The sequence below is a fragment of the Lutjanus erythropterus genome, chromosome 21 (assembly GCF_056507025.1).
Source record: "Lutjanus erythropterus isolate fLutEry1 chromosome 21, fLutEry1.hap2, whole genome shotgun sequence".
NCBI lineage: Eukaryota > Metazoa > Chordata > Actinopteri > Lutjaniformes > Lutjanidae > Lutjanus > Lutjanus erythropterus.
The window spans coordinates 2,465,172-2,609,350 of NC_139337.1; the positions used below are offsets into that span (position 1 = coordinate 2,465,172).

Below are 144,179 nucleotides of genomic sequence, written 5' to 3' on the forward strand. Positions count from 1 at the left end.
CACCATTATTTGTTTGGGATTCAGTCTGTTTCTGGCTCAAACTTCTACACTGAGTTCACTACTCTGCTGAATGCGGAAATAGGAAATTGCAGTTTTACCATATCAGCTTTGTGAGGAGATGATATGTCAAAGTTGTGATTTCAACCTTACTATCAGTGTGACTTTCAGACAGGTAATCTAAAGCTCACACACACCTTTCCTCTCTCAGCAAAACCACAAATATTTGAATTTCATGCCCACAGTTTTTGGAAAACTTTTAAAACCTGCATTCAGTTGAAAAAAAGGAGCTGAAAATAGAGTATGAACAGTGAGATAGCTCGAAACAAACCCAGAACTTAGTTGACACAAACTCCACAGAAGTCTGATGACGGTTGTGGAAATGGGTTGAGTACAAATGTTTCATTGAACTGCTCTCTGCTGTTGTGGGGAGCAACTGTTCTGCACCTGAAAACTGATAAGCATAAACCCTCAGTGTGTGTGTGTGTGTGTGTGTGTGTGTGTGAGACACAACTCCTGCAGAGCGATTTGTTTCAACAGCTTTTAAAAGACATGCAAGACTTTTCGGTCGGGTCCTGGAGCGATAATCATTAGTGTGCTCAAAAACATTTTTGTTTCAATCGATGTGCTGTCATAGACGAGAAATAATGACCAGCAAAGTGTTGAACATAACTGCTGCACTCAGGATTAGCCCTGCCAACCAGCGGCACTCTGTGAGACACTTCGACACTGGGGAAGACAAAATATGCTTGTTGTGGATAAACAGCCTGCAAAAAGCTGATATGTGTGAGTCACTTCGACCTGGGAGAGACACTCTCATCATTTCTGCTTCCTTTTATAGTCAAAAAACAAAAGCTCAAACAATTTAGTGTTAGATCTGTCTTTATTATTATGTCAACATCTCACAAATCAATTTTATTCAGATTTTTTTTTTATACATTCAATAAAGATAAAAGCAAAAAAGAGAGAAAAAAGCTGATATCAGTATAAAAAGAAGACTTAAGAATCCTGTTACAAAGACATGGCAGATACTGTAGCTCGTCTTCATCAGACATGTAAACATGAAATCTCTATCGGCATAAAAAACAAACATTCTTGAAAGAATTTCATAAAGCATTTAAAGCTTCTCTGCTCAAAGTTTAACGGTTCTGTACGTTATTGATACCATTCTGGTTTCTGATCTGACATGTTAGTCTGACAGGAAAACTCTGTAACTATTTTGTGATTAAATGTTATACTTTAACGTTTTGGTGTGTACTCTGTCATAAATCTTCAGTAAATTAATGAGAAAATTACTTTATGGACACAAGACCTGAACTTGCTTTCAGTCACAGGCAGCCATAATAATTGAAAATTTGATCATTTACTTGTGAGGATTAGACTACACAAGATTTTAGTCTTCAAGTCTTAAAGCTGCACAGCATTCCTGTCCAGAAAAAAAGTTAACAGACAAAAAATCTTAAAGGGACAGTTCACTCCTGAATTAAAAATACAGATTTTGCCCCTGGCCTGCAGTGTTGTTTATCCATTTAGACTTTTTTGATGTGAGTTGCAGAGTTCTTGAGATATCAGCTGTTACTCAAGATAATCCACACACTGTGCTGTGGCAGTTTCATGTAAGAACTACTTTTTTTCAGGAGTTGAAGGAACTACTTTCTTCCTAGAAGAAAAGAAAGTAGTTCTCTCCAGAAAAAAAAGTTAAAGATCTTTCTTCCTAGAAGAAAAGAAAGTAGTTCTGGTAGATTCTGAAGTAGTTCTGGTATATTCAGCTGTAGAAAGAAAATAATTCCTCCATCTTATCTTGAGTAACCAGGTCATGATTTTTGAAAAGAGACACTGGTTTTGAATTTTTCAAATGTATTTTCTGGTGCTTTGAGCAACACAAGCCCAGTGCTGTTTAGTCCCATTATATTGGAGAGAAGACAGACATCTCTATGAGCAATATCTTGAAAACGTTGCAACCTATCTAGATGGATAAGTAGTGCTACAGGCCAGGGGAAAAATATGTGTTTTTGATTTTGTGGTGAACTGTCCCTTTAACTCCAACCTCAATTACCCCTGTTCCACCACCATGGAACTGGTTCCATTCTGGTTTGTGCACCTAATTTTGAAGCATTTGGAGCATTTTGATATAAATTTACTTTGGAACCCAAAAAGTGGTTTTCCTGGCTGGAACTAAAGAATATCAGGTTGTCCTTTCCCTGAGGGACGAATGGAAGTGGGTGTGTCCTAATCTCTCAGGTCATTGTGTGTTATGCAACTTTCTCAGTTGATGATGCAACCGTGATTACAATGTATCTGCTAAAAACTGGTGTAAACAGGCTGGTTCACTAGATAGCACCAAAGATCTTTGAGAATCTTCATGGAACTGGTTCAAGAACCAGAGCTAATTTGTTGGAAAAGGGGTAAATATGTAAGTGGACCTTGAGTGAAGACTGTTTGCCATCTTTCAAACTCAATCTGGGAACATAACTGAGTTCTTTAAAAGTAGTTTGGTTAAGATTTTGGGGTAAAACCGGAGCTGAAGCGCTGTAATGTGATTAAGGCTTGTAAGGTTATGATGAGTCACATGGTTCCATGACACTGGTATTACTGATGCATCATTAGGTTTGGTTTATGTGAGGTGATGGGCGAGAACTTATGATGATGCCACACCTTAGTGTTCAGCATCCTTCCAAGCAGACATCCCCTGAAGCTGAACACAGTAGTGTCACTATGTCGTCTACACAGAGACCAGTTAGTGTGTCTATGAAAAATAAAGCAGCACACAACAGCAGAGAGGAGTCAGAAGAGTCTTTGTAACTTTTGGCAATGCACAGTGGTGTGTAAACACTCAATGTGGATATTTGGATCACAGTGTTGGTTTTAGTGATGATCAATCATCACTGGAATGGTGAGACTGGGATTAACTTTGGCCAGACAGGAAGAAAAAGAGACAGAGAGACAGACAGAGTCTACTTGTTTCGTACATGATGCACGCTTGCATAAGTGGACATTGGTTCAAAGTCTGTACTTCGGATGTGTTGGACAGACAGAAGGTGTGCTTTATGTTGTTTGGAAAGAGAAGGCGAGGTCCACATTTTAAGAGGCGTCTTCTCCAACTGTCTGCTCACTGGGCTCTTCTCTTTGAGACAGGAGGAAGGACTCCCACACAGCCAGGCACTGAAAGAGAACACACCATTGTCATCAACTTTAAAGTTTAAGTCCTTGATATACCTTAGATAAAGTTTGTTGTCTGAAAACCACTTCCTAATGACAGTGAGAAATCCTGACAACACACCAACTACATAGTGTCTGGCCAGGACTTTTGCCCTAAAGATCTTCTGACAACATGCTGTACAACCAGATAGGTCTGGATATTATCACACACACTTCAAATTATTTGTTGATTCTGTTTAAACTGTGCCACGAATTAAAATATGTTGTTTGTCACTTTAAAAAATCATTTTCCAAGTCAAGCAAGACTCAGTTTGTGGTAGGTTTGTGGTAGTTCAGTTTAGTCTTATGTGAAACTGCTCAGTGAACTACATCTCTTGCCTTGCACAAAGTATGTCATCAACATTGCTGCCTCTCATTAACTAGCTTTAGTGGCTAACGTTTGTTTTGGAGGGAGAAAGTCATGAAGTCACTTCTTGTGCTACTTTCGGGTTTGTAGTCTTTCTAATTACGTATCTTCGCAGTCTGATGCTTCAGCAGACAGGAAAAAATACCTTTTAAATCGACAAACATCATATGTGTGATTTGTAGCAAAATTAAAATGGGATCAAAAAACCACATAGACTACAGTTCATTTTTTTCCCCGAGGTTTGGTACAATGGCGGTGGGACTTCGGGTGTCTATTTCTCTAAACCAGTAATTGTCCTGGGTAGTGCTGTACCCAGGATGCAGCGACAGTGCCCTTGTTTTAGTGCCAGGGCCGAGCCCAGCCCAGGCTGCAGCTCAGAGAAGGTAGTTGTTACCACAGGCTTCTGAAAACGCAGACAGCAGATGCCACCTGAATCAAGCGTCCAATGACAGACTTATACCCACAGTGTACATGTGGTGAGTCAGACTACAACCTATTTGGTTTGAAGCCATCTGAGACCTTTACACTCATCAAGGAGAAAAAGCCTTTGAAACCCAAGCAGCACCCATATCAGCTGAGAACAGTAACACTGTCTTAAAGGGTAACTTTGGTATTTTATTTTTGGTATTCAGCCAGGGGCCTCATTACACAAAAATGTCCTAACAGCTTGTCCTATCTTAAGCAAAGTTTTCCGAGACGGGAAAAATCCTGTCTTCATATTACAGAAGGAATTCCGAAACTCATGACTGTGTCCTGTGCAATCTCAGACCGCACATCTTAACCTTTTACATCCTATGGACCCTACAGCTGATGTCATCAAAAAGCTGCGCGCACATTTCAGCAACAGAAGTATCGGTCTCAGAATCAATATTCCACTCCCTTTTCTCGCTGCCCTCAACGGAGGCTTTTCTCTGGGGTAAAGTGTGACAAAGAGCTGGTAGGGCCGACTGACTGAGTCGCTCTTTTCCACATATATATTCAGCAATTTCTCTCTTCTAAGTTGCCAAAAACATGACCTTCAGCCACACTGAGCTGTGTGGGGCATTTCTCTTTTATTTTGAAAGCCCAGCATTATCTGTTGAAGGATCGCTTGTTGTCAGACTCTGAATGTTGGGAAGCAAACAGAGAGAAATGTTGTGGATCATATTTGACCTGCAGCTATGTTCTCTTCTTTCAGGCAGATTGTGATTCATTCCGTCATGACTTTTTACAGCAGTTTTAGTGCTACTTGTTTTGTCTGGTGTTTTTAGAAACATGCTGAATCAAACTTGGTCTAAAAAGCAACAAATGCCACATATTTGGTATCAAATTGCAGAGGAAACTGTGCTAAGTTTTTGAGATAGAGCTGCCTAGAGGGTTAACTGGAGCTGTAAACTTGATTCTTCAATCAGTACTCGTCCTCATGCCTGTATGTGTGTTTAAAATTTACACAAGACTGTCCCCATGACAACAGCTGTCTCATGTCTCACGTCATTTGTCACCGACTTGGACAAGAAAAGACGGGCGTTCAATTTTAGCTTTGATGAGTCAGAGGAATTAATTAATTAAGGAGAGGAAACACCACATTTTTGGAAAGTTTCCTGGCCAGTTATCAACCCATAATAAGGATTTTATCAGATGGAGAGTCTATCAAATCTAAAAATAATCATCTTAGCAGTCAATAATACGTGGTCCAGGAAATTCAAAGCACTGTCATGTGGTGTGAGGAGCCTTTTAATCAGAATATTTTGTGTTCATGTTGTCCCCCATCTTTACTGTCATTTCCATACAGATCTATCAACAGCGATGCTACTATTTCTGTTATTTTGAATTCTGGACAGGTCGCATGCCATCTTCACTTCAGATATTCTTCAGTTAGGACACTTCTGTAATGGCTCAGTTCAAAAGATAAAATAGGATACTTTTCTAGTTTTCTGTAATACAAAAATTGCAAATGTCATTCTAAACTGAGATAAGATAGGATTTAAGACTTAGGAAGTTTCTGTAATGAGGCTCCTGGACCCTATTTTCCCATGATTCAGTGTCTAAGAGACTAATGGGGACAAAAACTTTTGAAATTGGTCCAGTATTGAGTGAGTTTGCTGCAGTCCGTCAGCAACAAACAGGGCTGCAATGTAATCTCTGGGGGCAATTTCATCCTTTAAAGTGCTTGTTTTGCCACTGAGAGTCTCAGATTGTTATTCTAAGTGTCTGACAGCATTATGGAAAGCACCCCTACAGAGAAGGACCTTTTTGTTAAAGATTAAGACCCTCCGAGTGAGTAAATTGTGTGTGGATTGACGTCAGACAGACCAGTGATTAGTAGAGACCAGGTGGTGAAGTGGTGCTGGTCCGTGCAGTGTTGGTTATCTGTCCACAATGATGTTACCTGACAAGAACAGACAGACAGAGCTACCCACTCTTCCCCACCGCTACCTCCTGACAGCGTGAGCAATGAAAAACCTCACTGTTCTTCCTGACCACACATCTCTGATCAGCCACAAAAACAGGAACACCCTCCACTTCTGCTGGAAGGATTAGTTCTGAGGAAACAGGCTCAAATATCTCACCAAGAGGTGAGTTATAACTCAGCGCAAAATAGAGAAAGACACAGTGTTCTTAGAACAATGACTTCTACGAATCTCAACCTATTCAGAGACTGAACTCCAGTTTTTTTTATTTCAAAAGAGCTGCACGTATACAGCGCTGTGGATAATGATGGGTTTGAACTAGCGTTGCAGCAGCGAGCGTGATCTTCACTGCTGGAGACAGAACACGAGTAAGAGCAAAGCAGAGCACTCTGACTGCAGAACACACACAACTACTTCTGTATCTATGAAAGAACTAACTAAAAATATTTACTCAATGGCTCGACATGAAGTGTATGGGAATAAGAGCCTGAAAATAGTGCCCCATTTTCTATGTATTCAATCAATTTTGAATAGAGAATAAAGTATGACACCAAGAATAGAAATCAAATCCACTGGTGAGATTATAGGTCTTCCATCCTGACCAACACTGGACTTTGGTGTCCAAAGAAAGACCATAAAAACAGCTGTAGGCTTGTAGATTGTCTGTGCAAGCAGCCTATTACGACCAGTATTCACATTTATTGCTAGGTGGTGACCTCTAGTGGGTGTAACAAATATAAGGGGGCATGATAACAAGTGAGCAAGTCTGTATAGGGAAAAGGATGGGATGGAAAACACCTGAGACTGGACTTTGTATCCCCTGCGAAATCAAGTTGAAGTTATTTGAAGGGATTGTTCACCCAAAAGTGAAAATTCAGTCATGATCTACTCAACCTTGTGCTGATTGAAGGTCGGGTTCATTTTGTTAGTCCACAAAACACTGCTGGAGTTTCACAGAAAAACAACGCAGCAGAATCTCCCAAACAATGGAAGTAAATGGTGACCAATTTTCAAACACACCGGTTTGCACACCGTCACACCACACACACCCAGTTCAGACAGTGTGTATATGAACATGGCTCCAAGCTAAAGATCTACAGTGAAGATTCAGGCTAAAAACATGGTGGAAATAACATTATTTAGTCATCTTGGCATGTTGGGACTTTAGGAGAAGGATGAATTTTATGTTTTTATTCTGTTATTATTATTTTTTTTTTATGTTTGAAAACTGGTCACCATTCACTTCCTGTTTGGGAGATTCTACAACAATGTTTTCCTGTGAAACTCCAGCATTGTTTTGTGAACTACAAAACTAAACCTGACCTTCAATTAAAATGAGGGTGAGTAGATAATGATTGAATTTTAATTTTTGGGTGAACTATCCCTGTGTTGCTGGGAAGTAGCAGGGTCCTGTTTCAAGGCTAACCTGGTATTAAATTACCGTATTAAAAACATAAAACCATATTAGAAGCATTTTCCAATGCTCGTATCAGTATTGGAACAACCCTAATAATTTTACCCCAAAACATGATATTTTCCCCAAACATAATAAAACTGACGGTTTAACAACGTTAAGCATGTGTTTAACATTGCAAGTTCTGTAATGGACTTTGAAGTTTTTGTAAAGTAAGAATAAATGTGTGTTCTGAGTTTATCACACCACAACCACCCAGCAAAATTACAATGATTACAAAAATAGCTAAGTATATAAAATTCAGCCTCAAAATCCTGCAAAAATGAGTGTACGACCTGAAAACCCCCTGAAACATGGACACTCCATCTAGCAGCTTTATTGGACATGTCCAGACATGTTTGAGCCACCAGAGCCAGAGGACGGTGACAGGATGGTATTTTTTTTTCTTCTGTGTCGTGTTGTTGGAACTGAAGTGAGCTGAAGTGAACTGCTGGACTGATTTGGACTGAGAGTCACTGAAAGTACATTTGTTGGGAAAGGTGAAGTCATTGGTGAGTTGGTTCATGGGGCTTATATAGTGTTATAGGAACCATGGCTCCAGCACGTCACTGAGCCATGTTTCAGGTCAACCCCAAAAACTCCTTAACACAGAAATTGTGAACAACAGTTCAACAGTCTGAATCAATTCAGTGCTACACAGCTACTCAGTCTTTCCACTTCTAACAAGTATAACGTGTTTAGAAGAAAAAACTTTTCTTTTGCAAAGATTTTATGTCAAGGGCTGCCGCTGGTACTGAAAATACATTTACAAGAAAATATTAATTAATATTTTATAATAATAATAATGCTGGGAATAACTCATTGGCACTCAGCCAATTCTGAGGTTGAGGCATGAAGACGAGTGATGAAGATACTTTTATTATGTGTTAAAATTAGTGACAGGCATCATGGTTACTATTTACATCATTATAATTGTCTTTACACCTGTTCCACTTTTAGCATCGTGCTTCTCGTCAGCACTTGCAGATAAAAAAAACAGTGTTATGTCAAAGATTTCCAAAATGTCTATCCCAGCACTTCTCTCTCCTTTCTCCTCTGATCCGTCTCTCTCTAACTGCCTTGCCATCTCATCAGTGAAGGCACATTATTGCACCGACAGAGGTACTGAGAGAGTCCCATTGTGGATGTGCGTCTGTGTGTGTGTGTGTGTGTGTGTGTGTGTGTGTGTGTGTGTGTGTGTGTATGTGTGTGTGTTGCAGATGAGTTGACAAAGCGAATCACACTTTTATGGCATAAAAGCAGTTATCTAGATAGCAGGAGAGGCAGGAAGCCATGCAACCAGAAAGTGAAAATGACAAGCACACACCAACAGGCACAGACACACTCAAAAGCCAATCTGTGAACTTGGGTTCCACTCTGTCAGCACACATCAATAAAGCGCACTCACTTTTTCCAAGGTAATAGCAGTTTGTTTAGAGGCGGCAATAAGTCAGAGCCTCGGCCTGTCAACTCTCCTTTTAACAGCCAATTTCTCTCAATAGCACCTACAGCACCTCGGTGGCACCGTGGCAGAGCAGGTGGAGTTTCTGTCACAGAAATGATTTTAGGAGGCAGAAATGTCATTGGTCAAGTTAAAGCACAATGGGAGGAGCCAAGAAGTCCAGTGAAGATGAGAGAAGTTGAGACAGAAGGACCAAGAAAAAATAGAAAAACTTCACATTGACTTCTTCATTGAAAATCTAAGGCTCTCTGATGATTCCTCTCAATTTCTCTGCTTATATTCCTCTTATATGTCTGCTTCCAATAATGTCTGCTGACATGATAGCTCCTCCAAATGTCCCTACTTTTCTCTTTTAATCTGTCACTCTTTTCAGCTTTGTTGCTAAAACCTGCATCACTTGTAACAGAAATACACTTGTAGGCAGGGAAGTAACGATACCAAAAGCTCATAGTATGATAATACCATAATAATTATGATAATTATGATATTTATCACAATATTTAAAAACAAATAAGAGTTACAACTTGAAAAAATGGTCCTTACTAAGTAATAAATCTCTTGTGTACAGGTGTTTTTGTCTGTATAATATTGACATTAACTAATTAACTGTCGTTAAGAATCTAACCAATTGAAAATTTATTAATCGATAGTTGGTAGGGGCAGTAATTGCGCCTCATTTGACATTAGTGGCAGAGCCATTTGTTGAATAGTTCAACGTAAAATGACAAAACAAAACAAAAATGACATAAAAATGACAAAAACATGTTTTTTCTCTTAATTATTAATAAGTTATTGATTGATTAGTTGTGAGCTTTTTCAACTATTGGTTAAGGAAAATGCCCGAAATACACAACCCTACTTTTAACTTAAAATGCCTCTGTTTTATCTTCTTTTCATAATTTACATGTAGGTTTTGGAAAATGCAGATGTAGAGTTTGGATTGAAGAGCAGCAGATCAGCTGGAAGCACCGCCGTGGGTGACCACCCCAGGAGGAGAGGAGGTAAGCGGATAAGAGCCATGCTACAGCTGGGACTTAAGAACGCTCCTGGATCATGTCCAGCCAGGACAAATAATGGGAAACCAGGGACTGTTGTGATCACACACAGAGGCAGATCACACTCCCAGCGGGTGCAACACACAAGACTAAGGTAGGATTTTATATCAATGATGCTTCATGTAGACATCCACATGTCACACAAAGTCATTGAGTTGTCTGGATACCCCCGATCTTATTCCCCTCCAGCCAATCATTTGAAGTCGTTGGTGATGCTGCAGATGATCCCTCACCAGGTTCCTGCCCACTAACACTGACAACCCCCCCCAGAAATCCAGGGGGAATATTTGATGCAAACCATCTCTTCTGATGATCAAGTCAAAATTGCTGCTCAGTCATCTATCCATTTATTCGTTTATCCATCTATCTGTCCTCAGCTCCATTATGGCAATGCACGTGACTTGGGCTCCCTCCACCATCTCCAGTCAGTACAAAATGCTGCTGCTCCACTCATTACCAAGACAAAGAGACAAGTTCACATCACCACTGTGCTCGCCTCCCAAAACTGGTTCCCTGTTGAGTGAACATGAACCGCTGCTGACACCACAGACACACAGTAGTTTTATTTATTCTACTTTCTGAGTTTCTGGATTATCATCATTATCAATTGCCAGGGGCACTGATGCTGCTGGTGCTGCTGTCAGAGGGTAAACAGTGGTTGGTGAATGTTTTACAACAACAAAAATGGATCAATGGATAGAGGATATCTAATTTAAGATCTTTTTATAGACTATTCCGTGTCCATAGTGCATAGTAGGAAAATGCAGTTTTCCTCATATAATTTAAAACCTGGGGTACTGGAGCTGACATAAAGAAGGCTACAGAGGTGGGCTGGAAGTTTGCACATATCGCTTTATAAATGAAAATATACCAGTGCTGTTGTCTGCGAATGGTCAATGATGTCCAACCCACCAAATCACAAAGAACGCAGTGGTGACTGAGAGATTTTGCATTTGTAATAAAACATAAAGATGCATGGTTCACTGAATCATAGCTACGTAAAAAAGCCAGGGCTACATGCATTTACAGTGTCACACAGATAGAGATATAGCTTCTACAATTTTTTTCTTAGAAGTTAAAGTATAATAAGATGTATTTCTAAAATAAAAGCCAAAAAGCCAGTCTTCAGTGAAAGCTTTTCATCTATGCATATTCCAAAGTACTTGTATGAGGGGACCCTCTGAATGGCTTTACCATCACATGTGAAAATGCTAAAACCATCAGGCACCATCTGAGCATTTAAAACTGATTTTACACTCAGAAGAGTAGTTTGTAATGAGTGAAATACAGTCTTTGTCAGAGATGTAACAACAATCCATATCATCTGTACGTTCAACAGACACTGCTGAAAAATCTTGGTTTTAAAAAGATTCTTTTTACAGACTGATTAGCACCAGCATTGCTGTGGTCGACCTCTTACTGTCTTCACAATACAACACATTTACTGTAAAACAATTGTGTTAAAATGATCATTAGCTTACCACAGTAAACGAGCCAAGCAGATAAGAAAGCAATCTTGCTCCTGCTGTGACGGTAATACAAGGTAGAGTAATACTTTGCTACACCTGGCTGAATATAGCAGAAGCAATTTCACAAATTAACGACTACAAATCTGATGGCATTTGATGAAATAATATGATCCAACTACTAACCCGGATGTGTGATTCATGTTACAAAGATCTAAATGTGATTTCCCCCCTCTTTCAGAAATAGTTGCTGTGAAGGTTAAAGTCTAAACTTAAAGCCACTGCTGTTGCACATCAATGCTCTTCAGTGTATTACATGCAAGAATATCAGAGGAAATTATAATTTTTACATTGTTATTCTCATTTTTATTGAAAAACACATTAAAACGATTATGGGCTGCTAATTTTTTCAGGCATCAAATATTTTATTGAAAATGGTATTTTGATGCACATTTTCACCACAAATACTGCAGTTTGAAAATTACCAGTAGGTATATTGCAGCTTCTACTGGACCAATTTGGTTTCCTACAGACACTTAAAGGGATAGTTCACCCAAAAATGAAAATTCTAGTCATTATCTACTCACCCTCAAGCCAACTGAAGGTTGGGTTCAGTTTTTTAGTCCACAAAACACTGCTGGAGTTTCACAGGAAAACAGTGTTGTAGAATCTCCCAAACAATGGTGAATGGTGACCAGTTTTCAGACATAAAAAACAACGGAAAAAAACAAAAAACAAAAAAACAATTGTGATGATGTGCAAACAACATGTTGGGACTTTAGGAGACTTGGATTACACCAGACAAGCAGTATGGAGGCATTTTATGTTTTTTTGTTGTTCTTTTTTTCAGTTTGAAAACTGGTCACCATTCACTTCCATTGTTTGGGAGATTCTGCAGCTCTGTTTTCCTGTGACGCTCCAGCAGTGTTTTGTGGACTAACAAAATAAACCCTTCAGCTGTTATGAAGGTTGAGTAGATAATGACTGAATTTTCATTTTTGGGTGAACTATTCCTTTAAAAAACACAACAACAAACTGCCACATGCCAGACCGTGGGCTGACCTGTCGTTTTTTCATTCGCATTTGTTTTGTCTCTGTTTTTATTTGTCTCACATGTCACTCATTTCTCACATGTTGACGGGGCATACGAAACACCTGTGACTGGCTGTTGGCGTGTCACTTCAGCACCTAGGGATATGATAGGCTGTTTGTAAGCAGGTGAGGGTGCACACCTGGGGCTTGTCTGTTAAATGATTGGCTGTTCATGTATCACTTGTAGCTTGCTGCATTATCAAGGACAATGACAGACTGTCTATGAGCGAGTCGTGTTTGTGCTTTCACAGCAGTTTGCATTCAATGCATTTAAATGAAACTATCAAACATTTTATCACACTACTTTCTTATTTCTATCAATGACATGTTTGTTGCTACGGTTTTATCGGCCAGGCCTAAATTGTTCAGCTCTATATCTGACCCAGAGCATGAAGCTGATACCTGTTGCACCAGTTTGGTTTGCTACAAACACTTAACTATAGGCATCATAAACAGTAACAAAAAGGTCTTCTTCAGAAAATGAAAAAAGTGACAAGTTTAATGGCTGTTCGGATCTTAAATTCACCACAGTCTGTCTCAGCCTGCTTGGAATATAAAGGGAGGAGGCTCAACACAACAGACTGTGATCTGAAGTGACTGCTGACCTTTTAGACAATCTGTTCGTTTTATTCAAATTATCTCACAAGTATTTTTTTTGTCACCAGCTGAGCTTTAGCTCCTTAGAGACATTACATCCAAGCATTTTAGTTTGACGCTCAGACTCAACATGACCCCCCGAGATACAGAGTCATCAACTGCACTGCAGTCTACATAATGGCCTGACATCAACACCACACACTCACAGCTTTAGTTTTCAGTACTCTCATGAATTTGGAGATGAGATTTTATTTTAACACTGCAGTTAATGTTTGAACTTTACAAAGAAATGTGATCAGAGTTCATACCAAATGTTGCCTCTGCAGCAGAACTTTAAAAGCACTGGTGCCTCTGGCTCCAAAGGCTGATATAACACCAAGAGTGTTTCGAACAAAGCAGATTCAGATGTTCCAGCGGAGCACTAAATCTGTCCAAGGAGCCTGGATTTAACAGGCTGTCGACTCAGCACAGCCTTGTTTAAAGAAGACTTCAGACAAAGCCAAGAAACAAGGAAATTGTAGCACATTAATCTGAGAACAACAGAAAGTACTGGAAAAAAAGGAGATTGATTCATTTCCAGTTTGCACACAGAGAAGAGAAGAATTCATGGTTCAAGCTTGTGACCAGCTGGATTCTGGTTTATTTCACTGTCCTTAAAGAGCACTTGAAAGAAATCCAGACATTCTCCACATAATCATCCTGTGTCCCTGCAGTCAGTTTTCTATCACTCATGTCAAAAATAACCAAGCAAGCAAGGAGTATCTTTTCTTTTCATCTTTTATCAAAATCATTCAATTTTCTGTAAAATATTTAGGTATTTTTGATGACTCATTCTGAACTTGGGGGCATATTCATGTATTAATTCAACCAAATGTGATCTGGGACGACCGGCTCCCGTCAAATCAAACCATGCTTGGATAACCTGGCAAGAAACATGAGCCATCAGACAGGTTTGTTGCCTCTTTTGACCCGCTTTACACAGTAAAAGCCACACTTTGAGATCTCAGCACTGGAGCTGTAGCCATCAGGAAAAAAAGAATATGTTGGAAATAAATCAGTTTTCCATAAACACAGTTTTCCTCCAGAGGATAATTCTGGTGATAATAATGTTCTCACCAAACTAACTGCTGAGTTCTTGGAGCAGCATTATTTTTTAGATTAGATTAGACAGCTTTATTAATCCCCAGTGGGGAAACTCATTTACCACCAAATCAACTCACAAACAAGATTCAAGATGGTTTCACTGTCACTATTGTTGCAACAAGGTTAAGGTAACCAGTACTACCCATTCACTGCACAGGAGAATGGGACTGGATGGAACAGTGTTGGGATAAAAAATAAGGCCTTGAAACATGTTGCCATCACTAGAAAGATGATCAGGAGAGCATCACGATTAGATCAGTTGTAGACCCAAACTTATTTTGAAGACAAAACAGAGGCTAAGGCCACAATTATTACCCCACCTGTCCATTATAGTTGTCCATCGCAGTTAACCCAGCTGTTGAGGGTTGAGGGTGACCTCAAATTAACATGGTTTAGGTAATCTGGAGTTCTGGCTGTGAACTCGCCTGTCGGCACCAGAAATACCAGTCATTTAAAATATTTATCAATATTTCATTCATGCATGATGCCAGTTATCTGTTGCCTCTAAGATTTTATGCAGCCGCACGCCACTAGTCAGGTCTGTGGCACTGTCAGATGGCAGCTCCTCTCACCCAGTGTGTATGCCCCGATTGCCCTGGCAACCCCGGATGTTTACATCAGCAAAGTCGGACAGATGAATGTAGACTGTGACAGAATAAGCTGATATATATTCACTCGACTGGAGAAACATGTGACCACATTAAGCACAGACACAAACATAAACCTGCAAGCGGAGCTGCTGCTGCTGTTAGCACTGCTAACGTTAGCCACACTGTGTGTCAGGTTGGCAGCTAACGTTAACTCTGTGTTCTTTACCTGCAGACACTGTGACCCTCTTTGGTCTGAAAAGGTGAAGCGTTTATTGAGTTGTCATGTTTTGTACATTAATGTGTAAGGCTTGTATTGCACAGTGCAAAGTAGCGGCATTTCAGCTGCATTTAAAGTACGATTTGGCGATTGTAGACTGTGATTAACGTCTTCAAATGGCTCTTAATACACACAGTATTTTTTCTGACAGTGTTTAGCATTATATATTAATAAATTATGCTAAATTTTAACTGCTTTCTGAGTGTTTTCTTAGTGTTAGACTAGTTGACTAGTCTAAATTAAATTTTGCGTTTAATCAACAGGGAAATTAGACACCATGAACATCCCTAGTGCACACGCTCTCGTAAGCACGCCTGTGGTGTTGGTGTGCAGCAGTGAAATGGGTCCCTGCTGAAACACTTTCCCGCCGCACACGTTCCGGGCATTGTTTGGGCTATTCACTGGTATGCCGGTATATGAAAAAATAATATCATAATGAAAATAAAGACCGGTTTTCGGTATGAACCGGTATACTGCACAGGCCTAGTTACAAGTAAGTCATGTAACATACTTATTTTCATCCATATATGATAATTTCCTAAACCTAACCAAGTAGTTTGGGGCCAAACCTTAACACAGCTGTGGCCATTTCACAACATGTGTGTAAGGCAGGGTTATTCAATTAAAATTCAAAGAGGTCCAGTTAGAGAAAATTTCCTAAAGAAAAGGTCCGGAACATCATAATGTCTAACTTTCTCAAGTGGGCCGAACCAGTAAAATTTAAGTATAATCTATCGATTATTCTGCTGATTAATCGAGTAATCAGATAAGAAATATTGCATGTTCTGCATTTTTTTCTATTACATTACTTTTGCTTTATTTAAGAACAATGGTAATATAACAAAAGAAAAGATTAAACAGGTCTATTAAATGAACAACTATAAATTGCTAAAGTAAAAATACTCAGCAAAGTAACTTTACTTTTAATGTAGATTTACTTTTACTATTTTCACTTTACTTTTTACTTTTCTTTTCAAGTACAAAGGTAAAAGTAAAGGTAGTAATGTCTGCAGAAACCACAAACAGAAGAGTGAACTAACTCTTTTAACTGAAACAGTCACCAGAATATTTTGTTAACATGTTAAAATCACAACATTTTTCTTCTGGAGCAGGACAGACGCTACCAGACCCCCAGAGGACAGGGGACAGAGGACAGAGGACAGGGGACTGGTTTACCAACATGCCACCTTTTTCTCCTCTTAAGTGTTTGCACGTCTGTATTTAGTATAAAAAAAATAACAATAAGAATACCATTAAAGTACAACAACAGCAATAAAAATGTTGATTTTTCAAAAAAGGAAACAATAACATACACAATTTTTAAATTGTAATTAAGTAAATACACTAATACCACGATGTAAAAATACCTAAATAAAGAATGTGAGTATTTTTCCATCACAGCAGGTCAGTGATCAGCGTTTGAGTGACTCTCTGTGGATCAGTGAATAGTGTTAAAACATCGGCACCACGACATGATTTTCTATTTTTGGAGCTGCGCACCTGCTGTGAGAAGGTCTGAAAGTTTCTCACAGAGAAACACAGACTCTCCTGTTTTACATATAGACAATTGTTTAATTTATAAGAGCATCTGGTTGGTGTCGATGTCATTAACCATCACGTTAGTTTCTGTTGTAATAAACTCCGTCATTAACAACAGTCTCCTCCACACGCAGCTTCTCTGCAGTTGGTCTGTGTGTTTCCTGATCAGATAAACCAGCGCCGGAAAGACGAGAAAAGTTGCGCCAGTTAAAATAGAAGCGTCCCGTCAAAATTTAAAATCTATTAATAATTTATTGGTTATAGGTCCGGGTCCGTATAGGACGGCGTGTGGGTCCGGACTCGGACCGCGGTCCGCCATTTGGGGACCCCTGGTGTAAGGCATACTTGCCAACCCTCACGATTTTCCCACAAGATTCCCATTTTTCATTGCTGTCTACCCGTTTTCTCCAGGGTAGGGTTGAGCGATACGTTAAAATTTTCCAACCAACCATCGGCAACTGGTGATATCTTCTCTGAGTCTACAAGATACAAGTTAAGAGTGTGACTCTGCAGGCTGTTTCCTGTCAATCCTCACCCAGCTCAGAACACTGATGGTCTGGTTGAGTGGGTGTGTACTGTGCCTCTGGATGAGAGCATGTTGCGGAGCAGTGGCTGTCACTCTGCAGATCATTACATTAGCAAAATAAAATGGCAAATATCAACCCCAAAAGACAAGAGACGATGGATTCAGCTCATCACCAAAAGGTGATATATTCATCCAATCACCCAACCCTACTCCCAGGGAAAGGTAGCTGTTTTGTATTTCTCCTGATTTATGACATATTCTCACACAGTTTTTTCTTATGAATAGTTTTAAGAGAAACAGCGACACAATAATTATACCTTCAGAAAAACATTTGTTTAATATTCATTTTCTGTGTTTGACAGTGGACTACTAGGTAAAGATAAATGCTGCAGTCCCATTTTGTCTTTTTACGTCCTCTGCAGACATTTGTTCAAAAAAAGAAAAAAAATGTATGTTATTTATTAAGTGTGGGGAGGACCTGCAGACCCCTTGTTTTGGTCTCAAAATCCTCCCTACTTTGGCAAATAATGTTTAAGGTCTTACGTAACGTATTTAAGTGTGGTATGCCTGCCACTGCCAATACTCTCCAAGATTCATATATGTTGTTTTGGAACTCAAATTTATTCTGTTGTATAGCTGCTGTATTATTGTCATAGTAAGCGACCCTGTATTACAAAACTTCATAAAAGACTGGTAGAGACAATAAATATAATCTTCACACTTTCAACTGAGCAGATACGCTTTGGTTTAAATGAACACGTACATGTACTGTGTAACACACAGGAATAGACACATCAACACAGAATACATGCGCCCGTTAATTAAATACACCAAGAAACACACACGCACGCAGACAGACCCAGGGCTAAAGCTCTAATTACAGGGTTCATTAGGAAAGCAGAGGCCTGATCAGCCGACAGCTATCCTCCAGGCTCCACTGGTGCTGAACAGGTAAACACACACAATCAGGACAAACACACACAGATGGCAGGAGGACACACTGCAAGCTGTCTTACACACACACACACACACACACACACACACACACACACACACACACACACACACACACACACACACACACACACACACACACAATAGTGAAGCAGAGTTCAAGGATAGATGTGGTGTCTCTTGTGTAAAAATTAGGGGTGTACCGGATTGTTGTTGCTGTGTGGATCAACCCTCACAGTTTGGTGCAGATGTGAACAACAGACCACATGTAACTATCATAGTGTTAAATGCAAAGATGAGACAGATGCATGCTGCGTTTTACTCTGAAGCCCTCCAGAGTCTTAAAAAAAAGGACAAGAATCTTATTTTTACAGTTTTTTTTTTAATTTTTACTTCTATCAAGGGAAATTGTGACTTTGGGCATTTTCCACTGGTGTTACTGGGAAACTGGGCATGCTTGTCGACATGGAAACAGATCGTAAGGTTGTGATGTTTATTGTAGCTTCAGCAATATCTGCTGTCTTAACTTCTATACACAGCTCTGCTCAGCTCACCGGAGCAGCTCTGTGCTTTCACCTGTCTATGACACAGGCTTTAGTGTTGATTGGCTATTATCCCTGACATCTAACCAATCAAATAGTGTTGTGAGTGAGACTACAGCCTGTAGTATGATTATACTACACAGTGTATAATACACTACAATACAATATAGTGTTATAGTGTATTATTATCATTATTTAATTTAATTTATGGTGGTAACTACAGAAAAATAAAGAAATAATAGTTAGTTGCAGCCCTGCTTCCAATCACATCTAAAATCACCATGTTTCTACCTGTTTTGTACAACCCTGCTGGAAGGCCTTTTCTGGTCGCTTCCCACTGCCTCCCTGATGTCTCTCCAACAGCTCTGTCTCTGTGCATCTTCAGTGTCTTGATGCAATGAGTCGTACAAACAGGGAAATGCAGCGCGCTCAGACAGTCTCTCCTCCAAAGGCATTTATGATGCTCCATGAATACTGAACCATGTCCCATGAATACTTGGGGAGATCATTTTAAACTCATGTGCAAAGTGGACATGATTGTCACATTGTAGTTTGGAAAGTTGCCATGTAGCCCCCATTGTACTACCTGGGGGTGTCTGGAGGTCAACCTTCTGAAAAGGACTTTGTTTGAAGCGAACTGAAACCTTTTTTAAATAAAAAGGTTCCCTGTGGAGATTTTGACAATTACTGGTGTTACCCAATGTTCTTCCTATCTCGCTGTAATGTGAGATTCTATTCCACATGTTAACACTGGTGTTACAGCAGAAAGGCAGCAATACATGAGGTGAGGCAGTGAAGAGGAAGACTCAAAGTGAACATACAGGTGGTGCATTCACATGCCATAAAATAAGGTAAGATAACAGTCGGCTTTCTTTAGTGAGCTCATTTACTACAGGTAGGGTAGTAAAAAGCCCTGGGCTTCCAGGGCAGAGTGCTAATATTTCATGTATAAGGGAAACTGTGTATCTTATTTTATTTTTTGCAAGTACACATGACTGCTGTCAGGGAAAGTAACAGCCGAGTAAGTGGGTGGCAGCACAGATCATTACAGAGTGATGTGTCCTCATATTTAAAATGATTCAATTCAAAGGGATGTTTGAATGTAATGAATTGCAGGATGCACATATAAACTGAAGTAGAAATCTGTAATAAATTTACTGTTATAAATCATAAAATGACCACAATGTGTCATCAGAGATCAAGGAAAAAGAAACGTTGAAAGTTGAAATACTCACTTCACTTGACATGAACACTAAAAACAGTGTCTCCCTTTGAAATTGCCATTCCTTACTGGAATAACTGTTTTGTGTGTTTGTTTCACAACAATCAGACTCAAATTAATGCTGAATTTTAGCAAAATGAGTGTGTCTGTTAATGGATAAAAACACACAAACAGACTCTTGCATAAAATCACTAATAATCTTGTAGACAGCGTACAAGTTTATAACTGTTAAATTGAACAAAATGTTAATGGATATCTGAACTTTACATTGATAGACAACTGACAGTTATAAACAGCTGATCAACTTACAGTGGAGGACTCCTCATTGGTTATTGTCAGGATTTGACTGGTGTACTATTTTTACTGGCACAACTGTTGCAACATATCGCTCCTTTAGAATTACTATTCATATTCTTTTGTAAATGTGCAAATCTGACAAACAAAGATTTCTGAATCACAATTGTGTGCATCTGGTGGTACAATATCAGGAATGGCAAAAAGTGATGCACCCACAACGATCAAAACTCCATGTGTGGAGAGTTTTTGTATTTCAGTCAACAAACAGGAAAATAAGAAATAAAACTTAAGTATTGTGCAGAATCTGTCAGGTCCAAATGAATTATCACTCAGCAACAAGCAACAAGCAACATGAGGACACAACTCAACTCAACACCCTGGCAAACTAGTCAGTGTAGATTCAAAGTAACTAAAGCAGGCTGCCTCCTCCTGGTCATCATCATCAGAGCTTACCAGCTGCCCACCAAAAGGTGATTTAATGTTACAATTATGAATTTAATTTGAATATTATGAATAATAAGGGAAAGAAATTCAAATGGGATTATAGAGGAAGATTGACAGGCCTAACACAAAATAGCAACCTCACAAAAAAGTCAGAAGCAGCTTCGTCTATCTGCTCCGACACAGACACACACTGCAACAACACAACACAAAACAGAAAAAGGAGAAAGAAATAAAAGAACAACATGGCTACTACAATAAGAGACCTACGCTTCCAAAATAATGTCGGGGATGGAGTAGAAATCTACAGACGTGATAAAAGTACATGTTCTTTATGCAAGTAGAAGTACAGATACTTGTGTAAAAAAAGACTTAAAGTAGAAGTACTGATTCAACATGTTTACAGCAGTGAACACTGTAGTTTACAATAACTAGGTCAATACGATGCATGTAAACACTTTTATCTGACAACCTCTTAACTGTTTCTCAGAGTCACCCTGTTGATTCAGTGCATGTAAATACACTGATAGATATAAAGTATACAGTCTGCAAAACATTCAAGAAATGGCTTTGTGAATGTTTTATACAAAAAGTAAGTGTCAGACCTCAGTGATACAGATTCTGATTAGACACACTGACTCTTAACTAGGATCACATGTTACAATTACCCTTGTCTTAGTTTTAAGCACAACCATCATCAAACAGCAAATTGAGTTCCACATTAGAGTAAAGAAAACCAGAGAGATGTGTTCAATTCTGACCTTACCTGAAAGAAAAAGAATTTTGATTTTCAGCAGCTGGTAAAAATAATCTGAATTATTTGTTGGCCTGAAAAATATAAGCAACATCCTTGTATTTATCTCAGCCCCACTCCATCAACTCCTGTTGCTATGAGGTAACCATGGCAATGCAGACAAGGTTCTGCCTTTGCCGTCCATGGTGAAGGCAGAGCTCATCACAAAGCTGCATCTGAAAGACGATCACTGCATCATCAGTAACGGCTGGATTTGGGGACCACAAGCTTCATGGTTGAGAAGCTGACAGTTGATCAGTTTAAATTTAGTCACCTGTGCCATCACTCACATATATACAACTAGCCTTATTTTACTTTAATTATAGCTTTTTATCCCTGTTTTTATGTTCATTCTTTGTCTGTTCTACGTGAAGCACTTGGTGCATGTCATTTATTTGTTGTAAAGCACTTTTGGCTGCATTTCTTGTATGAAAAGTGCTATACAAATTAACTTTATAATAATTCTACAGCATATTAAATGTAATAAAGATTTGAATCAGTTGCATGGTTATTTAATTCATGTGTTCTTCCACTCATACCACTGGTATATTTAGCAGTCCCTCCAAGAAGTTGTGATGTTGCAACAATTCATGCAAATTAAACCAATCCCTGTGAATTCTGGACAACATTGCAATTGTCCCAACTCTGAAACTTCACGGCACATTTGACCTATCATAGTAGCTTCCTACAAGTTCCACCTTTCACAGCAGTCCCCCATGCAAACATTGTACATCTCAACTTAATGTTTTGTTTTATTATTCACTATTTTTTGTCTCTATATTTTTTATTTTGTCACAGGTACTGAACATTAGTTACTGATATTGATATTTATCAACGCTCTATGCATTTTTACTTGATAATTTTGTGTTGTTTTTACTGAGTTTGAACACCAAAAAGATTTTGTTTCTTTGTGGAACACCCCCCAGGTACACTTCCTCTTTTACAAATGCAACGTATTTTGTTAGAATTTTTGTAATTCTGAGCCTTTTTGGTGAGATTAGTTAGAACAATCAGGTCAGAGTGCAGTTTTGTTCTCTCTGGAACAAGTTGCCTTTGATTTTTAATGAACTATACAAAAAAAATCACAACTTTCTTTTGCAAAAACTGCCTAAAAACAGAGCAACATGCATTGCAATTCTTTAGTAAAGCTGCCATGAAATCAGGCATTTCAGGATGTGACAATCTGATTTAGAGCTTTGACTTCATTCATACTGTCTGGCAACACAAGCGAGAACCTGACAAGCCATCACCACATGTGGATAAATGGGTATTTATTAAATTAAATCAATAAATCATTAATAGCAGCTTTATAATTTGAATAAATGTTAAATTTAGCCTGAGTGGGTTGAACATTTTCCTGACAGGCACTGCTGGGTATTGCAGTTTTTAGTCATATGGATTGTTTCTGATGTTAATGACTGACTGTCATTTCTCTTCTGTCTTGCTACTGTAAGACAATGTGCAGCCTGTGCAAGAGGAACAACTGTGAGAAAAACTGAAAATCTGCATGTCGACGTGCTAATAGAATTGCAAATATCGGCACATTCTGCTACGCCCACACACAGTGATCTCTACACAGCCTGGTTTAGACTGAATATACTGAAGAACATGTATTTCTATGCTGAGACGTAGAGGGTTATTATTTCTGAGATTACAGATAAAAGTTATCAAACAGTGAACAGCTTTGTCACATCCATACATGAAATGAAGATAATCGCCTCTACAGTATGTAGTGTAGCACTGCATTCGTCTCATTTTCACCACTGATGGAGGAAGCATTAAAAGTGTTCAACATGACAAAGTTTCTGCAGTATAACAACGTCTTCTTCCAAATGATCTAATGCATAAAATGTGTTAAGTGCAACACTGGCAGCATATGACAGGCATCAGGACTGTTGTTTTCTGCCTAAGCCCACACACTGACAGTGAGGGGAAAAAAAAATCAGGATTGAAGGATTCAGGACTGTTCTGCTGCATCTCCCAACATGATGTGTGTGGATGCTTCAGGAACACTCCACAAAAGCTGCAATTTCATTAAATTCACTTACAAGATCAACTACTGCAACTAAGGGTAAATTTGGCACTTTTCATGACGACGTCCAGTCAGTGTTGATGGTAAATGTTGGTAAGAAAGCTGAGTTCTGCTGCTGCAAAATCTGATGTTTTTCCTGCATCCAGTCATGTCACAGTGATGTCACAGTAATGCAAGTTGGTAGTAAGGAAGAACTACAGGTTGTTTCAGCTTGGATTTCTAGTCTCCACACCTACGAGGCTAAACATGGATGTGGGGCTCAGAAGTGCACGTGCAATGCATCCTGGTACATGTAGCCGCAGAACAGCTCTGGAGCGGGAGAACTATAACATGACACACCAGATGGTTTGTTACACAGAATCACCTAGGAAGCCGTCCACAGGAACTGTTTAGAAAAGGGCGGGTGCTTTCAAGAAAACCAATCTCAGTGTCTACACTAACCTCTTCAGGAGCTGCTATTGTTTGTTTGAGATGAGTCATCTCCATGGACACTTCTCCCTGTTGGCACATCTAAAACCACACCTGTAGCTTGCTCATAGTTGCTCCGATGATGCTGATTGGCTTGCATCACTTTTGATGTGAACATAAATAGATATCTTGGCCTGTCAGGACGGATTCTCGTGCAGTCTCCTGATCTTCCAAATCCAGCTGCCTCGCAAGGTAAGATCAATGTAGCAACACTGAGGAGTATCACTTCAACTGACTACATTTACCACCACCAACCACCCAATCACAAACGTTTTCGTTGGAGCTAAGCCCAGAATGCAGTGATGGTACTGCTGCAAAATAGTATAAATCACTCTAAAAGAAAAGGGAACAGCTGTTAGCTTGTTTACATTCATACTATTAGTGTCCCTGGCTCTAATTTGCCGTTTTCAGCATGTAGGTTGCAGCTCGAATTTTGTTCTCTTTTCCCGGGGACTTTGAAAACATGGATAGCAGACACTGCGATACTGCAGGACTTATACCAGCAGTGTGCATCCAGTGAATCAGACTAGTCTATTACCATTTCATTATTTATTCTCATGCCAACTAGGGCTACAAATATTTAGTTTTCATTACACTACATATATCAGTCTGCTGATAATTTAATTAAGTTCTATGTTTTTGTGATTTTCAGAGTAAGTTATACCCTAAGGACCCTTTAAAAAAAAGCAGGAATACTGCTCAAGCACTGGTAAACTTTCTATTTTTTGACAAATTATTATAATATTTCTATCAGATGTGTCTCAACTATAACATGTCAACTCTGTAGCCCTTCTAAATCAAAGCTAAATATAATTATTATGATTAATAATTCTGATTTTAAAATGTGTATTTTGATTAACATTAAGAGAACTCAGACACTTTCAATTACTGTGTACATTTTGTTTGACTTTAAAATGCCAGAAATTATTAAATTATGTCAATGAGTCCCAGTTGATGTCTTCAAATGTCCAAAACCAAACAATGATAACTTTACAATGATTTAAATAATTAGAGTTAAAATTTTGGTGAGTTATTTTTCTGTTTTATCAAGGACTCAATCAATTAATTGACCAATCAACCCTTATAAAAACTGACATTCATGCAGTATATTCACAGATTTGGCTCTGGTTTCTCATCTATACTACAATGCTACACCAGCATTTGTCTCAAGGTGAACAAGGTGTCCTTCTTGTGTTCAACTCTCACAGTTTTCCCAAATTTCTCCCGAGATGCGATCTCACCTTTGTCACTGACCATCTTGTCTGTCTCCAGCCATCTCTTTAATATGGTTTCTCATTAATACAACACAAGTAAGAAAGGCAGTGTATGTGTGTGTACATGCAAAGGTCAGCGGTGCATTAATTGCTTATCTGAAACCACATTTACACACAGCCCCCGGGGTGTTCAGGAGTTTTCACAGCACACTGTGCTCTTTTAACACCTTTTCTCTAGTAAATCCTTGGCCACCCTTTGGTCTGAATCATTTTATCTCCATGTCCACCAACCGCTCATGCAAGGTGGAGACAAGAACAAAAGGAACAACATTAATGCGGCAAAAGTACTGACTGCTGCTGACTTTGATGGACAGAGAGACCAGACAGACATGATGGATCTGACACTACTTGAAGTCTAAAATATTTGGACAAAATGATGCATCAATCTCTATTAATCCATCCGACCACGACAGCAAAATCTTCAAACTCAACCTTCATTCTGATCTTGACTACACACCTGTCAGGGTTTGTGACTACATCTTGCATGGTTCTGACACTTTTGTGTTGACAAAATCTGTCCACAGACAGACAGATGGACATCTTATGACAACCTGCAAAAGTAGTGAAAACCACATCGGTGTAGTTCCTGGTACAGTAGGTCCAGGACCTCATTCCAGGATGATGAATAAACAGAAACGAAGATAGAAGCTACTGCAGAGTACTCATGAGTCAGAATGTCAAGATGTTGATGGACGTCGTGACCGGAGTATTCCCTACTCAAGATGGTCTCTAGTTTGAGTCTGGCTTCAGTGGCAATAGGTTGAGAAAGTGTGCACAATATTTGAACAGCAAATCAAGCATGCTAAAATGCCACCAAAATATTCAAAAGCATTAAAAAAGGGTCTAGAATCAAGTACTCAACTGGTAAGGTTATCACTTTAAGGGTACCATTATCTGTACCAGTATTGGTATGTAATTTTTTAAACAACACCCAACACTAATCTGTGGTGTCCACAACTGTCCATGTACGTGTCAATTAGTGAGTATAATGTGGGCTGGACGATATGTACAGAATCAAATACAACAATATTTTTGACTAAATAACTCTATATTGATATTGTGACAGTGCTTCCAAAAATATAAACACAACAAGGTTTTTGATCAACAATCAATAAGTGGGTAAAGACAAATAACAGAACAGCTAGAACAGTCTGCTAAGTTCAGAAAATGACATCACTCTACTGTAATGCAACCTTTAAAACCAGGACAAGACAACACTTATGACATATGACGATAAAATGATATCCAAAAAATCTAAGACAAAATTTAGTCTCATATCATGATATTAGGTAACACTTTATATAGTAATAAGTGTTATTTAATAGGTAATAAGGTCCTATAAAATGCTTATTAACATTAATATGTGTTAATATGACGCTATAAGTGTTAATAAGAGCATAATGAACATGTTTATTGTGCAACTGTAAGACCTTTTGAAGTACTTATAAAAAACTTGTTAATAGTTTACAGACTACTTACAAATGTTAATAAAAGCCTTATGAATTTCTTAAACTGTTTATCATGGCATTACACATTTATTATTACACTAGGGCTGAGCAATATATCACTAAATATCTATCTGTTAGCACTTAATGTTAAATATTAAGGTGCTTGTAATAATCATTAATTAATAGGTAATAAGACAGATATAAGATGTATATTGATAATTATTGATAATTATTAATAATCTTAATAAAGCAACAACAAAAACCTAGTAAAGGTTTAACAATGATATAATAGGTACGTTGTATGTTAATGTCTTTGCAAAGCTCTTAAAAATAATTATAAAAATCTCTTATGCAACATTCTTAAGCAGTCTAAGTGCTTATAATCACAATAAACTAATCATAATCATGTCTATAATGCTATTAAACACTTATATAGTCTTATTAACACATAATAATGTTAATAAGCATCTCATAAATGCCTTATTACCTATTAACTAATGCTTATTACAAGCACATTACTACAAAGTGTTAACAGATATTGGTATTTATTGACATATTGCCCAGGCCTCGTATAATCCAGCCTTAAAGTGTGGGTTGATGTTACTGATGTTTTGGGTGAAGCTGTTGACACTGCAGTGATGCAGTCTGAATGATGTGTCCTCTATATACTGGTACCACATGTCAGGTGGGTTGGAAGCTGTTGTCAGGGCGATCTGATCAAAATGTTCCCTGTACAAGTCAGCTACAGTGGGGGTGATGTGTGAACCCCCCCCACCCCCAGCTGTTTCATTTCATAACTAATGTGCCAAAACCACACAACACAACATAAAAAAAAAAAAAAAAAAACGGTCATGCGAGGTAAGGAGAAGTTTGTCCTGCCATCCACTTCACACCCGACCTCCCCTGCCTGCTCCTCTGTCACTCTGTGTTAATGGTGCGTGCATGTCATATGGGAATAAATGTCAGAAGGACTTGACGGCTAAAGTGATGACTTGGTGGTGGTCAAGCGTTGAAAAATGTCTAAATCCCTCAAGATATCATGACTTAAGATCTTTATTTAATGACCTGACTATTTTAATAAGAATTAGAATTAAGAAAGACAAGTCTAATAAAAATCACAATGCTTAAAATCCTCACATTTCACTGGAATAAGTCAATGTTTGATGAACCAGTTTTCATACTTAGAACCTACAGTATATGCTCCTGTCTCTGTTCTCTGTTCAAACCCTCCCACTTCACATCCTCTATCTTCGTGTGGATTCTTCTATCTCTGAGTCTCTTTCTTCTCCAAAGTCTCCTCCATCCTCCCCCAACACTCACCCATTCTGCCTTCTCTGTGTTCTCTACACTTAAAACAAGGTTCTTCTGGAGAACTCTTTTTGAAGGAAATGTTTATCAAGGGTTCTTTGTAAGAGTAAGGCTTCTCTTAAGAACCCTTTTCATTCAGAAACCCCTTTTTGGAAGAAAGAGTTCTTCACGGATAAATTAAATCATTGAAGATGTCAGAGGGTTTTTGTGCCATTATATAAAAGTGTTCTTAGTGGAACCCCATGGGAGAGTTCTAGTTAAAACCCTTGCATTATAAAAAGGTTCTCCGTAGAACCCAGTGAGTATGTTCTGGATAAAACTCCTGGAATATAAAAATGTTCTCAGTAAAACCCCCTGAGGGGGTTCTAGATAAAACCCTTGGAATATAAAAAGGATCTTTGTAGAACCACTCTGGTAGGTTGTTGTTAGCACACTCAGAAGGCTGAAATGTTCTGGCCCAGTGGGGGGTTCTGGTTGGAACCGTTACACTATAGAAGATTTTTTCTTTTCTTTTTTCTTGGTGAGTCCTTGTTAGCATCCTTAGAAGGTTCTAGGTAGAAACCCTGTGGAGGGTTCTGGATGGAATCATTACGCTATAGGGGGATTTCTGGTAGAACCCAGTGGATTTGGTCTAGATAAAAACCCTAAAAAAAAAAAAAAAATCTCAGTACAATCCCCTGAATGGGTTCTCAATAAAAACTTTGGAATATAAAAGGTTCTCTGTAGAACCCCATTGATGGGTTCTTGTTCGCACCTTTAGAGGGTGGAAAGGCTCTGGAAAGAAATGCCAAGGAAGTTCTAGGTGGAACCATAATGAAAAATTTTCGGTAGAACTTCTTGTGTTCTCGACAAAATATGTGAAATGTGAAAAAAAGGTTCTCTGCAGAATCCCATTGGTGACTTCTTGTTAGCACCCTTACAGGATGAAAATGGTCTGGATCAAAACCTCATTAAGGGTTCTGGTTGGAACCATTACACTTAAGAAGGGTTCTCAGTAGAGCCCCCTGAATGGGCTCTACATAAAACCCTTGCAATATGAAAAGGTCCTCGGCAGAATGCCCTTGCTGTGTTCTAGATAAAAGCCTTGGAATAAAAATTCTTGGTAGAACTCCTTGAGTGTTCTGGATAAAAACCCTTAGAACATAAAAAATGTTTTAGTCCTTTCGAGAGTTTGGAGTGAACCATTACACCATATGGGATTCTGGGTAGAACCTTTCACAGATGGTTCTAGGTATATTCATGGGGACAACCTGAAGAACCCTTCCTGGTTCTAGTCAGCACCTTTATTTCTGATAGTGTGTACCTCCCTCTCACCCTCTCACCCCCCCCCCCCCCCACTCCTCAGTCCCCCCCCCACTCCTCAGTCCCCCCCCCACACTCCCCCCTGGTAGTATGAAACCCTCCCAGGTGCAGGTGTCTTATTAGATTCTTATAGTCCGTCTCTGTGTGCTCCACTCCAATAAATCATTCACAGGCCCCGTGGCCACACTCTCTAACATCCACACCTGAATAACAATATCAGCACAGGGGGAACAGTGCTGTCATCCTGTGGGATCACATCCCTCTCAGCAGAAACTTCATGTTTGGTCACTGCGTGCTGAGGAATGTCACGAGAGTAAATGGGGTGAATGCATTTTAAATTCATTGAAATTGGCTTGCTGTCTGCAGTTCAACTCAATAGTTCTGCAAAACCAGTCAGTGAGATTAAATCAATTTGATGTGATTATCAGTTATTTTAATAAAACAGTCTAAAGCTCCAATTGGAGAGGAGGGACTTTCTTAATTGAGGTGTGGCTGAGAGAATATTAACCACGCTGCCTGGTAAACATACACCCTATTCCTCAGCTCAGTAAGGATTACTTATACCAGGAGTTTTCAAAGTCTGACACTGTGGGTCCCTCCTCAGACATAACCATAACAGTTCCCATAATGCTTTGGGGGATGTAAGCAGAGGAGGTGGAAAGTAACTAAGTACAAATACTTTAATACAGCACTTAAGTAGATTTGTCAGGTGTCTGTAGTTTACTTTTCTGACAACTATTTACTCTTACTCCCTACATTTGAACACAAATATCTGTCCTTACATTTCCAAAACGCTTTTTAAAAAAATATTTTGCATCATTGCACACTACCTTCCCAACATCAAGACTGATTTCAACAAGACAAAAAAAAGACACAACACCTTCAAATCAGGCTCGTTACCTTAGTTTAAATGTGTTTGAGGGGAATTATTGATTATTTTTATTATGCGTCAGTGTGCACCGACTACCCTACATCAAGACCATTTTCAACCTAAATGGATGGAACAATAACACATATAGAAGATTACTTTTTGCTGTATGCATCAGAGCATATCCAGCATGACAGCTTAAAATGACATAAGACCAAAAAGACGAAAATGACATAAGACCAAAAAGACGAATAACTGGACAAAAGGTGAGGTTCAGTTAGCTTTGCTCACACAGCTGGTAGAAATGTCCTTCAGAGGACGACTTTTAACTTTTATACTTTGAGTACATTTCAGAGTCTGTACTTTTTCTACTTCTACTTTTACTGTAAAAGTACTGATTGAAGTTCTTTTTAAGTATCTGTATTTTTACTTGAGTACAGAATGTTTGTACTTTTGCTGCCTCTGGTAAGCAGGAGGTATACGATATGAAACTGAAATGCCCAAATGTATACTAGATTACCAAGAAATCCTGAATATGCACTGCAAGCTTATTGGTCATACTCAACTGAATGCATTACACCCAATGGTGAACTGCGAGGCAGACAGCTCTAGCACCACATTGTGAAGAATGGTTGGCTAAAATATTTAGGAATGATGGTCAGTATTTGTGAAGCAGGAGCTACACAGGACCCAGGAAGTTAAGGTACTTGAGGAAGAACGTGGGAACATAATGTGCATAATGTATTGTAGGAAAAATATTTAACAAGAAAATATTTAAAACATTCAACGGTAGCTCCAGCCCGTCCTCACCAGAAAACGTGCGTGTTGACAGCTAATTCTGACTTATATGTCCATTTATTGTTAGGTGGCGACTCTCAGTGGATGTAGTAAGTATGATAGAAGTATAAGGAGCGAGAAAGTCAAATAAGTACAGGACTTTTACCCAGGGGCCTAAAGTTTGAGTCCTGTATGAAACAAAAAGAATTTATTTCAAGTTTTGAGTAACTTAAAACAAAGTTATGGTCTATTTCATCATTTCTGTCATATGACCCTATGATCTCTTCCTAAATCTTAACAAGTACTTTTTTGTGCTTTAACCTAACCAAGCTGCCACTGTTGTAAAACATAAACTATGTGTGTCATGTGAGTTAGGTTGTTGCGTGAGTGTTACAGCACAGGCAGCATACTTATTTTGTGCGCCTCACAATTTCTGTCAGGTTATCAACAATCTTTTTAATTTTCTTTTATTACACCCCACATAGCTCAAACTGAGTGTAAAGATGTAAAACTCAACAACAAGAGCTGCTTTTCATATGCAAAGCTTCTGAATACATTTAGAAACACTGGGTATTATCCAGATGGAATAAAGTCTCAGAGGACTGACAAGTGTGCCAAAAACCAGCAGGTATTTGGGGCTGTAATTAATACTGGGGGAGGGGGTCGGAAAAATCAACACACGCATGCGCTGGATGGGATTGAAATCATTGAATATGCAATATTTAAAATCATCTTACCAACCATACAGACTAAATCCTGTCCAAATCGTTCTTGGAATTTCTCAGTGACAAGATGTTCTCACCAAATGTGGGGCAAAATCACACTGATTTTTGGTTCCTCACAATGGAACTATGCCACAGGAAAGGATTCTCCAACCTCCCATCAAAGAAAGTCTATTTAATGTCTTAATCTGGTATAACCCTGCTGTGGAAAAGCTATGAAATCATCCCCCATGTACTGATTTTATGCTTCACCTGAATATTTTACATTGCAAGAAGAGCTTTGCTGAGTAGGCATGCTGTATTTTAGCTCTGTCCTGATTTACACACATTCACACCAAAGACATTCCCAGTAGAACCACCAGGCCTACAAGACTAAGGGCTTGATTCAGATGATCTATAGCATGTAGTCTCAAGTGTATGGCACATGTGCATTTAGAGTGTGTCCAACTTTCACTTCGTCATTTTAACGGCACATAATCTTAACACAAAGTAAGGTGTGAGGTTGTGTGTTGTCTCAGAGACATGGCGCCTGCCTCTGGTGCATTTCTATTCCGATGACAGCAAGTTGGAGAAGTCAGAAATGAGAATGTCAATTTTTATAACCCGTGGATAAACTGCAGTGTCCTAGACACAGGGTGTGCACATGTTATGAATGTGCCTATGTAGGTGCATTGCTGTCCGAATAATGTGTCTTTTAAACAGCAGGAAAACACTGCACCACTGACTTTGGATCAGGTTTCAATGATCAATCACTTTCATCAATGAAAAAAATGATCAATCACAGGGCTGAAAGATTTTGAAGAAATATCTAAATGCAATTATTTTGACTGACATTGAAATCGATATCATTTACGATATTAGAGGAAAGGATCATTTCTACATTATTATTATTCTCATTTTCATTGATCAATCAATTTATTTTCAGGGATCTGGACAAAACAAAGATGTTTTCTGAAGTCTAGAGAATGATGTGTCACCTCTGCAGCACCACAATATTTGATTTCAAATGGTATTTTGACACGTCCTGCAATGACATATTTTTCCTTTAATAAATATTGCACATCCTGCGATTTGAAAATTGCAGAACATGATATTGTGATTTTGATAAAATTTGAATTAGTTGTTCAGCCCTGATTTCTGCTGCCTCAACATAGCAATGCTCTAGCGTTGCACCTGATCCATCCTCATTTTAAGAAAAACACACCCATGGGCACACAGAAGTACTTTTTCTATGAATACAATGAGGGCGAGTAACTGAAGACAGCATCAGTAAAGAACAGCTGCACTGCTGTGCGCCACTTTGCACCAGGTGGAAGACAGAGCCACAGGGCTGTTTTTCTTTCTTGAGATTCACGTCAATCTCATGAGATCCTAGTTTTATTAAATGTTTGTGTTTTTATACATTCATGTAAAGTTTAAAAATGCAACACTGAACTCCAACTAAAGTCCAGGAGTTATCCCTTGAAAATCAACGTGATTCATTTTAAATTTACTGTTAATATTCTCTTTTCTCTAAAGCAAGGGTTTTCAAAGAGCTGTCCACGGGCCACTGACCACCATCTGAAACAACAATGCTGTGGTAGCAGGCTTCTTTGGTCCAGGGACACAAAACACTTTGGTGGGGAAAGATGATGGTTTGGGCTGAAATTAATTTTTTCCCATCTTTCACACAACACGACCTGGTTACATGCCAACTAGTGGCATGTTGTGAGTGTCACAGGGATTATATCTGTCATCGATGTTACTGCTGAATTTTCACGGATAACTGTGCAAATACAGAGATGTAAAAGTTGATGCAGAAAAAATGCTGTATGTTTGAGGAGAGACCTTGGGACAGATGAAGTGATCTGCCTTTTCTGAAAACAGGGGTGCTCAAGGAATTTCATGTTAAACACCATCATGAGACGAATCAATAATCCTACAGACAAGCACATGGAGTTCCTGTGCAGCCCTCAATCATATGTTGGCTCCTTAAACTGACACTCAGTCATCAAAACATCAGAGCTTCTGATCTAGAGGAAGAAAAACAGCTCTTTGGAAATACATCTGTCAACTTCCATGACTCTAAGTGGGCGGGCCAGTGTATGTGTTTGACTGACAGCTGCGGCACTGGCAGGGGCATGGAGACACTATGTAAACACATTACTGCTGTTAACTGCAGCTTACAAGCCAAGGACAAACAACGTTTTGTTAGCAGTGGTGCTGAAGAATAACCCTCTGTTCACAGAGGTAGACTCAAAATAGCACATTTTCTCTTATCTCTCATAAGCCTGAAGCCTGCAGACGTGTTTGTTTTGAGCTCTTTGTTTACGGTTCTGATTGGACAGCTATTTAGTCACATTGCTTCCACGTTGGGCACATGACAAAGCACTTTATTTCCTGAGTTGTGTCTCCATGCATGTCTTTTCTTATTGAAGTCCTAGATTGTGACAATGAGCTCGTCCTCTATTTAGTCTGAAGTACTTTTAAATAGAAGACTGATCTGATGTTAACATTTGCAGATACATTTTTCCAGCTGTTCAGTGTGCTACAGCTAAGCAGCTAACTGGCTATCTAGCCTACAAGCAGACACCATTAGCTGTGCCCTTTCACCTTCTCTGGATGTTTGATAGCACGCCAAACAAGCTAAGGTGCTGGACACGACATAATGTCCAACCTTTGGAATGTCAGTAGACTATAAATACAGTGCCAAAACAGGGAAAGAACATAACTTACGTGTGACCATTAAGAGCTTAGAGTTCATCACCTCTACATAAATGATTGTAATGGAGTTTCTGTCTGGTCCCAGTGACAGAGCAGGTCTCTTGGAGAGGACACTGCTGCTTATTAAATGTAGAGAAAACAGTGCTAACAAGACAAGTGAGGGGCTGGGCTGTGTCAGGCTGATGTACTGACTTGGCAGTACAGACACTAGACACTAGTCTGGAACATACAGTGCAGAGCACGATTGATCTGTGTACCTCCAACTAGCCTTCAGGCAGGACGATGTTTTGTTTGTATGAAGACAAACCTGTCTCCCAAAGCTGTTCCATCAAAAGCCCGTCAAGTTCTGAGGCCAAAGAAAATATGGCTGATGGGTTTCATCTGCAATCCATATGGACTCTGTAATTTGTTTTTTTTTTCCTTTAAAGGCTGGATTGATTGTTTTTTTGTTTTTTTTTGGTTTGTTTCTTTAAAGGCTGGATTGATTATCAGCCGCAGTGGTTGGCAGAAACAAGAGGATTGACAAAAGACTTGAGTGTGATGTTTCCAAGAAACTGTCACGTTAGAATCACTGGGTACAGAATTTACTGTTAACTCACACACACCCACAGAAATAAGCGCAGGAGCCAACCGCAGCAGGCACAGGACATTTTACAACGACAAATTTATACCAATACAGGTGGCCATGGTCAGTTCAACAAACTTTTTTGTTTCTAGCATGCTAGCATGCAGTTGTGAACTATTAAAGTTCCCATGAAAAGGCCAGCAGAGTTGTTACTGGTTACATGTGCCGTTACAAGAGTGCCGTATGTTACACCCACCTGCCATGCAGCTGAAGCGGTCCATGGATGTAATGTGGTCCTATTAGCTGACTCTACCCCGACTGACAGCTCTCAGTGAACACAGCTGGACTGGGACAGACACAGCCTCCGAGAGGCTACAGTACCGACGTGGTGCTCCTGCTGGGCTTAGCTCCCTGCAACCTAGGGCCAAGTCACTGCAAACCAAGCTAACAGAAGTTCAACCGAGCTAAAGCAAGTTAGCAGTTAGCTCCCTTTAGCCCCATGGCGCTGGGAGCTAAACCAAGAAAGACCACCACCTCGGTACAACCTCATGTTCCCAGTCGTTCACAGAGGCTGTTTGTCTGAGTGACTGGTGGCGTTGAGCTGAGCCTGGTTCTGTTGCCAACTAATGGTATTGCTAGCTAACAGCTACGGCTAGCTCCTTTAGCAGCCGGGCAACATCAGAGAGGAAACCAGAAAATAAAACATGATCCCAAGAAAACACACCCTCCGATAAATGGATGTATTTGTCTTCCAGGCACCATGGCATCATTAGTGAGAGAGAGTTTCACTGGATGAAACTTGCATAACGCCCACAAGTGCAGGATGTGTCAGACTGTTTCAGATTGTTGCAGGCAAAGGGAAACTACGAAATGCCATTAAAAATGCCTGAGAAAAAAAAAATACAGAACAACTTTTTGTTACTATAGAGCAGGTAGCAGTGTATTGACATATTGATCAATACACATGTAATGAATACACTTAGACATCGATTTTTGCTCCATGGAAAAATCAATAAATAAATAAAAAAAATAAAAATAAAAATAAAAAAACAAAACTTTTAGGTCATCTTTGTTATGAGGCATATTTTCTGTTTTCTGCAGCAACAGACACAGTGGAGAATTTAGCAGCTCAAGAACCAGATATTTTTCTCAGGAGTTGGTAGAGACCCAAACAGAGCTAAAAAAGAGTGAGGAGGACACAGACGCAACTCCAAATGGATGAAAATGTGGCTAGATGTGTTAATGGACAACATTTTATATAGCAGTCCAGTGAGTGAGTCTAGTCTGTTGAAAAATACTGTTACCTTCCTCCTTCCAGTCAAAGTCAAAGTCATTTTTCTTGTACAGCAGCAAAAAATAAAAATAAGTTAACTCAGGGCACTTTTCAGATGGAGCAGGTCTGGACTGGTCCTTATAATGTCATTTACCAGAGACCCAACAGTTCCCACCAGGAGCTAGCACTTTATAAGACATTATTAAGTCTTTTTTCACTGAAGTCATTTTGACATGTCACAGTATGAAAGTCACAGGTGTAAGCACTGCCTTACTATCACACTGTATTCCAACATTTATCTTATACTATGTAACAAAGTATTTTTTCTTCTCTTCATGGCTACAGACATGACATCATGTTAGAGACTGAGGCTACAGTACATCTCCATGTATTGTATATATCGCATAAGTCTAATAATGCTGGTGAAAATGTATTCTTTAGGGATTTATATGTATGAAATATATGTAATTTATTAAATGTTTTGGTCTGCTTTAATTTCTTAACTTGCGCTGTGCCAGAAAACACACTTGTCCAAGACAAGAATTCACAACTTCTAACAATTAAAAGATCTGTTAAGATCGGTTTAATAGCCAAGAGTTTGATCTTTTAAAATGTATTTTCCAGCATAACTGAAGATTAAAAATCAAAACCCCCTCCAAATAAGTTTTTGCCCCAATTCTCAAGACTTAGTTATATTGTAAAGTTGAACAGAATGTTTCACTTTATATGAGAAAGAATTTCAGGATGACTAACTGATGTGGGCTGGTGCTGCAGAGTGTGAACTTCCTCTAATTCAGCAGTGGATGTGTTATTCCTGAGCAGGGCTTTTCCAACTAGGCTTGGGTTTGATCAGGGTATTATGGTATACACCAGGGTATACAGAAATCCTGAGGGTCTGATTTTCAGTAGCATCAAAAATAGCAATGCTCTTCTTTCCATTAAACTGATACAGATCTGATCTGATCTGATCTTCTGATATGATGCTATATTGAGGTAATATATTGTTGTGCACAGCATGAAGATGACCTCAACAACTCACCACTACAGTCACTGTGACTTTCTACTGTTGCTCTGTCGGCAATGGTTGCACATACCGGCTCCCATCACCAGCAACAGGCAGATTTATTCTCATATCCCCGCCAGGCGAGTGTCCAACATACATCCCCATGCCAGGTTTAAAATGGCCTTCATCTCCACACCACATGTCCCCAACTTAGCTGTGTTCAGCCTTTGAAGCTTGAAACAAAGTTCGGCAGGTAGCCCTGCTGAGAAAGCTAAGCTAGGAAAACAACAGAGCATATAACAATGCCACGACTGAAAGAACAGTGGCCTGTAGAAGAGAGGCACCACTGCTAACTGAGCAAATACATTTTTTCAAGCCGTTAAATGTGCCACACTTGAGCAGTTAGCCAGCTTTCTTTCCTTTCATTCCCTCTTTCCTTTTACCCATCACTGCCCTCATGTTTCCATTCATCCTTTACGTTGGCATGGATGTTAAGAAATACATCCTCTTGAGCAGAGTTTCACAAACTTTGTTTGGGGACCCACTTTTTAAGAAAGACAAACCATGGTGACCAAAGTCACAATAAGCCTCATCAATAAATGCTGGGAGGACTTCATTTGTGCATAAGTAAACATTCCTGACCATTTTCACTGGCATTTCTGCATCACTCTATATCGTCTTGGTGCTCGACACCTAGAAATTCATTTAAGCTGAGTTAACAGTCCTCTTACTGTTTTTATTTTTTTTTATCAGGAATATAACAACAACATAAAATATTGTTGCCTACTGCATAAATAAAATGAAGTAAGCACATTTAGACAGAATTAACAGGTTATTTCTTTTTTCCCTTTCATCAGTAAAACAATATACTAATTTTAAAGTTTTTTATCAAAGATTTACTGCTGGTATAAAATTTAAATTTGTAGAATTCCCTCCATAATCTTATTTATTTGGGGACTCAAATAAAAATCTTCTGTGACCCACCTGTGGGTCTTGACCCAGTCTCCTACAGGGTGTGCTCTGAGCCAAAAGTTACCCCAAAGAAGAAGAATCACAAATGTCTGACAACTACAAACATGGTAACACTGGAGGAGGTTGTGATAATGAAAGAAAGAATGATGAAAGAGGCAAAAGCTGAGGCAGCCTTGCAGACCGATGTAGTCTGTGGCCAATAAACACACTGCGACATATGAAGCCTTTCATCGTGTCCTAACTATTGGCTACACTGCTCTACAGCTCCCCATGACTACTGGTGGCACTGCTTCATTTCATCGGTATATGTAAGCTTTCAGAAAACAAAAGGAACAAAAGGCTCTGTCCATATCACATCGAAGGTTAAGCATATATGAGGCTTAAAAGTGCTCCACCAAAAAAAAATTAAAAATCACCACTGCCACCAGGCAGGTTTAATAGGAAAATAATAAACAGGAAATAGAGTAATTCTATCCTCGTGTCAGGACCAACAGGTAGGTCACAGGGGATTTTACTTGGATCACCAAACAAATAAAATACTATGGAAGAAATTCTATAAATGTAAGATTCGTACCTGCAGTACAGCTTTATAAAACACTTCAAATGTGTATACTGTTTTAGTGATGAGAGGAAAAGACAAGAGCATGTTAATTTAGCCTAAACTGACTTATTTGTTCATTTATTTAAGCTAAAATGTCCTATATTGTTTCCTTATGAGAGGAAATAAAAACAATGAGATTCTCAGTTAAATTCATGTCTTTCACATTTAAAAAGTATTTAATATGTGTATACTGCATGTTTTCAAAAACACACATTGAGATAATATAAGAGGATGTGGAAACAGCAGTGAAAATGGTCATTTATGCACAAATGAACCCTTCCCAAGGTTTACTGATGAGGCCTACTGTGAAATGGGTTGCCACAGTTTGTCATTTTAAAGAAGTGGATCCCCAGAAATAAAGTTTGGGAAACTCTGTTCTATCCTGTGTCAACAATGGAACTTCGCCATCAACTCTTGTCTTATGGTAACTCTGGACACGCTGCCAAATACAGAAGGCTTTTAGATCACGAGGCCGCGATGGTAGAGGGTTCATTTCAGATACAAGCTGTCGAAATGAGTTTCCTTCCAAGGGCTCAGCCTCAGAGACAAGGTTAGGAGCTCATCTCCTTCACATCAAAAGGAGCTAGCTGAGGTGGTTTGGGCATCTGATTAGGATGCCTCCTGGGTGCCTCCCTCTGGAGATTTTCTGGGCACGTCCCACTGAGAGGAGACCCTGGGTTAGACCCTGAGCCCACCAGAGGGATTTCATTATCTCATCTGGCGTCCCTCATTCATGAGGTTTTGTAGTGATTTCTGTATTATGGATATTCTGATTCTTTTGGTTTTGATGATTTCATTTGCAGTGTGTCTCCCTCAACACTGTATATAACATTGTATTCTTCTTCCATTTATGGACCAAACATGGTATCACTCATGTCCTTAATTGGACACTTCTCTTACCGACCCCCCAAAGTCTCCTGTATATATTTTGTATTTATCATACTACAGTCCCATGCACATTGCTTCAACATATGTAGAAATCCAAAGCTTTCCCTATGCAACTTTTGCACAAACGTCACAGACACACGTCTCAAAAGCAGACTTTAACCAGCATCTCCTGGCACTGCTGTGGTTGAATGCTTTGAAATTGTTTTTCTGTTTATTTTTCATCAGAAAGGGAAGCCATCCATGCAGCATTAACACACACATTTCTGTTCTTAACTTCTAAGTGCTCAGATTAAGAACCTTTGAGAATCATTAATATTTAATATTTGAAAAGTCCTAAAATAAGAGCTAAATTTATGTGCGGTAGAACTCATGAATATGCAGAGAGCAGCCTTGTTTCGCTGTATTGTTGTGTGTCCATGGACGTATCCATGGATCACCCACAATCAATGTTTAAAAGCTCACTTTCAAACAAATTGTTTCGCTGGCTGTTCTAGCAACGCTTCCACATCCAGAAGCCGAGAGCCCTTTTCCTGCCTCTATATACACATTTTCCACATGCACGCTCAGAAACGTGCACTCATACACACCAGTCCTCGTTTGTTGCATTGCATTTGCTTGCCGGGGGCCAATGTGCCGGGTGATGAGTGTTTTTGTCAGGACCGCTGCAGGGAGAGGCCAGGAGAGACGGCCTGCCCCTGCAGAGACACACACTGGAGACAAAACCCAAATATGACAAAGACACACACACACACATCCACACACCCTATTATTATACTCACTGTTAAAAAAATAGTCTACCCAAACCCCATGCTCTTCTCAGGTGTTAACAATACTAGAAAATGTGAAATGAGAGAGCTGACTGAACAAAAACGCTGCTTTTTAGCAACTCCAACTAATTTATTTTGGCCTTTCATGGTTAATACAGCAGATATAATACCTTACATTTCACTAGGGTTGAGCAATATGGTAAAATTTTCCAACTGGCCACTGACCAACAACTGACAATTGACAATATATTTGAAAAGGTGTGTGTGTATCTACTTACATTGAACAAAATGCCAATGTAAACTCACAAAATGACAAGAAAATAACTATTTTCACACATTTTCTTTTAAAATTAAACAGAAAAGTACAACCATACACCTTCTGAATTCAAGTTTCTCTATTTTACCGAACGGCCTCTCTTCTCTACAGTAATAATGGAAATAGGTGGCAATCAGCTTGTAGTGTTCAAAATGCCAAAATATGTCCTGAAATCATGACCCGGTTACTCAAGATAATCCACAGACCTCTGTGTGAGCAGTTTCTTCTTTCTATGGTAGAATCTACCAGAACTAATTACTCTGAAGAAGAATCGACCAGACCTTCTTTCTTTCTTTCAAGTGGAATGAAAATAGTTCCTACATGAAACTGCTCACAACAAGGTCTGTCTGTCATCTTGAGTAACCAGGTCATGATTTCTGAAAAGAGACATTGTTGCTGAATCATTCAAGTGTATTTTTGGCCCTTTAAGCACCACAAGCCGAGGGTCATTTAATCCCATTATACTGGAGAGAAGGCAGACATCTCGACAGCTGATATCTCCAAAACTCTGCAACTCACACCATAACTATCTAGATGGATCATCAGCACGACAGACCAGATGAATTTGGGGTGAAAAGACCCTTTGATTGCCTGAACGTACTGTAAACCACACACACATCAATCTCGGCAAAAACTAAATCACTTTAAAACTCACCAAACCCATCTCTGTTAGTCTTTCCACTGTTCCAACAACCGACAGCTGGTTTGGTGGAAATAAAGTCTTAATTCATCAGAAAGTGTTCTGGCTCTACAGATTGTTTTCCTCCCACTCGTTCTCTGGCTCAGTGGGTGTGCACAGTGCTGCTGAATGAGAGTCTCTCACTTGTTCTTCGAAAGCAGACCGTTAAATGAACAAAATACCAAAAATCAAGCAAAACATTGCCCCAGAAAAACAAGCAGCAATGGCGTCCATCAACCCTTGACAGTCAATATATTTATCCAAGTGCCAAACCCTACATTCCAGCTATATATTAATTACTAACAAATTATCCCCAAACCGTGGATATTAATGTGCTGCATTTCCAGCTTCAGGCTTTCCTGATGGAACCTGACTGCATTCAAACTCGATTTAGCCACAAGAACAATAGTGAGATCCAACATGGATGTTGGTCAACAATGTTCATACCAAAGGTGTTGGATCAGGGCTGTGTACAGGCCAGTCCTCTTCTTCAGCAGCTGGAGACCCACTGTCCAAGGGTGCTTTCACACCTATACAGTGTGATCTGATCCTTCCAGGTGTGAACCCCCCCCCCCCCCCCATCTGTTCACTTCTAGTGTTAAAACTTTTTTTTTTTGGATTGCAAAGACATTCGGATCAATTTCATGAGGTTTTGGCAGGCTATCACCAGAACTGGAAAAGAGAAAAACAACAGAACAAAACATAATGAGCTGCAGTAGCACATAGAGAGAAGAGCAGACCAAATGTTTAACTGACACCTGGTCCATCGACTTCATCAAAAACTCCAAAATTCTTTTCAATTATTTTCCAAGAGCAACTGAGAGAAAGGGAGAGAGGAACTGGAAACTGACACGCCAGTGTCAGATGAATGTCCATCTACAAGCCAATCAATTGCAAGTATAGGGGTAACAGAATCGACTTCTGCGATTTCATATCCACAAATTCAGATTGAATATTCAAGTATGCACTGGTTCCAGTTGCTTATCAAAACCTCTGACTGACAGAATGTAACCTGAGGGTCAAATGTCACATTGACTGATTTCTAACTGCTTATTCTTGGTAGGCAGGATGTTCCAAGTTTTACTCTATATAGCTCTCAGACAGAAGCTGAAAGAGAGTGTGACGTAACCTTCAAACCAGCACACTGTATTGGCCAAACAGGCTGACAAGACCTCCTGTCTTTGTCTGCTTCCGTAGCTGCCAACCATCTACCAATGACAAGCACAAGCTGTATGTGCTGCACTCTGCAATGTGCATAAAATATCAGATTTTTTCATTTTTCCAGGCAGGATCCCAATCTTTTCATAAATCTTTTTCATGTTGGTTTTTAAGACTATATTGGAAGTTACTGAACAGTATATCCAAACTAATGTCCCTATTAAAAAAAAAAAACTTACAACGTAACAAAACTTACAAGGAAAAAGTCCAAAGTACCTTTTCAAACAGATTTTAATCAAGTGTGCACTTCTGCGGTATAAAGATTGGACAAGAATTTTAACATGGTTTAGACTTGTATTCAAGCGCAATTAGACACAAACTATTAGATGTCACTGCATCAATTACCTGTTTGTGGCACTTACTTGTCCTGTCATTCAGGGTGCTTTGCAATCTTTGCAAATAATGAAAAAATGATTTGATATATTTATTTAGAACATTTTTACTGGCATGGATGTGCCCTGTGTTCCATGCTACCCTCCCTTAAACACATTCTCACAGGGTGTAAAATCAGCCTTACCCAAGGATGTTAAATGTGGCATCACAACCAAGTCCTAAGGTGCTTTAACTCCACCCTGGAAGACAAACAAACTGCCCCCCAAACTCCCTGCCACAAGCCACATCCAACCTCTTATGGACAACTACCTTTGTTGGCGAAGGGGCTGGGGTAAGAGGAACAGTTTCACACCACCGGAGTGAGACCAGCTGCACCCTGCACATGACTGCAAGATGCTGGTTGACATCGGCCAGCAATTCACACTTCCCCCAGAGATTGCAACCACCACGCTAAGGCCCGATTTGATGCTCTGGCCCGCTTCTATCAGAAAAGTCTAGCTGCTGAAGCTCAGCATCATGGCTAGAACACATGGCTTTGAGGCAACATCTACTGCCAGATTGCTGAGACCTGGGAATCAGAGGTCGAAGCCAGCACTTAGGCATCAAATCTATGTCGGAGGCAGCAGGGAGAAGCAGCCACTGGCTGTGGTTGAAGAGGCAAGACCCCTGCTGGGGCTGAAGTAACAGGCCATGATGACACAGAGGGAGGTGATTCTGGGACGCCAGAATTCACTGTTGAGCTCTCAGGAGATGTCTCAATGTCGGCTCATCAATGAAATATCAAGGAAGGAGGGTGCCCACTTGAGAACTCCTCTGTGTCAACCTTCCTTCGTCAGTGACTTCATTGTTGCGGACATCATCAGCAACAAGACATGTGCTTGCACAAAAAATATTATCTTATCCTGTGTTTTTCAAATCTAAAAAGAATAAAATAAAATATGTAGAAAGCAACAGTTCATGTCTGAAAAGGAGTAGGGAGAAGCAACACATTTGTCTGGTTCTTCCCCTGTTCAACACTATCCATCAATAATCAATCAACAACATAAACCCACTCTCTTCCCCAGCACCCATACCCACACTCAACCACCAAATGTAAACCTGTTCCAAATTACTGATGTCAAATTCTTTTTATAGACCAACAACTCAGTGTTGTCATCCATGCTACTACTCTGCCAAATACAAAGGAGGATGGAAAGAAATCCAAGGCATTACCTGCTGTTTACTATTATTGGTTTATCTTCCTGTCTCTAGGGAAGGTATGACACGGACTAGCAAACAGTGTTTTTGGCTGAGAAAACAATTGCAACGGACAGAAAGTGCACTGTAGCATGATACTGACAATCTTTCTCTGACGCCAGATCATGGAGAGTCACCACAAGACAACTACAACAGAGCAGCCATGAAGCAGACGTTCAAATCTACTGATTAAACTGGAAACATGTCTAACTGCTGTTTTTTGAAAATCAGAGCTTTTACTGTTGGAGGAGCAGGGAAATACAAGAGACCAACCCCTCTACAGGCCAGCTGTTGGAGGAGAAAGAAATGTAAAGCGGCACTACCCTCTGCTGGCAGAACTCCAGCACCAAAATACACTCAAAGCAAATGTAAGCATATCTCTGTCAAACTGCATGCTTAGACTCCAGCATGACTAACAAAACCCATAAAAGAGCAAATGATTGTTACCGTAACATCTTCATTGCCTCATTCTCCTTCTGCTGGAACGCTCTCTCCTTCCAACCAGCTGCATTGTTCTTTTGCTGCGTCTAATTCCCCGCTGTCTCTGCTGGGCCGCCTGCTCCTTAATCTGGATATAGGATTGTCTCTTCTACATTGCAACTAAAACTCTCTCACTCTCTAGGTTTCCCCCTTTTTTTCTGTTTCACTCTCCTCAATCTCCATCCTCTCCCGCTGAGATTTCTGAAAGCATCTTGGCATTATTTTGTGCTGATTCTCAAACTAACTAGCAGGCAGTTCTCATTCAAATGTGTATTTTTTGCAGGTGAAAAAGCATGTGTAAGAGGAGCTGGTTTGACCCGGCAGCTGAGCTGACTCAGGAGTACAGTGAGAAGCGATGGAGCTGTGAACAGCTGGAGGACTGCCTGAGTGAAAAGGAGAGTGAAGCAGCCAGCTCTCCTGCTGTTTCAGGTTTGGTCTGAGTCATGTACTCTGTGCCTGGAAATAAACTGATAACCAGGAAGTGCTGGTAAAACCAAGTGTAAAACGAACAGAGAGTCCAACTCAGCATGGACAGAGTCCAGTCCAACAGTCACTGCCAGTACTGGTGTTCCCTCAGGCTAATGAACTGACTTCTCCAGGTGGTTAAACTGTCTGTTAAACTGAGTCTGAAATGACAACTGAGTAAATTCTGGTCTTAAATCTGTCTGTACAGGCATCTCAAAGGTATAAAAACTGTAAGGCTTTTATTCGATTTCTCCTCAGCTGTTAATACAGTCCTACCTCGGGCTGCATGATTTGGTAAAAAAGTCATAGTGTGATTATTTGGACTGAAATTGTGATTGCAACATGCTATTTTCATATTTACTGGGAAAAAAAATACAGTTGATGATAATGATGTTACATTGCTGGGGTCTGTATCAAACTTACATGCTTTCTTAAATCTGGAGAGCAAGTTTTGTGGTCCAGGACATCTCTGTAGCACTACAGCACTTCAATATATAGCGATTTTTGCACACATTTTTCCTTTTTCAAAAAATTGCAGTTTAGTTCAGGTTCTGCAATTTGGATATTGCACTTGGCCATATTGTGATTTCGATAATTTTGCCCCAGGCAGTCAGGCACCATGTCAGTTTCTAGCCGGGTGACCCACAAAAACATTGTGTGACAGGTAAAAATATATTTGTAGAAATTCACAGGTGAGGGCACAGGTAAAAAAAATGAACTAACTGCAAATGGTAACAATGATATAACATAAAATAGTGCTTTTTCTCTGGAGAAAACAAAAGTGAAAATGATTATGCAGGATTTTTGACATTTACATCCTCTAATACAGTATTGTCAAGTCTAATCAGCTGGCAGGATTTTATTATGAAAACCCACAACACAACCTTTGACCCCACTTCCTGCCAAACAACCGGACATTATGGTTTGATCAAACACACCATCGAAGGCCAGGTTGAACGGTTGGGAGGATTTTGGTCCATGACTGTGAAAATTACATTATGAGTTGCTTTGCTGCTTGCAAAAAGTTTCAAAAAGTATTTGATAGTTGGAAGCGAGGCTTGTCGTCACTATGGAAGCACATGGACAGCAGCAGGAGCACAAGTGCTGTGCTAGTTGAGGATACAAGTGAGTGATTGTGTATATGGTTTTAATCATAGGTGTAGCTTTGCCTTAGAAATATTTGCTGATAATGGGTTGGTTCTGGTTATCAGCTTTGCAGGTGCTGGGGGGGTCGAGTTTGCAAAACTGGACCGTGCAGGACTCTGGTAAGGGCTAATGGTGCTCTGTCCCAGAAATTGTTGTCTCCAGACCTGGGCAAAATGCAGCCCGGGGGCGAGATGCGGCCCCCTGAAAGGATTCATGTGGCCCTCAAAGCCATCGTAGAAATACCAAAAATTAAAACTTGCAAAGACAGTCAATAGCATTTTGCTGACCATTAAACTGTTATCAGACCTTTATTTTGAAAGGGGTCAGTGCTGTGTTCACTGGTAATGATAATGAACTGTATCTTTTATATTAAACTGTAACTTTATTCACTCACTGCTCTACATTTATGTTGTTCTTCTACTTTTGCTACCATTGTGTGCAGCTTGCATGTTACACTGTAAAACATCAAGTTTTGGACATTGCCAACAAAATATTAGCCCACAATTCAACATGGTGAAACAATTGCCCACCCCTGCTGTAGGAGTACAACGACAAGCATCTCATGGAGTTTGCAAAGTACACCGTTTGAATCAGTCTACTCCAGGATGGAGAGGTCAATCATGGGCAAAGAATGGTGTGGTATGTTAGCCACTTAAAGGTCCATCTAAAAAAAACAACAACAACCCATACACCAAGTATATTCTCTATTTACAATCTTTTAATTGCTTAGCTTTGCTGTCAGACAGCATTTTCTGATGGGAACTGCCACAAATATTGCTCTCTCATAACCAACCAAACTCCATAGGTGGAATCAGTCATTTTATCTTGCAGAACACAGGAGTTTCTGGTCTACTGCTGTTTTGAGTGGTTAGTTTGTTTATTTTATTGTAAGGCTTCTGTGTTTTAAAGGGTTAGTTTGGATTCAGTAAAGTCACACAATAACACAAACTAACTAACTGATCAAGGAAGCAGTAGAGCAGAAAGTAAAAATGACTGATTTTGCCTATGGAGTTTGGTTGGTTTGGAGAGATCAATATTTAGTTTTTATAATAGTGGTTTCCCAGGAAGCATACACTTAAACTGATATTGTTTTTGTTTTTTTTAGGTGGACCTTTTTCGAAGTGGCTAAAATACCTTTAATCGCTGACCCTGTCCACAGCAGTATATTGCTGAGCTTCTGTGCTTGTGCCCCTCTCTGCTTCTTCAAACTGGTTGTATGTCGACCACTATCAACCTTGGGTAACACACTGACTCAATAAGTACCTCATCCAACCACACTTCAAATAATGTGAAATATCCCTTCAATGTAGCCAGCAAGGTAACTGTCATACAATAGCTTTCTTTAGCAGATATCTAGGAGTTTTATGGAAGACACGTTTGATCTCAGTCAGCTCTGACAACTCACTCGTGGAGGATTTCATTCTTCTCCTCTCCGGCAGATAAACTGATCCCCCAGGATTAAACTCAATAAAATCTAAATTCTCCTTCATTCCCAGTGCAATAAATGCTTTTAATTTGCACTGTACATTAACTGCACTACTCTGCAACACTCCATCATCGCTTCCATTACAATAGTTTGATACTTTAAACGAACAGATTCATCTTTTTTATTTGGTTGTTTGGCTGCAGCTGCTGTGATTATGATGTCCCATGGTCCTACTGTATGCTGCGTTTGTCTATTTGCCCTCTACAGTATATTAAATTTCCCCTTGGGGGACAATAAATCTGAAATATATGATGCCAACAGCATTTCCCACCTGTGTAGTGCTTTGAATTTTCACGCAGTCCTGCTGAATAACAACACATCTCTTCCAGCTTTCATGAAACAGAAATATATTTGGCATTTTCATGTTTGGGCTAGATTACCAAACCAAATACTAATTTGGTGATGTAACATACAGTTTTGTATTCTCACCAGATGGTGTGAGTCATTGTCCTCAGATTTATGTCGCAGGAGGTAAATATTAGTTTGTCTGGAGTCTGACGGATTTTAGTGGTCAACTGAAACATATTATTATTATCATCATTATGATTATTTTCAACTAGCTGCAGCTTTCAGTCATGTTTCTACAGACTGCTGTGGCTTCTTCTCCCAGCAAAACCACTGTAACTCAGTGGTTACACTTTTGACTTGGCACATGCAACAACTTGATTGATATATAACTTTTTCACATCTTGTATTATGTCTGCAGAAATGTTTCCTGTCACTTTTATTTTTAGGTTTTATACAGCTTTTAAAGGGACAGTTCACCCAAAAATGAAAATTCAGTCATTATCACAGGAAAACAGTGTTGCAGAATCCCCCACACAATGTGAACGGTGACCAGTTTTCAAACATAAAAAAACAATAGAATAAAAACAAAAACATGTTATTTCCACCATGTTTTTAGTCTGAATCTTCACTATAGATCCTTAACTTGGAGCCACGTTCACATGCACAATGTCTGAACTGTGTGTGTGTGTGTGTGTGGTGTGATGGTGTGCATGGTACAGCATGTTGGGGCTTGGATTATGTCAGACAAGCAGTATGGAGGGATTTTCTGTTTGTTTTTATTCTGTTTTTCTGTTTTTATTGTGTTTGTTTTTGTTCTGTTTTATTCTGTTGTTGGTTTTCGTTTGAAAACTGGTCACCATTCACTTCCAGTGTTTGGGAGATTCTGCAGTACTATTTTCCTATGAAACTCCAGCAGTGTTTAAACCCGCTCCCCAATCGGCATGAGGGTGAGAAGGCAATGACAGAATTTTCATTTTGGGTGAACTATCCCTTTAAGAGCAAATTCAAGCACTTTTCCAGTAACTAAACCTAAAACTTCCAGACTGTTGAAGCCTTTATCAACACATTCAAAATTTTACTATAAAAGCAATTACAAATTCCTTTATACCAGCAGCAGTCAATCGTCTGCTGTCACTTTGTTTATTTTGTATGTTTTGATCAGGATTATTTTATGCTTCATTTCCACAGTAGGGATCAACAGAAGACTTGTCTCGCTCTGAATAACAACTATGATGACAGGATTATTTCATTTCAAATATTAACACATTTTAGGCTTACATGAGTGATCAGATCATTATATGAAAATCAAGCATTTGTCAAGGAGAATATTAAAATAGAAGTTTATTCCTGACCCTGACAACAGAACGGTTTAGTTGTATGAACCCTGTACAGTTATTTGGCTTCATCCTCCCTGGTCTACCCTGATACAAATATCTTTCGAGCAGAGTTTTAATGTTCTTGTGCTCACCTTCTCGTAGTACTCCACATTCTTCTCAGCAGTGGTTGTGAAGACTGATTTGAGGTCAGTTCTCATGCTGTTCTGCCAGCGGGACCAGTCTCCCTTCAAGGCATTGTTGGCCAGCTCCACCCGGTCGGCCAGAGCGTCCACCTCCTCCTGCAGCTGCCGGTCAGACACACAAACCAGAGAGTGAACAAACATCAGTCTGACAAACACATCATCTCTTTAGTGCAGCAGTCTCCAACCTTTGATTAAAAAAAAAAAAAAAGAAATATCTGTCTGGAGCTGCAACTATTAAATCCTCTATTTCCCCTGGGGACTTTTCTGTTTTTTGATTTGGCATCCATAGCCAGCTTACAGAGACTCAAAAAGATGAGCCACCATCAAAATTTAAAAAGGAAAAGGCACTGAGCCACAGATGTAGGCTATGATGCACATTTTTAGTTGACAACATGTTTTTTGTGTATAGCCAACATATTTTTTTATAGCTAAACAATAAAAATTAGTTGTTCAAGCCAAGGTACTGCAATAGCTTTTTGAGTTTTCAGCCCAATGTAAACTCTTGTGCTTTGAAATAAACTTTAAAAACTTTTGCCAACATATTTAGACTATTTAGTTTTGAATACTCAAAAAAAATGTATTTCAGAAATTAGTGACAGTGAGCTGTGAACCTGATTTTTTATCAGGTTATTTTCACGGTAATGAATTTACTCTGTGATTTTTTTAAGTACAACTTTTTGGGGTTTCTAAAACTCAAAGATTTACGTTTATCCAGAGAAGAAACGTTAATTTTTCTCAATAAATGATTTGTAGTTGGTAAAACTTTTTCAAAACTTGAGTTGGGCTCAAAACTCAACCTATTGTAGTACGCTGCCTTGAAACGTTGAGTTTTCTCAACTTTTTTGTTTTTACAGTGTAGACTTACAACAATGATAAATTAAATTTAAAATGTAAAAAAAAAAATTCATTTCCATATAATTTTTTGCTGATGTCACAGGGAGCCACTGGAGGGGGGGCTAAAGAGCTGCATGTGGCACCCGAGCCACAGGTTGCAGAAACAAACATGATTCAGATACTATCGTCTGTTTGACATTCAAGTCAAGTCCAGTTTGCACAGGAAGTGAATGAGGACTGGAGACAAAGTTGAGCAATAAAATCAGAGAGCAGAGTGAGAGTAAATGATAAATATTTGATGTGTCTGTGGAGCAGTGCTACAAACCACAGCATTTAGAGTCTAACATGGTTTGATAAGTCTACACCGAGCTGGGCTTTTACACAAATATACACAAGTCAACAAGAGAACTCATACAGGACAATACAAAGCACACACAGCTCAATTAAAATACAGGATTTATTTAGGCATTTATGGATACATCTAATAACAAGACAATTTATCTCCTCAGCTCTGTGTGGACACAGGCTGACAGACTGTAGTGGGCTCAGTTTTAAAGTTAGGATGAGGATACTGGTATCATATATCATCATACCACAGACTTTCAGTACGACGCCGGGTCGTGCCAAATGCACAAGTTCTCTGATGACTCTGCAGTGGTGGGTGTATAAGAGATGGACAGGAGGAGGAGTGCAGAGCACTGGTGGATGATTTTGTGAAGCGGACTGGAAGAAACCATCTGTTGCTGAACATGGCCAAGTCCAGGGAGACGGTGACTTCAAAAGGAAGAGGACAGCTTCTAAAGCCCTGTGCATACAGGGAGAGGATGTTGACATGGTGGACGACTGCAAGTACCTTGGTGTTCACACCGCCAACAGTCTGAACTGGAGGGACAACACAGAGTCTGTGTACAAGAAGGGGATGAGCAGACTATATTTCCTGAGGAAGCCGAGATCTTTCGACATGTGCAGCGAGATGTAGGAAATCTTCTATCAGTCTGTTGTGGCCTGTACACTTCACTTCACTGTAGTCTGTTGGGGAAGCAGCATCAGAGCCAGTGAGACAAAAAGTCTCAGTAAACTCATTAAGAAGGCCGACTCATTTGAAGCGGTGGTGGAGAGGAGGACGTCGAACAAACTGCTGTCCATCATGGATAACGGTGACCACCCTCTCCATTACAGATTGAACAGACTGATACAGCTTCACTGTCACAAGAACCGATATAGGAAATCTTTCCTCCGCCTCACCTCTGTCTAACAGGGAACACTCTGAAATCTCTACAGTTGGTTCTATATAGTTTCAGTTCAACCAAACTTCTCTGTTTTGCACTGCTGCTTATTGCACCTTCATTACCATGCTCATGACTAAATGCACATCAGTTAGCTATTTTCCACATTTTGTTCCAATCTCACTCCACCTCATTGCTCATTGTCTTACGTATATAATTGTTATTCTATTCTTTCTGTCTATCCGTCAATCTATCTGATGATATTCATTGGAACCATGTCATGTGAGTCAGGACGGAGGCTAATAACCTCCATGGTTAGGACAAATTTTGGCGAGTTAAAAAGTGGACTGGACATTTTCAAGAGGGTCTCCTGACCTCTCAGCTCAAGATATATGAATGAAAATTGGCTCTACTGGTGCCCCTTTATAGTCATTCCCATTTTATGTGAATCCCATGCAGATGTGGGATAAAAAAAACATGCATTTTTTTCATGTAATATAAATGTGTTATTTTTGCCTATTCTATTTGAACATTTCTGCTTACTGGGGTCAACAAACAGTGTTGGAATATCATAAACTGGGTCTGACTGGAAGGCTGGGATTCTTTTGGATTCAGCTGTATTGTATTATTGTATTGAAGTTGTATTCATGTGTGATGATGTTGGTCTCCATAGTAACCATTTCATTGTAGTGAGAACAACCTCATGAAACAAAACTAGAGACCTGGAGCATTCAGAGGATGGATGACTTTCTCACACATGCTGACAATAAGGAGGTCTCTGAGCAACCCTGAGAACATCTGATCACTAAAAAAAAAAATGCAGTTATGACAGAAATCTATAAATGTCAAGAGTTTTTGATCCCAAATCACTGCATGGATTTTTCTGTGGTGGCTCTTCGAGGTCTTGGTGTCTTAATGTGGTATTTTGGAGGATTTTTGATGATTTTTATCAGTTCTTGAGCGGTCAGAAATGGTTACTTTCCCCTCATTCCTGTTCAACATTTTATTTATGGTTATTGTAAATAAAACAAAACAGACAAGATATACTTAAATCAAGTGCAATACAAGGACAAGGATAATACCTTAAAAAATAAACAGAAAAAAGTAAATAAGTACTGTAAATAATAATAACAACAACAGTGAAGTCCCTCCCTATCCCCTGCCATGAAAGGAATATGTACAATAGGGCAACACTAATTGGATTCATCTACAGGCACACAATATTATATTTTTTGTCTTTATTCTGAAAAAGACCATATTCCTACTAAGTTGTTTACATGGCTAATGAAAATGACTATTTTTCTAATGTACCTGTTTACATGTAGCTGTGTATACTCTGATTATGGACACTTCTTTCTGTCAGAAAGTCTTGCACTGGTGGCAGACAGGTATGACTGTGTGAAGCTAGCCTCCCTCTTTCATTCATTTAATCACTTTCTTGAAAAAGTCAGCACTGTGATATTTGTGCACATCCAAAACATCTTGATTACACCTTTAAAATAATGTTTAATGACCTGTATCAATTTCAGAATATCATCACATTCTGAATATTAGTGGAAAACTAGTGTGCATGTAAATGTAGCATTGATAATTCACTGTTATCTTTGCTTGTCTAAAGAGAACAAAGGTATGTTATACAATGAAAAGAGAAAATCCTATTGGACAAAGGTATGCTGTAATGCTGGGTTCCGTATTATGAAAAAATACATGCAAATTCCCAGACAGATCATATCTCAGTCTTTGAACATGCAAGATGTCCATCAATTACCTTAACCAGGTCTCAAACTGGGGGGCAGAAACTGATTTTCGCAGCATCAAAATGCACCGCTCAGCCACATAAATGGTCTAAATTTTCCACAATTATAAAATAACCAAATAAAGAAGTCTCCAGATCAGGAGACAAAGTTATATAAAAAAAAAGAAGTGGAATACCATTGAAATAGGAGCGAATGAAATGTCCAAAAATGATGGGCCAAAATACCTTCTGTGCTCTTGTATCTGTTGCATACAGGTGAGAGAAAAATGGTCATATTTTGCACCAAATCTGTGTAATAAATTGCATCAACCCAAAAACTGCTCTAGCAACATATGACACGTGATAAAGCATCGTGGAAATGGCCATCATATACTACCATCATGATGTTCGAAGCCATTTTACACATTAACATTTAAAAATGTGAATAGACAAAAACAGTGTTATAACTGCATGATTATACTGTGTATCATCTGAAGAGATACCATAACCGACCATCAAAGCAACTCAGCATTTTTTAAAAGATAAATGATCTATTATGTGTATTAGATCAGCATTAGATAAAGATTTGTGGATTGCTGGACATACAGAACACACACCTCCTGTATTAAGGATCTACTTGGAAACAATGGAAAGAGCCAAATTACTGACATTTTCTGACCTAATATATCCACACCGGAGTGTAAGCATCACCCCGTAGTATTCAACAGTGGACCAATGTAATTTTGTTCAGGTCAAGAATGGACTTATGTCATTCTTCACAGTCCAACAGGGGGCGATCATTTTCATTTTAGAGAACAAAGCTCAAAACAGTACATATAATAATTCTGAGAAAAAAATCTAAACTAAAAATTCTTTGGAAACTAGATTTCTTATTGTTATTTTTTCAACCACAACATAAAGGCTCTGATTTAGTGGATTTCATAACTACTTTCAAGCTTCAGACTGTATTAAAACGAAGGGCTACCCAGAGGACCAAGAAATAATGAAGTATTTTAAAAGCTAAGAAGAAAGATAGAAAAAAATAAACAAGTTAAAACAAAAGGCTCAGCAGTAAGATAATTCAGTTTGTTTGGTATTTCTCCTCTTCTATACATAAAGTTACTGCAGCTGAATAAGTGGAGGGAGTTAGGGAGTTGGTGCACACATTATGTTTTATTGCACAATGTCATGGTTCATTAGTCAGCGGTGTGTAAACTATTAGAGCAGCATTAGATAAACATTTGAGAATTACTGCAGACACTGAACACACCCTCACTGCATCAAGCAGCCTCATTTCAGTGACTGATAAAGCAAAGTTATTATTAGGCTAGTAAGTGTAATTTAGGCATTAAATAATAAAGAGTAAATGTATCCAGAGTCTGTCTAGAGAGAGTAAAGCTCCTCAGTGACGCTGCACATCATCAGATGATATCACGCTGCTGCCTGAGCACAGATTAGCTGTCTGACATTTAGACTGACAATGGCATTTACTCAACTTCAATAAACAAAGCATGCTTAACATGGGCTCACCCACAGCGTGCACACACACACACACACACACACACACACACACACACACACACATACACACACACACACACAAACTGTGGTGATCTCAGTGGCCTGCTTGTTACTGCAGTGATATCGACCCAGCCACCTTGTCAAGCCAATGGATGAATAGCATCTAGCATCTGTGTGTGTGTGTGTGTGTGTGTGTGTGCGTCAATACTTGGCTCCTCTACCAAAGTTTGTACAGTTTGTTCAGTATGGTAACTGTGTAATCGGACAGTAGAGTTAAAGTGTACTCAGCATTAAATCATTCGAAGAATATGAAAAGCAGAGCTGCAATTATTCATTAATGAATCAATTATTATTTTGTTAGACTATTTTGATAATTCATTAATTTGTTTGAGTCATTTTTGTAACAAAAACATCAAAATTCTCTGATTTCAGCTTCTTAAATGTGACCATCTTCTGCTTTCTTTCTTCCTCTCTGACAGTAAACTGAATGTCTTTGAACTGTGGACAAAACAAGACATTTGAGGACGTTAAGACTTTAAGAAACACTGATTGACATTTTGCAATATTTTCTGACATTTTATGGACCAATTAATCAAGAAATGACCACACTTGACTTTTCTCTCTCAATCATCACCCACAACCCACCAGAAGTGTGTGGCCTTCTGCCCGTACCTTCTCATTTTCTTATTATTTTGCTGCTCAGGATGCTCTACCAGCCCAAAATGTCTGTATCTGACATGAAACAACATCATTCTGGTGTGCTCATAAAGAGCGACTGACAAATCCTGCTGATTCTACTTTTAAAAAGATCAGTTCAACATAAATAATCAACAATACATATTGTCCCTCTTACCTGTCTATCCTCTTAGATTGTGGTGCTCAAAGAGCCAAAAATAATTAAAACATTTGAGAAACTCAACAGTAATGTCTCTTTCCAGAAGTAATAACCTGGTTACTCAAGATAATCCACACACCTTGTTGTGAACAGTTTCATGTAGGAACTACTTTCTTACTGGTAGAAAGAAAGTAGTTCCTACATATTTCCTACAGTCAGTAGATTCTACTGCAGGAAAAAGGTAGTTCCAGAAAATTCTACCACAGAGACAAAGTAGTTCCTACATGGAACTCTTCATAACAAGGCTGGGGATTATCCTGAGTAACCAGGTCATTATTTCACGAAAGAGACTTTTACAACTCAACAGGAGTTTTTCAAATGTATTTTTTGGTGCTTTGAGCACCACAAGCTGTGTTCTATTTAGTTCCATTATACTGGAGAGAAAGTAGCAATATCCCAAAATCTAGTTATCAAAACTAACAAAAATTAGTTATAATAATTTTAGTGACATTAAAGACATCCTTTGTGACGTGGACAAATATCTTTTGGAGAAAATAGGGGGTTAAAATCACAGTAATTGCAAAAAGCCGCAGAGAAACCACAGCAAACCACCATAACTTCAGTTACTGTGTTCTAACATGTAAAAATACCTGCAAGAAAATCAAGAAATATGTCAACTAAGCGCTTTATACTACTATATATAACAAAAGTATAGAAAAATATTAAAATAAGAGCAGAAAGTCAGAACTCTCAGACCCACCCAGACTCTGATGCCAGGTGTGAAAATGCATTACAATTAATCAATAAGTGTCATATTTTATCAGAAAAGGTTTGATGGTAATTAATATATGATAAAACAAAACAAAAGAAAAGAAAAAACAAGAAAACTTCATCTTTTCATTTTTTCTCAATTACTGCAATTTTCCTTTGTAAGCAAGTAGAGGTCAGAGTATTTTTGATTTTGGGGTGAACTGTCCCTTTAGGAAACTATTCAATATTAGACAAATAAGACTTTGTCTGCACCTCCCACTTAATTTAATTAAAATAATAAGACTTTGATCTTTGATCAAACTTTAATATATATAATTGTTAAAATAATTCTAATCTTTTTATTTTTTTTTTATTTTTTTTTTAATTCCAGCAGTTTTGGAAGGAATATTTAGGTCCTAAAATTAGCCAAAACAACCAATATAATACTAATAATTTAAAGACAAAGTCTTGCATTACAATCAGCTGCAAAAGTAGTACTAGAAGACCCAAAATAAACTTTATTTTATGTTGAAAAAACGCAATAAAATAAAGGAATATCCACACCTGGTTCCTGACTGTGGGTTAAACATAGCGCGACACTGCCCCCTGCTGGCTACACTGTGTCATAGACACACAGGCAGTCTGACTCATAGCAAAAGTTCAGTATTTTCTTTCCAGTAAAGGTCAGATAAATGTTTACAGAGGGGAGGAATTTAATTCAGTGCTGTTTGAAGTTCAGACAGATTCTCATCATGTTGGTCAGGACAGTTGTGCTCACACCTGACATTTCTGAGGACTGTTCGTATCTCCTCCAGTCTACACAGCACAATCTGATAGCAAGCAGAACTGACAGCTGAGTTATGAAGACGCACGCCGACACACACACAGCGATGATAACAACAGACGTCACATGTGTTCTGTCTTTCCGACAGCTCAGTCATGGAATGTGCCTCCCAGTTATGACTGAAGAGACGCCAAAAACCAACCACATCAGCTTTGTGCTGCTGTGCTGACAAGTGTCTCAGCATTTGGCTGTTAGTTCAGAAAACACATGATCTGAATCACATGTGAGGGGAAAAAGAAGCTCAAGTCTAAAGAGCAGAAATAAAAGCCATTTTCCCTCACAGCAAAATGGAAAATTAGTAAGGATAGGATTAAAGGATAGGTTCACAATTTTTCAAGTCTGACTTACAGGGACAACTAACCCCAAAATCCAAAAATCATATTTTTCTTCCAACCTGTAGTGCAGAGCTTTGGAGATATCTGCCTTCTGAGATGTCAGCCTTCTCTCTAATATAATGACACTAAATGGTACTAGTCCTGTTGTGTTAAAAACACTAAGGCTGGGGATCAATTCAGATTTCCCAAATCGCTTCGATTTGATTCACTAGATTTCACTTCGATTCAATTCGATATTGATATTCATTTGGTTAGGGATATTTCAGTACAGTCATGATTTTGCCTGGATATGAAAGAAATTCTCAGAGAATTAATGCTGTTATAGTATATATGTAATTATACATATATACTCTAGCCTGGTGCATTATTAAACATATTAATGTTTACATTAATTGACACCAAAACAGTTACATTAACAGCGTTTACCCTACCATTGTCTTGGGACTGGAACCCCCCATCACCCTTGAACAAAGCAAAATATTTTATTTTATATTGTGAATTCTTGATTTTTTAGATGTTTTTATTCAGACTTTTATTTTAAAATTTTTGACAGGCTCTATCACACGTCCACAGGAGCAAATGAGTTTGGGATTTTATGAATCGATTAATAAATTTTTAAAGTCCAGCCCTAAAAAGCACCAAAATAATGCATTATAAAAATTCAAAACAAGTGTCTCTGTGCAAAAATCATGACCCACTTACTCAAGATAAGTCATGCATCTTGTTTTGAGCAGCTTCATACAGGGACTACTTTATTTCTATTAGGAAGAAAGCAGTTCATGTAGATTCCACTGCAGAAAGAAAGTAGTTCCTACATGAAGCTGTTCACAACAAGGTTATTTTGAGCAACCGGGTCATGATTTCTAGAAAGAGACAGTGCTGGTGAGTTCTTCTTCAAATGTATTTTTTTTTAAGTGCTTTGAGAACTTTGCGCTCTTTATTTTATTTACTGTTATGGAGACAAAGTTTTATTTCACTGAACTTTGAATTGTAAGTTTATTCAACAGGAATATCTGTGTTTGCTGAAGACAGAAATGGCATTGAAGCAAGAATGTCACTGTTAGCCTCACAAGTATATCATAATTTGGTGAACAAGAAAATCAAAGTTGGCAGAACTCACATTTTGTCATTAGATCCAAAATTCAAGTTATCAGAACACGAATATCCTCATTAGATGAGTAAGAAGATCCATCTTGGCAGAATCTTGTCTAAACTTGTAAATCTTAGTAAAGTCAACAACCACAGATAAAAGTTGAGAAAACACAAATCCTTTGCATCATGTTGCCTTAATATTTGCATTTTCTCAGCATTTTCTTTTTAACAGTGCAGGACTGGTGCCATTTAGTTCCAATATACTGGAGAGAAAATCACTGCACCTGATATCTCCAAAACTCTGCAACTCACACCAAAACTATCAAATGGATAAACAGCACTACGGGTAAGAGGAAAAATATGTATTTTTGATTTTGGGGTGAAGTGTCCCTTCACCAATATCCACATGTCCATATGTACATTCAGACAGGCTTTGCTTCCTTGTGTTCATACAGACCATTTAGAGAAAACAAAGTCAGTCAGTGATGGAGACAAAATCCACAGACTTTGTTTTATATAAAATGTTTTCAGAAGTTTATATGAAGTTAATATGAGCCGTCAGCAGTCTGAGTTAATCACATCAACTGGTTTGTTTCCAAAGTTTCAGTCTTTTTAGTGTAAAACTCTCCTCTGTGTTTCCCTGGACTGTTTCCTCACTGAGCTGAAGGACAGTCACAGAAACAGGGAGTTTTCTAATAAACTGGAGTGAATTAACTCAGACAGCTGAAGCCTCATATGAACGTCAGATAAACTCTGACTGTGTAGTTTAGCACAAAACAAGCAGTGTGGATTTTGTCTACCATCTATTACATTAGAAGAGCTTCAGGAATGTATTTCCAGTGTGAACAGAAGAAACGACAGCAAGCAGAAGCTGAAGTGCACATGGACGCCTGACTATTGTTTTAAAGGAGAATTACGTAACATATAATCAGAGTGGAAGAAGGAAGAATTCATTCATAAAAATGGATATGATGAAAATGTGTATAAACTGAAAAACCGAGGGGTAAAAACTGATGTAAAATTAAAAATGGAGTAATAAAACTTAGTCTGATTAAACAAAACTGCCATTTATCATTTAAGGAAAGTGGGCTCATGGGTGGAAGTAACAAAAGGTCATTTAAAAAATGTAGATGATGAAAATGTGTGTGAACTGAAGAATAAAGGGGTAAAAAAGGATGTGAAATTAAAACCTGAGTAATAATTTATCGAGTGATTTGATTAATTCATAGCCAATTTGATTAAAACTGTTGTAATAAAATGAAAACAGCCGCAGTCTGTATAAAATAGAGCAGGTAATAAAATAGTTTTCTTCAGGGTTTTCAAAAATTGTGAATCACTGCAACCACATAGAGATCGTCAGATAGTCAGAAATACACACAAAAAATATTAGTGCGTGAGATTAACTGCAGACAAGCTCCAGCACACACACACACACCCACGACTGACATCTATAATATAGCTGCCAAACTAAGACAAACTACAGAGTAACAGGGAGGTTAAAAGGTTAGAACTATTTCTATTAACATGCACCCCGAGCCGAGTTCTTTATCCAGTAAATCAACAGTTTTTCGAGAACAAATAAAGTCATGAAATCAAAGGAGCTCCTTTAGATAAAAGCTGGGTGAGAGCCGGTGTGTTTCCTGAGCTCTCACTCAGCTCAGCGTGCGGTCACATCGTTTCTTTGACTCAAATCCCTGCTGGAAACACTAACAAAGGCCTCTGTTTGACATTTCCCTTCTCATTAGTGCAGATCTGTTAACGGCACAAGCAGACTGATATGCATTAGAAGCTGGAGCGCTGAATTAAAGCCGCCCCGTTCTCACACACTCACACACACACACACACACACGCATAGCCCTACACACACTGCTAATTAAAGCAGGAATACAATACAAGTCTGTGGGGTAAAATCTCAGCCCTGCTTCTTAATTAAAATCTCACAGATGGATTTTGGTATCAGCTGGGTGAGGGGGGGATACACACCTGCAAATCTACATACACACACACACACACACAGATGCAAACACCTTAAGTAAAGTGACTAAAAATAGCCGTGTCCTTTGCTTTCCTAACTTTCCCTCTCCGTCCTTTGTCTCCTGACATTTTGAAGCCAGTCATCATCTAAAGAGGATATGGGAATTTTCATTACGCTGCGATTAGCTGCCGGGCTTACAGTGTGAAATAATATTGACAGCTCTTACTCCCACTGAGCTGAGCGCTGACTTCCAGCTGACAAGCCTGGATATCTCGATAATCCTCCCAGGAAGCCCTTTTTCCTCCCCAATATGAGCTGCGGGTGGCCCTGTGGGAGCGGCCCCTCTCCATGCTTCACTTTATTAAAGCTAATCTCTGAGAAGATGACTGCAGGACACACAAACACGTCGCCAGGCTCGCAGGGAGGAGGAGGAGGAGGAGGAGGAGGAGGAGGAGGAGGAGGAGGAGGGAAGCGTATGTGTGTGTGTATGTGTGTGTGTGTTGGATTTAATGTCAGTGTGTGTGGATGTAAAATTGCACTTACTGATTCTTGGTCAGCTTTTCTGGATGCCAGGGCCTCGTTCTTGGCTTCAAACTCGGCCTGGATGTTGTCTCTGCGTCTCATCACAGCCTGGGACAGAACAGACCAAAGGGTTACTTTAATACGTCCCCAGAACAACCGATAAGTGACTGTTCTGAAGTGTGATTCCACAGATTTTGTCAATTTTTACACACGTCTCCACAAACAGCTGTTAAAATTATCCAAACATCTGTGTGGACGGTGCTGGAGAGGAACTGATTTAAAGAAATGCTGCTGACTGGACTTTCTGTAAGTCTCATTCAAGGTTTTCACCCTTTTAAGGAAAGATTTCTAGGAAAATTCTAGAAAAATGTTGTGTGGTTCAGACCCAAATGCTAATCTGACCCACCAGATGGTTTGTTCCACAGAACCATCCGGGAAGCCGTTCATAGAAACTGTTTGGAAAAGGGTGGGCATTTTCCAGAAATCCCCTAATAGGTGATTGGATGAACCATATGTCACGTCTAACACAGGCTAACTTCAACCAATCAGACTCAACTCACTGAACCAAAGCCAGAGTCGGATGGAAGAAAAGTGAAAGCTTTTGTCATTGATAAAAGCCAAAGCTGATGCTATCACAGCATCTACACTAACTTCTTCAGGAGCCGCCATTTTTTGTTCAAGAAGAGTCATTTCCATGGCTTCTCACTGTTGTCACACCTGGAACCACACCAGTAGCTGCCAGTAGTCCCTCCAAGGATGCTGATTGGCTCACAACATGGGTTATCTTGTGATCTCGCGAATCCAGCTGCCTTGCAAGGTAACTTGTAAAATGTAGCTTGCAAGTTTTGTAGAATTTATCTGTGCAGAATCTAAAAAGTTTTACACGTAAAAGTCACTTACTGCTAGGAGCAGCGAGGTCTGGACTCACCTTCAGGGTCTCAGCACAGAGGACGTACTCGTGCAGGCCGGGGATGAGGACCTCAGACAGATGCTGGATCTGCTCTTCTGTTTCTTTGCTACACCGCTCCACACAGCTGGCCACGCCCTTCAGCGGCTCCGCCAGGTCCTCCTCTGACCCCGCCCACTGGGTGTAGGTGGGGCTGTACTGCTTCAGCTCGTCCAGATACTCTGGAAGTTGATCATGTTAAACACTGTCTGAAAAAATACTGTGTGTATTAAGAGCAATCTAGAGCCATTAATCACACTCTGTAATCGCCAAATTTTACTTTAAATGCTGAATCAAAATCTGGTGTTGATTGTCAGTTGTTGGCTTGTTTGGTCACTACTGTTCAAATCTGATGAAAACACACGCAAAGTTCTGATGAAGCAGGTCAGCTGAGTGTTTAAGATGTTTTAAATGTTTATTTAGTCACAACAAAGGTCAAAATTTACTTTTTCTTCCACCAGCAAATATCAATGACCAGTTTTTACCAGCAAATTCATATTTTACCAGCACTTAACTGGTGGCTGATGAACATTTTGGTTCATTCTTGATCTCAACTACAAACCTGAAAAGTTTTGTGACTGCATCTTACACGATTGTGATGCTATCACAGTTACAAAATCTGTCGACAGACAGACAGACAGACAGACAGACAGACAGACAGACAGACAGACCAGCGTACCTCTCTGTTCCTTGATGATCCTCTGGGTGACTTTGTCCACGGAGCAGATCTTGTTACTGAAGTCGTCCACGTACTCCTGCATCTGAGTGAACTCCTCCGGCCGACTCCTCAGGCCTCGTACCGAGTTGGCCACCGCCCTCACCGTCTCCCCCATCCTACTCAGGAAGCCTGGACCCTGTTTCCTGTGAGACGACAACTCCTGCAGGACACCAGACACACAGCAGAGGACTTTAATACAGCTGTGCATCAATGCTGATCCAGCTATTGAATGTTCATACTCCTCTAAATACATTAACTTGGTTTTAAAAAACATACATATAGCCTTCTCAGTGAAATAAAACTTCTTGATTCCTGGGATGGGTCTTTTTGGGCCTGTGCAAGTGTGTGTGTGTGTGTGTGTGTGTGTGTGTGTGTGTGTGTGTGTGTGTGTGTGAGTGTGTGTGTGTGTGTGTGTGTGTGTGTGTTTCAGACACCTCTGCAGTGAGGAAGACTTTAAGGTGCTGGCTGTAGGACAGGATGGGGTGCTCAGAGATCTTGTTGAGGAAGCGGTGCAGAGCTTTCCTCCTGGTCTCGATGAAGTCGTCGTTGAAGCGTTCCACCATGCCTTTCATCACAAACTTCTCTGGCAGCGGCTGAGGACACAGAGAGACACAAAATCAGGCCTCATACATGTGCAAGACAGATTTGGACAACCAAGAGGGTTTTTTTTTTTCTAATCTGAGGGTTGGTTTGTTGCACTTCTATTGTAGACTGTTTTCAGTGTCTTAAAAACATCTTTAAATTATTTGAATTAACTCAGGAATAACATTTTTGTTTAAGTTTAGTGAGCCTGGTGTGAAACTTGCGATGTCTCACTTGTTAAATCTGGGCTGGTGATGCTCCTGTGTCACTTATTGTATCAGACCCATTCTATATTAAATAAATGTTTGTGACTCGCCCAACAAGCACCAGGACAGGTAGAAATCTGTTAAGACAAGCCAAGGAGGTCATTTAGACCATTTATAATTAATTTATATGTGCAATGTGTTTGTTGAATTAAAAAAATACAATTATGCTGGTAGCTGACTTTTGTCTGGATTTTCATTTAAAATGTTATTTTATATAAATTACACAAAAGCCAAAGAAAACGTGATCATTTTGACCTATTTCAGCCACAGGTGGTCATACTGACCCCACAGAAATTGCAGTTGTTATATTGTTACTTTTTGCACAGTTAGAGATGCATCTTGGTTGCTTAGCAACTATCATTGTCTCTGTCAATAAAACTTCACAAGTGGTCTTTTCAAATTTCCTGCCATTAAAATATAAGTAATTAATTAATTAGACTCAATTATAAATAAAGTAGGGGAGACCAGGGGCGGTTGTAACACTTTTTGTCTCAGCACTGATAACTCACTGAATTTTTGTGTTAAAGCTCTCAAATGAAACAAAGTACCCTTACTTATTACAAAGAGCTGCGTCCAACTTTTTTTGGTTTTATTTTTGACCTCATTTCCAGCCTTTTCCCATAGGCTATATTATTTTTGTGATGGTTGTAGGTGGGAATTTGTTATGATTAATGTTAAATAACCTGTTTATAATCTTATAAAATACATTTAAGTGTTTCTCACTCTGACTAATTCTAGATTAATAAAAAAGTTTAGGTGGTTCTAGTAGTTCTGTTAGTTAGTCCAGTAGAATTCTGGCACTTCTAGTGTTAAACAGAGAGGTGGCCAGATGCCAGAGCAAATGAAACATGAGCTCACAAACATTACAAGACCAACATTAATAACATGTCCTAATCATTCAGAATGCATCAAAATTACAAAAGTAAGAAAATACATAAGGTTCAGATCTTTACAAGATGACTGTATCAGTGAACTGAAATGACTGGAAAACCAAAAGAATCCTGGATGGTAGAGAAATACCTTCAAACATTAAATCTCCACTGAGCTCTGTGGAAACTGTCTGGCAGTCATGTTGAGTGTGTGTGACTTGTGGTAAATGAGCTGAAACATCCAGAAGCCGCTCTGGTCTGAGTGCAGCTGCCCACAGATGTGTTGAGCAGATGATGTTGTGATGTGTGCCGATACGTACGTGGACGATGAGCGTCGGGTGGTTTTCCTCCAGTCTGCTCCGGAGCCACAGGAAGTCCTGGTAGCGCCGGCGTACCTCATACTCACTGGAGTCAAACTCGCTCCGCGTGGTCTGGAGAGACAAGTTATGAGAATTTTTGGCTTGTAAGGTCATTTCACCACGCTGCATGCATACAGACTTTAGAGTAAGAGCTCACCTTGGTCACCACTCTGTACATGATGAAGGTCTCGATGGCAGTAACATGGCTCTCTGGGTTATCCACGGTGATGAAGAGGTCTTTGGTGTTGGCATCCTGCCGCTCCTCCTCGTCCTCCTCCAGTCTGTACTGGTTGACCATGGAGCTGGGAGAGTTGGGCATGGGGCTTTCATCTGTCAGGGATGTGTTCTGGACCAATGAGATGAAGCCACTGTTATTCCACAGTGATGCTCACAGAAAACACAAGTTCCACAACTTCTGTCACTTTTCATGTGGAAAAATATGAAGGCAGACTGTCTTAAAGTGTGTCTGCTGTCATCCCCATCCTATAATGCAAAAACTACAGTGATATTTGGCGGCAATTTTAACCCTCTAAACAACACAGCTCAAGTTTGCACAAGCTTAAAAATTAGGCTATGTTGTGTGAGCATTCCTACTTATACTTAACTGATAATTGCAATAAAATCGAAATGTGGCCACATGTAATATCAAAATCACAGAACCAGAAACAAATCACAATTTTTTGAAAGAGGAATGTATGAGAAAAGGAACTGTAGAGCTGCACTGAACATTCACCGACAAATAAAGTGAACACATGAACACACGCACACACGCGCACAGACACACACACGCTGTAGCTGTATTTCCTTTTTCTTAAAAATACACTGCCTTGCCAAAAACACACAGTCATCACCTGGATTTGACTAAGCAAATAGTTCAGATCCTTCCACTGGATAATTACTGCAGTGATTAAAATGTTTCAGCTGGTAAAAAGTTATTGAACTCTAACTGATGCAGTGAGGAGCTTCTCATTTCTTAAACAACCATGTCAGAAGACATATGCTGTGGTCGAGGAAAAGATGTTCCTCCGTTTCAGAAGAGTGAAATTATTGACCTGCATCAAACAAAGAAAACAACTAATGAGACTGATGAAAATACTAAAACTGGGTTAAAAACTGTCCGACACATTATTAAAACCTGGAAGGATAGTGGAGAACCACCATCTTCCAGGAAGAAATGTGGTCAGAAAAAATGAATGATCGTAATCAGAGATCATTAAAACGTTTGGTGAAATCAAATCATAAAAAAAAAAATCAACAGTAGAACTCAAAGTTATGTTTAAAAGTGAAAGTAAGAGCATTTCCACACACACACAATGTGAAGAGAAGTCATTGATTGGGACTAAAAAGCTGTGTAGCCTGAAGAAAACCACTTATCAGTGAGGATAATCAGAATAAAAGGCTTCAGTTTGTTAGGGAGCATAAAGATTGGACTGTGGAACAATGGAAAAAGTTCATGTGGTCTGATGAGTCCAGATTTACCCTGTTCCAGAGTGATGGGGGCATCAGGGTAAGAAGAGAGGAGGATGAATTGATGCTCCCATCATGCCTAGTGCCTACTGTACAAGCCTGTGGGGGCAGTGTTATGATCTGTGGTTGCTTCAGTTGATCAGGTTGAGGTTTAGAAACATGTGTCCAAAAACTGAGTTCAGTTCACTACCTGAATATACTGAATGAACAGGTTTTTACATTGATGGATTTTTTCTTCTCTGATGACACGGACATATTCCAAGATGATAATGTCAGGATTAATCAGGATCAAACAGTCAAAGAGTGCTCAGGGAGCATGAGACATCATTTTCAGACTTGGATTGTCCACCACAGAGTCCAGACCTGAACCCCACTGAGAATCTATGGAATGTTCTAGAAAAGACTTTACACAGCGGTCCGACTCTCCATTCATCAATACAAGATCTTGGCGAAAAATGAATGCAACTCAGGACAGAAATAAATGTCATGACACTGCATAAGTTTATCACAAGGATGCCATGGTGAATGCATATCGTAATCAAAGATAAAGGCGGTGTGACGTTGTTTTGGCTGGCAGTGTATATGTATATGTATGTATATATACTCAAATTTGAGCTTTGAATTTCAGCCCTGTAACCTGCCAACAACAAGAACACTGTGTCCTAACAGATGGAAAGTAGTCTAGCTACAGGGAATGACGTGAACTATACACTATATAAGTCTATCGTGTCGATGAATTCACACAGTATTACACACTATCATTAGGACATTCAAGCGTGCAGTTGTTAGAACATCTGTTGAACAGTTGTTACTACAATGATTGCATCCAAAATTGGCCTTTCATCGCAGTAAAAGTCACAACTGGACAACTTATAGGCAACATTTTAAGGAGCATAACTGCTATGACTTTCAGAAGTTTGAATTTTCAACAGTGATACATATTTACAACATTATATTTGACTACTAACTCTGGGAGCCATCTGGGGCCTGTGGGAGCATTTTCAATTTGCAAACCTACCCAGATGGTGTGTGGGGTAAGAACTTGATAGAGGCTAAATATGCTCAGTAAAAAGTTGGACTGGATTAGTCCCCAATTAGTCCATCCCCTCCCTTACACACAGACTGTACTGTACTGTACATTCAGTCAGAAAGAATGAAACTGGTGCTGTTCTTAGTTTACAACAGTGAGATCAACAGGAAAATCAGCTCTGATTCCAAGATTATAGATTAACATTCCAAGAAACTGAGAGTAAAGAGGTCAGCAGTGACAACACTGATTTTACCAGAGGAATGATCATGCATTTTAGATATTACATACAGTGGTGGGAAGAGTACTACAAATCTGTACTCAAGTACAAGTGCTGAAAAGATACTGAAAAGAACACAAGGTTTGTCATTGTTATTGACATCACTTCTCTGTGTGTGTATTTATTATTTTTCTTTATAATTTTGTGCTCTTTTGAGCTCCAAGAAGATTTTGCTTCTGAGTGAAATAACTCCCAGGTGCACTTAAACCAGATTTTGTTAGAATTTTTTTTTATCCTGAGCCTTTTTGCTGATATTCCTGAAGACACATAGAGTGATTTTATTCTCCCTGAAACATGCTGATTTTTGAATTATACTTGTTCTGTGCCTTTTTCACTCAGTCTCACAATTTAAATGTTATCCTAAAAACATTGCAACATGCATTACAATTTTTTTTAAGCTGTCATGAAATAAATGGTTTTCATTGGCTCACATGTGATCAGATAGCTTTACTGGCAACTAAAATGCAGGTGGAAAGTTTAGCTATTAATTCAAATTGTACTGTACTCAGTACAAAGTAAAATTACAGACATGAAAATATACTCCTAAGAGTACAAGTACCCCAAAAAACTACTTAATTATAGTAACTTGAGTATTTGTAATTAGTTACTTCCACCCCTGATTATTTATGATAAGCAACATCTACAGTGGTTGACATGGAGTCAAGTCAGTGAAAACTCTTTGAGGAATGTGATGAACAGGACTTAAAGAGTGGTTTGGTGATTCTGATACCAGATGTTAGAGTCTAATCGAGCTAAAGTGAAACCAGAACGTTCAGTTTCAGTTCCAGAAGTAAGAAAAGCTCATTCAAAATCCTGCTGATATTTGTTACTACACTATTAACTACAAATACAGCCCTGGAGTCTTTCTTAACAGTATGTTAGCCACTCGCAGCATGTATCTAAATGAGAGTGGACATTTTTCAAGACAGATCTAACATAAATCTTCATTCAGTATTTTTTTTAGCTTCCTTTAACAAACCCCAATAAGCCCTAGACCAGTGATTCCCAAAGTGTGGGCTGCAGCCCACTGGTGGAGAGACCATGACTTCCACTTACATACATCTGCTCTCAGCACTCAGGTGGAAACAGCATCACATCATATATTTTGGAGTGCATGTGAAGGCACCACCTAAAGTTCAACCTGGACAACCTGTGTTCCTGAAGGCGTGTTTGATCCAAAATAATTTAACCTCTAATTCTATCCTGTGGACAGAAATAGTCTGTTTGAGGTGAGGCAACTAGTCGCTTATGCTTTAGTAATGACCACACAGAATTAAGTTTTATGTTAGCAGGTATTTTGTGCATCCTGGACACAAAAGAGGTGAGCACTTGAGAGTAGAGGTGTCACAACTTAAATACTAAAGTGCTTCACCTTATAACAATATCCAAAATCTAATATACTATATAGTCTCATATCACAATATCTTTATTATGTCTTTATATTGACCAGACCTGACTCTGAAACACCACTGGACAATCACAAAAAATCATCTGTGCTCTAACAATGAAGAGTTAGCATAGAGCATTTAGCTCAAAGTACAATCTCAGAACCAGCAGCATGACTGTGGACTGTGTCTTGACAAATCATCATAGAACACCACTGTCCTATTTCGAAGCACCTCTTGTTAACAATCAGCACTTCAAATTTGCATCTTGGACCAGCACCTCCTGGCTGCCGTACCGTACCCTGACTCCTTCTTCTGACTTTACGACACGTCCAGTGTGTGCTATGACCATCAAATGATGCAAGTCTCTGCAACATGGACTGAGTTTTGCACTTCAAGCTGCTATTATGTTTCCATCAGATTGGCGAGTCTGTATCCAACCATTTGTGTAACTTTCTGAAATCAACAATCTGGAATTCAGAGAAAACTCATCATACCAACCACTTCTTTTTTATATAACCAGACCCTCAGGCCTCCATCTGAAGCCGTGCTGCTTTTGTCTGATCTTTTTTTTTTTTTTTTTACCCAAACAGTTTGTTGAGCCAAAAGCAGCAATTACTGGTTATTCCATCCTTACTAGAGGACTTTAAATTTGTTTCATGCTGGTTAAAAGTGCTCAATACTTTAAAGACATCAACCGAAATATCTCAGGAGTACCACAAAGATGTTAGATTTACTACCTGAATATCTGCATTGTATCCTTTTTCTATCCAGATCTAGAAGAAAATACTATTTGTACGGCTTTGCTTGGAGCCAATCACCAAGCACTTTAAAGCAATATGTGATTGGATGCTACTGGAGGAGCTACAGTCCATCATGTGGTGAAGTTGAGTGAGATGTATTTGATGGTGTATTTGTGAAAGTGCACACCCTTTTCCAAACTGTTTATAAGGATAACTTCCCAGATGGCTCTGTGTAACAAACCATCTGGTGTGTCAGGTTACTTAAAGGGACATAATTTTCCTCTGTCCTGTAGTGCTGTTTATCCATCTAGATAGTTTTGGTGTGAGCTGCAGAGTTTTGGAGATATCAGGTGCAGAGCTGTCTGCTTTCTCTCCAACATAATGGGATTAAGTGGCACTCGGTTTGTGGTTCTCAAATTCAAAGCCTGAAACCATGACCAGGTTACTCAAGACAATCCACAGACCTTGCTGTGAGCAGTTTCATATTGGAACTACTTTCTCTCTAGTAGAAAAGAAGGTAGTTCTGGTAGGTTCTACTGCAGAAAGTAGTGAAAACTAAGGTCAACTAAAGTGAAACTACTTACAGCATATTGTGTGGATTATCTTGGGTCATGATTATTGGAACTTTTTCGTACTTTGAGCACCACAAGCCGAGTATCAGCTGATATTTCCAAAACTCTGCAACTCAGCAAAAAAGATCTAGATGAGTTAATAGCACTATAGGCCAGAGGAAGAGAATCCATATTCTCGATTTTGGGGTAAACTGAGTTGAGACGCCACCAAAACATTCAAACGTACAGCTATAGGGCTCCATATTATATTGTTATTGTAATATGAGACTGCAACTAATGATTATTTTCATCAATGATTAATCTGTCAATTATTTTCTTGATTAATTGATTAGCTGTTTGGTCTATATAATGTCAGAAAATAGTAAAAAAAAAAAAAAAGATTAAAAAAAAGGATTAGTTTACTGTCACTGAGAACTAAAGAAACCAGAAAAGATTCACATGTGAGAAGCTGAAATCACAGAAGTTTTTCCTTAAAAAAAAGAAATACTCAAACAGGTTAATCAAGTACGAAATTAGTTGAGGATTAATTTAATCATCCATTACTTGATCAATTGTTGCAGCTCTATGTTGTTGTCTTTTCCTGGTTTTAAAGGCTACAGTACAGTGATGTACTTTATTTTCTAAACTTACCTTGCTTTACCCATTTAGTCACTAAATCCACATTACTGATGATTATTAATCAAATATCTCACTGTATTAATATTTTGTCAAAGCACCAATAGTAATTCCTACAATATTGTCACAATATCAATAAATCTCTTAATAGTGGACCTTTGAGGATGGAGAATGTTGTCAGCATTTACTGGAGCAGGTTATTCTTCAATGAGACTGCACAAATAATCGCAATTGCAATAAAAATGCAAAATTGCCAAGTACAATATCCAAATCACAGAACTATAACCAAATCGCAATTTTGTGAAATAGAAAAAAACGTGTGACAAAACAATCTTGTTGGTATGATGGAAAAAAACATGTTTGTTTGGTACAGGCAACAGCAAATGTCACATCATCATGATTTCAATGTTTGGTTTTTTTTAGTGAACATGAAAACTGTAATGAGATACTGCCCATAATATCTACTGGTGACTTGTGTGTGACTCCTCTGTAAACACAGGCCTTTGCACTGTAGACTTGTCACATTCAAATAATGCATTGAGTGCAAACAGCAGTGAAGCATCCGTGTGCTGCCTGCAGGTCTGTGTTCTGTCACAACAGCTGACAAACTGCTGAGCTCAGCAGAGCCACGATCCCTCACGCCACTCCACGCTACACAACAACGACAACAAACATGTGATGACTCCTCTCCCCCAGATAGTCTCCTTATCATCTGAGCATGCATACGCAGCAAAGAGCTCTCACTCTGTCTCTCTTTCCAGGAACTGCGAACACAGCCCGGTCTGCTGTCACTGGCAGGTCTACTTTCAACTTCTGCTGAAAACAACTAAAGGTTATTTCAACCAAATTACATGCAAAACACGCAACCACTACAACAAACATCTCTGTCTCTGTGATGGACTGGTTGTTATGGTAACAGCCTGAGGAAAGGAGGAAGCAGCGATGTTTGCTTCTGTTTGCAGGTACCATAAATGTCATGGTAAAGCGTGGAGCTGTGCTGATGGCTCCATATGGCTCCTCTCTCCACATATGTTATATTTACAACATGTTGGACTACCTGAGCCAAACTTATCACTGCTAAAAATAACTGTGGATGGTGTCAGCAGCAGCTCAGTTGTTATAGTAACAGTGTTAATGTATTTCAGTACAAGTGTACGCAGAGCCCTGTAGCTACATTTATTTAAATCATATACATAAATACAAGACCTGGATCAACTGTCAGTTCAACCTCACTGACATCAGCTCATGTGGGGATTTTCAGAGCTGTTTTTCCAGTTAATGTGTGCACATCTGCACTAAATGTTGCTGGCTGTGGTTACTTGTGGTGGGAGGTGGGACGTAACTAAGTACAAAGTAGAGTTTTCTTGTATCTGTACTTTACTTGACTGTTTACTTTTTATTTTTACAAGTATCTGTACTTTCTACTCCTTACATTTTTAAAATGCAAAATGAAAAAAGCATTAGTTTTAGTGCATTTAAGGCCAATTATCAACTAATTTGGATCATTGTGCAACAGCTTCTCAACATCAAGACCAATTTCAATCTAAATGGAAGGATCGATAACATAGGAAAGATGATTCCTTGGTGTGTCCATCAATGCATATCAAGCATAACAGATATAACAAGACGAAATATGATGTAAAAGATGTAACAAGACAAAAAATTACATGAGACAGGACAAGATGGAAAAGATGTGACTACATGAAAAATGATGTACCAAAATGAAAAATGACGTAAATGATGTGACAAGACAAAAATGATATAAGACGTAACAAGATGAAAATGATGAAACAAGATGAAAAACTATGAAACGAGACAAAAGTGCTCTAACAAAAAAAAGTAACATGATGGAAACAATAAAAACATAGGAAGACAAAAAAGACTGAATAAGATGAAAAACAAAAAAGATGCACCATGATGTAAAAGACGTAAAGATACAAAAAAGAAGTACCATGATGAAACATTACAAAAAAAAAAAAGATATAAACGATTCAAGATATAAAAGAAATAATGAGACAAAAGGGACATAACAAGATTAAAAAGAAGTGCCATGATGAAAAACAACAAAAACATGAGACAAAAAAGACTTAACAAGACCAAAAACCATCATAAAAGACATAACAACATGAAACTAACTCCAGCCATGGACAAAAGGTGAGGTTCAGTTTGCACAGAAACAGTGACTCACATAGTGATTGTACTGCTGACTGGGACCTTTTTTTGTCTTCATATAACGTTGATCTCAGCTGCACAACTGAAAAGTTTTGGGACAACATCCTGTACAGCTGTAACACTATCAGACATAGAAACACCTGCTACAGTACTGCAAACTGATTCTGTGGTAGTTCCCACTACAGTAGGCGTCTCCAGGACCACATTTTGCCATGATGACACATACACATACAGACTCACAAGGTTGTCACAGCTGGTAAAATTGACAGTGTTGTCCTTCTTTCCTTCAAAATTCTGAACAGGTCTCCTTCCACACACGTCTGTCACTGATCACAGTCCATCTTTACAGAGGAGTTGATATTACAAACAGATCTCTTTACATGTCCTGCCAACCAGGAGACAACATCATAGTCACCCTTGACAACACCCATTCACATCATCTTGCCATAGCAACACAACTAGACACTTGTTAACCTTAATTCTCGCTGTGGTCTAGGGTTGAGGATGTCTAAAAAACTGGCACGATGTCCACAGTGAAACATTGGGATGGATGATGATAGTGTACTTTCTTTTATACTTTTGTACAGGCAATATATAAGATATTAATTATGATTTGCATAGTACTTTATGCTGCTTTCCTTTGGTAAAAAAAATTGCAAGGTGTTGTTTTAATAATTTGTATAAATTCATCCTTTATTGTTATGCTCTCTGGCTGGCTCAGTGTGTTGGGGACATCCCAAAATCAAAAATACACACTTTTCCCCTTGTCTGTACTATTTACTCATCTAAATAGTTTTGGTGTGAGCTGCAGAGTGTGAGCTGCCTTCTCTCCAATATAATGGGACTAAATCTTACTTGGCTTGTGGTGCTCAAAGCACCAAAAATACTTGGTGAAAAGTTCAAAACCAGTGTCTCTTTCCAGAAAGCATGACCCCGTTACTCAAGATAATTCACACACGTTGTTGTGAGTAGTGTCATATAGGAACTACTTTATTTCTATTAGAAATAAAGTAATTATGATAGATTCCAGTGTTGATCAAATGATCAGCTGATTATCAGGCTTCGGGCTATCAGGCAGAGGCTTCATGATGAGCTGATCATCTGAATCATTTGTGTTTGAGCAGGGAAACATCTAAAACATGCAGGGCAGTGAGCTCCGAGGACCAGGATAGGAAAATTCTAAAGTAGTTTCAATAGATTTTGAGAAAATAGTTCCTACATTCAACCGCTCACAACAAGGTCTGGGGATTATCTTGAGTAACTGGATCATGATTTCTGGAAAAAGATTTTCCAAATGTATTATTTTGGCACTTTTAGGCCGATTATACTGGTGGGAATGCAGACACCTCTATGGCTGATGTCTCCAAAACTCTGCAACTCACACCGAAAAAGTGTAGATATATCGCTACAGAAAACACTATAAAGAAGAAAGACACATACATCCCCAAGGCCCAATGGGTTGGGTGCTACATCACAAAATATCAGACAAATAAAAAGAAAAAAAAAGGCAGGATATGCACACCAAAAGACCTCCCGTATGAAAGGTTATGCTAGTAAATGTTCATACTTGAGGTCTTTTGGTGTGCAGATCCTTTTTTTTTCTTTTTATATAGCGCTACAGGCCACAGGTAAAATGTGTATTTTTTGATTTTGGGTTGAACTGTCCCTTTAAAATACAGTTGTAAGGCAATTTTAATGAGACAATGGCAGAGGAATCAGTGGTCAGTAATGATGGCACTGTCCACAGATCCACAGACATTAGGTACACCTGTACAATAGTCCTGCTATACATTTTACCACTAAAAAGCTTTAATATTTAGATTTGTTTACAGTGTGGGAAAAATGTAAATTCAATTCTTTATTTATCACAGAGGTCTTAGTTTAAGGTGGTGTTGCACTGAACTATATTGAAACATCATGATATCCACTCCAACACCTCCATACTAAAACATATGATCAAATGAACTGAACTATAGACATCATCAAGGTGGAATGTGTGGCAGAATCGTTGAAGTGAATTGCATGGGACTGTACAGGTGTACGAAGTAAAGTGACCACTGAGTGTATAAGGACTGTGGCTCTGTACCTGATCAAGGAAACCGACTGGAGCTTTGTTTGGGACCTTGCTTTGTTCACAATCAAGCCCAGCATAAACACATTAAAGCAGAACAGCATAAAGCCATTTTCACACTGATCCTGAGATTTGAGGATATCACATTTAAGTGCTCTACATGTGGACAGGGTCAACTTGGCAAGTAGCTGTAGAATTAATAAACTAGAAGCCACTGTAAGAAATATATTTAGTTATGCAATATATAAGAACAAACGGCCCTAATGCATGCAACTTTCTTGCACCAAACTGCGTGCAGGAATGTCACAATATAAAGTGACCTTGATTGTGTGCAAAATACATGACCAACAAAAGATTACTGTGGGCCTTTATCAAATCTACAGAAGGAATATTATAATTCGGCTTTTACATAATCCACTAATAACTATCAACGCAATCCCATTTCAGCCTTAGATTGTTCATTCAAGTTTAATGCAACTAACAGGTGAAGCAGCGAGAGAGAGTTGAAAATCAACTGGACTGGGTGTTTGTTATTGCTGTGGAGCTAACCCGAATTCTAAAGGGAGCCTTAAAGAGTAGTAAAAGCGCTTCAGTACTTTCATATCTGCTGTAAATATTTGCAGATAAACAGATATATTTGGAATTATTAAAAAACTGAACGGAGTTTGGCGGCACTTTTCCATAAAACACTACGACAGTCGGGTCCTAAGGTCAACTCATCAGCTGATCCAGGAAATTTGTTTCCTTCCTCCTCTCCATTGACAGCGTGTGGTCACGATGTCCACCACAGACTGTCTCTGTCCACTCTGCACACACTGGAGGACACTTCTTAACTCTATACTCTCCTATAAATCAAAGTTAAAGAGGGTGTGTTGGTGTCAGGGTCAGATCCACGTAGCCACAGAGGCAGCGGGACTGTTTGCAGCAGAGAATGCCGGAGCTGTCGTCTTGTCCTCAGTCTGCAGTCTGTCTTTACCTTACTGAAAACCTCCAGGTCCTCGTCCTCGTCCAGGTCCAACATGTGTCCTGAGAAGTCCGCGGGGACAGCCTGTCCGCTCATGTCTCTGTCAAACTTTCTAAATGAACTGAGCTCATGAGACAGAGCTGAGAGGTAAACTTCAACACAACTAACTTCAGAGCAGCGCAGAGACACCGAGAGACAGCCAGGACAGCACTTCCTCTGACGGCCTTCAAAATAAAAGCCGCACGTCGACGACTGCTTTTTACGATTGTATTTATTGTATTATTATTATTTTTATTTGTATTTGTTTTTATGGTGTCATGTGGCGAACAGATGACGAGCGGAATAACCGTCGTTTTAATGTCAGCTATATTATTATTATTAGAATGAAATGGAAACAGACGCAAAAACAGGATCATTAGTGTGTTACACTTTTATATTTAAAGTATTTACATACATAAACTAACTTGTAGAGGACATACGTATATACACTCTAGTAAACATTATTAAATGTTATATATATATATATATATATATATATATATATGAATAAGACTAAAATGAATAAGACTAAAATGAAATTAATGAATAAAAAAGATGAACAAGGACCAAAAACATGAGGGGCATAAACAAATGTGTTATAATAAACCAATAAAAGAAAGCAACCATTCAGTTCAGCAGTCCAGTGTGAGTTCTGGTGTGCAGAGTCCAGTGCCAATTAGTTAAAAAATAATTTGAGAAAATTTTCAAGAACTCAGCTTTAGAAAAAACTTAGGGTAAATTACCTTAAAGCAAGACTGTAACATAATGGTAAGCAATTAAAAAAGAGATTTGGCGATATTGCTTAAAACTTGAAGAAAATATGTTAAAATAGCGATAGAAAATATACAGTTGCCTCGCCAAGTTTGAAATTTATACCATTTAAAAAGGGAAAAGATTAAAAATGAACTCTTTTCATAAGTTTGTTTGTCTGTAGAACAACCAGAACAGAAGATTTTGGAACTACTTTCTTTTCTTTATAATTCCCAGAATATAAATTAAAATATTGCTTATGCATGGCATATTTTGTATCTCCCTGGGGCTGAGGCGCTTTCAATTTTGCAAAGGGAAGTAGTTTGAAACAGCGGGGGCTTTTATTTTTGTGAAAAATCTCATTACTTCCGGTGTAGTGTTGTCTCTTGACGCAGCTGGAATGTTGAGAGCGCAGATGCGGAAGGATCAGAGCAGAATCACTACCGTCATGATTCAACTGGGAGGAACACAGGGACACAGGAGGAGGAGGAGGAGGAGGAAGAGGAGGGCTGAAGTTTCCACAAGAACCAACAGAAGTCAAACTTGTTGGAGATGTTCTCGACTGTGACACATCACAGCCTTCTGCAGAAAAAAAACATGGAATAAAGAAAATGAAAGAAAATCTCTTTGGGGCCACATGCCTGCTGTCAGATGGAGAAGAGAAGCCTTCAGACTGTCCTGCTGCTGCTGCAGGTCAGACATTAGTTAAGGGAGATGAGAGCTGCAAATTCAAACTAGATGCACATAGTTAAAAAGACATAACATAGACACACACACGTGTGTGTATGTGTGTGAAAATTTATTTTTAAGCATTTATATATATATATATATATGAAATATGTGTAATTGAAATTAAATGTTTTGGTTTGCTTTCAATTTGTTTCATATCTAAACGTGCTCTGAGTCAGAAAACAGCCTTGTCTCAGACAAGAATTTAAAATTGTGTTAGAAGTCTTTAATATCTAAAACTAACAATACCTACCGATAACATAGGTGTAAAAATGTGATATTAATTATTATTTATTTTTATTATTATTATGTGTTAGCTATACCCTAAGAACTCCTTTCTCACTTCCTGGTTTAGAAAAGGTAGGAATACTGCTCAAGCACTGGTAAACTTTTTATTTTTAGACAAATTCATTAAATAATGTTGCTCTCAGATGTGTCTCAACCATAACGTGTTATGTGTAGACCTTCTAAATCAAAGCTAAGTAAGAATTTAGTATGATGAAATTAGCGACAACAGGCATAAATGGACAAAATAGTAATAAACAGATAGATAGTTATAGAAATAAAGTAGAATGGCATTTCCTAAAGAAAAGACATCTAAATACAGCATTGTTCATATGCAGTCATTATGGCCAAATGTACAATAGAGATGAATGCAGCTGAGATAGCGGCTGAATGGAAGCATTTTGAGGCAAATTTGCGACAATCGGCATAAATGTAGCCTCATTACACATGTGCTGTAATGTGAAAAATTTGCTTTCATCAACTGGATGTAGTTCCCACTCCAACTGGTCCTATGAGAAACCAGTGCTTGCAAAAGGTTCCTAGGTACGCATCAAATACGCATGAACTGGCTGTGCTGGAATACATATGCTACCTCAGCTGCATTCTGAATGGAGGTGGTTTGAGGCAAATTTGCGACAATCGGCATCAAGGGGTTAAGAGAACTCTGAAATACTTTAAAAAATAAAATAGCTGCTCACTATGACTGTGCTTTGAAATGAAAAAATGGAACATTCAGTCAACTTTGTAAGATGTTTAATTAAAAAAAAATTAATAGTCAATAGCCAAGAGTTTGGTCTTTTCACATATATTTTCTCAGCAGAATTGAAGAATAAAAATACCAGGTCTCAAGACTGAGTGTTATTTTTTCAGTTTTAACCCCATGAAAACTGACCTTTGACTGGCGGCCCTGCAGAGGCACCATGGGAGATCGTTGCATGATCCCGCTTGAATTGATCTAAAATAAAAACCATCACAGCTGGAGCATTCACTCTTCTCGAAGAAGAAATCTGAGGCTTGTCTAGTTTTTATCTGAGTAAGATGACGTCTGTATGTAGTTTCTTTGTTTGGAAGATAAACTTGATGCTAGAGCTTGATGCCAATATTACAGTATTTGTGTCAAGGCACTTTAACCAACATGATTATAGTTAACTAAAACTAAACTAAAAACTAAACCGAGGGCTGAAAAAACATTTTTGACATTTTTAACTGAAAAACAAAACTAGAAAACTAACTAAAATGATATTGTGTGCTTACTAAAGTCTAACTAAAATCAAATAAAAGTTAAATGTCTTTTGTTTTAGTCTGTCAGTTTAGTCAAATTAGTCAACACAAGTATGAGGTGCAACTGTTTATTGACACTGACATGTCTACATGACTGTGAATCAGCTGCCCTCACAAAGTGTTTGTATTGTATTCCTAAATTCTTAAATCTCGCTCACAACAAATACCCCACATATTAAACTAAAACTAATACTGACACTAATTAAAAAAAGTAAAACTGAACATTCTTAAGATAATAAAACTAAACTGAAATATTTCAATAAACTCTGGAAAGAAGCTGAAAATCAACTGGATTGAAACAGAAATTGAAAAACTCAGAACACTGAGCTCTAGGTGAATTCTGTTGGGGGTGTCAGTAGCTTTCTTATTCTTGTTTGATATACAACTTCAGGTGCTCAACAGTCTGGCGTTTCTGTTGTTGTATTTTGTTCTTCATAATGCCACACATTTTCAGTGGAAGACAGGTCTGGACAGCAGGCAGGTCAGTCTAGTACCTGAACTCTTTTACTATGAAGACACGCTGTTGGAACACGTCCACAATGTGTCTGAAAAAGACGTCGTCTGGATGCCAGTAGAGTTGGGAGATATGCTAAAATTTTCCAAGCAATCATTGTCAGCCCATCCTTCGGTGATTGCTGATACCATCGTCCCCCCACCCACCTTCTCCCATTCTCTCGGGTCTCAGCTGGGAGATCTGCACAAGCGGCGAATTCACGCATGCTGCGTACGTTCACTACGTCCAGTGAGTGGGCTCTAACACACTCCCATACCATCACAGCTGCTGTCTTTTGAAGTTAGAGCTGGTAACAACCTGGATGGTCTTTTTCCTCTTTATCCTGCAGGACACGATGTCCATGATTAGTGAAAACAATCTGAAATGTGGACTCATCAAACCACGTCTTTCTCTTTGCATGGTAGAGTCTTAACTTACATTTGTAGATGCAGAGACAAACTGTGTTTACTGACAACGGTTTTCCAAAGTGTTCCATGTAGTATCCTTTATACAATGATGTGGGTTTTTAATGTAGTTTTTAATGCAGTGCTGCCTGAGGGGTCAAAGGTCACAGACATTCAGTGTTGGTTTTCAGCCTTGTCCCCTACATGCAGAGATTTCCCTGGATTCTCTGAATCTTTTCATGATATGATGATGATGATGATGATGATGATGACGATATATGAAAAATCTCTACATTTCTGCAGTTTTGTGTTGACAAACGTTCTTAATTTGTTGGACTGTTTGGAGTTTTTCACAAAGTGGTGAACGAATGATTGTGAACAACTGAGCCTTTCAAGGACGCCCCTTTAATACCAATCATGATACTACTGCACAATACCAATGAACCTGTTTACCTGTGAAATTAGTAATTTTTAAGAATTCCACAACTTTCCCAGTCTTTTGTTGCCGCTGTCTCAACTTTTTGGGGAATCATATTTTTATTTGTTATTGCCCTATCTGTTTAGCTTTTAAAGTTGGGAAGGCAACACACACTGATGTAAAATAAAACCTAGAAGAGGTCACTCTGGAGTGCAAATCCCCACCAGGTAACTGATGGTGAAGCACCTACTGCAATGCCACCAAAACCGCCAGATGCAACCACCAAAAATTTGCAAAGTTCCTCCAACATTAACATGACCTCCACATACGTTGTCCTTAACTGAAACAAGATCTCAAACTGAAGCAGCTGCTGATCACTTGCGGCCCCTAGTGGCCACTTAAGAAGAGTGAGAAGTCAGCAGTCAGTGGTCGTATAAACAGAATTACTGCCTCACAGTTGTTTGTTTCCACTAACTAGTCAAGTTACAGTGTCCACACTCATATAATGTCTGTAGTGAAGACTTTGAAAGAATTTAATATGGAACTTAACACAATATTGACCTGTAACTTTTCAAGGGTTGTCTTTTGCAAAGTGGAAGTTCTAATTAAACGTGATTCCAGTGAATAATTTCCAGGTAGAAACATGCTGTCTTCACTTAGAGACTATTTTTACAGAGGAGGACAGAGGACTGATAGAGAGCTGAACATTGTGTGTTTAGTGACATCACTGTGACCTTTGAGCGCCAAAATATAATCAGTTCATCCTTGAGTCCAACTGATCATTTGTGCCAAGTTTTTAGAAATTCCCTCAAGGTGTTCTTGAGATATAAAAATAATTTTTGTTCAGGGTTTGTTTGTTTTTTTCCCAAAAAATGTGACTCACCGGCGTCCTTCAGCATACAGCCATGAATGTGCACAAGAAAAATGAGGCTGATCTGTCCTGTAGTATTTGAGATCAGCTGCTGACAAACTGTAGGTCCATTGATCATGAATGTATGCACACTCACACAATCCCAGGCTTCAACATTAGTGTTATGTTAATCTAGGACTGCAGTGTCTATAAAATGTCATAAAAAACTGTCCATCCCAGTTTCACAAAGTCTAGTGTGAAGTCCTTTAATGTCCTGTTTGTCAGTTCAAAACACAAAGATATTCAGATAATATTCATATTAATATCTTCATACTGTGAATCATCCTGTGACTCTTCACTGCTTGTACTCTGTGCAATACAGATGTGTGTGTCTCTGAGCAATTATCCATTAACAAGGCAATATTAATTATATTTTTTCTCTTAATATAATGTTACACACCATGTATATGTATACCATGTATACCATGTGTATTTACAACATGTGCAATTATCCTGCACAATTATCCATATGTATATATCCATAAAGCCATATATCACACATATTACACAAATCTGTAAAAGTGAAAGGTATATATAGTGTTTGTTGTATTTTTTCTATATATATGTGTATATATTCTTTTTTGGTTTCACTCTAATTACAATTACAAATACTCAAATTACTGTAATTAAGTACTTTTTGGAGGGTATTGTATTCTTTTGAGTAGATTTTTAAGGCTGTACTCGTGGTTAAGTATACATTTCATAATGTAATCACTGTAATCATGAAATGATTAAGCACTGTTGAGAATTTAACTAATTAAAAATGCATTCAGGGATACTGAATCTATTTCTAGTCTAGAAATGACAGTCATTTCACCTCATTTGACACTGTTTTATCTTTGTCTATAAATTATGAATCATTAATTGATTGTTAGCATTTTCAGCTATCTGTAAGGGAAAACGCACAAACATTGCATCCCTAGTTGGTAGAGGTAACTGAGCGGAACAGAGTTGGGAGAAATTGTGACTGAAGATTTGGAGACACAGAAGCCACTTTGATTGAATTTTGCTACTGATAATTAAACTGTAATGTCAAAAAGTAACTATACTCTGAGTAGTTTAAACAATTACTTTGTAGTTTTACTTAAAGTGATAGATCGCGCAAAAATGAAATTTCACTCAATATCTCCTCACCTCTGTGCTGATGTGAGGATGGGTGAAGATCTCCAGTTCATAAAACACTCCTGAAGCTTCAGTGGAAAACAGCGTTGCAGCCAAATCTAGTACAATTGAAGTGAACAGTGACCAGTTTTAAAATGTAGAAAAGAACACAAAAAAACACAAAATGTCTCCATACTGCTCATGTGGTGTAATCCAAGTGTCTGTATTAACGCCAGTACTTTTACCAACACCAGTTGTAATATTTTGGTGATGTAACAGTAACTGTACTCGAGTACAGATTTTCAGTACTCCTTCCAGCACTGTCAAAATGGATAGATAGCATTTCAGGTAAGAGGAAAAAATATGTAGTTTTTGATTTTGGGTGGAACTGTCCTTTTAAGATTCCTCTTCATTGGAACTACAGGTCAGACCATGTCTACCAGTAGTAACTGAAATGTAAAACTGTCCTTCAGGTTTGACATCAGAAACCCTGACCTCACATGTATCAGTGTATTTGTGTCAAATAAAGAAGGTCTGAACCTGTGAGCATCCAGAGTTCAGGCTCTTATTGGCTGCCTCTTCTGCTCACTCCTCACACCTCATTTCATGCTCAGCCAGCACTCTGCACCTGAAACAATATAATAAATTCCTGCGTATTTGTCAGAGCAAGACTTGCTATCACCTTCAGCCTTGTCAACACACGGCTGCACAGTCAGACCGTGTGCAGCCTGGAGGACTCAAATGACTGTCAGAACACAAAGACAGAGTGTGGCCGAACACGAGAGAGCTGTGTACAGATGGAACGCTCATCTGCATAATGTGATCATAATCTCTGTACAGTGTGGTGAGGCTGGCCGGCAGGGCACCGCTCTCACAGGCAGGTCTCAGATCAGCCAAAAGATGTCACTGTTGCACAAGCCATGCTGCTGTGCGTCATGCTTCAGTCTGTCCCCGATAACACCCGTCCTGGCCATCGATCACAGGCTGCACTCGTCTCTGTGTTCACCAGCACAGCTGCTGCCTCACACACACACACACACACACACACACACACACACACACACACACACACACACACACACACACACACATCTACCATTCCTCCACTGCACACAGAACACTTAAACACACTCCTTTTCCACTTCTTACATATTCTTGAAGGAAGATTTGCTTCTCCAGGCTGAAGAAGGCAGATTCACTTCTTCATTTACGCCCTCAAGAAAAAGAAAGTCTTCTGAAATAGAAGGTTTGGGTTTGTGATTCAGTTTTTATATATTCTTTAAACATACACACTGTGAGGGTGCAGTAACATCACATCACATCATCCCCCCCCCCCACACACACACACACTCTGTCCTCACCCCTACTCATAGAGAAAAAAGAAAAAGAAATACAATTAAAGCTAATTAAACAAAAATCAAATAAATACTAGGGATGTTATGATTGCAAAAACTGATGGCATCTTATACCATGATAAAAAAAAAAAAGCCCATGATATTGTATTTACTGCAATATTAAAAATCAAAGAAAGATGGCGACTTGAAAAACTTTTCTTAACTGCATAATAAATCTGATGTGTACAGCATTTTTTCTTTTAACTTAAAGTGTTTCTGCTTTTCTTCTTCAGTAAGATCAAATAATAGTAGCAGCCACAACCTGAACATGTGTATAAATTCAGCATGAATTATCTTTGTACGGCAAAACAAAAATAATGCAAATATTAATAATATTAATATCCAAATAAAATATAACAATTAACCATGTAATATCATGGTTAGATATTGTCACAGTCTAGTACATTATCAGTAGCAGTTTTACAATATTCAGTGTATCGTCACATCCCCACTTGGTGTACTGGTGCATAACAACAAACATATATATTAGGGCTGCACAGTTAATGGCAAAATTATTGCAATCACAGTATGGCCAAGTCCTGCAGAGATGCTCCGGACAACAAATCTGGTTTGTTAGATGAAAGATAAGGACTCAAGCAAATTATTTTTTCAGTAAATATAAAAATTTTATGACAAAAGTGATCATTCCCACCAATTATATCACAATTTGTAATTGCAATTTCATACAAAATAAAAAGTCACAATATGACTTTTTTACCAAATCGTGCAGCCCTAATGTGAATTATAGAGGACAACTGAAAGAGGGCATTTTCCTTTTGTGCAAATATTTCCATACAAAGTTATGTCATGAATGAAGAAAATGCACATGCTGTATATGATGTAGCTAGAGCTGCAACTTATGATTATTTTCATAATCGATTAATCTGACGATTATTTTCTCAGCCAACCGATTAGTTATTTGGTCTATAAAATTGTCAAAAATGTTGATCAGTGTTTCTCAAAGTCCAAGATGACGTCCTCAAATGTCTTGTTTCAGCCACAACCAAAAAATATGCAGTTTAATGTCAGAGAGGAGTAAACATACCAAAAAATATTCACATTTAAGAAGCTGAAATCAGAAAACTTTTGCTATTTTAATAATTGAACACCACGTCATCAAGCTCACAAGCTCTCTTAAATAGGCTTCTTTTCATTGGTTAAATGTTTGTAAAAACCCACAGACAGATGTTGACGGTGAACAATAGCATTGATTTATGAAAAAAAAAAAAAAGAAAAGATAAGTTATGGAGATGCAAGGTTTTCACCTGATGGTGACAACATAACAAGTATGCCATGTATTATTTTCTTTACATGCGGAACATTATGGCTGTTATACACTTCATTTGACATTAGATCCCCATATGGATGTGGCACGTGCACGTTGTGCACTGGCATTATGTGCGTGGAATTGCCCTTTGTCTTACATGTGGAGCAGCAAATAATCACTTCATCGATTATTAATCAACTGCTAAATTAATGGCCAACTATTTTGATGATCCATTAATCATTTGAGTCATTTTAAGAAAAAAAAAGTCCAAATTCTCTGTTTTTAACATCTTTAATGTGAATATTTTCTGCTTTCTTAATCTTCTGTGACATTAAACTGAATATTTTTGGGCTGTGGACAAAAAAAAGACATTTGACAACATCACCATGAGCTTTGGGAAACACTGATCAATTGATTTTTTTTACAATTTTTTTTCACATTTTATAGACCAACAAACCGATTAATTGAGGAAGTAATCAACAGATTAATCAGTAACAAAAATAAGTATCCCTTAAATGTTCATCTGATCTGACAGGACATCAGGGTTTTATTTAATTAATTTAATTAAATAAGAAAAGTTATGCTATTGTTTGTTTATAAATCAATAGGAATGATTTTCTAGTGAGATAATATATTTTTCCTCAATTATTTCGTTATTCATTTTCATGATTTAACAAATGTATCCCAATATACAGTACAGAGATAATAAGGATCAGATAAAATGGAGTAATGTTGACTACAGCTAAATAAAATACTAAATAAAATACAAAATAACTGGAAATCAATATAAAAGATGTATGTACATATATTAAAAACTACTATGGTGAACACTGTACTCATGTCTGTATTCTACACACGTCTGACCAGGCTGGGTGGACCGTCTGAGGTATAAAGTGCGTTCTAGTTGTAATGTATGGTTCAGAATTTGTTTGAATGAAATGTTGGGGGTCTCTGCTGATTCCAATTCTACAGAATTCCACAATTTTTCACTATGTTATACCAGTCCTCTTCACAGACATGAAGACCAGCTTCCTGTCCAGTTCCATACCAAAGAGTTACTGTATTGTTGAACTGTGCAACGGAATTTCCAAAAACTCAACAGCCGGATCATGTACCTTTTTCCAAAAGTGTTGATTGTTAATTTTCTGCATGTTTTACAATGATGAGTTAGGATATTTCTTACTTGAATATAGTGAGGTAACATACATCCTGCGTGTAAGTTCATTCAGTTGTTTCATTATAATGCCAAGAAAGACATTCTGACACACTGTTTCTCGCTTAAAGGGATAGTTCACCCAGAAATGAGAATTCAGTCATTATCTCATCACCCTCATGCTGATTGAGAGTCAAGTTTATTTTGTTAGTTCACAAAACACTGCTGGAGTTTCACAGGAAAACAGTGTTTCAGAATCTCACAAACAATGGAAGTGAATGGTGACCAGTTTTCAACATGGTGTAAATAACATTTTTTAGTCAACTTGGCATATTGGGGCTTTAGAAGACTCGGACTGCACCAGACGAGCATTTTATATTTTTATTTTGTAGGGTTTTTTACATTTGAAAACTGGTCACCATTCACTTCCTTTGTTGGGGAGATTTCATGTGAAACTCCAGCAGTGTTTTGTGGACTAAAAAACTAAACTTGACTTTCAGTCAGCATGAGAGTGAGTAGATAATGACTGAACTTTCATTTTAGGGCAGACTATCCCTTTAAATCACAACCCAGCTCTTTTTGCCAGTCAGTCTTACGTGGGCTCATGGAAGAACTTGGAAAGATGTTTTCACAATGATGTGGAACTCTCTAGAACCTCCTCCATCCTCAACAACCCCAGAGCTGCTCGTCCTGCTCTTTTCAGAGAAGTAATTCAGTGACAGATTTGCAGGTATTTATGAAATTTCTGCTTTGGAATTCTAAACCCTGACCTTAAAAAGTTTTTTGACAAAAAAAAATGCAAAGTGGAGAGAATGTGCAATTCATAATTCAGAAGTCTGTTCTCTACGGCTGGAATGTACCAATTTATTATGAATGTTTTTAGCCGCGGTGTTCAGGTTGTTCCAAACAGCACGCTGGTCGATTTCTCCAGTAGCACATTTACCTGATCCAAAACGAAAAGCATGATACAAGAGATTCTGGAGAGAGTACCTTCAAATGATTCATATCCCTAAAATCTGTACAATCTTAACTAAAAGGTTATGTAATTGATAAAAATTGAAATTGTTTCATTAAAAAGTAACTTTTTTTCATCAAATTTTACTAAATAAACACACAAAGCATATTGATCCAAACGATTTCTAAATACAGAAACATGAACAAAATATTTACTTGCACTTTATGTGTTATTCATCCTACATACACTGTTTAGTTTTTGAGATAGTGGAAAGTGGAAAGACATTTTAATAGTTCATCTGTAACTGAAATATTTCCCAGGTGACTGTACTGTATTGTAATTTTTATTATTCTAATGTAATTTCCTACATTATCTTCATATTCTTAAAATCTGTACAACCTCTGCAATCCTTCTCTTATTCTCTCCCTGACACGGACAATTAACCTGCCTCTCTGCACCTCTGGCGGCGCCACTGCTCGCTGTCACCATGTTACAGTAACACAGTGTGACGTTACGTAACATAATGATGTCACGATGATCGTACAACAGAAGCCTCAGATTTCTTCTTCGAGAAGAGTGAACGCTCCAGCTGTGATGGTTTTTATTTTAGAACAATTCAAGCGGGATCATGGAACGATCTCCCATGGTGCCTCTGCAGGGCCGCCAGTCAAAGGTCAGTTTTCATGAGGTTAAAACTGAAAGAATAACACTCAGTCTTGGGACCTGGTATTTTTATTCTTCAACTGTGCTGGGAAAATATATGTGTGAAAAGACCTCTTACTCTTGACAGTTACATTTTTTATTAAATGTAGATGTCAGCTCTGTCAGAAAATCTGACGGAGTCGACGTCTTACAGAGTCGACAAAATGTTCCATTTTTTCATCTCACAGCAGAGTCATGGTGAGCAGCCATTTTATTTTTTAAAGTGTCTCAGAGTCTCTTAATGTTAATCAAAATACACATTTTTAAACCATAATTCTTATTTAGCTTTGATTTAGAAGGGCTACAGAGTTGACATGTTATGGTTGAGACACATCTGATAGTAATATTAAAAGTTTACCAGTGCTTGAGCAGAATTCCTGCCTTTTTTACACCAGGAAGTGAGACGGGTCCTGAGGGTATAGCTAACCCTTTTAATGCCTGATTAAAGCAGGTTTTTGTAAAAGTCCAGCAAGAGTAAATGGAAATCTGGAACACAACACAATATATTTTAAAACAAAGCTGATTATATGATGATTATCATGTTTTTTTGTAAAAATCTGATGGAGCTGACAGAAATCTGGTACACAACTTTAAGGGGATATTTTCATAAAAAAAAGTTTTTAAACAAAGATGACTATAACATCATATTTTTACACCTATGTTATCAGTAGATATTGTTAGTTTTAGATTTTGAAGACTTTTAACACATTTTTAAATTGAAGTTGTGAATTCTTATCTGGGATAAGACTGTTTTCTGTCACAGAGCAAGTTTAGAAATAAAAAAAAAAAATAAAGCAAACCAAAACATTTCATAAATTACATATATTTCATAAATATGAAGTGTAACGTTTTACCAAAAACTAGGAATTAGAGTGTTGGTATCAATCATTTTTGAAGGTTTTTTGTTTTTTTGTTTTTTTGGTAGGACATGATTTGTCCCAATTCTCAAGAATGGGTGATGCACAAATACAACTTGTGAGAAAGAAAGATAATTCTTCATCTGGGAAGATTTAGTTATAAATTACATTGGCAGCAGTTCAAAGTTCTTATGCATTCTCAAAGATTTGACATTTCAGAGTTTTTATATAAAAAAAAACAAAAAAATATCCCCTTGAAAAGAAGAAAAAGAAAAACAGAAGGAGAAGCAGCTCCTTGGTTATGATTCATTGGGGGGGGGAGGGGATTCCCAACAGTGAGTCTCCACTTGTATCGATTGATCCCAATAAAGCAAAGCTGTGGATGATCAAGTTGTGACGCATCAACTGAACTGACTGTCAAATTGTGCATTTTCTTTGGAATCGATGATGTTTTACTCGTGGCTCACTGTGTCGATGTGTCATCACGTCGCCTGCTCAAACATCACCAATTATTCCTAATGGACAGAAGATAATCAATACTCATCGATCCATCCTCTCCTCTACAGTAACAATTACTGCTCATCTTCCACTCGCCTGGGTCACATTGTTCAGTCTGCACTCAGCGCACGTACACACTCACATATGCACACACACAGCGCCGCACATAATTATCTATTCAAACACTCCACGGGATATTTTTTCTGTATTTTCTCTAAATGCACAGTGCCAATGGCATTACAAACAATGTGTCGTTCCACTTTTGGCATTTTGCAATTCAAAACGATGCGAGCGCTGCCTGAGCGGAATACTGAGGAGCAGGGAGGCGTTCCAGCCGGCAGCATTAACATACAGGAAGCCATTATCACATCTGGCCTTTGCAGCCAACAGGAAGGCTGCTGAGCGTGTGTGTGTGTGCGCGTTTCTGTTTGATTTTACCTCGTGTGTCTGTCTGTGTTAATTGTTTTCATGCATGCACGTGTGTGCACATGTAAATATATTCATCTACATGGGTGCATGCTGCGTGTGTGTCTTTATGCACAAAGCAGATGCAATACATGCTCGTATTCGGTGTGTGTGCCTGTGCAAATTGTGTGTGTGTGTGTGTGTGTGTGTGTGTATGCGTGTCGGTGTCTCCCGTCCCCCACCTTTCAGATTAGAGGCCTCTGTAATGGTTCTACAAAGGTCAGGGTTTTTCAGTGGTCGGGATGTAGCGGCAGGCTGTGTTTAAAGGTCACCACGCCACACCATTGCATTATCTCCCTGCCATTTCATACCAGTTTGTCTGTCTGATTGATTTTTAAAAATAAAGCTTCACCTCCTCCAAGGCTCAGTGTGGCTGCTTTTTTCTCTCCCAGTGAAAGCAGAATGGGGGGGGTTGTGTTGTCGGAGCTTTGTGAGTGTTAGACGGGAAGAGAGAGCTTCTGATGGTGATGGTGACGAGAGCTGGGTTCGCTGTAATGCTCCGCGCTCCGTCTGAGCAGGTGTGGAAATCAAACGTCACCTCGGTCAGTGCTCTGGCTTTAACACTGCAGTGTTTTCAGACTGTTTCTCAAGACTGTGTAGGTACGGCAGATCACATTTGACTGTCATCCTCCTCAGGAGTCCCAACACCGAAGCTAAAAACATGTACAGCTGTGTGTGGACATGTGTGGACAGGGTCAGCAGCAAAACCTATTTTAGCCACCTAAAAAGATCAATATCACTTTATTTTGCCGTCAGACAGACTTTTCCAAACTGAAGCTACCACCTGTGCCCTTTTCATATCCACCGGACTACTTTGACAAAAACAGCAATTTAAGCTCACAGACCACAGGAGTTGCTGGTCTACCATTGCCTTCATTGCCAGCATGTAACTTTAGTTCAAAGTTGAACCAACATGTTAAAACACTTAAGTCACACAATAACACGAACAAACAGGTCAAGGCAGCGGTAGACCAGCAACTCCTGTGGTCTGTCAGGTGAAATTACTGTTTTTGTCAAAGGAAAGAGATTGGTGGCTGTAAAGAGAACATAGACCGCGGCTTCAGTTCCTCATCAGGAAAGGCTGCCTGACAGCAAAGTAAAATATTCTGATTATAATGTATATGTAAACATAAAATGTTTTCATCAAAGAAGTCTGGAGCCAGTGGCAGACTCTGGATGTCTGAGAGGCAGGGGCAAAAAAAACATAAGGGCACCAGGTGTATGTGGCGGGGCACCAGCATGCCAAAATTTATGATGCACTTAATCACATTTTGTCCACTGGAAGGGGACTCTAGAGGGCAGCTGATCATGTTTTGTCTACTGGTAGGGCAACCCAGAGGTCACGTTACTGCATTTTGTCCACTGGAAGGGGACTCTAGTGGGCTTTTTATTGTTTTGTCCACTAGATGGGCGCTGTAGAGGTCATTTTATCACATTGTGTCTGCAGGAAGGGCACTTTTATCATGTTTTATCTACCTTAGGGACAACCAAGAGGGCACTTTTGCTGCATTTTTATGAACATGGGGCTACCATGGGAGGCAGTCGCCTCCTCTGAGTCCACAAGTGTCTGAAGCGATATGATGACTTAAGTTCCCCATTGCTGAGTTGGCTCAGACTGAAGCAGCTGAAGCACAGAGGTTTTGTTGCACTCATTTGGTGGAACAACTAATAGGGTTAGGGTTGTTTATGATCAGTTAGTGAAATTAATTGTGCAGTTTTCTTAACAAATATTTGACAATTATCATGGCCAATTCAAAGAACTGGAACATACAAAAACAAAAGAGCTAGTATTTCGAATTGAGAGAACTTATTTCTAATACTTTTTAGACTAGGCTTCATAAGAGCCATAGTTAGAGTTTGTGCTATTGTGGGTTTGGTTTTCACACAAGGCTGAATTTTCAGTTACTCATAGTTGGCTTACAACTGAATTAGACTTGATGACAAAGCAAAAGGCCCTGAAGCCCTGACCTGCAAATATTAATTTATCATTTGTCATGATCTCTATCTAGATCACACCAAAGATTTTTTAAGTTAAACATGAACTCATTTTCAAATACAAATGTGTCTTTTCATTACGGTCATCAACAGAAAGATAAATACCAAGGCTTCCTTCCTTCCAGCAGCGGCCTCAAATGTTTACTTCAAATCAATCTACGGTACAATATTTACAAAGGTTATTGAAGGGAACAACTTTGGCATGGGCAGAAGCTATTTGTTCAAGTCAGAGTGTGGGAACATGGTCTTATGAGGATTTTGTAAGTAAGACGAAGGCAATTTTTGACCATACAGATTTTGAGAGGAATGCATCTAACTGTGTATTAATTAATTAACTTTATCTTAACCTTAAGCTGTATGCAACGTTACACCCAGATGCTCCTGGAGTACATGTCCTTCCTGGATTGAGCATATTCATAATTCCATGACCAGTGCTGCCACATGTGTGTCTTCCTTTTAAACTTTCCTTGGTTATCAGTCTCTTCCCAGGAGTGCAAATTAGGTCTCCTGTGTGTGTAGCATCACCTTTGCCAATGCCATAAGGTACACCAGTTCAGCTCTTTCAGCCACCAGCAACAACAACTGAATGTCTCCCAGTTTAAACATGTGGTTACCAGTCCTCTGTAGACAGCTTGAGAAGCTAGAATGAAGATGAATCCACTTTTCAGTCCCAAAAGTAAAAAAAAAAAAAAGTCAACTCTGAGCTCTCCTCTTGCTGGTAAAAGGTCCACACCCTCCTCCATGGATCGCAAGAGTGACGACAGATCTGTGTTTTAATGCCAACCTACCAGTAAGGGAGTCCACATTAGAGCAAAATCAGTGTGACTCTGTTTCTTCCTCCAGAAACTCAGGTCTGTCCCCGGCTCTCTCCCCCAAAGCTCCACGCCTCTCAGCACCTGTTGGTCAGCTATGTGCCACAGCTCTACCCCCGTCCTCTGAACTAATATTTAGTTGTATAACCACTGTTTTTGAGAACCGCTTCACATCTGTGTTGCATGGAGTCGACCAACTTCTGGCACCTGTGAACAGGTATTCCAGCCCAGGACGATTGGACTGCATTCCACAGTTCCTCCGCATTTCTTGGTTTTGCCTCAGAAACAGCATTTTTTATGTCACCCCACAAGTTTTCTATTGGATTAAGGTCCGGGGATTGTGCTGGCCACTCCATGACATTAATGTTGTTGGTCTGGAACCAAGATGCTGCTCGCTTACTGGTGTGTTTGGGGCCATTGTCTTGTTGAAACACCCACTTCAAGGGCATATCATCATAGTATGAGAAACATCCCCATATCATGATGCTTGCGCCACCATGCTTCACTGTCTTCACAGTGTACTGTGGCTTGAATTCAGTGTTTGGGGGTCATCTGACAAACTTTCTGCGGCCCCTAGACCCAAAGAGAACAATCTTACTTTCATCAGTCCACAAAAGGTTGTGCCATTTCTCTTTAAGATAAGATAAGATATTCCTTTATTAGTCCCACAGTGGGGAAATTTTCAGTGTTACAGCAGCAAAGTGTATAGCAAAAATAGTAGAAACAACAGCAAAAAGAGACAATAAATAGCAGCAAGCAATATAAACAGGGAAATATAACTGGGAAAAATATATAACATAGGAAATGGTAACAGCAAATATACATTATTTACAAATTTACACCATGGCATAGGGGGATTATGGATATTGCACATTGAGTTAGGGATTTTGGTACAGGTATTGCACACTGGATGATAATACACCTGGTTGGAGTATTGATATTGCACATAGGAACACACAGTTGAGGTACATTATAGTGCAGTCAGTTTGTAAGACTTGGTGTGTGTGTGGTCTACTGTGAGCACTGCTGGTTGTAAAGTCTGACGGCTGCAGGGAGGAAGGACCTGGCCAGTCAATGTGTTCTTTGGCAAATTGCAACCTCTTCAGCACGTCAGTTTTCAGCAATGGGACTTTGCCGGGGCTTCTTGCCGAAAGCTTGGCTTCACATAGGTGTCTTCTAATTGTTACAGCACTCACAGGTAACTTTAGACCTTCCTTTCTTGATGGAGCTAATCACTGGCTGAGTCTTTGCCACTTTGGTATTTCTTCAATCCATTTTAATGGTGGTTTTCCGTTTTCTTCCATGTCTTTCAGGTTTTGGTTGCCATTTTAAAGCATTTGAGATCATTCTAGTTGAGCAGCCTATCATTCACTCAGTTTCTTTATGTTTTCCCCTCTCCAATCAACATTTTAATCAAAGTATGCTGTTCTTCTGAACAATGTCTGGAATTACCCATTTTACTCAGGCTTTCAGAGAGAAATACACTATAACCAGCATGTATAACATTAGCTGCCTTTGTCCTTAACCAAGGGCCACCTGTTTGATACCTGTTTTTTCAAAGCTGAATGACCTCCCTGATTGAACACCACACTGCTATTATTTTGAACACGCCCCTTTCAATTAATGATTCAATTACACAGAATCAGCAGCATGCATGTCATGACTGTTGGGTCTGTTGGTTTTCTCTTACTCTGCTACACTTGCTAGTAAATTATTTGCCACGTAGACATATAATTTCTACCAATAACAGTGATTGATCTGCTTAGTGATGTTGGACTGCTATTATTTTGAACACAGTTGTATGTGTTGCTCTACTTGTGTATTACCGTTAGAATACTGGCTTTGTCTCACCCTCTAACTTGTGTTTCATGTTTGCTCCCAGTCTGTCTCTCTCTGTTTGTGTGTGTTTGCTGGGTGTGGCTTCCTGGTTCTCTCCTCGTACCACTCCACCTGAGTACCTGCAGCTGTTGCACCAGATCACCTGCAGTTGATCAACTAATCAAGCTGCTGCAGTACATAACCCCAGGTCAGACATCCACACACCAGATTGTTCAGTCCTCTATGTGGCACAGACGTATTATGTGTTTCGTGCTTTCTAATTTTAAACTAATTCTGTCTCAGGTTCACCACAGCTGCCCGACTTTAAATCCTGTCACATCCAGCCTCGTCTTCATCTGCTGTCACTAGTTTAGACTCCTCAACCAAAGTCTACTCTGCTTAGCTTCTCCAGGTTGATGTTCAAATGACTATAAAATACCCTTTAACCACTCAGTCTTCTGATTTGTTTGATTTCAGTCCAATACTGAACTGCTACAACACTGTCAGCAGTTTCATGCAGAAACTCTTAACTTTCTACTATAGAATCTGCTTCTGCTTTGTATTAGAAAGTAAATAGTTCCTACATGAAGGTGTGTGGATTATCTTGACTGAAGACACTGTAACCAGAGAACCACAGGAGCTCTTAACTACCTGTGGCTGTCAAACCCTTCTGCAGGAGGGACATCTGAAATATTGAATACTGAGAACAACATGTGTGCAATATACTTAACAATATCATGGCCAATATTACATCATTATTGTCATGAATAATTTTGTACTTCATATTGTGTTTTAACATGTGCAATATTACTTTTCATTATTGTTATTAATTTATGTTAATTATCTGGTGTAATATAACTTTTTATTAATCTCAATATCATTACCAATACTAATATTTCTATTTTAGTTTTATTTAGTCCACATTTTTACTAATCTCACTTCTTTTGTTATTCTATAAGGCACTTTTTGCATACACTGCTTATAAACTTAAGATTTTATATTTCACTTTACATTCAATATTCATTTGTTGTTGTTTTCAGAGATCTTATCTTCTATACATACAATACTGCCTATAAAACTAACTAAATAAATACATAATCTGCATTATATTCTGTTTAAAAAATGTTTACACATTGGCACATATCTGACAACACGTACACAGATACTGATATAGCTGTGACAGGCTAATATGTAAGTGATAATGTAAAGCGTCACTATAGGGGTTTGTTTTGGAGTTTATTTCTCTATAGTGACCCGCTCACTTTACATTATCCTGCTTATTATACAGCTACTTACTAAAGAAACCAAAAGTTTGACATAAAATGTTGATTTAAACATAATTGCATATTATTATTAATTATATGTTATATTATATTTTATATTTTTGATTTAGAAAAGAGCTTCCGTTTGAAAAAATAATCCAGTCATTTCTACGGTTGGAACTGCGTCCATGACACCATGGCATCCTCCTATTTTCTTTACTGGGGACTAGTCAACCATTAACCATGGATCAAAACATTCCTTTTTTTCTGACGGTTTCTTGCGGCAGGGTGTAGACGTCTGAGACATAACAGCTCCACTATAATGAATAGAAATTATGTATGTAATAATATACATATTACAACTTTATTATAATATGATTCCAATATTACATGTACTATAATATTATTTAAATATTTATATTTTTCTAACAACTGATTATATATTATTTCATATGTGTGCTGTATATTTGCTGAATCCTGTGATTAGCAGTGCAGTCATCCTGTGCCATTATATTTATTCATGTTTAACTATCCTGTGAATTCCCTGCTTGTACCCAGTGCAACCAAACCTCTGCAGTTATCATTTCACAGTGCAATATTTTTTTACACTCATTTTCTCTGGTATTATGTTACACACTATGTATTACAATATATGTGTGTGTATATCTGTACAAGTGAAATAAAATAAAATAATAGAAGGTATATACACTATAAACATCTATTTAATTTGCAGTGTTTTTAAAATCGTTTTTAATCCTACCTATTTTTTGACTCCTGAACTGCTATGAATCACTTGAATTTTATGGGATCAATGAAGTTTATTTTATTTTTATTTATTTATTTTAAAACAAAATGTTGAAAACAAATCCATGGGAAAAAAAAATACAAGTAAAATTTAAATAAAATAAAATGTTAAATTAATAAGTATCCAAAAATTAAATGTAATGTCTCCTTTTTTGCGTTACATTAAATTTAATATGCTTTTCCAATGTATTTTGGAAACAATATTGCCAAAGTCTTAATGAAACAATAAAAGGGGGAAATAAATTATAATAAAATAAAAGTCACACGCACATACATGTGCCAGTGATCACCACTGAAACAGAATGATGAGGTCAGGTATATAAAGGCCTGCGGATCATTCTAATTTGTCTTTGGGTGTTGGACCAAGATGGCGACTGGTGTGGTTGGGTTGTGAAGAGCTCCAATACTATAAGTTGTACCACGATACCCTGTAACACCAACAAAGAGTCCGGACCCCAAAAGACAACATTCCAACGACGAAGTTACTGGAGGCACTTCAAATGAAGACATCCTAAAAGCGGTGATGGAATTAATGAACGACCTCATCAGTCTTGAGCAAAAGCTGTCCAGGAACACCGATGCTATTCCCGCAGTGTGTGAACAGCTGAAAGGGGTGGAAACCCAAGTTCAAAAGAATGAGAAGCAAGTGAAAGAGTTATCGGAACAAATCTCCAACTACAGCAGAGGAGTGACGATGCCGAGTGGTACAGTAGGTGCTGGAATCTAAGGCTGTATGGAACGAAGGAGGCACCTGCGGAAAATCAGAACCGACATCATGAAGCTTTTTGCGGCGCTCATACCAGAGGATAAGGAGAAAGTTGAAAATGAGAAAATGCTCAAGGAAGATTTGACACACGCTGACAGGATGGAAAGAAAACCGGTTGTGGCCACTTGTGGAAGCAGCCAGAAAGCAAGGAAAACGTGCCGGCTTCCGTGGCGCTGATGTTTACATTGAAGGGAAAAAAGTGGTTCGCAAAAATTACTAATTCTCTGAGGTTTTGTCAAATGAGACACAGCGTCACCAAATAACAGTTAAAAATATTTCAATTTAAATTTATCTGTTTTCCAGGCATCAGGTAAATTTTGTTAAATATGCAGTGTTTTAGGTTTAAGGCACTGAATTTGTGTTCTATTAATGTAAGGGGGTTATGTGATAAAAGGAAGGCAGTATTTTTATTTAGCAGAAGTTGCAACACTGATATCATTTTTTTTTACAAGGAACTCATTCAGGCATTGATGATGAAAAATTCTGGAAATCACGATGGGGAGACGCTTTTTTTTTTTTTTTTATCATTTATTTAATGGTGATATTCTGGAGTCCTCAGTTTCAAATGAAGGCCGTTGGATCATTTCAGTTTTGAAGGTGGACAATTTGCTGTTTATTATTTGTAATGTTTATGGACCAAACAGAGCAGCTCAAGCAAAGGACATGTTTTCCAAACTTTCTTTAAAGCTGGATGTCTTAAAGGAAAAATACAAAGATTCTACTGTTGTCACAGGTGGAGATTTTAATGATATGACATCCTCCAAGATCTGCATCATTATTGAGCTTTAAACCTACCTCATTTATAAGTGATCACTTTCTACTGACAGGTGTGTTGAGATTTATGAACCCCAGTGTCACAGACTACACATGGTCTAACAGGAGTCAAGAATTGACCTTTGGTTAATGTCATCACAGAGTTTACAGTTTGTTTCAGATATCTCTTATTGTCATGCTCCATTGTCTGATCATAAATTGATAAGTCTAAGATTGAGGGGATCTAAAGAAAATTCAAACATTAGAGGTTATTGGAAATTAAACAATATATTAGATGATAAAAAATTTACAGAAGGTGTAGATTTACTTACTAAAGATATATTTAATAGAAAAGAAATGAATCCAATTCAAAAATGGAAATTAATTAAATTTAAAATTAGAGAAGTTGCAATTAAAGGCAGCAAAGAAATAAAAAAACAAAAAACTGACTAAATAAATTCTCTAATAAATCAGTTACAGTTGCCAAGTTCCAAAAATGATTCATCTGTGGATGAATTAAAAACACTAAAAAGTCTCAGTGAAGAGCTTGATAGTATGTATGTGAATCTTTTGTGGTTAGAAGAAGGAGAGAAAATTTCCAGTTACTTTTTTGCATTAGAGAAAAGAAATAGAAAGAGAAATAATGTTCCATATCTTAATGTAAATGGCATCATATGTTCAGACCCTAATATTATCTCCAATTATATCACCTCATTTTGCAACAACCTATATACATCTGAATTGAATCAAGCAAAGTGTGACACATTTATGAAACACATTCAAAACTTTACACCCTTGATTTCAGAAGACTTTAAAGTGACATGTGAAGCTTAGCTCTTATGTTCAGAAATCACTGATGCTGTACACTCAGTGAGTTTGAGGAAATCACCTGGAAGCGATGGTCTCACAGTAGAATTTTATCTCTGTTTTTGGGATTCAATCAAGGATCATCTTATAATTAATTTATAATGAATGCATAAACAGACAAGAAATGACAACAACCATGAAGCAAGGTCTGATAACCTTAATTCCTAAACCTTCCTAAGATCCTTTTAAAAAAAAACCTTGAAAACCCCTTTTTTAATTATTATTTTTGTGTTTTTATGGACCGAGACATTATGTTTTCCAGTCATCTCATTCTTGTGAACATGATATCTCAGGAACACCTTGAAGGAATTTCTTTGAACTTGACACTTAATAACCTTATTAACTAATTTTTCTTTAGTTATATGTTTTTTCAGTGTCCATTATTTTTGATTTGACCACATTACACAACCAGACATTCATGTCAGTCCTGTGCAATTATTATCAAGTTGTACTTTAAACCTGTTTCTAAATGACAAATTGTAATTAAATACCTGAAAAACTAATGTCATTTAATGACATTCCCATCAGCCTCAGCTGTACTTTTAGCAAATGTTAACATGCTAACATGGTGAACATGTTGATCCTATAACTTCAAACAGCTGATGTTACAGCTGATACTGCAGTCAACAGGAAAAATGAAATGCTACTTGAGTAATGTAATATGTCCCTCCCTAAAGAAAGACAAGCTCTCACATTTTACAACAGGATGCCAGAACACATTAAATACAACACAGTAGATACAATACAAGAAACACAAACATTTATCTTAATTTTAAGAATTTATTTATTTTTATTGAATTGAATTTAGTGGATGGGGTGGGTTGGGGATGTGGTGGGGTGGGGTGAGTTGGGATGTGGTGGGATGGGTTTGAAATTTATTTGGGCAATTTAGAGTAACCAATTAACCTAGCATGCATGTCTTTGAACTGTGGGAGGAAACCGGAGCACCCGGAGAAAACCCACGCAGACACGAGGAGAACATACAAACTCCACACAGAAAGACCCTCAGGACCTTCTTTCTGTGAGGCACAGTGCTAACCACTGCACCACCGTGCTGCCCGCAACACATAGCATTAATCTTGTGTTGCATTGCTTTTATTTGAATTTAGTGGGATGGGGTGGGTTGGGGTTTTTTTTAGATGTGGTGGGGTGGGGTGGGGTTCATTCATATATGCAGATACATATTTGAGTCACATTTCAACTCCATTCTTGCAACACAAAGCATTACTCTTACTTGAGTTTTTTTTTGCTTTTTTTTTTTGCTTTGTGTTGCATTGATCTGATTTGAATTGAATTGAATGGAATTGAATTGATTTGGTTTAGTTGATCACTGCTCGTCCCTGTCTCTCCTTTTCTTCCAACTTTCTGGCTTTTTCAGCCCCAGGCGGTGACGTGTTCTTTTCCACAATGAAGGTGGGTTTGCTGTCTCTGGAAGCTCTCCTGCTGGGGCCTCAGCCTGCTGTAGGGGTGAGACGGTCAGTTCTGCTTGTATGGGTTCCTCCTGCTTGCTTGACGCGTCCTGTGTGATTTGAGCTCCTTTCAAATGTTCTATGGCCGCTACAGTCAAACGGAACTGCTCCTGCTGACACGGCTCATAGTTCCTCTCCTCACGCCAGGCCCTTTTTCGGGGAGGATGATCAGCCTCAAGCTCATCAGAAAGGTCACGGTTGATTAAGATCTGATTTTTGAGCTGAGCTTTCACTTCCTCCAGCTGGTTTTCCCTCTCAATGGCATTTTGCTTCAGGATGTTGATCTGTTGACAACAGCCATCCTGCTCAGCCTTCATGGTATTAATGATCCTCCAGCCCTCCGCAACTGTAGCTTTGTGAGCCTGTCTTTCTTTCTCAAACTCCTGCTGGAAGGCCTTGGCCTCCTGTGTGGCTGTATTGACATCAGCCTCATATTTTTGTTCCATCTCGAGTTTTGAAATGGTCATTTTCTCCAGTTCTTCTTGGAGACATTTGTTCTTATCAAATTCTTGTTGGAGATGACTGTTCTTGAGTCTCTCCACCTGCAGCTCCTTAAACAGCTCCTTGTTCTTGTTCTGCAGGATTGCCCTCTGCATTCTTTCATTCTCCAGTTCATGTTGCAAGGCGTCAGCCTGCTGCTGTCTGGCAGGAAGGACCTCAGTTTCATCCATGAAGTCGACCTGGTGTGATCTGATCCTTGCCAATTCATCTTGGAGAACGTCGTTCTTTCTCTTCTCTTCCTGGAGGATAGCTTCATACTTTTCTTGGGTTTTTATGAAAGCCACCTGGAGCTCCTCATAATCCCGTTGCAGTTCTTTCTTCTTCGTTCTCCTCATTCTATTTCCCACCATAGTGGCGATCCTTGCAGTGGAGAGCGTCTCTGGATTGCTGTACTTTTCCAGTCTCTCCAGCTCTCTCCTGGTTGCCTTTCCTCTGTTAATGAACATCTCTTTCAGGGTCTTCTGTCGTTCAAACTTCTTTGTTGTCTCATCCAGTTCTTGTTCATACTGGATTCTCCTGTTCTCCTGACAGACAGCGTGGGCCCTCTCCCAACCCAACTGGTCGGTCAGGTCTGAAACTTGTTGTTGAAGTTCTTCACACTCATTCTCCGCTGGGTGTTCCCACTGGGTCTGCTCCATGTTTGCTTGGGAATTCAGGAAAATAAAAGTTGTCCTTTGGTGGTTCTGTCTTGAATACCTTGCGTGTTTCTTTTTGTTTCGCTGGTAAAATCCGTCCAAAGAAATGCTGTTGTTTAAACTGTTCCTGATCACAGTGTCTCACGTACTAAAAGTTCTGGAATGATATGACTGTCTGCACCAAATGCTGGCTTATGTATGATGATGATGTCATAGAATGGAATGTGTGCTTTGATCTTTTGAATTGTCCATTTTTTTTCAATTCAAATAACTTTACTGGTATTTTCGAATTAAAATAACTTTATTGGCATGAACAAAATCTGTTGACAAAACAATTGACATAGAATTCTAACATATTTATATAACATATTTGAATATTTCACATTCAAAATCACTTAAAGGGTACATATTATGCAAAATGCACTTTTTCAAGGTTTTCCAGTGAAAATATGTATCCCTGGCCTGCCTTCAGACTCCCCTGATATGAGATCAATCCTCTCTCTCCCTCTCTTGTTTGCGCCACCTTTCAGTGAATGTAGGCCAAAACGCTCCGTTTAGATTCAAGCGCCTCCTCTGAGACGGAGACACTCCCTGTGCTGCGTGTCTGTGCCGCCCACTGAAAACCTACGAGTCCGCCTCCCGGTCGCCATTGTTTTCTCCGGGAACACTACACAGGCAAAGAGAGATGTTGAAGGCGCTAGGAAAGCACAACAAGTCCTCTGTTGTTGGCTGCAGGAACGAGCACAAATGTCTGCATTTACTCCCGTCATCTGACCCACAGAAGACCCAGTGGATTAATTTATTAATTTTATTTTTTTTTAAGTAAAATGTCCTCACAACACCGGTAAAGTGTTGCATGTGTGTGCGGGTGCTAACCATTTTACTTCGGACTGCTTCTTCATCGACGGTCGGTACAAAGCAGGATTTACTTCAAAACTGAAGCTCAAGGATGGATCAGTACCGACTGTGACATAACTGCAGACATGGCAGCGGTAAGTTTTATCATCTTTATGCTGCTTTACTGTGTATTTAGCTGCTCATCCTGCCGTTAGCATCGTGGCTAATATGTGTAGCATCTACTGTGTGCTGACACGCTGGAGTATAATATTGGGGGAGAGTCAAGATAATCTGAACGTTAAGCCTCATATGAAGCCAGTTAACTAAACAGAATAGTAAATTGGATGCTGGTGACTGTTTTTCATGTCAGTTTTTGTGTGACTTCATGCTGCTGGGTTTGTGTTATCGGCTCTGTTGTTATGGACGCTTCCTCTCTCCTCTGCCTGCTGTGTAACTTAGATTAGCACCAAGCTGCTAAGTCTCTCATACCTGAAATGTGTAGCGACCTGCTGCAAAATCAAGCCGGGAAACTTGTATTCCAGTCAGTCCATCGCAATCGGACCCAGAGATATTATCTCAAAATTTGAATGTAATAACAAACCAGTATCCTTTATAACAAATCTTATGCTTCTGGTGCGTAAGTTTAACATCCACAAAATGAAGTTTTCCAAGTCCCTACCTAAGTTTAGTATCTTTATAGTAAAATTGAATTGTATATAGCCACTTTGGAGCTGATGTCAAATAAGAAAAGTGAAGGCACACTGATATATTTTAGGGAGTCATTTTCAGTAACCCCGGAATAAGATAAAAACAAGTGAAAACAGACTTTCACTTGATGATTTCTCCGTGTGAAATGATTATTTACGGACAGGATGTCTTAAGTATCCCGGGACAGGTGTGGAGTGTGATAATAATTAGTGTAGTAATTTGAAAACACAATTATTTTGGTTTGAGGGCATCAAAGTGCATCAAAATTATAGAAAAAAAGATGGCGACTGGGCCAAATTTGAAAAAATGCTAAAAACATGTTTTACTTGCACACCATGGAGACGATAGAACTGTCGGCTCTGAACAACAGAACATCAGGTGTGATCAAACCTGGGCACGTTCTCGGGGATTAAAACAAGAAAAAAGTACTGTCCCTGAAGAGTAAGTAAAATGATTATATGAATAAAGAACTGCTCTCAAGCCCTGTGTTCTTCTTCTGTTTTGATTGTGAAAGCATGTCAGACTATCTGTGTTGTGTTCAATCATCAAACAGCTCATAACCTGAGAAAATAAGTTAAGTTAAACTACTAGTCTGGTCCGCACTGATGTGTACTTTGGAGAAGTCCAGCTTTTGGATGCACATGATTCAGTCGATGTATGCATGGCTCACTGTGCATAATGACACATGTAGGGGAGACTGGGGACAACTGTAACCTTTTTAACATTTACATTCAGAACTCACAGATTACTTCAAAACTTTAAAAGAGAAAACACTTTGAGAGAGTGGCCTGGTGGAGCGTTTGCCCCATATACTGGGGCTGTGAGTCCTCTGCAGTGTGGGTTTGACTCCCTTTTTGCCCTTAGCTCCCCTGTCAAATAAATGTTTAAATGCCCGAAAATATTTTTATCTCCCACACCTGAACAGGAAGATGTCATCACCTCTTTTCATTGACGCTCAGAAATCAGGACAGTCAAGAAAGAGAAGGTTTATGAGAAATGTATGAGTGTATGAGAAAAATGTGTATAACACATGTATAACAGGCTGATTTTTAGAGGGACCAGATTTTTAAAAAAGTTATAATAAATATCTAACCTGTAAAGTCAGGAATTTAAATGTGTATAGCAGTGCTCCTTTGTATTTTTTTTTTTAAATCTACGTTATTAGTTTTGACAGTTGGAAAAAAAATATTTTACAATGGTACAGGGAAAAACACAATCCAGATCCAATTTTTAGTGTTATAAAGTAATTCCATTGCTTTTTGAGGTTACTAAACATGTAACTTATTACTTTTTCAAAGTTAATACTAAAATTACAATTATTGAAATTTAAATGACTTGAAGACAGTGGACAGCTGCAGAGGACAGCTGACGTAGCAGAGAAACACAGTTTATTCCTTGATTTATGATCTAACGTCACCTGATGTGGAGTGAGACAGTTCAGATGATGTGAGCTGCTCTTCATCATAGTCTAATATAAACTGTTCATCATAGAATTATCAACTACTGTAGCAACACTTGGTTAACATAACCAGCTTTCTCTGTGTCTTCTACTAAATCCTGCTGCTGTCTAAACCACAGGGAGCTCACAGGTACGACCATATGTTCTTGCTGTCCTCTGTTGGTCAGGAGAATCAGTAACTATTAATAACTCCTGTTAGTGATAATAGGTACAATAATATGAATATTTGACAGTACTCAAAAATAATAGTACTCTGCTCAAATAACTTCACTAAAACAATATTACTGCATCTACTACTACTACTATAAGTACTATTCCTGCTATAAATACTACAACTACTAATATAACTACTACTACTATTACTATGATGACTATACTAAAATAATATTAATACACTAACATAATACATTATTTTTCTAAAATAATATTACTACACTTAAATTGTATATTTTTTGTAAAATTATATATCAGTAAAATAATATAACTGCTACTACAACTACTATACTGAAATGATATAAATTCTCTAAAATAGTATTACTTAAATCATATTACCCCAATAAACTAACAGTACTCTTAAGTTATATTACTTAACTACCATTACAATACTTCACTCACACACTGAAACAAATTTAGCATGGTTGGTTGTTGCAGGATACACCTTGATAGGTGACTGTAACTTTCAGCCAGGAGCAGAAGTCATCAGGTGGTATCCAACCTTCATTGAGTGTTTCAACCCTTAACCACAACACTCTCCAGTTGTGGGTTGGCAGTGGTGGCCAAAACACTGCCCAACTGCTCATGGCTTCCAGCTTTCCTCCTCCCTCTTTTGCCAGATCCAACAAGAGGCCTTTTCAGCCTTCTCCCCCATCCTTTGAGCAGCCTGCTTCTTGCTCTTTTCATCCAGGCCCAGAGATGACAGCAGCCTCCACACTGATTTGGCCAGGAAGCCTCTACATTCTACCTCCACAGGGAATAGCCCTGCTTTCCAACCCTTGTTTCTGTACTCCTGAATCAGTGGCTGATACTTCAAGACCTTCCTTTCGTTGACCTCCTCACAGCCCTCATCCCAAGGTACAGCCAGCTCTATGAGGATAATCTTACGATGTTTGTCTGACCAAAGAACAATGTCTGGGCAAAGAGCTGTGTGAACCACCTCTGGGAATTGCAGCTTCTTCCCCACATCAACCCCCATTTCCCAGGAGCTGGCAGTTTGCAACAGGTTGGACTTTGGTGTTTTCTTAGCCTCAAATGGCCTGATTCCCTCCCTAACATGGTGATGGTCATCTTTTGTCCTGTTCCTGCTTGCCTTTTCCTACATCTTTCCCTCTCCATTGTGTCTGCGAAGGACAGGAGCACCTTCTCATGGCGCCATCTGTATCGCCCTTGGGTGAGGGCAGTTTTACACCCAGTCAGAACATGAGCCAGTGTCCCCTTTTGGCCACAAAGAGTGCAGTTTGGGTTGTCTCTTAGGTCTCATGCAAACAGATGCGATGGAGCAGGTGGGATGTCTTACACAGAGCGCAAAAGAAATGTGATGTGGAGTGGCTCCAGTCTCCACAGTTCTGTCCATGTGATCTTGCACTGGGGCAACTCCCATCTTGTCCATGCACCTTGGGAAGCTTGTTCCACTGCTCTGGACCAGCACTTCTCCTCCTCTTGGGCGCAGATTCCTGCCTGGATCATGTCACGCCTTTCTGCTTGCCTTACTGAACTGTGCGTTAGCCTCAGGCCTTGCTGACCGATGCAGGAGTTGACTACAATGTCCCACAGCCGCAGCAAACTTTCTGCCTGATCAACAGCCACCTTGGCTGCCATCTTATGGCCAGATCTTGTTACAACAACAGCCCTCTTCACCCAGTTGTCCCTGGATTCTCTCAGGCTTAGCATGACACAACACTATGCGACCTTGATGTTTTTAAACAATTTATTGCTTTTAGCTTTTGGTTTTAATGACCTCAAACGCAATTTAATGTTCCTTCAATGTTTTTATTTTAATGTATTTTCAAGTTCTATAAAGCACATTGAATTGCCTTGTGTGAATTGTGTATGAATGGTGCTATATAAATAAAATTGCCTTGCCTTGCCCTTGAATTCCTCCACAATTGATGACAGAGGGAGCTGGAGCTGAAGCTGTCCAGAGTGGATATAGAGGCCCACTGAAGAGAAAATTGGGGGAATCCCCAGCCATCTTTGCAAGTACTTGTTGGTCTTTCTCTCTATACCTTCGACAGCTGTCAAGGGGAACTCGTAAATTGTGAGGAGCCATGTGAGCCTGGGTAGGAGACCATGCTGGTATAGCCAGGTTTTAAATTTTCTGGGCAGTCTGGACCTGTCTTCTATAGCCATGCCTCTGTTTGCTTTACAGTTTCCACGACACTGGCTCCATCTTTTAGTGATGGGTTGTACCACTTTCCCAGACAGTTTATTGGCTAATCCTTCCCTTCTTGATCACCAGCTTTCTGGACTTTAGTGGACAGTGGACAGTCTTGCCCACATGGCTACATTGCCCAGAGGTTCCAATACCCATCTCACCTAGACGTGTGACACTGTTGTTATCGTCAAATTGTCCATGAAACCCCACAGTCCTGACTGCATGACCCCTGACTCCAATACACATTCGCGGGTTATGCCTTCTGCTGCTGTTATCAGAAGGTTCATGCCCATGATGAAAAGTGTTCACCCTGTTGGAATTCCCTTCTCGAGGTCCTCCCAATCAGTTGTAAAGTTGCCTGATGTGAATCTGAGTTTGATTCCTCCTAAGTAGCTGGTTATCAGTGCTTGAATGGACCCTGGAATGTAGTAATGGTCAAGTGCAAGCTTGATAAGGTCTGACGAATAGACCCGTAAACGTTTGCTAGATCTAACCATATGAATGTTAGGTCGCCTTTCCTCTGCTTGGTCTCTCTAATCAATTGGCTGATGATGTATGTTCTAGACATCCTGAAAAACCTGGAATCCCGCCTTTTGGGATGGATGTATTGATGTAGAGGTTTTGCAACAGGTAGGTGGTGAGCCGACTTGCTAGCACAGAAAAGAACACTTTGCACTCCACATTCAGGAGGGAGATTGACCTAAATTGGTTGATTGTGGTGGAACCCTCTTCCTTTGGGACAAAACATCCCTCTGCCTGCTTCCAGCTTGAAGGAATGGTACCTTTTGTCCCGATCTTCCTCAACATCTTCCACAACCTACGTAGAACTTTGGGGCATTTCTTGTATACCTTAAATGGTATTCTGATGGGGTCTGGGGCACCTGAAGCTTTGGCTTTCCAGATAATGTCCTGGATCTCATGCCAGGATGGCTCCTTCACAATTAGCTTGACTGAGGGTTTTTCTGGATGCCGAACTTTCTGGTTAAAGCCAAGACCTTGACCCCTCCTGGGATCACCATGAACTTCATACAAGAACTCCTCTACTCCTGACCTTGTGCTGGTTAGTGTGCCTGATTTTGGCTGGCTGAGCAGAATCTTTGTGAAGCCATAGGGGTCTTTGACAAACTGTGCTCGTCTTTTCTCCTTCTTCTTCCTCTGCTAGTGAAGGTATTCTGCCCTCCGGAACTTACACAGTTGATCCTGCAGTTTTGTCGTTAGATCCTTTATTCCCTCCTTCTTTGATGGTAAGCTGGTCTTAAACCATTTGTTAGGTGCCTTTATTTCTATCCTGAGCCAGTGCATCTCTCTTTCTCTCCTGTTTGGGTGCTGAGATGAGTGTGGTTCCTGTCTCTACTCAACAGTGCCAAATGGTCCTTGGCAAGGTTGAATGTGATGGTTGTGAGCAAATCGATGTTTCTGTGGATTGGCCCTGTTAGAGCAGCCTCGAGAATGCCGTCATTCTCAAACTGCGTCCATGTAGTGGTTTCTGCTGCTGTAGGCCATTTGATCCTCTCTTTCCTCAAAAACAGGACGGGGGACCTAGAGAGGGGCTCATTTGGTCTCGTTGCAGGTGGTTGGACTGTTGTGCGTAGAGATCTTCAGCACAGCGGTGTGCTTCCGGGCTTTAGCTCTCCTTCATCTCACCGGCGACTGGAACCGTGCGCTGCACCTGAGTCACTGTTGTTCCACACCTGGACCTACTCTGATGTATCTGGAGCCCTCTGATGTTCTTGCAAACTTTGCCACAATGGCATTTTGTCGTGAACTCTTCTCCAGTTAGTGTTGTTTGCTTCAGATTTCTCATAGTCGAATTTCCTGTCCTGGCCGTTTCAAATGTGACCGTCCTGTTGAGTCTCTCATTACTTAATCTTGCCTGTGATCTTCTCGCCTTGCTTATTTTTGAACACAGGGAGCCCTATCTTATGCTGATCTAAAGCACAAGAGAGTGAAAAAAAAGAGAAAAAGAGTGAAAGTGGGATATTGCACAATATATATCATCCTCACTCCTCCTTCCCACAAGCATTACTGTGGGTGTAGGAAACAGAATCTGAAAGAGTTTCTGAAGTTTGAAGTGCACAAAATTACGCATGGTAAATCCAACCAGCTCTGTCAGAAGCACACATATCTTTTTCTCTCCGGGTCGGGACGGTCTTGCACAGGCTTACGCGCTCTACTCTTTAAAAATGGCATTGCGATTCATTTTTCATCTCAACTGATTTGAGTCATCACACATTTGTATCGATTTCTAACTGTCTCGTGATGCATACCTACTTGCTAGTAAATTTTACTCAGACTACCTTTATATATAATTACAAAAACCTTATAAAAAATTCTTGATATTTCATGGTTATTTTACTAGCTTTACTTAATTTTTTTAAGTAACATTTACATAATATTTCATCTATTTACCACTAATCTACAGCCCTATTCTAATATGGATTTCTTGCATTTTTAATATGGGCTACTTTTTTATAAATAAAATTGGCATATAAGGCTTCTACAAAACCTGAAATAACAGATGTATTTTTTAAAAGCAGCACCTTTATTATGTTTTCCCTAACATTGATGCAAGAAGTAATGGCTTACAGCAGCAGGGATATTCAATTACAAATGCAGAAGAAATTTAGCTGGGCCAGACATTTTCAGTGGTTGGTAAGCAGCAGGTAATTAAATTAATGTAATGAAAAACAAACAATGTTTATCCATTGTTCCCTTTTAATTTTGGTCACATCTGACACAAGCACATCAAAAAGTGCAGAAAAAAAACAAAAGAGCTGTAACTTAACAAAACCTGAGGTAGCAGCAATTCATTTTTTTCCCCACTTTTGAAAACAAAACAAAAAAAACCCAAAAACATTTTGGTCACATCTGAGCCTGGCACACCTAAAAGTGCAGGGCTATTCAACTAAAAATTCAATACAATTCATCACTTATCACCTCATCCACGACAGCCAACATGCAGTTTTTCTTGCCAGGATCCAGAACAGACAGAGGGAACAACATGCAGTTTTTCTTGCCAGGATCCAGAATACACAGAGGGAAGCTGCTGCAACTCTCTGTTGGGCTGTGCATGACCGCATCATTGTAGTACAACTCCAGTTGTAAGATGCAACCAAACTCTGCACTTTTGCAACCCTCTCCTCTGATCCATCGGGAAAGATTGTCTGGAAAGTCTGGTGTTTCTCAATGTGGTGCCTCTGAAGATTGTAATCTTTAAACACTGCAATGTGCTTTCAAATTAAAAACATTGGTTTGGCGCTTGGATTTGGCAGCAAAATAAAATATATAAGTATTTGTCAGTCCAGGCAGAGTTAAACCAACAGTTTTTATTGTCAATGTTGCATTTCAGGGTTGAGAAAGAATTGTTTTTAGAGGTTGTATTATAGGACTACTACTTCTAACGTTACTACTGCTACACACACATTTTCACAACAGTGAATGCTGCAGGGCTACGCAGTGTTACATTCACCATCTGAACTGTTTAATACATAAATAAAACAATGCAATGATTTGCAGACCATTTTTGACTTGTATTAACAAATTTGTAGTTTGTGACTTTCATGTATTAGTGTACATTTGGTTCACTGAGGTAACCAGTTTTATTTCTCAAAGATAATCCACTAGCATTGTTTGAAAAATCCAGAAGGCTGTTAAAAACATTTTTTGTTTTTAGCCTTTTCATAATCTTCAAAAACACATGAAATAAATTTTAGGATTTGGATTCAAATTAAAAAAAAAATTCTGAAACTGAATAAAAAATGATTGACAAATAAATTAAGACAAGTAAATGTTACTTTCTTGTGTCAGGTTATGCAATCAGTACAGTAGTTTAGTTCATTTTACCTAATGTAAGTGATATCTCTCCAGTTTCCCTGGAACGTCCAGAACATTGTTCTCAGGTAATGGTCAGACTGTACCCTGAAACAGTAACAGAACAGTTAAATAACAAGCGAGCACAATGTGAGCTTCATGATGGCACCTATGGGTGACATCAAAGGCTCCATCCACTATTTATTACACAGTTTATGTATGTTCTACACTTCCTTTAATAAAAACACTTGTTCACTGTGATGAAATTTAAATAAAGCCTAAATAGGTCAGTCTCACAGGTGCTAAATATTTTAGAGAAAACATTAATAAATCATCATCATGGACGTTATTGTTGTTGTGCACAGAAAAGAAATTCCACACACACACACACACACACACACACACACACACACACAATATGACATTATCATTTAATTAAAAAAAAGGCACTTTCATCTTAATCGCTGAACACAGAAGCTGTTGAATGCAGACAGTGTAATGAGTAAACATGACATCCCACTTTACCTTGACAAGCCAGTCTTAAAGGGATAATTCAGGTGTTTTGAAGTGCAGTTGAATGAGGTACTTCCTACTAGGGCTGCACAATATTGGAAAAAACTGACATTGCGATTTTTTTTTAACCCTGCAATATATATTGCGATATGAAAAAACACAGGATTTTTTTTTTTTTTTTTTCGGATCATATCACGGTTTTGAGTCACGGATCGGACCATTTTTCAGATCAGCAAAAAAGAAAAAAGTGGTGGGATTAGGGTTAAATTATTTTAAAAATGCACTTGTCTTTGATCTTTGTCTGTCTGTATGTTGTCTTGATGGTTCAGGCGCATGCATTGGCGTTTGTACCTGCCGGTGTTTGTACCTGCCGGTTAGTAGCTCTGTCTAATAACTCGCATTTTAACCAGTTTTTGGACACAATTTTTATACGCCTTTGTTGGATCTCGATTGTTTTATTTCCATATTTTCACATAGGGGGAGATTTTAGCCACTGAACGATTTGATCTTAAGTTTTAATCTCGCGATTGAGGCAGAACTGCTGCTACTAGCGCAATCGTTTTTTTGTTTTTAGCATCTGAGCTAGCTTGGCAACAGGCACTACAGACAAACTCAGCGCTACTGTTTGCACCCACCATCAACTGGAGGGGACTATGGCTGATCAATCCACTTACCGGAGGCTGTTCCAACGCAGCAGGCCCATTCTTGGGCCTGTGCCGGTAAGTTATAGTCTTATTACGACCTCCTGTGTGCGACAAGACTACTTTCCGCTGTGGGCTCCCGTTGTGGAGCCCTCACAAGTCTTGCCTTGTGCTGCCCCTCTATCCACCAAAGCGACACCAAAGATAACTGCCTACAACTGTTACGACTACTTTTACTGGCCATTGTTGTTTTGTCTCACCAGCAACCACCACCAGACCCACTGGCATGCCTCCACTCACCTCACCATCTGGATGCGACAGCTGCCTCCGCCTGTCCCAGAAAATATCCGAGCTGGAAGGGAGAATATCCGTGCTATACCAGATCCGGGATGAAGAACAGATCCTCGACTCTCTGATCACCATGGGCCCCGCTGTCACCACCACAAATGCCGGAGAACTGGACTTGACTGTACCATGTTTAGATGACTCTGGCGCTGCTGCTACTCAAGCAGCAGACCACTGGACAAAGCTGGGAGCTAAACCCAAGGCCCCTGTTAGCTCCACTCCTAGCCAGAAGGAGCCGTGGACTGTTGCCCGGAACACCCGTAAGGGTAAACATAGTGGGGAGCTTTCCTACCACCCCCCTCCACCTCAGGCTGTCCAGCTGAGCAACAAGTATTCCATCCTGTGCGAGCAGAGTTTCCCTCCACTCCCAGAATCGTCCCCGGGGTCTGACAGCCCCCTGTCACTGCCTCCTCCCTCCACAGCGGTGTCCAAGTCGTTTATCCCACCTGTTGACCGTCGCTCTCAACGGCATGCCCCCACTCAGCGACCCGGTTGCGTGCAGTTCACTCCGCGTCCTGGAGCTAGCTCTCAGGTACAGGCCACCGAACTGGAGATGGCACGCTCCCGGCGACACACCCCCTCCCCATGTGCCAGACATCAACAGCCCACCGGTCATCCTATAATCCCAGGTCAGACTTCCAAACCCCCTCCTCTTGCGTCACTGATCATTGGTGATTCCATGTTAGCGACATACTGTTTTCCCGGTGCCACGGTTTTGGACATAGTTCGGCACATCCCGACTCTTCTCAGTAAACATCTGCAAGTCAGAAATGTTGTCATCCATGTCGGCACCAATGATACCACCAAACAACAATCCGAGACTTTTAAGCGGGATTTTAACAGTCTCTTTGACATCCTAAAAGGCTGCAAAAAATCAGTTTTTATCTCTGGTCCCACCCCGTCCTTCAACTGAGGCATAGGACGTTTTAGCAGGCTGCTAAGCCTCAACACTTGGCTACAGTCCATGTGCTCCTCACACAATGTGGTTTTCATTGATAACTTTAATCTTTTCTGGGATCGTGCATCATTTTTTAGCACAGACAGTCTTCATCCCAGCTCACAGGGCAGTCGTGCCCTAGCTGCAAATATTTTTCATTCTATTTTCACCGTCTGTTGCACGGTGAGGTGCAGGGAAGCATGATGAGACAGGAGGAGGACAAAAACATGACACTGGCAGGGAGTTTTGCTGCAAAAATTCGGCAAACTTTTATTGTCAGTCTCCAAAAAAACAAAACAAAAAAAATTACTTAACAATACACTTTTCAGTACTCAGCTTAGAACAAATCTGGTGCTGCTCTTCTTAAACCAGTCCCCTCTCTCTCTCAGTGCTCTCTCATATATAGCATGAGAGCCCGCCTTGCCAGTTCAAACTGGCCTATCAGGTCAGCTCTGCAGGAGGGAGGTTGACAAGATTAATCACAAATATATATTGTTCTTCTTAGCTTGCTCAAACCAACAAAGCCTCATTTCATTCTTCAGTAGATTTTCATAAATACCATACACTCAAAATAATCAAATCATTTGAGTATCACACAGTATTTGTCTTAATTACCTGTCATTTCATCACTCACCCTTTGGCCAATCAAGTCAGAGAATCCGCCTACTCCCGCAGCACATAAAAGGACTATTTTTCAGGCGTGCTTCCTCTTTAAACACCAGGACAAGATGGCCTCCACAAGGACTCACACCCTGACAGGTTTTGGCTTTGATTATATCATTACTTTAATAGACTCTTAAGAAAAGTGTGTTTCTAATGCTGAGTACAATTGGTTGTATGTTAATATTAAACAAAAAATTTAATAAAGAAAATAAAGAAGTTGTGTGAGTGAATCTGTCCACCTTGCTTAACAAAAACAACTAACTAACTCCTGCAGCACACCTGGACACAACACCAGTCACTGCATCCAACTCTTCTTCTTCACCGTCAGTGACGGTGTCCACCGTGCTCACTAGCTCCACCCACTGGCCTATAAATTCATCTCCTTCAAACATTGTTTTACGCAGTTCTCATATTCCTGTTATTATAACACATAGATCTCACAACAGAACCACGAACAACTCGCACAGAAATATTAACAACCTACTAAAGATTCCGACTGTTGCTCCAACTTTGGCTTCCAGACTGAACAAGCTTAAAATTGTACTTTTTAATGCAAGATCCATATCCAATAAGACTTTTATTTTAAATGATTTTATCTCATCTGCTAACCTAGATTTTATGTTTTTAACAGAATCTTGGTTGCAATCGCATGATCATGGCCCTCTTGTTGAACTGTGTCCTCCAAACTATGCTTGTTTTAACCAACCCAGACTCAGTGGTCATGGTGGTGGTCTAGTGAGTGTTTTTAAGAAAATCTTAAAATGTTTTCAACTAACCTGTGAGGAATTCTCTTCATTTGAAGTTCTCACTTTTAAAGTCTGCGGTCTCCATCTAATCATCTTTGCGATAATTTACCGTCCCCCAAAAACGCCTGCCAGCTTTTTAACAGAATTTTCTGAATTTTTATCCACCCTTGTTTTAAATTTTGACAGAATTGTTCTCTGTGGTGATTTTAACATTCATGTTGATGACTCCACTAACATTTATGCTACTGATTTCTTAAACATCACCTCTTCTTTTAACTTCAATCAGCATGTGTCTGGGCAAACTCATAACCGTGGTCACACACTGGACCTTGTGTTTACACTGGGTGTAGAAATATCCCCTGTCGAACTCTTGGAGATGACTATCAGATCACAAATGTATAATTTTTAACTGTGAATTACCTGTGATCAGTACAGCTACACCCAGCACCTTGCCCACTCGATTTCTTAATGAGCGCAGTATCTTAGAGTTCCGCACACTGTTTGGTGATCAAAGTTCACAACTGTCTGAACATCCCAATACCAATGATCTGGCCAACTGCTTCAATTCAATCTGCTTGTCTACTCTCAATGCCATTGCACCTCTTAAAGTTAGGTCTAAGTCCTCAGCAAGAAAACAACCCTGGATAAATGATGACATTCGCAGCTGCAAAAGAGAATGTAGGAAAGCTGAGCGCAGATGGAAAAAATCCAAGCTCCATGTACATCTCAATACTATGAAGGGGTTATTGTTACATTTTAACAAAATGGTCAAGAATGCAAGAACATATTATTTTTCTGATCTTATTTCCAAACATCAACACAATCCTAGAGTTTTATTTAAAACAGTTGACCAGTTGCTAAATCCTCCCCCCCCTGTGCCCCAGCTGGAAGTAATGCTGATTGTGAAATGTTTTTTATCTTATTTTATTAATAAAGTAGAGAAAATAAAAGCCTCCATTACCACAAGGATAGCTTACTCTGATAACCTTTGCCCACAGCGTAATGATTTTAATCAGTTTTATTCCATCACCCTGTCTGAACTTTTAGACACAGTGTCACATATGAGAGTGTCTTCCAGCCCTCTTGATGTGATACCAACAAAGTTTTTACTTAAAATAATGGATTTTATTGGGCCCCATTTGCTTTCTGTTTTTAACAGTTCCCTATCTACGGGTTGTGTCCCTGATCATTTTAAAACTGCATGTGTGAACCCGCTTTAAAAAAAAAGTGGTCTGGACCCCTCCCTCCCTGAAAAATACAGACCGATATCCAAGTTGCCATTTATTTCAAAAATTTTAGAGAAAATAGTGTACAAGCAATTTCTATCGGCACTCGAAAATAATACGTTCTACACTATCTTTTAAAGACACAGAAACCATTTTACATGCTTTTATCTCTTCACGCCTGGATTTCTGCAACAGCCTTTTTACCTGCCTGAACCAAAAATCTATTAACAGACTTCAGAATGTTCAAAACTCAGCTGCCAGACTTTTAACCAGAACTAGGAAACATGATCATATCACTCCTGTTTTAGCATCTCTACATTGGCTCCCTGTATGTTTTAGAATAGATTTTAAGATTTTACTGATGACTTTTAAAGCTCTCAATGTCCTCGCACCCCCATATATCTCTGACCTGCTAGTACCTTACACTCCACGACGTACCTTGAGATCCTCAGGCAGAGGTCTCTTGTCTGTTCCATATGCCCGGCTGAAAACTAAAGGGGATAGGGCCTTTTCAGTCAGGGCCCCAAAGCTCTGGAACAAACTGCCTGAGGAAATTAGGACAGCCGAGTCAGTGATCTCCTTTAAATCTCTTCTTAAGACATACTTTTATCGGAGAGCCTTTCCTGATTTTATCTAAGTTTGAACTGTTGTGCACTGCTTTTCTTAAAATGTTTTTACATTACTATTCTTGCTCTGTACCTTCTTATTTTATCTGTTTGAGTTGTTGTGTGACACTTGATCCTGTCTGTTTTATTTTGTTGCCTTTGTGAAGCACTTTGTAATGTGAATTTTGAAAAGTGCTCTATAAATAACGATTATTATAATAATAATAATAATAATAATAATAATAATTATTATTATTATTATTATTATTATTATTATCACCATAGTTATGTACTATGTATATACTATGCATATATTAGATCATTATACACTGTAGAGTATAATACACAACTATGCTCTGTAGTCTGGTTCAATGTCCCGCCTACAGCACAGCACATCTGATTGGTTAGAAGTCATGATCAATCAGCAGACACACTGTGTCACAGACGGGGCGAGACAGAGCTCCACCGGTGAGCAGAGAGGAGCTGTGTAGAAGTTAAGACAGCTGATATCACCAAAGTTTCAATGGATATCACAGTTTTATGATCTGTTTCTTTGGTGATAGCATATTTACATCAGTGAAAAAAGTTATGGTCTTGATTTCACTCAAGGCGATGTGACGACTTTTAAATCAGTCGCTCTTCACAGAGATGCGCTGCACACGTCATACTGAGCTGTGTGGTGCTGACGTAAATGGTCAAACAAATTAGTTGTGTTACCTCTCGTTGTGGCAACAGGTGCAAGGCGCTGTTGACACAGAACATGTGTTTGGTCAATATCATCCTTATTGTAGCTGAAAAAAATCCAGATAACTGACGTTGCTTTTCTTTTTGGCACCAAGTCTTCGTTTTCGGCGATTTTCTCTTGTTCGTTGCTCATTTTTCAATGTTGTTACCAGCGACTCACACCATATGCAGGGACGTGGTCCACTTTGGCAAAATGATTAAGAACGACTGTGATTGGTGGATCACTGCGTGCAGTGTGTGTCAGGTACCCTTGAAATTAGATGAGAACACGTTTACCTCCTACATCGCAGGACCTGCGATGTTACTATTACGCACACGTACATTGCGACGATGATGCTCAAACGACATATCGTGCAGCTCTACTTCCTATTGTAGATGGTCCCAGTTGCAAAGCTAACTGGACCTCATCTTTTCTCCACGAGAGTCTCCCTCTCTGTCTGTTTTCTTTTATTTTGTGGTTATCTTAAAGGGATAGTTCACCCAAAAATGAAAATTCAGTGACTATCTGCTCACCCTCGCATCAATTGAACACTGAGTTTAGTTTTTCAGTCCACAAAACACTGCTGGAGTTTCACAGGAAAACAGTGTTGCAGAATCTCCCAAACAGTGGCAGTGAATGGTGACCAGTATTTTAATGTTAAAAAACAACAGAATAAAAACATTAAATGCCTCCATGCTGCTCATCTGGTGTAATCCAAGCCTCCTAAAGCTCCGACATGCCAAGTTGACCAAAACATCTTATTTCCACCATGTTTTTAGCCTGAATGTTCACTGTAGATACTTAGCTTGGCCATGTTCACATACAGATGTCTGAGCTGTATCTGTGGTGTGACAGTGTGTGAACATCACGTTGGAACTTTAGGAGACTTGGATTACACCAGATGAGCAGTATGGAGGAGTTTTTTGTTTGTTTTTTTGATTAGTTTTTGATTATTATTATTATTTTTATTATTATTAATTTTTTGTTTGAAAACTGGCCACCATTTACTTCCATTGTTTCTGCAGCTCCTATGAAACTCAGTAGTAGTGTTTTGTGAATTAAAAAAAAATAAACTTGACCATCAATTGGCATGAGGGTGTGTAGATAATGATTGAATTTTCATCTCTGGGTGAAGTGAGACAAGGGTCCTTATAATAGCTATAGCTAATCCTTTTTATGCCTGATTAAATCAGGTTTTTGTAAAAACCTGACAGAGTTGATGGAAATCTGCAACACAAGTGTTTTTTTATTTTGTGGGTTAGGACATGATTTGTCCCATTTCTTAAGAATGGGTGAATACTTGAATCAGGATTGAATTATTTTGTTCAAATGAGCTCCAAGTTGGCTTCACAGAACACCTTAAAAGGATGGTCTTAAAGTCATTCAGTTTGCTTAATATGAAATATATGTCTTTTGTATCTGAAAACATACAAGTAATTTATATCATCAACACTGACTGTGCCTTTAACAGAACAGCCAAGGAGGTCATTTTGATCATTGTTGAATGTATATGTGCAGTAACTTGTTGAATTTAAAAATACAATGCTGAAAAAGAGCCTTCCCACGTCCTCCTCTCAGCAGATAACTGGCACAGTATCAGGATCCATGCACCGCCACCAGCAGCATAATAATCAGATCAGCCAATCCCCAGGCCTCCTCCAACAATGGCTTACGTAGATCACTGCTGTCAAACTGCTTTTACACACTGTCACGGCCATTAGCCCGCGCAGGCCTGAGTGGCTCCTCGCTAAGACGCAAGGAAAAAAAAAATCAAAGCAAATGGAAAACATCCACTGTGACTGTTTGCCCTGTACCACGTCCAAAATGACTAAAGTAGAAAAGCATTACTCACAATTATGGCACAACTCTTGTGTTTGTCAGTTTCTCTCCATCTCTCTCTGTCTAATGCTGAATGAATTGCTCTTGTTGAGGAAATTGCTGCTAACAGTGGCAGGCAGCTCCAAACATGTTCCACTTAAAGAGAGACAGACACAGAGAGATTAAATGGGGGGAACTTGGCCACCTGGATGAATGCAGGGACTGAACAATTAAAAATCAATTTACCGTCAAAAAGCTTTGCCTTCTAATTAGGACCGCATGCAGGCCAGAGGGGCTTTTCTGTTGAAGGGCACCGCTTTTTTTTCCCCTCCTCCTCGCACATTGTTTCATATTTGTGTTAATGTTTTCCCCCCCTAACTATCCCATTGTTTTTCATCCTCTGCTCACATGCCCACATAATGATAATGCAGCGGTAAATAGTGTATTATTCAGACGCGCGGCGCTACAATAAGCCTAAATGTATCTGCCAAAATGGAGAGACGTTTGTTTTGATTCTCAGCAGGTGTGCAGTGTTTGGAGCCGTCTTTATTCTGATGGAGGACAGTGTCTCGTGCAGCACATGTACTGTACTGATAAATACACAAATGTTGCAGGAAAACAAATAAAAGCACGTTGGGTGTGATCTGAAGAGCCTCTGATTCTTCATGATAGGAGCTGTGTCTGACAGTTTGGGTGGTTGTATGCCAGCCGTGGTGTTGATCCTGTCACAGTGATGGAGTGCTTTGTTTTCACTATTTTAACCACCATGTTTCAAATTTAAAAGGAATGACAAAGAGGGATACACAGAGATAATATTCCAGACCAGGGGTGTCAAACTCAATCAGCATTACATGTTGGAAATGTTCCTTTAAAAATCTGACAAAGGTACTGATTACCTGTTAAAAACAGTCAATATCATATTCCAGCTATCACAATATTAGAGTCAACTTCAAGGTTACATCAATATAAAATATAGTGAAAGTGATGAGCCTAATATAGTGTTTTTAGGGCTGATAATGTCATGAAACTTGGCACACATGTTAGTCACAGTAAAAAATGTTAATCTTATATAGTTTTGGTGGGGGATGTGGTGAAAAGACTTGGCCATGCCCTCTAAACAGAACCCTCCGTGGCATGTTCCACCGACATGCATGAAAATTAAAACACATGTATCATGCCCAGACGCACAAAAAAGTCTGGCGCCACAGCCTGAACCCAACAGAAAGTCAGCCATTTTGAATTTTGGCATTTTCCACACATTGTATGTTAACAAACTCCTCCAACAGTATTCATCATAATGACTTTAAAATCAGTTATTACAGTTATTATACCTTTGGTGTAGACTGAATCATTTACACCAAACTTCATGTTTGATAAGAGTCCCACCCTGAACATATCTACATGACAATATTCAGTCATAGTCATAGCGCCACCTTCTGGCAACAGGAAATGACATGTTTTGGGTTCTGACATGCTCCTCCTAGCAGGTTGACCATATCCAATTCAAATCTGGTCAGAAAGGCCTCAAAACTTTGGCAATGCTATATTGTGAGATTGTGATTGTTCTATTAAGTGTACATAGCCAAATCTCCCTGAAACTTCACATGGTTGATAACAGTTCAGGCCAGATATGTATATATATCATATCATTATATCATTACATATGATATGACTCTCGCTGATGGGCGTGACCAAATGGCTTGGCCACACCCTTTAAACAGCAGGCTAAACAATTTCACCACATTTTATATTGAGGCAATCCAAAAGTAATGGAAAGTAATCAAGTGTTTTGGAATACATTTTAAAAGTAACCCTCCCAAAACATACAACTGCAGAAAGAAAGCAGTTCCTACATGAAACTGGAGAAACAGACATTGATGTTAAACTTATTTTTTACCACAAGTCCAGTGCCATTTAGTTCAATTATATTGGAGAGAAAACAGAGATTTTCAAAACTCTGCAACTCAATAAAACTGTGTAGATGAACGAACAGATGAGAAGGAAAAAAAAGATTTGGGGATGAATGTCCCTTTAAACATTTTAACACCAGTAGTTTTACCAATTTTGGTTCATTTCTGTACGTGGTTGTAGATGCAGAGAATATTTTGCTGCTCTGTATGAGTGGTGTCTTTAAAAAAAAGTGCTAAATGTTTGATGACCACAGTCACACATGCTAACAGCCATTCCCAGTCACCTGCACAGGTTCATTTCATCTGCAGTCAAACACACCAAAACAATTCACATGACAGTTTGTTTGACATGAATCCTGTTAATTAGCTTGTATCCTCAGTCTGTTTACATGGAGTGAACACATTCTCACTCTGTTTACATGAAGTGAACACATTCTCACACTGTGGGGTTAAATAAGTTCTTTTCTCTTATATTAAATGTGTTTCTTTGACTTACTGTGGTTGTTTGAGGTGGTTCACTTCCTGGTTCAGCAAAAGGTGTGTCTGAGGGGGCGGAGCCTCTTAAATCCTGAAGCCAGCTCATCAGACCAAACCATTAGCTACCAAGTCAGAGGGGGTGGGGGGGTCAGGGTTTAGTTTAGTAGCCTTGTATTAGTTGTAGTTGGCGTCCATCTTGTTTTCCTCTTGTGTGTTATTTGGTTTGACTTGGTCATTATATATGTTCACTGCTGCGTCCACAACAGTTTTGTTCCGTCCTCGTCCACAGAGACAGCTGCTCCATGAAAGAGACTTTTTATGGACTCACAGGTACGTTCAAGAATGAATATTTCTGAGTGTTAATAGGTGCGTTCGAGATGAACTGTGCCTCGCCTGGAGAGTAGACCAGATCAGGTGGTCGCAGCAGGAGGTGGAGACAAAAAGCTGCAGTCAAGTCAGACAGTTTTCAATAGACTTACGAGAGACTAGAGGAAGAGACACGAACATCCTGTTAGATCACCAGTAGGTTACCTCTAGTCTGCAGATCATGATCATAGCTGAAGAAATAAAGTGCGTTCTTGATCGTTGATTGAAGTTAAAATAGAAGAGATCCTCCTTTTGACTCATCTGTTCTTTTATCTGCCTTGTAAAGCACTAAACTGTTCTTTTGATAAGTCATATATATATAACCTTTATTATTATCAGACACAAAATATCTGCTTGCTGACAGATTAAAACTTCATTGCACAACAGAAGACTGATATGTCTAGCATTAAATATTACAATTACACAGAAAATTAGTATTTTATGCAACACGTGGTGTTTGTTGTCAAAGTTAAGAGCCAATCAGAGCCTGTCAGCTTGTCGATCAGGTGACAGCCAGGTGTTTGCAGTCGGTGGAGAGCAGCTGCAGCACCTGGCTCTACAAACTGCGGCCGCCTCGATCTCGTGAGGTTATTGTTGCCTACGTGTGCATGACGTCAGAGCAAGTCGGGATCAAGTCGGACACAAATCTAACCAGCATGCATTGTGCGCCGACCGCCACTGATCGATTCTGCGCAGGCCTGGCTCATCTTGAACGCACCTAATGTTAGAGGAGACAAATGGAGGATAACCTCTTTTACTTGTGTATCTTTCCCAAATGTTACTGTGTCTCTGTCCTGAACTGATGTGTGTATTTAAAGTTTTTGTCCAGTCAGCACAAGACAGACTTTGTGATACTATAACGTCTAGTGTCATCTAGTTTATTTGAAGTGTAGTTTTAAGTGTCTCATGTTTGTCCTGGGCAATATAAAATTACATGTTCCACCATTTCCTGTAGTCCACAATGTCCACATCTCATGTAGCAGGTTTATACATTCATGTCCTGTTGGAACCAATGTGACCAAATGTCCTCCTTTCCATTTCTACTGGTGTCTCTTGTTTCTTCTACTTCCCTAAGTCCTGAAAGTTCTGAGCTTTGTTTCTGGAGTCCTAAACAGGTCATAATGTGCTCTTCACCAAATATAATGCCATGTTCTTTGAGCAACTTTAAATGCCAAATGAAGTTTGAAGTTCCATCTATAATTTTTGACCTGCATGTTTTGAAAACTGACATTTTTTTGTTGTTGGCTTTTGTGCGTGAACAGAACTCTTTGGTATCAGCTCAGCAACAGAATTATAGTTCCTCCTGAAGATCACTGCTGTCTGTCCTTTCCTTCTGAAACTTGATTGGATGCTGTAGGATTGGTTCATTAACATTAGTTGCCTCAGGAAAAGAAGTGATTTGTGGAGTCACACTTTTTAAATAACAGACTTTTTAATCTTTGGGCTTCAGATCAAGTATTTTAAAATTAAAAGTCCAAGTGAAGTCACTGGTGTGAAAAGTCCAAGTCAAATTCTTTGTGATAATTGTTGAATCTAAAGTCATCAGTGTTGTTGGATGTAAATCATTGTACATATAGAGACAATCTGGGAGGAGGCCAAGATGCTACAGCGAATGCAATGTGCACCATATTATAGGAAGGCTCCTTTATCCTAATAAGACAGTAACAGTTCATCACACAGTCACTCCCTCTGTTTTTACCTGTCAAAATAAAAGCCCCAGACTGTGTCACTGCTCTGCCATCTGCTTGATCAGTGCAGTGCTGATGTGATTGATTGCTCAAAATTATCGTACATTTGGCCTTTTTGGAATTATTGATCTTATATTGTAAAGGTGTTAATATGATGGTACATCTGAACAACATCAAAATTTGCGACACAAGTCCAGGTCATGTGACTTGAGTCCATGCGTCTGCTGTATTATCAGTATTGTGGAAGCTGTTTTAAAGCTCCAACTGGAGGAAGTTGAACCATAGCAAACCTACCGTGGAGAGGAATCGAATTTGATTGACTGAAGCTATTCAGGAAAAGTAGTTCTTAAAAATGATCAAACTGACATTGTACATGTGTTACATGAAATTATAACATGTAATTGTAATACAAAAAGTTAAATACCAGCAAAAAGTGCCCACTCTTTATCACAGGTCATATACAAACAACAACAAAAAAAACACTATTCATGGGAAAATGCAGGAATGTCAGCTTTAGTTTCACATTGTTTGTCAGTTAGTGGAGAAGTGTAACATAAAAAAAAAATACTTTCCTTTTATGGCCCAAACCTGTTTGTAGTTTCAGTGGTTAACTGCACAAAAATGTTTTTAAAAAAGTACTTTAAGTACAGTGGAAACCTCTGACAGTGACCACGTCTGTCTGGGTCAAATTCATTCTTCTTCATTTGACTGGCTGGATTTGTGTTAATTGTTGCAATCACGCAACACATTGCAACTTCCTGGAGGGATAAATGTATATTTTCTGGTATAAGCTTAACATTTTATCTTTTAACAACCCAATAGAGGAAGTTTATACAAACTCATGTTTTTTCATTATCATAAAGGTTACAGATGTGGCAATGACTATTTTTAAGTGAGGATAAAAGTCTTCTATGCAGACTTGTGTATAAATTGTGATTTTAATTAACGTTCAAATCTAATTTTGACACCCTCAGAGTGGACAAAGCCTTGGGGATCCTCTGTGAACTACTGTAACATATTGTACAATAACATGTATTGCCATTCATGCCAGTTACCATACTTTAGAATTTAATTATTAGAGAGCTTGTGTTCAGTATATGGATATACTTTCGTGTGCACTTATTTGTTTTACTTTTTTTTCAGTACCATGTAACTGACATAAGTATGATAATCATATGAATATAAAGTAATAAAAGAGACAGCTTTGCCCTTTACTGTGCAAATTTAATTACTATACTGTGTATAATTCAAATACACAGCAGCACAGTACTGTATAGAAAATCTAACTTGCTGTAGTTTCGCTGCTGCATCTCGTTGGGTTATTTTTGGCAGTTTGTTAGAAGCTTGGACCGACTGAGAGAAAATTACTTTCTATTTTAGTCATGATGTCAAAGTGCACAAAGCAGCAGCCTCAGGTAGCACGGCTTCTCACACAACACAAAGTGGGAGTAAAGTTACTTTTTTTTTTCACGTTGTCATATGCAAAGATCCAACATACAAACTGTAAATTACTATGATTCATAGTAATATATTCAGGAATATTATATTCCATTTCTGCCATATTCTGTCAGTAGATCCCCCTAAATCTCACACTGCACCTTTGATGATTGTGTTCCTTTTTTTTTTTTTTTTTGTTTGGAAAGGTGTTTTTATCTTTGCCATGTTTTGAACTGACAGTAAACTGTGGCAATGGAACATGTCCCATCTGAAACAATTCATTAATATGTTTATTTTCTTTCCATTGTTTTTTGAGGATGCCATGGGCAGTGATCGTCTGAAAGTCCACTGCTCTTTAATCCAAACCTCACACTTCCTTTACAAATACCTATTTCTGTCACAGATTAAATGTGTTTCAGCAATGAAATTGAAAAAAAATATATATAAAAGATTAAAAATGGCTGCAGTATCTACGTGCTGCTGGATGTCCAATAGAGAGCCTAAGTCACAGTCCTTCTGATGGACCACCATGGGACCTAACTTCAGAAAAAATGAGTTGTAGTCGTAGTTTGTCAGTTTAAAAGATGATTTTACAAGTCAGGAAAGGCACAGTAAGATACGTGATTAGAAAGACTGCAAACCCAGAAGTCGAGTCAGTGATGTCATTTTCTCCCTCTAAAAGCTAACGTTAGCCTGTGAAGCTACAATACCTTTGTTTTCACATAACACAGGTCTTACTCGAGATTTCTTTTCATGGCTTATTTAAATACTCTTACAGTAGTAAGAGTGAAGTTTTATGTGCTGCAGCCTTTATTCATGAAGGTGTGTGCATGACAAGAGAAATGTTGCTTCACCCTGCTCATTTTGAGATTTTGTCTCTTGTTTTTGCTGTGATTGATAAATGCATTCTTTGATTTTGAAACCGTAGCCTCATATTCTTGTTATTTAGCATCTATGAAATGTTACTGACACATCACAAGACTCTGACATTCTTTAGTCTGATCATCTCTTAATCTACCAAAAAACAAATGTCTTTTGTAAATTTTTAAATGTATGTATGTAAATTGTTGTACATTTATATTTCGCAGAGTATAAACCCCTTTTAAATGGACAGTGCACCCCAAATTTCAAAAATCCATATTTTCCCAAATGTCTGTAGTTCTGTTTACCCATCTAGAAAGTTTTGTGTGTATGAGATGCAGACTTTTGGAGATATCGGCTGTGAACAAAAAAACATGATATTTCTACAGTTTAATGTAGGTAAAGTACTTTCTTTCTGGTGGAAAAGAAGTACTTCCAGTTGATTCTATTGCAGGAAAAAATAGTTCCTACATGAAACTGTTGGCAACGAGGTGTGTGGATTATCTTGAGTAACAGGGTCAAGATTTTTGAAAGAGACACTGGTTTTGATTTTTTTTGTTTTTTGTTGAATGGCATTCAGTCTCATTATATTGGAGAGAAGACAGACATCTGATATTTTCAAAACTCTGCAACTCATACCAAAAAAAACTTACACAAATAAATAGCACTACAAGCCAGGGGAAAAATATATATTTTTGATTTTGGGCTGAACTGCCCCTTTAATGACCCCATGACCTTTACTGCAGCACGTTTAGCTCTAAAACATCACAGTCACCTGTGTTTTGTTTGTTCTATCTTTCAAATTACATGATGAATATTGCAGTCTCTATGGTCTAAAAGAGGAGCTTTTAGCCTCGTTTATTTAATTCATGATAATTTATGATGTACGGTCTTTTCCTTTCATTTGTTTTCAATGAAACACACTGCGATGAGCAGCCGCTTGGGCATCAGTGTTTGCTTTTCGCAGTACTTCTGCTCTGCCCACCACAGTGACTTTGAGAAAGAACCCAGCAGACAGAAGTCTATCTGTCAGACAACAGAGAGACCTTCTGAGCTGCCAGCGTGGACGCCCACTTACTGCAGTTTAGAATGTAGTGGGGGCATGGAATAGATTTGCACAAATTGAAATAATTTGCTCACCAGAGATCTTTGTTTTTTAATCAGGGGACAGTTTATACAGTTTAATGATAGAAGCTCATTAGAATGAATGCTGCGTACCTGGTAATTCTGGACATTCGACCCCGAGTTTAAAGCCAAGAGTGTGTGTTTTTCAACTTTATCTTTATAGAACACTCACATGCCAGCATGCCCATGGACCCCTGAGGATAATTCTTCATAGCATGGCTATATGTAAAAATTGCTGTCAAATTCTCAACGCACAATGAGTGGGCATCTTTCAACAGTTCCATCAGTTTAGTATGAAATTCCCTCTTTGTGTTTCCACAGGCTGTTTGCTTTTTGTGCTGAAGACAACGCTCACTGTGAAGAGCCTGATTTACTAAGATCCCAAATAAAGAGTGCTAAATTGCGTGTGCAATCTAACATATTGCACATTTAATTGGTGTGCGTTTTTGCGGGTGATCAGCTAAGAATAACTGCATAAATGACAACAGGTGCAAACACTGTGGAGACAGCAGGATTAAAATGAGGGTTTTGGATGTATTACAGGTGTCCACCATGGGAAAAGCAGAATGACTGCAAATGCAAAATGAAATTCAATCCCATGGAGGTGTTAGTAGACATATTGTTGAGCTACCGCAAAAAAAAAGAGTCAAGAACAACAGATGAGAAGATGGCAAGCTATAAAGTGAAGAACAAAAGAAAAACTGGCCTACGATAAAAACTTCTTCAGCTATCTTAAATAAATAATTGACAATCATAGTAAAAATGAATGCATTACATAGGAAGTGCAATCTGTGTCCTCTGTGGCCCGAGTACTCAGGCAGGACACTCGGGTCATTGTCGTGCACATTAGGCAGGTTGTCAGCACTGTATCTGGTCTGACGGTGGACATAAATGCCCTGACAAGAGGGATCAAAGACTGGGTACAGGTAGTGGTGAGGTCTCTCAGTCCAAGCGGTGCACGCACTGTTGAAAAGGAGCGCAAAGGAGAGGAGTGTGCTGCGGGCAGAGACGCACAACCTGCCAAAAAAAAGAAAAAATGGTAGCAAAAAGAAGGAAATAGGAGAACACAATAAAGATCAGCATTACTTTTCTTTAGGCTACAGTGGCTGTGAATGTTCAGTTTGGCTGCAAATAGGCTGCAATAAATTTACTTGCACGTTTGAAACACACAGTCGTCAGTGTGCACCGTTAATAGATCAGCTTGCACATTTGTTTGTGGTGATATCAAGTTTGCACACGTTTTTAAGCACACAAACCTTAAGTAAATCAGGCCCTAAGAGTATAAAGGCTTAGAACATTGTGAGTGAAGTTTTTGATGACCATACCCATCATGCTCTACTGCAGTCATTCCCAGAGACTGGATCATGATCCACAGGTGGGCCGCAGGAGAGTAACGGCAACAGCAGGCTTATCGGACCTGAACTATGTTATGTAGGTCACATGATATAACTTAACATGGCATTACACCTGTGGTTTACATTGTAAAACGGTTGCAGTTTGGTTTGGTTTAGGCACAAAAACTACATGATTAGGGTTATGAAAAGATCATGGTTTGAGTTGACTTTAGTGTTATGTGTGTCATGTGATATCCATCACACAACAGAGTTGATGCAATAGATGGCACATCCATAACAATATTTTAAGTCACGCAAAACTTTTAATAACCCTATATTTAATTTCTGTTCCGCACAGGACATGAATCATGCTCTCCTGGGTGAAAGTCCTGTGCTTGTTTGATACTTACAATGTCCACTAGGGGGTGCTGCCTAACATTAAACAAACTTATCAGTCACAATAAGTTGCTCACACTTTGAACATGCATGTTTTTTCTGATGCAGACAAGATATGTTTGCACAGGCATCCATACACATCATGGTTGTCTCATGTATCCTGCGTTGCTTTTGAAGCAGTGGTTGTGCACAGCCTCAGAAATTATCCAGCCTTGTACAGTGGCTAATGTTAGCAAATTTAAACTATTACTATGTTATTTACTGTGTAACTGATGACTGTGTGAGACTTAATTACTCCTGTCTACTTAGTACTATTCCACTATGGAAGGAATAGGAATAATTAGTTATATTTATATTTTACTACAGCCTTTTTTTGTAAAACCCCAACATATACACTGTGAGGTGTAACAGCAGTGGAAACACACTCTGTAAATATGTGAACAAATGTCACTGCTGCCAACATGATTGAATATGTGCATATAGAATATTTTACATTTCAAAGATGATACATGTGCAGAGTTAAAGTATTTATAAAATCTTCTTAACCTGCTGTTACAACTCAGACCATCTCAGCAGCAGGCCTCAGTGAGTAGTGGGTGTAATTATCAACAGTTCTCAGAGAGTTGCCCTGTAACCTGTGAAATCTAATTAAATCCAAGACTTTGTTTGGCAGAGACAAAAATGAAAATAAGCATCACAAATCAATTAGTGAGAAATAAGACAAATGAGAGGCGTGATACAGGGCTGAAGTGCTGAGATAACAAATAAAGAAAAAGAAGACATGCTGGCACGCTGAATCCGCATTCTGCTGCTCTCAGCTAGTGAAAAGTGAATACACTCCTCAGAGGTCACCATCTCCATGCATTGTGTGTGTGTGTGTGTGTGTGTGTGTGTGTGTGTGTGTCCCTGTAGATACATCAGCCAAAATTTGTGGTGAGGTTTATAGAATTTCTCAGAGCATCCTTCAGAAATATTTTGGCCATTTAAAATCAGTTTCTTGCAGTTTTATAATAAATTTGCACAATAAAGCTTCACCAGCCTGGTGTTAAAATGTTACAAACATACTGTAACCTCAATGTCCACAGATATTTGTGCCACATTTCATGAGGAAGCTGAATTCCAGCAGTAGCAACAGCCACTGTTGTGACCAAAGCACCCTGTTCCTATATCCATTCTGCTGATGTGTCTGTCAGTGTCTGTAGCTGGAGTGGACTGGCTGCAGCTATTGCTAGTAGGCATAGACTTGAGTCACATGACTTGGACTTTAGCCGACTAACAAAATTTGATGACTTCCGACCAGCATTTCCCAATCCTGATAACCAGGGTCCACTGTCCTGCATGTTTTAGATGTTTTCCTGCTCTAACACACCTGATTGAGATGAACAGGCCATTTTCAGGCTTCTGCTGAGGCTTGATGATAAGCTGATCATTTGAATCATGTGTGTTGGAGCAGGGAAACATCTAAAATGTGCAGGACAATGAGCACTGAGGGCCAAAATAGGCAAACACTGCTTTAGACTGACTTGACAAAATAAAATAAAAAAAAAAAGACTTGCAACTCGACTTGGACTTGAGTATTATTATTATTTTGTGGACCTTTTTGCCTTTATTGTGTTGGACAGCTAAAGATAGGACAGGAGAGAGGGAGAGACAGGGGGGTTGGTGTGCAACAAAGGGCTGCAAGCTGGAATTAAGCTGCAACCCTGCATCCAATCAATTTGCAGAGGAGAACCAAGAACTAATGTTAAGTTACTGACCACCAGTTAGAAAAATGATGGGCCTACCAAAGATAATTTTATTTGCATACAAAATTAAACGGTGTTCTACAAAAAGTGCAGCTTCCAAGTTCAACATTTGAAGTTGCGCAAACAGCAGTTAGCTGAGGCTAATGTTAATGCTTAGCTAGCATTAGCTTAACAGCTAAGTAACTGTAAAAAAATGAGGCAGGAAACTCACTGTTATGTAAATTATGACTTCTTTAGGGCTCAAAATTCAAAGTTCAGGACGTGGGTTCTGATGAGGGAATTATCAGTCTTGACTTGAGTGAAAAGACTTGACACTTTCTTTCTTTCTGACTTGTAAAACGACGACTTGGTCCCGCCTCTGCTAATAGCTATTATTGTAGCTGTATGGGTATTGATATTAGCTGTAGTTGTGTCTAATCACAGCTATTAACTTAGCATTTATAACAAAACTTTCTGAGAAGAACACAGAGGATTACATTTAAATGACATTCCAGACATGAAACAGCTCCATGCTGATGTTCTATCAGCATGGAGCATTACTGCTGTATGTAGACTGCCTCTCTTTTTTTGACTCCTCAGTGATACAGACTACCCATAGCCTAAAGAGTGGATTGTACGCCCAAACTGATGACTTACATGGACAGCTGTGGACACCATGCACACATAGTAATTCTCACACTTGCACAATAGATGTAGGATCAGCATAATAGTCATGTGGAATAGTCTGTGGACAAGTCAGCATGATCACACCAAACTGGGGGTGTCAGGCAGGCCTTAGTGGACCACTGTGCCCTTGCAGACAAGAAAATGTGCTAACAGAAGCTGCTAGGGTCACCGCCACCACACCACTGCTCCCCACTCCTTTGGGTATGGCTGCGATGACAGCTGGTGTGGTCAGAGACGGGCTGGAAGACATCTGGCAGTGAATCCAGCACCTTGTTGAACTCCTGTCGATGATGGCAGGAGAGCTGCTTACCTCCTCTCAGTTTCACAGCGACAACATGGTCACTGTGTGATGAGGAGGTGGTGGCTGATCTCAGGCCTGTTGTTTGGCTACATCGAGCAGCTGTGGTATTCAGCAGCTGTACACGAGCCTGAGAGCGGCAAAGCTGTTAGGTGTTTGGCCACCTTCCCAGATGGTAAAGAGTTCACAGGGGAGCAGAAAGTGCAGTGCTTTCCACAGTTGAGTGTACAAAGTTTTGAACTGATGCATTACTGACATTTCTGTCAGCCTCATTGTCTAACTGTAGTTCTTGACCTGCTGTAGTGATTTGGCCATATTCTCGCTTATATATACTGCTCATCCTGGTGAGAATAATTGATGGCCACTCATTGTTGTTTAGTGGAATTATCCTTTTTTCTCTTTTTGTTTCAGTTTTGGCCGTCCAAGAGGAAACGTTTGGGTGCCTCTGCTATAGAGAAACATTTATTCACAGTGATGTTTTGTTCCACTGACCATCCTCAAGTGGCGTAGAGCTAGTGACACCAGTGGCTGAACGTTTCTGTGACTTATTTCTTCCCTGAACAAATGATACTAAAGTGCAATATTATATACCAGCCCATCCCTAGTAATTATGACAGAAGCAGTAATAAGAAAGTCAGCATATGGAGGAGGTTGGGAGGATGCAAATGCAGATCTTTCAGCCCAAATAGTGTACCCCGGGTACATGCCCTGTGTAAAACCAAAAGTCAGCATTATTTTAGGTGTTAATTTACCTAAGTTTTGTTATGTATGTGTCTGTTATGTGACATGTAACATATTAATTTTAACTCAAACCATATTTTCCTAAACCTAATCAAGTAGTTTTTGTGCCTAAACCCAATCAAATTGTCACCATTTTACAAACTTAAGCATGTGTTTAACATCACCTGACTTACACCACTTGATTTACATAATGTACTCATTGTCCAGGACGCCTGTCACTGGTACTCTCCACCAGTCATTTGTTGTTTTGGGAGTCTTTGGCAATCCACCTATTCTGTTGTCTAGCTATGATGATGTATTGGTATATTCTTGATATATTCTTTAAAGTGTCTGTAGACATGATCAAAGATGAAGGTGTAGTGTCCTGTTCAGCAGTCCCTGTTGATGACGTACATAATGTCTATAGACATGTATATGTGTATACTGTACATAATCATTAATCCATGTATGCATATTCATTCAGTGTATTTTCTTGCACCATTTGTATTGGTCACAGTTTCCTACAGAATTCATTGACTAGACTCTCATTTATGTTGTCCATTCTTTATTCTTTACCACTCTATACATGTGTTTGTTCAGTTTTGTTGTCTTTGCTCCCAACTGTTATGTCTATTACTGTGTAAAGGTATTGAGAGAAGAGAAAAGCTGGAGTTAAAGTCCTTGTCTGAGTACAAATACCTGATTCTGATGTGGGCTGTGATGATGATGTGTTTGAATGTGATAGCTCGCAGTAATTAGGTCATCATACTCATGCTCCCCAGACTAAACTGCTGCTGAGGCACCCGTCTTGCTAATCCTTTAACCTGACCATGAACAGAGGCGTTAGGGGGGCTTACGCTACTAGCAGCGTCCTGGCAGACTAGACTGCACTGTTGATCTCTATTGCTATAAAAAGAGGTCTGGACAGTCATGGACAAGTGTCTTCTGTAGCAGCTTTGAAAATTGGAATTGTTCAGTTTAAAAATACTCAGTATCATCAACATCATGTGAATGCCAAGGACAAGGACATAGAGAGAGGTAATGTTTTTTTTTTCATTTCTAATTCAGCATATGGTGTGTATGAGTCACTGCTTGCTGTTTTCCATCCTGAGGCTTGGCCACATGAACCAGGCCTACTTATTCCACTCAAACTAGCACAGACTCGGAGGATGGAGTGTTTGCTTGGACCCTGCTCACTAACAATAGCAGAGATAGCCATCTGTATAAGATACTTGTTTGGATACAGTTATGCATGTAAATAAGTACATTGCCAGTCATGAATTCCTGACAATCTGTTGAGGTTTGTTCCTCAGTACACTGCTCCAAAACACATTATGGACAGAATGTGCTTGCAGAATACACCTTGTAAGTGGGTCGGATTGAGGTTGGTTCATGGTTCCACCACAAACAAACTTTTTTCCTGGTCTGCACCTGGGTACAATTTCTGCATACATATCTGCCCAAATGGATTGTACTGGGGGAAGAGCAAAGAACAGTTTAATCAACCCAGGTCATCAAATACAGACGCCTTTATTATGCCTCTAGGCATCTCATACTGATGCACAAGGTACCTTTAATCATCTGTATGAGATACTCCCAGAAAGCCTTTTTAATATGTGGTTAAATTTATCAGTGGTCTCTGCTTGGTTAGGGTTAGGCACCAAAACTACATGGTACAAGCAATAAAACTACTTGATCAGATTTAGTCATGCAGACTATGTGTTTGGGTTTAGGCACCAAAAATACTTGGTTAGATTTAGATATCAAAACAAATTGATTATTTTAGGGCACCAAAACTACTTCATTGGATTTAGGCACCAAAACTACTTGGCATATTTAGGCAGTTAAACTGTGTGGTTAGATTTAGGCAACAAAAGTACTTGGTTAGATTTAAGCACCAAAACAACTTGATTATTTTAAGGCACAAAATCTACTTCGTATATATAGGCAATAAAAGTCTGTGGTTAGATTTAGGCAATAAAACTACTTAATTATTTAGTAACAAAACTACTTGGTTACATTTAGGCAACAAAACCATTTGGTTAGACTTAGACAACAAAACCACTTAGGTAGGTTTAAGAAGAGATCATGGTTTGGGTTAAAATAAGTGTTACAATTATGTACATCATGTGACACAAGTCAGATGATGCATGTAATATTAGGCAACTTAAAACTAAAGGATAACACTGACTTTAGGTTTCACAAGGGAGAGTATTTGACCACCTGGGAAAGAGAGCAGGCTGGTCTGATTCAACCGGACTAAATGATGCAGTTTTGAAAATGCCCTTGATGGTTGATGTGGTTGGAGACTTACATTAACCTTCACCCAAGTAGCCCCTGTAAAAGCTCCATGACGCACATCTGATTTTATACCACAATCAAAGTTCGTACATGCAGAACATGGGAGAGCATCTAAACCCCACAGGAGGGATTAATAAAGTAACACAGCAGCATGGGGATTAGGAGTGTTTCCATTGCTGGTTCCCTAATGAGTCACACCCCACCTCCAAGCCTTCCATTAGCTCTGGGCTTGAAAGCATCTAAAGCCAATCCACTTGTCCACCTGCTACCTGTGTATCCAGTAATACTTCATCACATTAACATTCGCTTGCTTTTATTTAGCGTCTTTCTCCACCACCCATTCCCACTTTCTCTATCTGTCTTGTTCTCTATTACGCTCAAATCTGTCTTCACAATCAACATTTATCAGTGTTAAATTCATTAAAATTATATCTCAAATGTCATTGTATTTTTTCTGGTCTTTTCCGGGCTCTCTTTGTAGACTCAGATTTTTTCTTTCCCAGTCATCTTGACCTTTTCCTTTCTTCATTCATTTTTACTTTAATCTTTTGTCCCTCCATCCCCATACCTCTCTGTATCTTTATTATTTTTTCCTTTACTTTACCCTCTCTGTTCCTCACTCCAGTATTATCTCTTTACTTGCCTGTTGAAACTATAATGTTCAACCTAACTCTGAGTTTTTCGAGGCCACTACAATTATAAATATTTTATTCACAGACAATATCCAATGTGTCTAAAGCTGTATAAGTGTTTTGCAGCCAAATGGTTGCATGGTGAGGTAAAGGCCCGTTGCTATAAAATCCTCTATTAGCTTGTAAACAGCACCGGCCTATTTCCTTGGATCTGATTCACCAAGAGACATAAATGTGTTAGGGAGCTAGATGTGGGTTTTGATCCAGTCCCATAAAGTGCCTTGTTTTAAACCAGAGCAATGGAGGCTGATACTGAGAGCTTGAAAAGATAATTATCTATCGGCTGATACAAACACATTGCCTAGCCTGCTTAAGTTGGGTGTAAATCACCATTCTTCCAGGATCCTGCAATGAAAAAAACATTAAAAAGCAATGAGTGGTGCTCCAACTGAGATGTGACGCCTGGCCACAAACTCCCATACAGCAGTGATGTTGCAGTTTTGTAGTCTGGTGGTGTCATATTGGACCAAACAAAATGATGACTCATGCTACAACAATGACTTCATCTTTCTCAAAGACAATGCAAAGACGTTTCTATTGGATGGCCATGCACATTTGCACAGTTAAAGTTGGACGTTGGAACAAAGGTTTGGTTCCCCAGTGACCTGTTGTTGACCCCACTGAAAGCCAATACGAGAATAGAATAGAATACAAATTAAAACAATTTATTTACCCTTTGAATGGAAAAGGCAGAAATTAGTATTAATAATGACTGAATAATGGAATATAATATTCATATGTATGTTTTTAAGTGTATAATCACCTGATAATAAGAATAGCTGTGCTTTCATTACCTTTAGAATTCCTCATATCTACAACTTCAGTGGAGACTGGCATGTTGCACTACCGTGTTTCTACAGTAGCCCAGATTATACGAACCAAAGTGGCTCTAGCAGAGGGGAACCCTGAGGCCCTTCTAGGCTTCAGAGAAGGCCTAACATATCACTATTTCAAATGTTACTTTAAAATATATCACATTTGATTAAATTCATTTGAATCATTTAATCATTAGGCTATTCTCTTCTAATTCTAATTTAAACCTAATTTTCTATCAACTTTGCTTCAGAAATGAAAGGGTTACTGTCCTGAAAACAGCAAAATAGAGTTAGCCAATCAGATTTTTTTGCTGTTGTCTCTAGGCAGAGAAAGGTAAGGGCTGGCTCACTCATTGGCTTTTCTTTTGTTGACATTTATTTATTCAGGGTAGGTTCACAGAGTGTGAGGCTCTCTTTTGCAGGATCACCCTGATCACATTCATACAGTTACACATTCACACCTGGAAGCTGTCCAGTAAAACCACAGTCTGATCTGCTGCCACTGAGCAGCTCCACTGGAGCAGTTGGGTTAAGGGCTTTGCTCAAGGGTAATCAGGGAGTGACAAGTGCTGCTTTCCATTTTCCCTTCCAGCCAGATTTATCCTGGGATTGAACAGGCGACTTTTCAGTCACATGCTCACTTCTCTAACCTTTAGGTCATCACTATCTAGTGGATGGGGCCTTCACGAAGCCCCCATGATAACTGGCTTGAGATGAAGCAGACGAGAACGACGCTGTTGCTAGATGGCTAACTCAATAGCTTTTTCAAAGTGGACTTTCACAGTGTATTGGAGCATCTGCAAAGGATTGTGTCATATTTTGGCGACTGAAATTGCGCTCATCCCCAAGTCAGAATTTTTCTGACACTTGCTACATGTAACTGTGTGTGTGTGTAACTGTGGTAACTGTAACTTATCCAAACAAGTAACAGTGTAAATAGCAATTATCTACTGTTTAATACAAGTTAAAGTAAAGAAAACTAGAAAAAAAACTTTACTTATTCTGCCATCATTGTGTGGTATTTGCTGCCCTCTATTGTTTTTTTTTGTTTGTTTTTTTTGTATGTGGCAACTACACACTACAAACACATCACAAGTTACCTGCTGCCAGCTGCTTATTCCAGCAAAAAATGTCCATTTTGCTGCACTTTTTGGTGAGTCTGGTTAAGTTTTGGCCAACCTGAAGTCCCAGCTGTAATAGTTAAATTTCACCACTTTGCTCTAGATATGGCCTTTCCTGTTATTTTCTGAGTTTCATGGCCATTTCAGGTTCCCCTACAGACTGGGAGAGTGACACAAAGAGCATTCAGTTGTTTGCAATCCACAACTTCACCACTAGATGTCACTAAATCCTATATACTGTTTCAGTGGATGGGACCAATCTCGGACTTTTGGACCCTCGACCCTGTGATCAGTAGATGTCCCACTCTATCTCCTGAGCGACAGTCACACCAAAACCACATGAGACTGATTTCTAAAAAAAAAGAAGAAGAAGGTTGGATTGGATCTAGGCTCAACTATTGACTTCTTTCTTTCCCTTTTTGCAACTCTCTGTTTCTTTAATAATATCAGTTTCAAAGGACTCTATGGAAGGGCTTATCTGTGATTTAAAAACCGTATCATGAGTAACCAGAAATGTAACAATCCTTAGGTAGTTCTACAGAACATCACTTCTATCCCTTGCTATGTGAGTTAGGCTCTTTGATTCTTTGAATGGAGGGAGCTGTTAGACTCCTCCACTCAGAGCCCAGAGTGAAACCTCAGCCCAGCCCGCACCCAAACACTCTCAACAGCAGTGGGAACAATGACGGTGGATGCACCTCACTTCATCAGGTTGGTGGGTCAGCTTGTTGATTTTTTTACCCAACCTGCAGGCCTCTTGTTCAGAATCCCCATTGGAAATAATTAACAACTGTGAGAATTATTCATCCCCACGATCCAGCGTCACCTCTCACCATCACAGATCCTAATAACAAAGATCTGCATGAACGCATCGTGTGTCAGCTGATAAGACTTGGCACAGCGTGACTCAATGCACCCAGACAAAGAATTTATTTTCCATCTGACAAATGAATGGATGGCATTAATAAAGATGATGAGTTCAAATGAATTTAATGAGTGAATGTGATAAAGATATCTCCACTCCAAAACATCACCAAGTGGGGCTGATATTCAACATATAATATTCCTCTATTTCTTCCCTCTTCATTCATTCTTTCTTCATCATGTTTCCTTTCTTCTCCATTCATCTCTACTCCTTGTCTTCTCTTCATTTTGTCTTTCTCCTGACTTTTCTCCTCTTCCCAGTCTTTCCTTGAGCTTTGCTCAAAGGTCCAGTAGTTAGCCATAACTGTTATGTGAATCTGGATGGTGGAAATTGCCTCAGCATATAATCACATCCAAAAAATGTTGTGAATGATGCACCAGGTGCAGCTGCCCCTTATTACATTAAAAATTAGCAGTGAGTTTGCAGATTGTACCATGTCTCATTGGTGAACTCGTGAATGAGAATGAGACTGCAACTGCCCCTTCTGGTGCCGCCATGTTTGAAAAAAGGACACAGAAGTCCCTTCCTGGATGCCCCTGTGGTACATAAAATGTGACAAAAAGCTATCTAGGGTACACTCCTAGTGGACAAAATGTGGTGAAGTGCCCTCTAAAGGGTCTTCGTAGTGGACAAAACATGTTAAGTGCCATCTAAAGTGTCCTTCTAGTGGAAAAAACATGAAGTGGAAAAAGGGACCTCTAGTGGACTGAATGTGATTATGTGCCCCTTCAGTGGACAAACCATGTGTGTGCCATCTTGAGTGCCCTACTGGTGGACTAAATGTGGTAAAGTGTGCTCTAAGATGCCCTTCTAGTGGACACAATGTGATTCAGGTCATTATATACTAATGAAACTATACTTATAAATACTGTATTCCATTTCTGTCATATTCTGGCAGTAGATCCCAACAAATCTTACACACTAGACCTTTAAAATGACACGGCTGTTTCCTTCCTTCCTTTCCCCTCATTTCTACGCCCTCTGTCTTGAAAATGAGAGTAGATAACTGCTTTTTTTTCCTGCTGTAATTGCTGTTTTTTTTCTTCTCTTCATCCATTACTCTTCCATGCATTCTGTTCCCATCTTCTTTCCTCTCCATTCTTCTATAGCCTCCTCCCTCAGTTTGCCTCCAAACTTACCTCCTTTAACCATCTCATTTCTTTCCCATGGTTCCCTCTGTTTTGGTCTGTCCATCTCCTCTCCTCTCCATTTCCTTCTGCCCTCCTCTTTCCTCCATGTCCCCTCTCTGCTCCTCCTCATCTAGCAGGACTCATTATGGCAGGCTGTGTTATTGTCCTGCCTGTGTCGCACACAAACACACAATCACACACAGTGGTGATGTTATGTTCAGGGAGCTTGTTAATTATTCAGGATAACAAAGTGCTGCAGTCCAATTCCCTGAATTCCAGCCATGTTTAATCTGTATAATATTTCACAGGACAGACACACACACACACAAACACACACACAAATATGATCTATTCATGCTAATGCATATCCTCTTGTTCATATCTTGCTTGTTTACTTATTATTTATTACTTTTTCTTGATACTTCTTTCTATTCTGCTGCTGTAATACTCCAAATTTCCCTGTTGGACCAGGTGAAAATAGCCATATAGCTACCATGAGACTATTCTTCCCAAGGTGTGAGAGATATTCTGGGGTTTATTTTCTGTTTGGATGTTCTCTTGGTTAAGTCTCTCTAACTAGTCCACATGTTTTTGCCTGTGCTGATTAGCTGTTCTGTGCACCTGTGTCTTTTACTGTGAACCCCTTTGTTTCCAGGAAGTCATTTCATGAGGAACGTGTAGAGGAAGTTTCATCGATTGGAGATTATGTAACAGTGTTTAAAGCTTACTGGATGTTGTAGAAGAGAAAGTGAGAGCAGCAGAATAGTTAGTATGACATGACTGTTGTTGCACCAGTGGCATTAGTGTTGTAGTCCACACATTCTTTACTCAAGGAGAAGTAAAGATACTTGTGTGGAAAAAAGACTGGTAAAAGTAGAAGTACTGATTCAACTTCTTTACTCAAGTAAAAGTGAAAAGTTCAGGCTCTGAAATGTACTCAGAGTATAACAGGAACAAATTGTCTGCTGAGAAACATTTCTATTGACTGTTTGTGTGCAAAGCTAACTGCACCTCATCTTCTCTCTGTCTGTTTCATCTTGCTACGTCATTTTTCATCTTCTCAAGTCATTTTTCTTTTTGTCAACATTTTTATCATGCCAGTATGTCATTTTTTGTTTTGTTACATCTTTTTCATCTTGTTACGTCTTGTTTTGTAATTCTTTGTGTGATGTCATCTGCATTGTTTTTTGTCTTGTTACATCATTTATTGTATTCTTACATCTTTACGTCCTGTTATATATTTGTAGCTCTTGTCTCCTTACATTGTATTACATATATACATATTGTTAAATCTTGATCATGCAGCTACTTCATTTCTTGTTTTCTTACATCTTTTTCATCCTGTCTTTAACATCTTTTTTTAAAATCTCATTTTACATTTTTTTACATCTTTTCTAGCTTGTTAGATCTTTTTATTTTGCTATGTCTTTTTCATCTTGTTACATTCCGTTTTAAGTTTTGCTACATCTTTTTTGCCTTGTTATGTCTTTTTGTATTGCTATGTTATTTAAATTGTTTTTTCATCTTGGATCTTTTTTGTCTTGTTACATAATGTTTTTGATTTGTTAAGATATTTTGTTCTTCCATCTTTTATGTCTTGTTTCATTTTTGTTGTTTTCATCTCATTATGTTTTTCATCCTGTTATGTCGTTTTTCATCATCATGTCCTTTTTCAGTTAGTTAGGTCTTCATTAAGCAGCTACATCAGTTTTTGTTTTCTTGTCTTCTTCATTCTGTTACATCTTTTGTAGCTCACATCTTTTCTATTATGTTGTCTTTTTTGTTGTGTTACATTGTTTTTTGTTTTATGTATTTTTCATCTTGTTACATTGTCATATTGTTTTCTTTTACTATTCTTTTACTGTTACTTTTTTTGTTTTGCTACGTCTTATGGCTTGTTACGTCAATCCTCTTTTTCTTTCTTTTTTGTTGTGTTGTTTTTCGTCTTATGTCATTTTTCAGTACATCAGTTTTTTTCTTATGTCTTCTTCGTCTTTTTTCGTCTTGCTATGTCTGTCGTGCCTGATATGCACTGATGGATACACCAGGGAATCGTCTTTTCTATGTGTTATTGTTCCATCCATTTAGGTTGAAATCTGTCTTCATATTGGAAAGGCAGCACACAATGACGCAAAATAAAAATAATAAAGAATTTCCATCAATGCATTAAACATTTTGTAGAAATGTACATTATAGTGAATATGCCATGTGAGCCATTACAGTAGAATATAGGCAACATCACTTCCCATTCATGGTTTTTTTAACCTTCATTAATAATCAGCTCTCATTTGCTCACACTGCCCGTACTCTACATAAGCCAAAATTTAAATACTGTATTTTGTTTTAGAAGCAAGAAGAATAATGGTTTAGAAAATTGTCTTGTTGCAGAAACTGTACTGTACCTTTGAAACGCCCACCTTCCTCTGTGTGTGTCTCTGCGCTGGGGTTCGAGCCACACACATCAAAAAGCTGGTGTGAAAATTGTTTTGGGTTGTGTTCATGGTAAACCCAATACCACATGAATGCGGCATAAGTGGACCCCGCAGCTTTTCATCTGCTCGCATTAGCGTGTCGCCTTTAGTTTGGAGGCCGAGTTGATTGCCAAACATCAAAGTCGGGTTCAAACACTCAGCCAAAAAAAAAAAAGCCATGTGATGCTACCTGCCCGGACTGAACGCGGCGCAGGGCGCTGGCAGCCGAGCGGAGCGGAGAGGAGCGCTCATCAAAAGACAGGAGAAGCCTTCAGACATCATTAGTCTGGAGTGCTGTATGCTGTGTGGACGTGTCAAACACACACAGTGTTTGGCTCTCGTTGTGTGTGCGAGATGGAGCAACAGTGCTTTGTGTACGTAAGTGCAGACAGTTCCTCATGTGTGTGACTCTTTTGTGTCAGATGGTGAGTTTGTGTTTCCACTTTACTTTTTGTGTGATGTTTCAGTGTGTGTATCATTTATGTGTACATATGTGTTTGTATGAACGCATGTGGGTTTCTGTCATGTATGTGCTTCATGTGTGACAGTGTGCAGTGAAGTGTTTATGCATATAAGAGCATTCATGAATAATAAATATTTTTTTAAGGACTGGAAGCAGAGCAAGTAGGTGGAACATGAACCTCCTGGAACATCCTGAAGACCATGGTAGTGATGAAGAAGTGGTTGGTTTTATTCTTAAAGTTAAAGAGACAGTAATCCCAAAATTAAAAACACTTTTTTGGCAGTTTCATGTAGGAACTATTTTCTTTTGACCCGACCACACCCACCAAGAAGGAAGCACGCATCTACTCATGGAGGAGAGGTTACAGCTCAGCCGAGGACAAAGGTGTCTCCAAAGCTTGGCAACTCACACCCAAACAATCAGATGGATAAATAGCACTTCAGGTAAGAGTAAAAACATGTAGTTTGATTTGGGGGTATGATGACAGAGGACGTGCTGTTCTGTTCAAAATCACACGCCACTCGGAGCAGCAAACATGCCTTGAATGAAGAAGCTTTGTCACTGACTCATCAGTAATTGGCCTTTTACCATAAAGCTGTGAGCAAGTGCTATTTGATCTTGTTGTGTATGAAATCCTGTTTGCAGCAGTCCTTCAGCCAGCAGATCACTGTGGCTGCACATTCTGCTTCCATACAGCTCTTGCAACAATCCAGAAGATCTGCTGATGAAAAGGACTTCAATATGTTGAACCTTGGTGAAAAATACCAGTAATCTGATCATTTTCATCTTGTTACATCGTTTTCATTTTACGCTGTTTTTGTCTTGTTATGTCCTTGTCTTCTTTCACAGTTTTCATCATTTATGTTCCTTATATGTTGTTGTGTCTTTTACATCAATGTTACATCCTGTTCATCGTTTTCATCTTGTTATGTCTTCTTACATAGTTTTTTTTTTTTCTGTTATTACGTTACATCTTTGACATTGTTTTTGTCTTTGAGATTTTTTTCTTTTATGTCATTTTTGTCTTTTATGCTGTTTTTATCTTGTTACATCTTTTACGTCATTTTTGTTGTTTACGTAATTCTCGTCTTGTTACATTGTTTTCATCTTGTTACATCCTGTTCGTCTTTTGTTATGTCGTTTTTATCTTATCTTTTTATCCTTCTTTTGTTTTCAAACGTTGTTTTCCTCTCTGAAGCCTTTTTATGTTCTTATATTTTTTTATGTCAGTTTCATCTTGTTATGTCTGTCATGTGTGATATGGATACACCAAAAAATCATCTTCTTTATGTGTGTTTTATGTTTTGGGAAGGAGACACACAACGACACAAGATAAAGAATAATCAATAATTACGTCAATACATTAAAACTATAGTAACAGGCCGGTTTTGAAAATGTAGTAGAAAGTACAGATATTTGTGTGGGTGGGGAAAGTAAAAACTTGCCAGAACAATAAATACTCAAGCAAAGTTACCTGAAAACTCTACTGAAGTGCATTAACAGTAGAAGTATTTTTACTCAGTTACTTCCCACATCTCATTGTAAATGGTATCAAAACAGCTGCTGAAATAATGTAAATCTAAAGGCTTATAACACTACTGTGCATTGGCGTATGTGATTTATTCTAATAGTAAATTTTGTGTAAATGCTCCATTTGCACACTGATATGATTTACCTTCACAGCTGTGTGCATTTTTAGATAATTAGCAGTTTGACTCTGATCAGGTGATGGAGGGATGATGACATGCTTGTCTTCACCTCCTCCTCCTCTCGCCTGGTGTTCCTTCATGATCAGACCTCTGATCAGATATGATGTGACCTTTCCTTGGCTCCTCCTCTGCCTCCTTTTCCTCTCCTCCCTTTTGTCTCATTCCTCCTCTGCATTCTTGTCTTCTTCCCCTCCTCTCAAACATTGGCCTCTTCATCTGCCCCCTTTCCTCCCTCAACATTGTCCTCTTCCTCTCCTCCTTCTTCCCCTTCATCTTCTAGGTGTCCCCATCTTCCTCCTCTCCTCCCTCTTGTCTATGAGTGTCTCTCTCTGGAACGTCTTCTCTCCATCTCCTTCCCCTCCTTCACCCTGACCTCCCTTTTTCTGCTCCTTCTCTCTGTCCTCTCCTTCATCCTCTGTCTTTGTCTCCCTCCTTCTTCCTCCTCTCTTCTCCCAGTGTCCCATCAGGCCGTGCCAACCTAATTAGGAGTGTTGTGCCTG

General features: G+C 39.1%; 1 protein-coding gene across 1 annotated transcript; it reads right to left on the reverse strand.

Annotated features, from left to right (window-relative positions):
* Positions 1 to 861: 861 nt before the first annotated feature.
* On the reverse strand, positions 862 to 76,479 carry snx7 (sorting nexin 7). Its single transcript, XM_084747053.1, has 9 exons — positions 76,256 to 76,479; positions 65,105 to 65,293; positions 64,909 to 65,019; positions 63,306 to 63,464; positions 62,833 to 63,031; positions 62,136 to 62,335; positions 61,229 to 61,315; positions 49,488 to 49,640; positions 862 to 3,159 (listed from the first exon to the last, which is right to left on the reverse strand). The coding sequence occupies exons 1-9, from the start codon at positions 76,337 to 76,339 to the stop codon at positions 3,079 to 3,081; spliced, it is 1,263 nt and encodes a 420-aa protein (XP_084603179.1). The 5' UTR covers positions 76,340 to 76,479; the 3' UTR covers positions 862 to 3,078.
* Between the last annotated feature and the right edge of the window lie 67,700 nt (positions 76,480 to 144,179).

Excerpts from the sequence above, each read along its gene's own strand:
- snx7 (XM_084747053.1), bottom strand. The coding sequence starts at position 76,339 with ATGAGCGGACAGGCTGTCCCCGCGGACTTCTCAGGACACATGTTGGAC. Across the intron at positions 61,316-62,135 it reads TCTGTGCTGAGACCCTGAAG|GCTGTGATGAGACGCAGAGA; the intron begins GTGAGTCCAGAC and ends GTTCTGTCCCAG. Across the intron at positions 49,641-61,228 it reads GAAAAGCTGACCAAGAATCA|CTGCAGGAGGAGGTGGACGC; the intron begins GTAAGTGCAATT and ends TCTGACCGGCAG.